General features: G+C 42.5%; 6 protein-coding genes and 2 long non-coding RNA genes across 10 annotated transcripts; 5 read left to right on the forward strand and 3 right to left on the reverse strand.

Moving 5' to 3' along the window:
• Positions 1-271: 271 nt before the first annotated feature.
• Positions 272-1,953, reverse strand: LOC116365778 (uncharacterized). The gene is made up of 3 exons (XR_004208152.1): positions 1,916-1,953; positions 865-954; positions 272-543 (listed from the first exon to the last, which is right to left on the reverse strand). It is a non-coding gene; the product is annotated as an uncharacterized LOC116365778 (long non-coding RNA).
• A 211-nt stretch (positions 1,954-2,164) lies between these two features.
• Positions 2,165-7,480, forward strand: LOC109877740 (uncharacterized). Of its 2 annotated transcripts, XM_031818181.1 has the most exons (10): positions 2,165-2,310; positions 2,946-3,144; positions 3,301-3,339; positions 4,070-4,186; positions 4,282-4,317; positions 4,695-4,754; positions 5,382-5,615; positions 6,155-6,258; positions 6,652-6,820; positions 6,998-7,480. In XM_031818181.1, exons 2-10 carry the CDS (start codon positions 2,992-2,994, stop codon positions 7,223-7,225), a joined length of 1,140 nt encoding a protein of 379 aa, XP_031674041.1. In that variant the 5' UTR covers positions 2,165-2,310; positions 2,946-2,991; the 3' UTR covers positions 7,226-7,480. The 2 variants fall into 2 exon arrangements, with proteins under 2 accessions (XP_031674041.1, XP_031674042.1); XM_031818182.1 differs by lacking the exon at positions 2,165-2,310 and having other exon boundaries at positions 2,979-3,143; positions 3,299-3,339.
• Positions 7,481-12,222: 4,742 nt separating this feature from the next.
• Positions 12,223-21,105, forward strand: LOC116365777 (uncharacterized). 2 transcript variants are annotated; one of them, XM_031818179.1, is made up of 11 exons: positions 12,223-12,513; positions 14,548-14,752; positions 14,915-14,947; positions 15,071-15,126; positions 15,236-15,335; positions 15,575-15,610; positions 17,144-17,203; positions 18,936-19,169; positions 19,358-19,461; positions 20,283-20,451; positions 20,620-21,105. In XM_031818179.1, the coding sequence occupies exons 1-11, from the start codon at positions 12,422-12,424 to the stop codon at positions 20,845-20,847; spliced, it is 1,317 nt and encodes a 438-aa protein (XP_031674039.1). In that variant the 5' UTR covers positions 12,223-12,421; the 3' UTR covers positions 20,848-21,105. The 2 variants fall into 2 exon arrangements, with proteins under 2 accessions (XP_031674039.1, XP_031674040.1); XM_031818180.1 differs by having other exon boundaries at positions 12,224-12,513; positions 15,239-15,335.
• Positions 21,106-21,172: 67 nt separating this feature from the next.
• Positions 21,173-35,236, forward strand: LOC116365776 (TNF receptor-associated factor 6). The gene is made up of 8 exons (XM_031818177.1): positions 21,173-21,284; positions 22,120-22,433; positions 24,349-24,499; positions 24,611-24,769; positions 25,036-25,107; positions 29,582-29,659; positions 29,947-30,231; positions 30,346-35,236. The coding sequence occupies exons 2-8, from the start codon at positions 22,120-22,122 to the stop codon at positions 30,940-30,942; spliced, it is 1,656 nt and encodes a 551-aa protein (XP_031674037.1). The 5' UTR covers positions 21,173-21,284; the 3' UTR covers positions 30,943-35,236.
• Positions 35,237-41,515: 6,279 nt separating this feature from the next.
• On the reverse strand, positions 41,516-87,095 carry LOC109885755 (transient receptor potential cation channel subfamily M member 5). The gene is made up of 26 exons (XM_031818178.1): positions 87,009-87,095; positions 82,411-82,478; positions 82,106-82,271; positions 78,233-78,413; positions 77,910-78,076; positions 77,543-77,720; positions 77,094-77,158; positions 76,603-76,788; positions 76,027-76,126; positions 75,589-75,707; positions 74,950-75,311; positions 64,455-64,605; positions 62,825-62,948; positions 62,254-62,399; positions 60,644-60,756; positions 60,216-60,317; positions 58,249-58,513; positions 56,950-57,068; positions 51,298-51,430; positions 50,735-50,909; positions 48,580-48,748; positions 47,307-47,485; positions 45,202-45,334; positions 44,756-44,828; positions 44,505-44,595; positions 41,516-41,815 (listed from the first exon to the last, which is right to left on the reverse strand). The coding sequence occupies exons 1-26, from the start codon at positions 87,033-87,035 to the stop codon at positions 41,658-41,660; spliced, it is 3,750 nt and encodes a 1,249-aa protein (XP_031674038.1). The 5' UTR covers positions 87,036-87,095; the 3' UTR covers positions 41,516-41,657.
• A 21,562-nt stretch (positions 87,096-108,657) lies between these two features.
• Positions 108,658-114,636, forward strand: LOC116365775 (uncharacterized). The gene is made up of 2 exons (XR_004208150.1): positions 108,658-109,037; positions 114,069-114,636. It is a non-coding gene; the product is annotated as an uncharacterized LOC116365775 (long non-coding RNA).
• Positions 114,637-126,582: 11,946 nt separating this feature from the next.
• On the forward strand, positions 126,583-127,758 carry LOC109883693 (cyclin-dependent kinase inhibitor 1B-like). Its single transcript, XM_020475728.2, has 2 exons — positions 126,583-127,251; positions 127,400-127,758. The coding sequence occupies exons 1-2, from the start codon at positions 126,711-126,713 to the stop codon at positions 127,513-127,515; spliced, it is 657 nt and encodes a 218-aa protein (XP_020331317.1). The 5' UTR covers positions 126,583-126,710; the 3' UTR covers positions 127,516-127,758.
• Positions 127,759-131,177: 3,419 nt separating this feature from the next.
• Positions 131,178-135,475, reverse strand: LOC116352744 (potassium voltage-gated channel subfamily KQT member 1-like). Its single transcript, XM_031818183.1, has 4 exons — positions 135,040-135,475; positions 134,375-134,421; positions 134,057-134,118; positions 131,178-133,454 (listed from the first exon to the last, which is right to left on the reverse strand). The coding sequence occupies exons 1-4, from the start codon at positions 135,066-135,068 to the stop codon at positions 133,167-133,169; spliced, it is 426 nt and encodes a 141-aa protein (XP_031674043.1). The 5' UTR covers positions 135,069-135,475; the 3' UTR covers positions 131,178-133,166.
• Positions 135,476-137,929: the final 2,454 nt, after the last annotated feature.

The following is a 137,929-nucleotide window of genomic DNA, read 5'->3' on the forward strand; positions in this document are numbered from 1 at the left end:
TCCTAGGCCGTCATTGTAAATAAGAATTTGTTCTTAACTGACTTGCGTAGTTAAATAAATGTTAAATTAAAACAATATATATTTGTTTGTATAAAAGTAGATTTTGTTTTGTGCTGTAGTGTCATGACATACGTGACGTGATCATCCAATGCGTGTATATTGTATGTTGTTGAAATCTCCAAAAAGTGACATGTCATCGGTCAATGTCAATGATAAGATGAAGCCGTTTTGGAGCGCGACCAATGGATTCGTTACACGGCCCAGATGACATATGTCAACATCCCTTATCAGTGCTTCCCCATGATAATAAGTTATGTGAGGGCACATTAGTAACAACCAAATGATTGGTCAAGAGTGCACAGCCTGGGCTTACCTGATGTCTTTACTCTCCAGGGAGATGTAGGTACCATCGTAGAGATCCAAGTCTCCCAGGGGTACTTTAGCCATGACACAGTCGGTATCCTCTTTATAGTGCCTCTGCTCCAAGCCCGTGTCCCTGTCCTCATTCTCCTCAATGTGAATCTTCTGAGCGACAAGCTGCTTCTGAACAAAGCAGGGGTCAGAGACATGAGATTCAGACCTTTCAGTGTGGCTTGATTTGGAAGCAATGCTATATCTCACTGGGACATGAAGAAGAAGACAGGTTGCCCCATCTGATGTGATCCAATATATTCTTCAATAATCAATGAGTATTAAATGACTATTGAACAGCTGTGACTATTGGAGATATTGCATCTTTCAAGTAAGGGAGAGCACAGCAGTATAGATGTTTAACACAGTGGCCTTGGACTAACATTGTAAAACCAGGAAGTAGAGCAATAGGCTATGAGCACAGTGAGGTAGTCATTAAAAGATGATCATCACCTCTAACTTCTTCAGGTAGTTGACACGGGTCTCCTGTCGCATGAAGATGACAAGGTCATGTGGATGTTTAAGATTTAAAGGAGAGTCAACCTGCAAAAAAACTGAAAATGTTAGTTTTAAAATAAACAGTGATAGTACTTGTTTCCACTCTATGACTCGACCCCAAAGACTAAAGACCCTCTGAGTCTCCGGTGACCACAGTACACGTGAAGTGAGACAACACCAAAACCGAATTGAAGCAGAGGAACCTGGCTGATTTGACACCGTAATACGTAGTTGGTCATCTTTGTTTTTTCCCCCAAATCCATCCATTTAGATAGTTTGGCCACAGCTGAACAGAAATGTCCAATGGCTAAATAGTCTGAACATTTTAATGTCCTTCTAAACGTCACTTGTAAGTGATACATTAGATTAGTTGTGTATAGCTACAAAGGTTACATCAAATATTACTTTATTTAAACCCATTTTATTTATGGGCTTACATCAAGCCTGAAGCACAATTTTACATTCAATTCACTTAGCTTCGATGCAACCAAGAGTTTTGACATTGTGCTGGATGTCAAAACTATTGGTTGCATCAAAACTACTAGTTAGCTGGATGTGCCGAGTCTGAGTCTGTCAGCTCTGTTGTGCCCATTATCTTTGAGTCCAGTAGCTAATTAGCTAGCTTGCCAACCTACTACCTACCAATCACCTATCACTAGTTTGCGTTATTTCAGATTTTCTAGGATGATTGGATGCCTTTAGCTAGTTAGAGCTAGATAATATGTAAGTTAATTCTGGCTTACTCAGAGACCCCGTTCTCTAACTAACTTAGCTAACGTTATTATCTGGGGGTCAGCATTGCTGCATTACTGTGCTAGCAAAAGTCCCAGAGAGGAACTTATAAGTAGTTAATTGGCAATCGATGGTTGACAAGCTAGTATGAGCCTTCAGCCGTGTTAGCAAATGTTAGCAACAGTAAAGTCAAAGAAAACGGGTTCTACCTATATGTGATAAAATCGTTAGCTAGCTAGCAACATACGGTTATAAACACGGGCCGTTAACGTACTTGCTGTTGAATTTTTCCATCTTCAGTGACAACCAGTGGGTGGTAGCTCCTCCGGGTTCGGCCAATATTATACAGAGTAAGATAAAAATCTTCCCTTGAACTGACACTTTTCGGGAAACGTTTACATAGGGCAGAGACCCAGAACTGATTTTCCTGAGGTCCGCCATTTTTCTGTCTTCTTTACAGATGTGTTGTGGCAGAAGAAGAAGAAGAAGCCTAAAAAAAGTTAACTTCCTGTGTGTCACTTCCTTGTTTATTTTTTTAATATTCCCTGGTCTAATAGTTGTTAGCTAAAACTAGCTACCGAGCAAAAATGCCAGGGCGTGTTCAGCTTTCAACTGTAGGAATACGTTTAAAAATGTTAAACATAAAACAAACAAGGTTACATTTCACAGGTAGGCTTTCAGCATCTGATTAACGTCGACATTTGGCCAGCTAGCTAGTCAGCTTACGTTAGCTACAGTGCTTGGTTAGCTTGTGTAGCTAACTTACGATTTCCAGTAATACATCGGCTATACCTTGATTTAGACGAAAGTGACATAAATGTTAGTTACCTTGTCATAAAGAACGTGTAACTTCTAAACAAATGAACACCCCTTAGTACCCCGGCCTAAGTGCTCGCTGTTTCATCCCTGTCTTTTTACATTTGCATTTCAAACAATAACAAAGCCTCGCCACTAATTTTGGTAAATAGATGAGGGATGGGGCTGGAGAAATGTACTACTACTGTCAAATTCATAGACATAGCTATGAATGCAAGGACTGACAAGAGTGACCATCCATGATGTCAAAATTATAGTTTCAGCAATGTTGTGAGGCTATAAAGTGTTTGTTTACAATTACACTCTTATATGTTGGGTTCTGATGGGGTATGACAGTTGAACTAAGCTCATGGTGCATTTATAAGTTATATTAATCAAGAATCAATGGTTATATATAATTCATTTAAAAGTTCAAAAATTGATGTTACAATCACAGATTGCCCTGTTGTTTACATTTGGTTCTTTTAACATTTTTCCTATGTTAACAGCTTTCCAAAGCGTGATCCTAAACGAATAAAAGAGTGGGTGGGTCAGATGAAATGGAAAGACTGGCAGCCAACCCCTCATTCCTTACTGTGCTCAGAGCATTTTGAGGAGAGGTGCATGGATAGAACTGGGCAGACAGTGCGTTTACGTGATGATGCAATACCAACTATCTTTGCCTTTCCTAGTCACCTACAAAAAAAGGTATTTAGTCAATTGAGGCAGGTGTGTTGTTTTCATTTAAACTATTAGACCTAACTGAGTCTGGCGGTTGTGAATTTAACATATGAGGGATTCTTGAAACATGCTTTGGCTTTGTGGTTGAGTTGAACTTTGTGTTTTATTGTTGAGTTCTTGTAGTTTCAGAAAACAGCCGGAAGGAGGAAAAGAGTAACCTTGGTGAGAAATGCAACATTTAAAAAATGTAATACTGTACTACCGGTTTTCCATTGGTGTTTATGTTTACACTAAAGGATATGTAAACTGTACTACCAGTTTTCCATTTGTGTTGCTGTTTACACTAAAGGATATGTAAACTGTAGTACCGGTTTTCCATTGGTGTTGCTGTTTACACTAAAGGATATGTAAACTGTAATACCGGTTTTCCATTGGTGTTGCTGTTTACACTAAAGGATATGTAAACTGTAATACCGGTTTTCCATTTGTGTTGCTGTTTACACTAAAGGATATGTAAACTGTACTACCAGTTTTCCATTGGTGTTGCTGTTTACACTAAAGGATATGTAAACTGTAATACCAGTTTTCCATTGGTGTTGCTGTTTACACTAAAGGATATGTAAACTGTACTACCAGTTTTCCATTGGTGTTGCTGTTTACACTAAAGGATATGTAAACTGTACTACCAGTTTTCCATTGGTGTTGCTGTTTACACTAAAGGATATGTAAACTGTACTACCGGTTTTCCATTGGTGTTGCTGTTTACACTAAAGGATATGTAAACTGTACTACCAGTTTTCCATTGGTGTTGCTGTTTACACTAAAGGATATGTAAACTGTAATACCAGTTTTCCATTGGTGTTGCTGTTTACACTAAAGGATATGCCACATATGTATTTCCCTTTTTGATTTCACAAATAAAAGTGTATTTTGCCTCTACTGGTGATTTCAGTTTCCAGAGGATCCTGTTCCTGAGGAGTCGACACAACGGGAGAAGTCTCCACCCACCTACTTAAACCACAGTATATGGCACCCAAGTCGTTTCCATGACGACTACTGTGTTCCACAGGTACAAAGTACATATCACTCTTATCTAGATTTAAAAAAAAAAAAATTCAAATATTTAATTCATGTTTATTTATTTAGTAATTATTTGTTTTTCAGAGTATTGACTGGGCTGTAAAAGACATGCCTAAAGAAGTAAGTTGTGAGTTAGCCCTCATTATGAAGCTAATTGAGCTCCTCATTATGAAGCTGATTGAGCTCATCAAAATTGTTGGTTGGGAAGGGTTCCCCTAATTCCTTACAGACCTTACAGAACAACCATGTATGTATCTTTTGCCAAATATTCCAAATGTTTTCATCCAAGCAGCTTAATGCACAGTACCTGCTCAAAAATCCCAGGGAGGAGCGTGTTGAAAAGTAGTGTCACTGTTACTCCCAACCAAAACGATGTTGATGAGGCCCAGACTTCTAGGGCCAGTTGCGTGTATGATTACAGCATCCTATAAAGGTCTTCTATAACCTTAAACCTTTCCATACACGTGCCTTAATAACTGAACTCCTGATAATTTCAGATCTCATCTGCAACTTTAGAAAAGCAAGGTCTGATCTTTATCCCCAAGCACGCAATCAAGGTAAGGTTTCTGACAGACCATTGTATTCTGGACAGCGGGCAACAACATTATTTTGACCCATGTCAACTTAAAGGGTTACTGTTGCGTGTATTCCTCAGCCCATTACCTCATGTTAATGGATGTGCATATAACTACACATTATAACTACACATATAACTACACATATAACTACACATATAACTACAGATATAACTACACATTATAACTACACATATAACTACACATATAACTACAGATATAACTACAGATATAACTACACATTATAACTACACATATAACTACACATATAACTACACATATAACTACAGATATAACTACACATTATAACTACACATATAACTACACATATAACTACACATATAACTACAGATATAACTACACATTATAACTACACATATAACTACACATATAACTACACATTATAACTACACATATAACTACACATTATAACTACACATTATAACTACACATATAACTACACATTATAACTACACATTATAACTACACATATAACTACACATTATAACTACACATTATAACTACACATTATAACTACACATATAACTACACATTATAACTACACATATAACTACATATTATAACTGCAAATTACTTTATCTGAACCAGATCAAGGAGAAATGGGATTGGCTGACAATGGATGTGAAGGGACCATTTCCAGAGACCAAAAGTAGACACAAGTTTGTACTAACTGTAATGGACTACTACTCCAAATGGATGGAAGCCTACCCCATGAAGACCAACAACAGTAAAGAGATTGCCAAAATCATCTCTGACCTCATCTCTCGCTTTGGCTTCCCTGTTGGAATCCTGTCTTGTTTGACTCGAGCACACATTTTAGAGGTAAGAGATGCATGCATGCATGTATGGATGTAAGTGTTACTGTACTGCCCTAAATAAAATGTTTTGGGGGGAAATTAAGTTTTGCACTAAGTTATCTCATGAATATTAAGTACCGGGGGTGGAACCAAAATTATTTTCCAATTGTTTCGCTCTGAACAAAACCATCATTTGTGTAGTTCCATTCCACTGTTCTGACCAGCAAAATAAAGTTTCACTGTAAGGTCTACTACACCTGTTGTATTCAGCATATGTGACAATCAAATTTGATTTGATGTTCAGCAGGCAGGCACTGGAATACGTTTCTGAGTGACAGAGTGAGGGCTTTGCATAGGCGCTTTGTAGCAATTTTTTGTGGGCCTGGAAAGTAAAATTACTTTATTAACCGGTACCCATGGTTTTCAAACAACGGTTCTGTTCCGGAACAACTTTTGTTCCCTGTTCTGATTCTGTTCCTCCAAAAATGTTATTGTTTTCTGGTCCAGTTCCCTGAACTGGTTCAAACCCCTGTTAAGTTCCCCTTTTCTTTTTAAATTTTACAGATCAACTTGGCTTTGGGTGATCTGAAGAAACTGACATGCCAACTCATATTCTACCGTCCTCTGGGAGTGTCACTGGATCCAGTAACAAAGTCCCTTGTAGACCGGTTTGTCCTCCAATGTACCTTGCTACACAGCCACCTGATTCTAAAAGCTTATACTATGGATAATAGTCTACTAAATAGAATTGGGATGATTGCAATCATCTTTTGGCAGTTTACTGAATCCAAACACATGCTAGCCCAACTGACTTGCTGTCTTGTTATTTAACTAGGCAAGTCAGTTAAAAACACATTCTTATTTTCAATGACGGCCTAGGAACAGTGGGTTAACTGCCTGTTCAGGGGCAGAACGACAGATTGTACCTTGTCAGCTCGGGGATATGAACTTGCAACCTTTCGGTTACTAGTCCAACGCTCTAACCACTAGGCTACCCTGCCGCCCCGTTATAATATGCATGTGTTTTGTTTTAATACATTTTTCATCATATACCTGGACAGGTTGGTGTCAGATTTGGTGAAAGAACATCCTGATCGTTGGGATATTTACCTGGCTGCCAGTGTGTTCAGCTTCTGCTGCAAAGAGCACCCCACCACCAGACAAATACCGCTGTCTCTGCTGCGCTGCGGAGGGACTCAGTCTGTCTCCACCTCACCAAGAAAGCTGCCTGTAAGTTGGAGACTGCCCGTGTTTAGACTGTCCCACTCCTACAACAGAACATACTCATATTATTGATTCCCATTGAATGAATGAAGAAAATGCACATAGAAATAGGTTTGAATTATATGATATTTTAGTTGAGCGTTTATACTGACTTGTGCTTTGACCAACCTGTTTGCATTGAAGGATAATGGGATAAAAGGAAGGACCTTTGTCATACTAGATGCCCAGCCACCTCAAAGGGAAGTCCGTGTGGAGTGCAATCAGTGCAGTCAATGGAGCACGGTCAGCCAGGACTCAGAGCTGAAGAGATATGAGGAGATGAAACTTGGGGATGAGGACTACACCCACACCTGTGTGAGCTGCAGGGTGGCCATGAGCTGCAGGGTGGCCCTGGAGGTCATGAGGGGTTAGGAGACAAGGACATGAAGAACTGGATGTAAATGAGAAAGCTTTTCAAACAAGGACTGAAAAGATGGAGGATATAATAAGGACGTTGGAAACCAAGTGGTGGTGAAGGAAGATATTGATGTAGGGGTGAAAAAAGGTTCCTAAGGTTCCTAGGGGAAGGAGTTTGAACAATAGGAGTTTATAATGTGTATATACTTATACGTTTCTCAGTCATACACGTTTTTGGAATGAAATAAAAACAGATAGTGTTGTTTTCAAGTTGTGTGTGCTCAAACAGTGGATTGTTGTTTAATAATGCATTTGGGCAGACATCTATATACTGCTTCAGTGCTTCATCTATTCCTCTCTGATTTGGGGTATTTTAGAGAATGGGGTAGTTGCAGTCCATTATGGGAACCAGAGTATGGGAGAGTGGGTGTGTTGAAAGGAGAGGAGTGGGCGTGTTGAAAGGAGCTCTGCTATAGGTTAGTTAGACTGTTGCTTACTGTGACTATCACCTTGATGTTGGCTACTAGGCAGCTACTTCCCACTCTGTTGGGGGATAGTAGACAGAGACATTTGATTATGCTGAACTGGGGGGGCAACGGTCTATGGCCCGTGATTTGAAAGGGCCAAAGCGGGGAGGGAGGAGCGCCCTTCTCAAATGGAACAGTAATCTGTGCCGCTGGGTCATGTCAACAAGGCAGCATTGTGCATCGTCTAGAAACATACATCTCTTTTTCATAAAATACACATTTAAATTAAACTAGTTTCCATTTGGGATGGCATATATGGTCCTCTGTAGTTGGTAGAGCATGGTGCTTGTAACGCTAGGCTTGAGTTCCATTCCTGCTCGGAACACCCATACATTAAATATACGCTAGGCTTGAGTTCCATTCCTGCTCGGAACACCCATACATTAAATATATGCTAGGCTTGAGTTCCATTCCTGCTCGGAACACCCATACATTAAATATATGCTAGGCTTGAGTTCCATTCCTGCTCGGAACACCCATACATTAAATATATGCTAGGCTTGAGTTCCATTCCTGCTCGGAACACCCATACATTAAATATATGCTAGGCTTGAGTTCCATTCCTGCTCGGAACACCCATACATTAAATATATGCTAGGCTTGAGTTCCATTCCTGCTCGGAACACCCATACATTAAATATATGCTAGGCTTGAGTTCCATTCCTGCTCGGAACACCCATACATTAAATATATGCTAGGCTTGAGTTCCATTCCTGCTCGGAACACCCATACATTAAATATATGCTAGGCTTGAGTTCCATTCCTGCTCGGAACACCCATACATTAAATATACGCTAGGCTTGAGTTCCATTCCTGCTCGGAACACCCATACATTAAATATACGCTAGGCTTGAGTTCCATTCCTGCTCGGAACACCCATACATTAAATATATGCTAGGCTTGAGTTCCATTCCTGCTCGGAACACCCATACATTAAATATATGCTAGGCTTGAGTTCCATTCCTGCTCGGAACACCCATACATTAAATATACGCTAGGCTTGAGTTCCATTCCTGCTCGGAACACCCATACATTAAATATATGCTAGGCTTGAGTTCCATTCCTGCTCGGAACACCCATACATTAAATATATGCTAGGCTTGAGTTCCATTCCTGCTCGGAACACCCATACATTAAATATATGCTAGGCTTGAGTTCCATTCCTGCTCGGAACACCCATACATTAAATATATGCTAGGCTTGAGTTCCATTCCTGCTCGGAACACCCATACATTAAATATATGCTAGGCTTGAGTTCCATTCCTGCTCGGAACACCCATACATTAAATATATGCTAGGCTTGAGTTCCATTCCTGCTCGGAACACCCATACATTAAATATATGCTAGGCTTGAGTTCCATTCCTGCTCGGAACACCCATACATTAAATATATGCTAGGCTTGAGTTCCATTCCTGCTCGGAACACCCATACATTAAATATATGCTAGGCTTGAGTTCCATTCCTGCTCGGAACACCCATACATTAAATATACGCTAGGCTTGAGTTCCATTCCTGCTCGGAACACCCATACATTAAATATACGCTAGGCTTGAGTTCCATTCCTGCTCGGAACACCCATACATTAAATATACGCTAGGCTTGAGTTCCATTCCTGCTCGGAACACCCATACATTAAATATACGCTAGGCTTGAGTTCCATTCCTGCTCGGAACACCCATACATTAAATATATGCTAGGCTTGAGTTCCATTCCTGCTCGGAACACCCATACATTAAATATATGCTAGGCTTGAGTTCCATTCCTGCTCGGAACACCCATACATTAAATATATGCTAGGCTTGAGTTCCATTCCTGCTCGGAACACCCATACATTAAATATATGCTAGGCTTGAGTTCCATTCCTGCTCGGAACACCCATACATTAAATATATGCTAGGCTTGAGTTCCATTCCTGCTCGGAACACCCATACATTAAATATACGCTAGGCTTGAGTTCCATTCCTGCTCGGAACACCCATACATTAAATATACGCTAGGCTTGAGTTCCATTCCTGCTCGGAACACCCATACATTAAATATACGCTAGGCTTGAGTTCCATTCCTGCTCGGAACACCCATACATTAAATATATGCTAGGCTTGAGTTCCATTCCTGCTCGGAACACCCATACATTAAATATACGCTAGGCTTGAGTTCCATTCCTGCTCGGAACACCCATACATTAAATATATGCTAGGCTTGAGTTCCATTCCTGCTCGGAACACCCATACATTAAATATATGCTAGGCTTGAGTTCCATTCCTGCTCGGAACACCCATACATTAAATATATGCTAGGCTTGAGTTCCATTCCTGCTCGGAACACCCATACATTAAATATATGCACACATGACTACGTTTCTTTTGGATCATTGTATTTAACTAGGCAAGTCAGTTAAGAACAAATTCTTATTTACAATGACGGCCTACCAAAAGACAAAAGGCCTGCGGGGGGCGGGGCCTGGGGTTAAAATAACAATATAGGACATAACACACATCATGACAAGAGAGAGACACCACTACACTACATAAAGACAGACCTAAGACAGCATGGCAGCAACACATGACAACACAACATGGTAGCAACACAACATGGCAGCAGCACAAATCATGGTACAAACATGTTAATGGGATTTATCTGTTAATTGAATGATTAGAATATTCCACCCTGAAACCATATAATTGTATGGAATTGATTAGAATGTATACAATTATAATCAATAAATGTGTAGTTCTAGTCAAAATTAGGGTAAAACAATATAGCTAATGTTTGTTTTTATGGTATTTTAAAGACAGACTGTCTGAGCAAAATTCGCGCCGACCTGACCAGAGATTTGGGAGAGAACGAGGAGTACGGCTCAAGGTTTCCCTAATCTCTGTCGGCTGGGTAGTGAGACAGTGTGTGCGTCTGTTTGTGTGTATGTGTGGGCGTGAGAAGTCAGTATAAAATGAATTGATTTGTATTCTTGTCTTCAGAACGTTCCCGTGAATAAACCTTTTTGACCATTTAGCTGGGCTCCGTCTGTTTCATTCGACCAGGATCTTACACATTCTGGTTTGCAGACAGAGTAATATAATTACATTGGGTGATGTACCTTGAGAACATACTTCTCTTATCAAAACCCTATTGGGCACAGACAGCAGCACAAAGGGCAAGAAGGTAGAGACAAAAATACATAATGCAAAGCAGCCACAACTGTCAGTAAGAGTGTCCATGATTGAGTCTTTGAATGAAGAGATGGAGATAAAACTGTCCAGTTTGAGTGTTTTGTTGCAGCTCGTTCCAGTCACCAGCTCCAGCGAACTGAAAAGAGGAGCGACCCAGGGATGTGTGTGCTTTGAGGACTTTTAACAGAATGTGACTGGCAGAACGGGTGTTGTATGTGGAAGATGAGGGCTGCAGTAGATATCTCAGATAGGGGGGAGTGAGGCCTAAGAGGGTTTTATAAATAAGCATCAACCAGTGGGTCTTGTGACGGGTACATAGAGATGACCAGTTTACAGAGGAGTATAGAGTGTAGTGATGTGTCCTATAAGAAGCATTGGTGGCAAATCTGATGGCTGAATGGTAAAGCACATCTAGCCGCTCGAGAGCACCCTTACCTGCCGATCTATAAATTACGTCTCCGTAATCTAGCATGGGTAGAATGGTCATCTGAACCAGGGTTAGTTCGGCAGCTGGTGTGAAAGAGGAGCGATTACGATAGAGGGTGGGAGGTGAGGAAATGCTGACTTAATGAAGTAGATAAAAGTGTTGGCTAAATAGCCTACGTTATAGATAGTTTAAACACAGAACCCTATTCATTACTCCATGTGCCTAATTACGTCACTTTTGTTTTGAGCCGACTTCACCGTGGGATTTGAACAGGAGGCAGCCCTGTCCCAAAATGAATGCAATCAACTTTCTCCTGATACAAAACACACCTACTCGATCTACTGCATTTGGGGCCCGGGAAAACAGCTAACTTACTGCATTTTAACACATTTTGCCATGGTGCAGAGGGAAACATTTGCAGTTTTATAATTCTATATTACAGATTTTGTCATGAGGCCAAGAGAAAATGTTGCAGTTTTAAAGCTAATTTCCACCAATTCTACACTTGTTGCCATGGGCTGTTTTTATAGCTCATTTCATTATTTTGTTCCTATTTTTCCATAAGGCTGAGATAAAATGTGCAGGTTTAAAGCTAATTTCCTGCAAATCTACACATTTTGCTATCATATGCTATCTGGAGGACCCCCTATTATAAAATGTGTATATTTGCAGGAAATTGGCTTTAAAACTGCAACTCTGCATTTCGACACACCCACTCGCTCATACCCTAGTCACCATATTGGGCTGCAGCTACCCATACTTGGTATTTTACATGGTGTTATTTTCCTTTTTTCCACCCTGTCCAGTTGGTGGCGGTGTTGCACAACCTTTTCATTTGCCACAAGTCATAAAACCACTAATGAGGAAGAAAAAAATATCAAGCTCTGTCTGTCTTGTTGAGCTTTGATGCAGGGTTTCGACCTGGTGCAATTTAAGATTTTCCCATTCCACCTTTCCCTTTTATTTTTGGGTGACCAAATGTGCAATACGCCCCCCAGACCTTCGAAAGGCAGCAATACATAACACAACGTCTAGGTCTGCCGGAAATTCACACGAAGAAGGAAAATATCAACAATTTGTAAATCAGAAATGTCATGTTCAGCTTACAGCTGTAAGAATAGAGGACATGATACATATGATAAAAATAATCAGTTGCGTGCTAAAAAAGTTAGGCTTCACAGGTAAGGCTTGCAGCATTTGACTAACAACACGCTATTAGCTAACAACGTAGTGTGAGCAACTGGTTAGCCAACAAGCATGACTTTCAACCTTCGTCTCTCCCGAGCCCGTACGGGAGTTGTAGCGATGAGACAAGATAGTAGCTACTACAACAATTGGATACCACGAAATTGGGGAGAAAAAGGGGTAAAAATTCACACAAAAAAAGTTTTAAAAAAAAGTTAGTTAGCAGCTAACGTTATCTTGTGAGGCTAGCTGACAGATTCACGGTCATTTCGAGGTTATAGATCATGTCGTATTATAACTTATCATAACAAACTAGTTAGCTAGCTAACGTTATTACTACATTCGTTTTTGTCTTAAAGCTAAACAAGCAAGTCCTGCTGTTGTGAAGAGATCTGGGAATATGCCCAATGCAATGCTTTTTAAAATTCGGCTATTGTCGATATTTAGGCTAGCCATAACTGTTTTTCTATATCATACCCAAAATATAAGGTTTTATTACTCCATTGTTTTACATAACAATGATGTAAACAAACAACACAGGTCTTCAAAATATGTTTCAGCCCGTCGTGGGGTGTATTCACTAGGAACCAAACATAAGCAAACGAAACGGGGAGGGACCACCTGAATTTGACCAATAGAAACTCTCTTTTTTCCCTTTGCGAACCGTTTCCCGTGTGGAGTAAACGGTTTCCTTTGCAAAACGTTCTTAAACGGAACGAAAAGGAGAGGGACCTACCAGTAGATGTACTAGAGAAACGGTGGTTGTAGTTGTAAAACAGCATGTCTAATGATTACACCCCTGATGTCATGGACTGTCATGAGATTACCTAAAAACATGCCACTTCGATACAGCTATGATTTTTTTTCCTTAGCAGATTAGGATAATTAATGTAGCAAGTTAGGAGAATGCTTTCCTAACCTGCTACGAAAAGTCACATGTATCAAATTTAGCATGTTTTTAGGGAGTCCTGGACTGTCATCCCTTGCATCTAGAGCACTACGGGGTTACATTTCCTTATAGCCCCATCCCTAAGCTGTATACCAAAACAAGTGTCAAGGACATCTGTTTTCTCTGAATTAGCTTTAATTGGTCCAGCACTATCACAAACGTGATTTCCTGTGTTTATATATATATTTTCACACTCTAAGGTTGGAATAATATTGTGAAAATGATGATATTAACCTATTAGTGTAAGAGCTGTTTAAAAAGACTGCCTGGAATGTTTTGCTGGGATGGAGTTTTGGCCTGCCTGGTGATGTCACCAGGCACTAAATTAGTTGATAGACCAATAAGAAAGAGAATCCAAACCTATTTTTCAGTTTTCCCCTCCCCACTCAGTCTCCTCCCCACTCAGTCCCCTCCTCCCCACTCAGTCCCCTCCCCACTCAGTCCCCTCCCCACTCAGTCTCCTCCCCACTCAGTCCCCTCCCCACTCAGTCCCCTCCTCCCCACTCAGTCCCCTCCTCCCCACTCAGTCCCCTCCTCCCCACTCAGTCCCCTCCCCACTCAGTCTCCTCCCCACTCAGTCCCCTCCCCACTCAGTCCCCTCCCCACTCAGTCTCCTCCCCACTCAGTCCCCTTTCAGACAGTCCTTGCTAAATTCTTGCTTGGGAAATGACTCTTTGCTAAGGAGCTATTTTAGTTTATTTTTGACCATTTTATTTGAAGTAAGATACTTAATTGTTACCCAGAAATGATTTTGGTATTGAGATAAAAACAGCTGCATTGGACCTCTCATCTCTGTTGATCATTATTAGCTATTTTATCTGAATGAACTGTAGGCAAGTCAGTCTTATTTACAATGACAGCCAAACCCTAACCTGACGACGCTGGGCCAATTGTGCGCCGCCCAATGGGACTCCCAATCATGGCCGCCTCTGATACAGCCTGGAGTCGAACCCGGGTTTGTAGTGACGCCACTGGTACTGAGATACAGTGCTTTAAAACACTGTGCTACTCGGGAGCCCTGTGAAGTTGTGAAGTTGTTACTTTTTACTTATTTCTTTTTGACTTTGTCTCATGCCATCAGATTTCCACTGAGCGACACCAAAAGACTAAAAAAGTGGATCCACCAGACGAGACTGAAAGCCTGGAAGCCAACCAAAAGCTCCAGACTGTGTTCCGAGCATTTCCAGGAGAAGTACCTGATAACACCCTCAACTGGGCGCGGTATTCGTTTACGTAATGATGCCATTCCAACTATATTTTCCTTTCCTAGTCAGTTCCAAAAAAAGGTAATTTGTGAATTGATGCAGGTGTATTCTTCTGTTGAAGGTTTTTGACTGGGTCTTTTTCAAAATGGTTATTATTTTGATGCATCTGATAAAATCCTGAATTATTTGTTGGTTTGAACTTTTGAGCAGCGTGTTTTTATTGTTGACTTCTTATTGTTTTAGAAAACAGCTGGAACGAGGAAAAGAGTAACCTTGGTGAGATAAAAACAACTAGTCCTACTAGTTTTCCATTTGTATTGTTTTTGATATGGCTAGGATGCACACTTTATTCTCAATCTTTCACAAAGGAAATGTATTAACCTCTACTTGTGATTTCAGTTTCCTGAGGATCGTGTTCCTGAGGATGTGTCATCAATACAAGCTGAGCCAAAGTGGTACTCAAACCCAATACAGTTTGTAGGAGCTATAGGTTATGAGCCAATGTTGTGAATAAATTAAGCAATTCATTATTTCCCTCTCTTGATTCTTCTTGTAATGAAACATTAGTTCTGCAGTATCAACACGGTTGAAGAAGACTCCCAGTTACTTAAACCACAGTATATGGCACCCAAGTCATTTCCATGACGACTACTGTATACCACAGGTACAAAGTACATATCACACATCCAGACCTTGAATCGTCAAATACATGTCATGTTAAAAAACTGGAGGTGTGCTTGATTTAGCTCGCCCAGGTACAATAACCAATGGAACACTGTGTTTCCAGCCTGCCAGGTAAGCTAAATGAAGCGCACCTCGTGTTTGAGTATTTGACACAGGTCTGCTCTTATCTGGAGATTTTCTGGTGATATTTCATGTATCCTTTTTTGTGTTTTTTTGCAGAGTATTGACTGGGCTGTGAAAGATAAACCAAATGAAGTAAGTGGTAGCTCTTATGAGGCTGATTGGGCCAATCAGAATCGATCGATTGTGCCAATCTCGCAACCAAACAATCCTGATTGGCTCAAACGAGGGCTACGTTGAAACCCATATACGGCTAGTTGTGTGTATACAGTGTGTACGGGCTTATACTGCTAGTTGTGTATATACAGTGTGTACGGGCTAATACGGCTAGTTGTGTGTATACAGTGTGTACGGGCTAATACGGCTAGTTGTGTGTATACAGTGTGTATGGGTTTATACGGATAGTTGTGTGTATACAGTGTGTATGGGTTTATACGGATAGTTGTGTGTATACAGTGTGTACGGGCTAATACGGCTAGTTGTGTGTATACAGTGTGTATGGGTTTATACGGCTAGTTGTGTGTATACAGTGTGTACGGGCTAATACGGCTAGTTGTGTGTATACAGTGTGTATACAGTGTGTATTGGCTAATACGGCTAGTTGTGTGTATGGGTTTATACGGCTAGTTGTGTGTATACAGTGTGTACGGGCTTATACGGCTAGTTGTGTGTATACAGTGTGTACGGGCTAATACGGCTAGTTGTGTGTATACAGTGTGTACGGGCTAATACGGCTAGTTGTGTGTATACAGTGTGTACGGGCTAATACGGCTAGTTGTGTGTATACAGTGTGTACGGGCTTATACGGCTAGTTGTGTGTATACAGTGTGTACGGGCTTATACGGCTAGTTGTGTGTATACAGTGTGTACGGGCTAATACGGCTAGTTGTGTGTATACAGTGTGTACGGGCTAATACGGCTAGTTGTGTGTATACAGTGTGTACGGGCTTATACGGCTAGTTGTGTGTATACAGTGTGTATACAGTGTGTATGGGCTTATACGGCTAGTTGTGTGTATACAGTGTGTACGGGCTAATACGGCTAGTTGTGTGTATACAGTGTGTACGGGCTAATACGGCTAGTTGTGTGTATACAGTGTGTACGGGCTAATACGGCTAGTTATGTGTATACAGTGTGTACGGGCTAATACGGCTAGTTGTGTGTATACAGTGTGTACGGGCTTATACGGCTAGTTGTGTGTATACAGTGTGTACGGGCTTATACGGCTAGTTGTGTGTATACAGTGTGTATACAGTGTGTATGGGCTTATACGGCTAGTTGTGTGTATACAGTGTGTACGGGCTAATACGGCTAGTTGTGTGTATACAGTGTGTACGGGCTTATACGGCTAGTTGTGTGTATACAGTGTGTACGGGCTAATACGGCTAGTTGTGTGTATACAGTGTGTATGGGTTTATACGGCTAGTTGTGTGTATACAGTGTGTACGGGCTAATACGGCTAGTTGTGTGTATACAGTGTGTACGGGCTAATACGGCTAGTTGTGTGTATACAGTGTGTACGGGCTAATACGGCTAGTTGTGTGTATACAGTGTGTACGGGCTTATACGGCTAGTTGTGTGTATGATCAACCACATTGTATAAAGGCTTTATATAACCCTAACCCTTTATTTCCTGCTTTAATCACTGAACTCTCCTGACAATTTCAGGTCCCACCTTCAGCTTTACAAAAGCAAGGGCTGATCTTCATCCCCAAGCTCGCAATCAGGGTAAGATTTCTGACATACGGGTTTATTCTGGAAAACAGAAAACAGGCAGTAGTGCGTACGGCCCAGTACATCACTGGGGCTAAACTTCCTGCCATTCAGGACCTCTATACCAGGCAGTGTCAGAGGAAGGCCCTAAAAATTGTCAGACTCCAGCCACCCTAGTCATAGACTGTTCTCTCTGCTACCGCACGAAAAACGGTACCGGAGCGCCAAGTCTAGGTCCAAGAGGCTCCTAAACAGCCTCTACCCCCAAGCCATAAGACTCCTGAACATCTAATTAAATGGCCACCCAGACTATTTGCACCCCCCCCAACCTCTCTCTTTGACACCACTGCTACTCTCTGTTATCTATGCATAGTCACTTTAATAACTTTACCTACATGTACATATTACCTCAGTTACCTCGACTAACCGTTGCCCCCGCACATTGACTCTGTACTGGTACTTCGCTGTATATAGTCTCCACATTGACTCTGTACTGGTACCCCGCTGTATATAGTCTCCACATTGACTCTGTACTGGTACCCCGCTGTATATAGTCTCCACATTGACTCTGTACTGGTAACCCGCTGTATATAGTCTCCACATTGACTCTGTACTGGTACCCCGCTGTATATAGTCTCCACATTGACTCTGTACTGGTACCCTGCTGTATATAGTCTCCACATTGACTCTGTACTGGTACTTCGCTGTATATAGTCTCCACATTGACTCTGTACTGGTACCCTGCTGTATATAGTCTCCACATTGACTCTGTACTGGTACCCTGCTGTATATAGTCTCCACATTGACTCTGTACTGATACCCTGCTGTATATAGTCTCCACATTGACTCTGTACTGGTACCCTGCTGTATATAGTCTCCACATTGACTCTGTACTGGTACCCTGCTGTATATAGTCTCCACATTGACTCTGTACTGGTACCCCGCTGTATATAGTCTCCACATTGACTCTGTACTGATACCCCGCTGTATATAGTCTCCACATTGACTCTGTACTGGTACCCCGCTGTATATAGTCTCCACATTGACTCTGTACTGGTACCCTGCTGTATATAGTCTCCACATTGACTCTGTACTGGTACCCTGCTGTATATAGTCTCCACATTGACTCTGTACTGGTACCCTGCTGTATATAGTCTCCACATTGACTCTGTACTGGTACCCTGCTGTATATAGTCTCCACATTGACTCTGTACTGATACCCCGCAGTATATAGTCTCCACATTGACTCTGTACTGGTACCCTGCTGTATATAGTCTCCACATTGACTCTGTACTGGTACCCTGCTGTATATAGTCTCCACATTGACTCTGTACTGGTACCCTGCTGTATATAGTCTCCACATTGACTCTGTACTGGTACCCTGCTGTATATAGTCTCCACATTGACTCTGTACTGGTACCCTGCTGTATATAGTCTCCACATTGACTCTGTACTGGTACCCTGCTGTATATAGTCTCCACATTGACTCTGTACTGATACCCTGCTGTATATAGTCTTGCTATTGTTATTTTACTGCTGCTCTTTGATTACTGGTGAATGTATTTTCTTATTATTTCTTTCTCTTTTTAAACTACAGTGTTGGTTAAGGGCTTGTAAGTAAGCATTTCACTGTAAGGTCTATTACACCTGTTGTATATGGCTCATGTGACTAATACAATTGGATTTGAACAAGGTTATTACATTTTGTATTATTTTTATATCTTACATTTTATGATATTTGAACCAGATCAAGGAGAAATGGGAATGGCTGACAATGGAAGTGAAGGGGCCATTTCCAGAGACCCAAATTGGACACAGATTTGTACTAACTGTAATGGACTACTACTCCAAATGGGTGGAAGCCTACCCCATGAAGACGTGCACCAGTAAAGAGATTGCCAAAATCATCTCTGACCTCATCTCTCGCTTCGGCTTCCCTGTTGGAATCCTGTGTTGTTTGGGTGTAATGCTGACTGTAGAGGTAAGAGATACTGTGGTTAGTTTATAGAGATGGTATTGTGTAGTTTCTTATACAGTATGTGCAGCATGTATTTATGCTAGCGTTACTGTACCACCACCTGAAAACAAAATCACTTGTATTGGTTGTGTATGTTGCACCAAATGATCTCATGAATATTAAGTACCCCTCCTATTTTTTTTATTTTACAGATCAACTCGGCTTTGGGGGATCTGAAGAAACTGACAGGCCAACTCATATTCTACCGTCCTCTAGGAGTGTCACTGGATCCAGTAACAAAGTCCCTTGTAGACCGGTTTGTCCTCCAATGTACCTTGATACTAGATTTGAAAATCTTATGGATAGTTTGTTGCTTGTCAAATCAAATCAAATTTGATTTGTTACGTGCTGAATACAACAGGTGACAACACTGTAGACCTTACAGTGAAATGCTTACCTAATAAAAATAAGTGTTAAGTAAAAGATAAGTTTAAAAAAAGTAAATGTAACAAATAATTAAATAGCAGCAGTAAAATAACAATAGCTAGACTATATACAGGGGGGTACCGGTACAGAGTCAATGTGCGGGGACACCGGTTAGCTGAGGTAATATGTACATGTAGGTAGCGTTAAAGTGACTATGCATAGATTATAAACAGAGAGTAGCAGCAGTGTAAAAGAGGGGTCTGGATAGCCCTTTGATTAGCTGTTCAGGAGTCTTATGGCTTGGGGGGTGGAATCTGTTAACAAGCCTTTTGGACCTTGACCTTGATCGTTTCAGTCTCCTGACTGGGAAGAGGCTGCGTGGATAGAGCACTATGTGGCAGGTTGATTGCCTTCTATCATTGCAAGACAGTTCAGTGAGTTAGTCGCAAGATTGGAAGAATTTACTCAACGGAAACACATTTGACACTTGATTGGAACAAACACGTGCTGTTACCAGCACTTTGCAACCCAGACATTGCTTAACTTTTAAATAATTATTCAAGAAGCGCATCGGTGCTAAATAGAACTGGGTAATGATTGCAATAGTCTTTTGTCAGTTTACTGAATCCAAACACATCACATGCTATCCCAGCTGATGTTATAATAGGCATGTGTTTTGTTTCACACATGTTTTATCATATACCTGGACAGGTTGGTGTCAGATTTGGTGAAAGAACATCCTGATCACTGGGATGTTTACTTGGCTGCCAGTGTGTTCAGCTTCTGCTGCAAAGAGCACCCCACCACCAGACAAATACCGCTGTCTCTGCTGCGCTGCGGAGGGACTCAGTCTGTCTCCACCTCACCAAGAAAGCTGCCTGTAAGTTGGAGACTGACCGTGTTTAGACTCACAGGTCACAACTAAAATCACCAATGAATGAATTAAATATCATAGGAATAGGTATTTTTAAAGACTGAATAATATTGTATATTTTTTATTTTAGCTTTTAAACTGACTTGGGCTTTGATCACTCTGTTTGCATTGCAGTACAATGGGATTAAAGGAAGAACCTTTGTCATACTAGAAGCCCAACCACCTACAAAGGAAGTCTGTGCGCAGTGCAGTCAGTGCTTGGAATGGTTGTTGGTCACTCAGGACTCTGAGCTGAAGAGATATGAGGAGATGAAACTTGGGGATGAGGACTACACCCACACCTGTGTGAGCTGCAGAGTGGCCATGAGCTGTAGGGTGGCCCTGGAGGTCATGAGGGGTTAGCAGACAAGGATGTTTTCAAACAAGGACTGAAAATATGGAGGATGTAATAAGGACGTTGGAAACCAAGTGGTGGTGAAGGAAGATATTGATGTAGGAGTGAAAAAAGGTTCCTAGGGGAAGAAGTACATGTGTATGTATTTGTAAAGTTGCTCTGATGACCCTTTTATCATTAAAAACAACGGTATAAAGTGTTTAAATTACATCTTGATTGTGTTTCTTTAATGAAATAAAAACTGTAGAATGTGTTTCTGAATAAAATTAGAACCGTTGTTTTTATTTTCACCCCGTCCAGTCAGTGGCGGTAAGGTCCTACTTATTCCTTTGCCACCCGGCATAAACCACCAATGAGGCAGAGAAGAAGGATGATGAAAATGCAGGAAGTAATTAATTAGCTAAGGAGAGTCAGTCAAGAAAACTGATGTACTTTCAAGGCTACGGTAAGCATTAACACGCATATTGTCAAATATTCCAACACCATAGACTAATACACGAATCATGCATACATGTGTTTATTACAGTGTTTAGTTTTGTTAGTTTGTTGAAATGTCATCTCAAGCACTTCGAAGTTCCGTGTCAGCATCATCGCTACCACACCGCTAGCCAGCTAACGTTAACTTGTTGTGCAATGATTTGTGATTATTACTTGCTTTTGAACTTGTCTTCTCATATTTTAGCTTCGGATATTGAACAGCTAACCACTTATGTTACCACGAGGTCAGACAGGTTTTGTTGTTTACAGATATTGACATACTATCTGAAATATTAGCTATCCAGCTACTTTGCTTGAAATGCATGAGGAACTGAGATTCCCCCGCCTATTGTGCCCCTGACCTGACAAGCTAGCAACCCAGATTGCTGGTTTCTAAGCTCGCAAGATAATTTCTAGCCCTATATAGGTAAATTACTGTAGTTTCAGACTGTAACCACCATGTCAATTGGCTAACGCAAAAGGCATTGAATTGAGGATGTTCGCTAGGTGTTGTCTCCTTTGTGGCATGTCCGTACCTTTGGTCCCCTGAGTCATGTACAGTCATTATGAAGTTTCTTATCTCGGGCTGATCTGAGAACAGAGCTCAGGAGACAGTTGAGTCCAAGTGGAACTGATGACACACATTTCAAGAAGGAAACATTCCAACCGTCTGAGAGAGAAACATAGCCCAGTGATTTCCACAGAAGGCATATTTTTCAGTGTAATTAAACACTTTGTGAATACTTGTGGAGGGGTAATGGTTCGTATCTCTCTTTCTCCACGTTTCTCTCCGCACTGTGTAGATGTCCTGCTTTGAGAGTGATAAGAGCAGCCTGGAGAATGATGAAGCGTGTTGTGGTGGGGCGGCCGCGTCACAGCTGTCCAACTGTGCGCTGGCCATGCTGGAGAAAGAGAGCAGCGACTCTGCGCTGAGCCCCACGGAGAGTACCCCCACCAGCCTACAGGGCGGCGCCCCACTGCAAGGCTACGACGTGGAGTTCGACCCTCCGCTGGAGAGCAAGTACGAGTGCCCCATCTGCCTCATGGCCCTGAGGGCAGCCGTGCAGACGCCGTGCGGCCATCGCTTCTGCCGTAGCTGCATTGAGAAGTCCATCCGGTAAGCCTCCCCGGTACCCATACTTACAGGATAATGATACATTTACATGTTAGTTATCTAACTTTCTGTATCCTGCTTTGGGAAAATACCCTCCAGGATTTAAATAACAATATTTGCTTATTCCTTTACCCCTGCACCCACAATTATCTCTGCATGTTTATTGTCAACATTCAAGTTGTTGAGGACAGAGAACTGAACTACAGGGCATTTTATAATCACAGCTCCTCTAATGAGAGACGCAGGGGTTAAAGGTCATTTATTTCATGAATCAACCATACTATTACAGCGGTACAACATCCATGTCAATGTGCCGGGGTTAGCCAATGGTTATCTGTCGCCACGCTGCATTTCTGTCATAGGGATGACGCATGAGGTTTATTTTGGGTAAAAAAAAACTAACCCTGCAGGTCACGGGAACATCTAAAACGAGAGAGTATGTAGAAATAACAATAGACCTATTTTCATATAAATGCCCTTTTTCTGGCCCTCGTATCGATTTTGACAATCAAATCGGTCATGGAAAGATCTGTGTGGCCCTCCATAGAGTTTCAAAATCCCCATGTGGCGCTGGAGCCAGATGTTTTTGCGCCAGTCTGAGATGGACTCAAGTTTTTGCTTTGACTCCTGGAGAGGTCATAGTCGTGTGCCTGTAAATATTCAATTCTATAATCATTTTTGTCGGCCACCAGATAAGATGGGCAATGCAGGTGATTCAATAATTGCCGAACATCTCTATACATCATATAGCAGTGCATTACAACAGCCACGTGACATTTTTATTTATTTTATTTCACCTTTATTTAACCAGGTAGGCAAGTTGAGAACAAGTTCTCATTTACAATTGCGACCTGGCCAAGATAAAGCAAAGCAGTTCGACAGATACAACGACACAGAGTTACACATGGAGTAAAACAAACATACAGTCAATAATACAGTATAAACAAGTCTATATACAATGTGAGCAAATGAGGTGAGAAGGGAGGTAAAGGCAAAAAAGGCCATGATGGCAAAGTAAATACAATATAGCAAGTAAAATACTAGAATGGTAGTTTTGCAATGGAAGAATGTGCAAAGTAGAAATAAAAATAATGGGGTGCAAAGGAGCAAAATTAATTAAATACAGTTGGGAAAGAGGTAGTTGTTTGGGCTTAATTATAGGTGGGCTATGTACATATGCAGTAATCTGTGAGCTGCTCTGACAGTTGGTGCTTAAAGCTAGTGAGGGAGATAAGTGTTTCCAGTTTCAGAGATTTTTGTAGTTCGTTCCAGTCATTGGCAGCAGAGAACTGGAAGGAGAGGCGGCCAAAGAAATAATTGGTTTTGGGGGTGACTAGAGAGATATACCTGCTGGAGCGTGTGCTACAGGTGGGAGATGCTATGGTGACCAGCGAGCTGAGATAAGGGGGGACTTTACCTAGCAGGGTCTTGTAGATGATATAACAGTTGGGATTATCAATGACTGTCAATCATTCACTGATTTGGTGGGCAATGACAGCCTCTTGGGTTACTGACTTACTGGATAAATGATTGGTCATATTCTGGACTATTTGCTCTGTCACTACCTTCACTTCCCCACAATTACAGTACCAAGCTACCATCGTTATTGCAGCACTGTTGTGATGTTTGTATTCTGGGTTTTTCATTGGTGCTCTTTTCTGAATTTGCTGAATGACACGTATTTGTGTGTCCCTTTTCACGAGATGATGATGATGATGATGAATACATGGACAGTTTTTTTCAAATGAATAAGTCCTCAAAAGATAATGGTTGTAAGTGATCTCAAAAAGGAGCCTTCTCATTGGACAAGTTCAGGTAGTAGGGCCTACCTCCATTTTAAAATGGTTTCTCCTGTTGATTAATGAATGAAACCCTGGTCCCAAGCATCATACTGAACTCTTTCTTCCCCCCCCCCCAGTGATACAGGGCAGAGGTGTCCAGTGGATAACGAGGTACTACGGGAAGACCAGCTGTTTCCAGATAACTTTGCCAAGCGGGAGATCCTCTCCCTAACGGTGCGCTGCACCAACGTAGGCTGCACTGACAAAATGGAGCTTCGCCGCCTGGATGTAGGCATCCTTCTCCGCAGACAATGGCTGACACCTTAGTTCATATCACTTCAACCGTGTTGCCATGTTGAAACCAAATGATTAGCTCACTCTGCCATCTCACCCTGCCAGGGCCATGTTACGAAATGTGAGTTTGCCACCGTGCCTTGTCCGCTGTGCCAGGACGCGGTGTGGAAGAGCCAGCTGGAGATGCACCAAAGCCAACACTGCCAGCGGAGACCTGTGTCCTGTCCCGACTGTGTAGAGAGCTTTGTTTACGAGGACAGCAAGGTAAGCATCACCAACTTATTCATGCTGAGGGCACTATCCTGAATAAAGATTGATTGGATTGACTACCGGGTGCACCGCCTCAGTTAGCTTAGCTAGCAGCACAGCAGAAGAAAACGTGACCATAAGTCTCAGTCAGTAAGAAACTGTGTTCGTTCTCCATTTGAGCTCCCCTTTAATGTTCACTGAAAAAAGTGGATAGACTGTTATTTCTGAAGCTGGTCATGTGACAGACAGCCTTTTGAACATTGTTTTTGTTGTGTCCTCAGATTCATGAGTCGCTGTGTCCCTTTGCCAACGTGGTGTGTCAGTACTGCGGTATGGAGCTCATCAGAGACCAGGTGGGGATGGAGACCTGATGGCTGCCGTTTTAGATTTAGCTGATTACTAAACCTATGAGATGATGATGTAGAGCAGTAGTCCTGATTACTAAACCTATGAGATGATGGTGTAGAGCAGTAGTCCTGATTACTAAACCTATGAGATGATGATGTAGAGCAGTAGTCCTGATTACTAAACCTATGAGATGATGGTGTAGAGCAGTAGTCCTGATTACTAAACCTATGAGATGATGGTGTAGAGCAGTAGTCCTGATTACTAAACCTATGAGATGATGATGTAGAGCAGTAGTCCTGATTACTAAACCTATGAGATGATGATGTAGAGCAGTAGTCCTGATTACTAAACCTATGAGATGATGATGTAGAGCAGTAGTCCTGATTACTAAACCTATGAGATGATGGTGTAGAGCAGTAGTCCTGATTACTAAACCTATGAGATGATGGTGTAGAGCAGTAGTCCTGATTACTAAACCTATGAGATGATGGTGTAGAGCAGTAGTCCTGATTACTAAACCTATGAGATGATGGTGTAGAGCAGTAGTCCTGATTACTAAACCTATGAGATGATGATGTAGAGCAGTAGTCCTGATTACTAAACCTATGAGATGATGGTGTAGAGCAGTAGTCCTGATTACTAAACCTATGAGATGATGGTGTAGAGCAGTAGTCCTGATTACTAAACCTATGAGATGATGGTGTAGAGCAGTAGTCCTGATTACTAAACCTATGAGATGATGGTGTAGAGCAGGAGTCCTGATTACTAAACCTATGAGATGATGGTGTAGAGCAGGAGTCCTGATTACTAAACCTATGAGATGATGGTGTAGAGCAGTAGTCCTGATTACTAAACCTATGAGATGATGGTGTAGAGCAGTAGTCCTGATTACTAAACCTATGAGATGATGGTGTAGAGCAGTAGTCCTGATTACTAAACCTATGAGATGATGATGGTGGTGTAGAGCAGTAGTCCTGATTACTAAACCTATGAGATGATGGTGTAGAGCAGTAGTCCTGATTACTAAACCTATGAGATGATGATGGTGGTGTAGAGCAGTAGTCCTGATTACTAAACCTATGAGATGATGATGGAGGTGTAGAGCAGTAGTCCTGATTACTAAACCTATGAGATGATGATGGAGGTGTAGAGCAGTAGTCCTGATTACTAAACCTATGAGATGATGATGATGGTGTAGAGCAGTAGTCCTGATTACTAAACCTATGAGATGATGATGGTGGTGTAGAGCAGTAGTCCTGATTACTAAACCTATGAGATGATGATGGTGGTGTAGAGCAGTAGTCCTGATTACTAAACCTATGAGATGATGGTGGTGTAGAGCAGTAGTCCTGATTACTAAACCTATGAGATGATGATGGAGGTGTAGAGCAGTAGTCCTGATTACTAAACCTATGAGATGATGATGGAGGTGTAGAGCAGTAGTCCTGATTACTAAACCTATGAGATGATGATGGAGGTGTAGAGCAGTAGTCCTGATTACTAAACCTATGAGATGATGATGGTGGTGTAGAGCAGTAGTCCTGATTACTAAACCTATGAGATGATGGTGGTGTAGAGCAGTAGTCCTGATTACTAAACCTATGAGATGATGATGGTGGTGTAGAGCAGTAGTCCTGATTACTAAACCTATGAGATGATGGTGTAGAGCAGTAGTCCTGATTACTAAACCTATGAGATGATGATGGTGGTGTAGAGCAGTAGTCCTGATTACTAAACCTATGAGATGATGATGGAGGTGTAGAGCAGTAGTCCTGATTACTAAACCTATGAGATGATGATGGAGGTGTAGAGCAGTAGTCCTGATTACTAAACCTATGAGATGATGATGGTGGTGTAGAGCAGTAGTCCTGATTACTAAACCTATGAGATGATGGTGGTGTAGAGCAGTAGTCCTGATTACTAAACCTATGAGATGATGATGGAGGTGTAGAGCAGTAGTCCTGATTACTAAACCTATGAGATGATGATGGAGGTGTAGAGCAGTAGTCCTGATTACTAAACCTATGAGATGATGATGGAGGTGTAGAGCAGTAGTCCTGATTACTAAACCTATGAGATGATGATGGTGGTGTAGAGCAGTAGTCCTGATTACTAAACCTATGAGATGATGGTGGTGTAGAGCAGTAGTCCTGATTACTAAACCTATGAGATGATGATGGTGGTGTAGAGCAGTAGTCCTGATTACTAAACCTATGAGATGATGGTGTAGAGCAGTAGTCCTGATTACTAAACCTATGAGATGATGATGGTGGTGTAGAGCAGTAGTCCTGATTACTAAACCTATGAGATGATGATGGTGGTGTAGAGCAGTAGTCCTGATTACTAAACCTATGAGATGATGGTGTAGAGCAGTAGTCCTGATTACTAAACCTATGAGATGATGATGGTGGTGTAGAGCAGTAGTCCTGATTACTAAACCTATGAGATGATGGTGTAGAGCAGTATTCCTGATTACTAAACCTATGAGATGATGATGGTGGTGTAGAGCAGTAGTCCTTATTACTAAACCTATGAGATGATGGTGTAGAGCAGTAGTCCTGATTACTAAACCTATGAGATGATGATGGTGGTGTAGAGCAGTAGTCCTGATTACTAAACCTATGAGATGATGGTGTAGAGCAGTAGTCCTGATTACTAAACCTATGAGATGATGGTGTAGAGCAGTAGTCCTGATTACTAAACCTATGAGATGATGGTGTAGAGCAGTAGTCCTGATTACTAAACCTATGAGATGATGATGGTGGTGTAGAGCAGTAGTCCTGATTACTAAACCTATGAGATGATGATGGTGGTGTAGAGCAGTAGTCCTGATTACTAAACCTATGAGATGATGATGGTGGTGGTGTAGAGCAGTAGTCCTGATTACTAAACCTATGAGATGATGATGGTGGTGGTGTAGAGCAGTAGTCCTGATTACTAAACCTATGAGATGATGATGGTGGTGGTGGTGTAGAGCAGTAGTCCTGATTACTAAACCTATGAGATGATGATGGTGGTGGTGGTGTAGAGCAGTAGTCCTGATTACTAAACCTATGAGATGATGATGGTGTAGAGCAGTAGTCCTGATTACTAAACCTATGAGATGATGATGGAGGTGTAGAGCAGTAGTCCTGATTACTAAACCTATGAGATGATGATGGAGGTGTAGAGCAGTAGTCCTGATTACTAAACCTATGAGATGATGATGGAGGTGTAGAGCAGTAGTCCTGATTACTAAACCTATGAGATGATGATGGAGGTGTAGAGCAGTAGTCCTGATTACTAAACCTATGAGATGATGATGGAGGTGTAGAGCAGTAGTCCTGATTACTAAACCTATGAGATGATGATGGAGGTGTAGAGCAGTAGTCCTGATTACTAAACCTATGAGATGATGATGGAGGTGTAGAGCAGTAGTCCTGATTACTAAACCTATGAGATGATGATGGAGGTGTAGAGCAGTAGTCCTGATTACTAAACCTATGAGATGATGATGGAGGTGTAGAGCAGTAGTCCTGATTACTAAACCTATGAGATGATGATGGAGGTGTAGAGCAGTAGTCCTGATTACTAAACCTATGAGATGATGATGGAGGTGTAGAGCAGTAGTCCTGATTACTAAACCTATGAGATGATGATGGAGGTGTAGAGCAGTAGTCCTGATTACTAAACCTATGAGATGATGATGGAGGTGTAGAGCAGTAGTCCTGATTACTAAACCTATGAGATGATGATGGAGGTGTAGAGCAGTAGTCCTGATTACTAAACCTATGAGATGATGATGGTGGTGGTGTAGAGCAGTAGTCCTGATTACTAAACCTATGAGATGATGATGGTGGTGGTGTAGAGCAGTAGTCCTGATTACTAAACCTATGAGATGATGATGGTGGTGGTGGTGTAGAGCAGTAGTCCTGATTACTAAACCTATGAGATGATGATGGTGTAGAGCAGTAGTCCTGATTACTAAACCTATGAGATGATGGTGTAGAGCAGTAGTCCTGATTACTAAACCTATGAGATGATGATGGTGGTGTAGAGCAGTAGTCCTGATTACTAAACCTATGAGATGATGATGGTGTAGAGCAGTAGTCCTGATTACTAAACCTAGGAGATGATGATGGTGTCGAGCAATAGTCCTGATTACTAAACCTATGAGATGATGGTGGTGTAGAGCAGTAGTCCTGATTACTAAACCTATGAAATGATGATGGTGTAAAGCAGGAGTCTCCAACGTGTGGCTCACGGGCAGATTTTGGTCCAGTTCACATCTGCTTGCGGCCCACACAAACCTATGTTTAACTCAATCTTTCATGAATGATATTGGACTGCTAAACTTTGCTGGGCGGCAATGGACCGCAATGCTAGCCCTTGGACACAGATAGGTTGCCTACCTTTCCTCTGGAAAAAGTATCTCTTTGTAACAAGCTTCTACACAGGTCAAGCGATGTAGGATCTGACTCGGTGGTGTTTTTGTTTCAGTTGGAATCTCACTATGACACAGACTGTCCGAAGGCTCCGATTGCCTGTACCTTCAGCACTTTTGGATGTCGAGAGATGGTAGGTCACTGAGTTAGAGTCAACCTCAACACTTTCTGAGTCATTTACCACCTATGTTCTGTGACTACTTTGCCTTGTCAAAAACAAACCCCATTACCCAAGGCCGAGATAGCAAAGATCCACTTCTCGTGGCCTCTGGCAGGACTAGGTAGAGTTTCCACATCTACTCCCGTCCAGCCGATACTTTCAGGTCTAACAAAGAGGGTTTTTAAACCGGACAAGGCTTCCACTTACCACCTTGGTTCAACACAGTGGCTCTTTTTTCAAGTCTTTATGTGCTATTCCAGATGCAGCGCAATGACCTGGCGCAGCACATGCAGGAGTTCACTCAGATGCACATGCGCTGCATGGCTGAGTACCTGCACAGGCACAGCCTTACCGGGTACACCCAGCCACCTTCTTCTGAGGACCGAGGGGCTGCCGCCGCAGAGCTGGGGGCACACCCAGGAGCTAGCAGCAGTGGCGCCCCCTGCCAGTGCTGCGGGGAACTGCAGACCATGCGGGAGACCACCCAGCAGCTGGAGGGACGACTAGTACGGCAGGACCACCAGCTACGTGAGCTGAGCATTCAGGTGGAACAGATAACAAATTCGTTCTCTCATTTGTGACGTTGAATTCACTTGTTTGAATGAAAAACGTCTACAACTAAACAACCATTTTGTTTTCTATTATCATTATTCCCCCAGGCGGGGCTGGTGGCGGAGCTCCGTCGCAAGGTCACCTCGCTGGAGGAGAACCTAAAGGAGCTGGAGGCCAAGCAGTGCCAGGGTGTGTACGTGTGGCCCTTGGAGGGCTTCTCGGGCTACCTACGTACCCAGGCTGCCGGACAGCCTGTTGTGGTGCATAGCCCGGGCTTCTACACGGGCCGGCCGGGCTACAAGCTGTGTCTGCGCCTCCACCTCCAAACGCCCTCGGCACAGCGCTGCTCCAACTACATCTCACTGTTCGTTCACACCATGCAGGGTGAATTTGATGGGCAGCTGTCGTGGCCCTTCCAAGGCACCATCCGGCTGGCCGTGCTGGACCAGGGGCCTGAGGGCCAGCACCATGTGGAGGTGATGGAGACCAAGCCCGACCTGCAGGCATTCCAGAGGCCCACCATCCAGAGGAACCCCAAGGGCTTTGGCTACGTCACCTTTCTGCACTTGATGGAGCTACCACAGCGGGGGTTTGTGCACGACGACACGCTGCTGGTGCGCTGCGAGGTGACGCCGCGCTTCGACACTGCCCTAAGGCGCGAGGGAGCGGCCATGCAGCCCAGAGGGCCCGAGGCCTCGCTGTGAGGACACTTTTAACGTTCCAAGTGACGAGGTCAATCGCCACCAACGTTATCAGTACAAAGTATCAGTTTGCCATTTCCCTGAGTTGTTGTATCACACAGGATCATTGCATTGGGTTCAGTCATGACCAACATCATGGGAAAGTGTACGGCTCAGTTGTGGGTTTTATCTCCAACTCCAAAAGGCTTTTCTTTGCTGTAGCTGTTGAGTGATGGACTGGATGTTGGTGGCGATGAACACCAAGGTTTCCTGCAACAAGTCGAGAGCTTGGGGCTGTATGGGTTTTATCTGCATTTTTGTCAAAATTGAGTTATTGACATTAGCCTTATTCTGTTCAATGTTCTCTACCTATATATTCCTCTAAATACCCCCAATTCATGTTAAGTTCAAAAGAATATAAGATCAACAAAAAAAATGGCTGACACCATTTAAACCAATGAGGGTTCAGAACTTTAAAGCCGATCTCACAATCATCTATTTGCAGACAGAACGTTCTAGTCCCAAGCTCTGTGTTCCATCACTGATCCAGCAATGTGTCGCAGGCTACTGTACTGCTCTACATAGATAGGATTTCAAAATGTCTTATGGTGCCTACATTAGGTTGTAATAAACATGACTTTGGTTTCAGTGCATCGTTCTTTGTGACAGCTTTGTAGTGGAGACCGACAAAGTCTCGTTAATTATCATAACATGCTATTACAGTTTATGATATTTATGTCAAGCTCAAAGTCATGTTTATTACAACTTTATGTTGGCATAAAAGAAGCAAATTCAAATAAGATGTTAATAGAAGTGTATTTCTGTTGGAGATTAGGAAGGGGACAGAGAGTGATGTAGGACAGAGAGATACTCAATCAAATGAATCCCTTTTAGCGCTTTCTACAAAACACAGCGAGGGCAGGGGCAGGACCATCTGTAGGCAGGAGATGACCACACGCAGAACTACCTATCAACTTATTGTACATCCTGGATGACGAGAGTTAGGATCACTGGCATTTCCCTGGTCTTCTGGTTGGAGGATCATACAGGGAAGATGGGGCAACGTCCTAACCTGGTCTTCTGGTTGGAGGATCATACAGGGAAGATGGGGCAACGTCCTAACCTGGTCTTCTGGTTGGAGGATCATACAGGAAAGATGGGGCAACGTCCTAACCTGGTCTTCTGGTTGGAGGATCATACAGGGAAGATGGGGCAACGTCCTATCTGGTCTTCTGGTTGGAGGATCATACAGGGAAGATGGGGCAACGTCCTAACCTGGTCTTCTGGTTGGAGGATCATACAGGAAAGATGGGGCAACGGTCCTAACCTGGTCTTCTGGTTGGAGGATCAAGATGGGGCAACGTCCTAACCTGGGTCTTAAGACCTTTTCCCAGACAAAAGAGCTGTGCATTAAGACGTCTTCTGGAGAAGAGATTTCCTGAACAATGGCTGTGCGTTAGGACATACAATAAGCAGTGACATATGAATGAGTTGGTATACACAGTGGTGTAAAGTACTTAAGTACTACTTGTGTTTTTCTTTTGGTGGTATCTGTACTTTACTATTTATATTTTTGACAACTTTTACTCCACTACATTTCTAAAGAAAATAATGTACATTTTACTCCATACATTTTCCCTGACACACAAATGTACTTGTTACATTTGGAAATGCTCAGGCAGGACAGCAATATGGGCTAATCATGCACCTATCTTTTTTTTTTTACCTTTTATTTTAACTGGGAAGAAATTGAGGCCTAGGTTTCTTTTCCAGATGTGCCCTGTAAAATACAATATAAATATACACATTATACACAATATATTACAATACAAAACGCAGTCATGTTAAGCACTATTAAAACATCACAAATCATTCAGAAAAAGTTACATTCCTCCACAAGTCCCCAATCAATACATTAAATTGCCTCAAACAGCACCAGAACATCAAAATGAAATGTATTTATATTTTTGGGGGCAATATGGTGCATTTAAGCTAAAATCAGATTTACCTAGTTCGGTGGAGACCCTAGGAACGTCGAGTGTTAGGCAACTCGGGTGTCTATACTTCAAAAGAAAAGTTCGATAAGACGGAAGTTTATGAAGCAGGACCTTGTAAACAAAAAGGGAGTGATGTAGAGACCTACGGGTCTTTAGCGAAGTCCAGACAACCTTTTGATACAGGATGCAGTGTTGTGATGAGTATCAAATCTGTCGCCCATAACAACGAAGGGCAACGTGGTAGATGGAATCCATAGCTTTAAGACTAGTAGCAACTGTATTTGGATAAATAATCACCATAATCAAGAACAGATAAAAAGGTTGACTGAATGATCTGCTTCCTACTGCTGAGAGAAAGGCCCCATCGCTTTCTGTAGAAAAAAAGACCGCTTAGCTTCTTAACCAGCTCATCTATGTTAATTTAAAACGTCAAATCCATATCAATCCAAATGCCTTATTATTTATATGCCGGAACACGTTCGATTAGAGAACCATCTAATGAGTGAACATGTAGTTCATCTGAAACGTTCTTACGAGAGTTTAAAAACATGTATTTAGTTTTTGTCCACGTTTTAAATCAGCTAGGGATTCCTACATAGCTATAAAATCGGACTAGTTTTGACACAGCCAGATCAATAGGGACGGCAGGTAGCCTAGTGGTTAGAGCGTTGGACTAGTAACTGGAAGGTTTCTAGATCGAATCCCTGAGCTGACAAGGTAAAAATCTGTTGTTCTGCCCTTGAACAAGGCAGTTAACCCACTGTTCCTAGGCCGTCATTGTAAAAAAGAATTTGTTCTTAACTGACTGGCCTAGTTAAATTTTAAAAAACTAGTCGGGGCAATAGTGTACATAATAGTATCATCCACATTGAAATGAAGTTAACAGATTGACCAATGGTGTTAATGTAAATAGTGAATAGAACAGGTCCCAAAATCAGGATTTGACAGTTTTTCAGAATTTACCCGGGTTCCCATTACAATCCCAAAGAGCAGTTGCATAATCCCATTTAGCCTTGCTGATTTGTCTTGCACAATAGTTCCTCAGTTGCTTAAAGCTTGCCGGGCCTGAGCCTGTGTTCCTGGTCTTGACCCAAGCATCGTCTCTTTTATAAATGACTTCTGATCATTCTGGAGTGTACCAGGCATTCCATCTACCTTTAACTCTTCATTTTTTTGAAGGGAGCATGATTATCCACAATAGTATTGAAGACATCTGCAAAAAGGCTGAAAGCTAAATCATGTTGATGGATAGCTTGATGAGGCTATGGAGCTATGGAGACATCCTCACTCACCAGAATGGATAACTTACTCTCATACGTTCAATCCCACTGGACTTTTGATTGTTTCTTGTGGAATAAGTTGAATATATTTGTGTGGACATATATGCCTTACTGTGTTGTTTTGCTTTGCCACATGTTGCAGTATGACATTAGTGCCGTGTTGCAAACAGGATGTAAGTTTTGGAATATTTTCTTATTCTGAACAGATTTCCTTCTTTTCACTCTGTCATTTAGGTTAGTATTGTTGCGTACCTACAATGTTGTTTTCTCCTATCACAGCCATTCAACTCTGTAACTGTTTTAAAGTCACCGTTGGCCTCATGGTGAAATCCCTGAGTGGTTTCCTTCCTCCCCAGCAGCTGAGTTAGGAACGACGCATGTATCTTGTATGTAATCCCACTTTGACATTATTGTGTGTAGGCCAGTGACAAAAACATCTCATTTTAATCCATTTTAAATTCAGGCTGTAACACAACAAAATGTGGAAAAAGTCACGGGGTGTGAATACTTTCTGAAGGTCCTGTATGTTGTCCTGTCTGAAATATGCTAGGCTGTAGCAGGATCTATGGGTGCCTTTCTCTGAGAAGGAATGAATGTCCAACATCAATGTCCAATGTCCAACAACATGGACACTTGCGCGATGTATGGTTGTCTCTACCTTCTTGCCCTTTGTGCTGTTGTCTGTGCCCAATAATGTTTGTACCATGTTTTGTGCTGCTACCATGTTGTGATGGTGCCATGTTGTGTTGCTACCATGTTGTCAATTTGTGTTGCTACCATACTGTGTTATGTTGTGTTGCTACCATGCTGTGTTATGTGTTGCTGCCGTGCTGTTGTCTTAGGTCTCTCTTTATGTAGTGTTGTCTCTCTTGTCATGATGTTTGTTTTGTCCTATATTTAGTATTTTTAATCACAGCACCCGTCACCGCAGGAAGCCTTTTGTCTTTTGGTAGGCCGTCATTGTAAATAAGAATTTGTTCTTAACTGACTTGCCAAGTTAAATAAAGGTTAAATAAATAAATCTAGCAAATGAGATTCATACTGAGTTGCAATGCACTAACCAAATAAAAGTGTATTTGTCACATGCTTTGTAAACAACAGATGTAGACTAAGAGTGAAATGCTTCCTGCCTGGTCCTTTACCAACACCGCAAAGATAAAGATAAAGGATTAAATAGAAATAGCAACATGAGGAATAAATACACGGTGAATAACAATAACATGGCTGTATACAGGAAGTAGAAACAAACATGGCTATATACAGGGAGTAGAAACTAACATGGCTATATACAGGAAGTAGAAACTAACATGGCTATATACAGGGAGTAGAAACTAACATGGCTATATACAGGGAGTAGAAACTAACATGGCTGTATACAGGAAGTAGAAACTAACATGGCTATATACAGGAAGTAGAAACTAACATGGCTATATACAGGGAGTAGAAACTAACAGGGCGATATACAGGAAGTAGAAACTAACATGGCTATATACAGGGAGTAGAAACTAACATGGCTATATACAGGGAGTAGAAACTAACATGGCTATATACAGGAAGTAGAAACAAACATGGCTATATACAGGAAGTAGAAACAAACATGGCTATATACAGGGAGTAGAAACTAACGGCTATATACAGGAAGTAGAAACTAACATGGCTATATACAGGAAGTAGAAACAAACATGGCTATATACAGGGAGTAGAAACTAACGGCTATATACAGGAAGTAGAAACAAACATGGCTATATACAGGAAGTAGAAACTAACATGGCTATATACAGGAAGTAGAAACTAACATGGCCATATACAGGGAGTAGAAACTAACATGGCCATATACAGGAAGTAGAAACAAACATGGCTATATACAGGAAGTAGAAACTAACATGGCTATATACAGGAAGTAGAAACTAACATGGCCATATACAGGAAGTAGAAACTAACATGGCTATATACAGGAAGTAGAAACTAACATGGCTATATACAGGAAGTAGAAACTAACATGGCTATATACAGGAAGTAGAAACTAACATGGCCATATACAGGGAGTAGAAACTAACATGGCCATATACAGGAAGTAGAAACAAACATGGCTATATACAGGAAGTAGAAACTAACATGGCTATATACAGGAAGTAGAAACTAACATGGCCATATACAGGGAGTAGAAACTAACATGGCTATATACAGGGAGTAGAAACTAACATGGCCATATACAGGAAGTAGAAACTAACATGGCCATATACAGGAAGTAGAAACAAACATGGCTATATACAGGGAGTAGAAACTAACATGGCCATATACAGGAAGTAGAAACTAACATGGCCATATACAGGGAGTAGAAACTAACGGCTATATACAGGAAGTAGAAACAAACATGGCTATATACAGGAAGTAGAAACAAACATGGCCATATACAGGAAGTAGAAACAAACATGGCCATATACAGGGAGTAGAAACAAACATGGCTATATACAGGAAGTAGAAACAAACATGGCCATATACAGGGAGTAGAAACTAACGGCTATATACAGGGAGTAGAAACTAACATGGCTATATACAGGAAGTAGAAACTAACATGGCTATATACAGGAAGTAGAAACAAACATGGCTGTATACAGGAAGTAGAAACAAACATGGCTGTATACAGGAAGTAGAAACAAACATGGCTATATACAGGAAGTAGAAACAAACATGGCCATATACAGGGAGTAGAAACTAACGGCTATATACAGGAAGTAGAAACAAACATGGCTATATACAGGGAGTAGAAACTAACATGGCTATATACAGGGAGTAGAAACTAACATGGCTATATACAGGGAGTAGAAACTAACATGGCTATATACAGGAAGTAGAAACTAACATGGCTATATACAGGGAGTAGAAACTAACATGGCTATATACAGGGAGTAGAAACTAACATGGCTATATACAGGAAGTAGAAACTAACATGGCTATATACAGGGAGTAGAAACTAACATGGCTATATACAGGGAGTAGAAACTAACATGGCTATATACAGGAAGTAGAAACTAACATGGCTGTATACAGGAAGTAGAAACTAACATGGCTATATACAGGAAGTAGAAACTAACATGGCTATATACAGGGAGTAGAAACTAACATGGCTATATACAGGAAGTAGAAACTAACTGGCTATATACAGGAAGTAGAAACTAACATGGCCATATACAGGGAGTAGAAACTAACATGGCTATATACAGGAAGTAGAAACAAACATGGCTGTATACAGGAAGTAGAAACAAACATGGCTGTATACAGGAAGTAGAAACAAACATGGCTATATACAGGGAGTAGAAACTAACATGGCTATATACAGGAAGTAGAAACAAACATGGCTATATACAGGAAGTAGAAACTAACTGGCTATATACAGGAAGTAGAAACTAACATGGCCATATACAGGGAGTAGAAACTAACATGGCTATATACAGGAAGTAGAAACAAACATGGCTATATACAGGGAGTAGAAACTAACATGGCTATATACAGGGAGTAGAAACTAACATGGCTATATACAGGAAGTAGAAACAAACATGGCTATATACAGGAAGTAGAAACTAACTGGCTATATACAGGAAGTAGAAACTAACATGGCCATATACAGGGAGTAGAAACTAACATGGCTATATACAGGAAGTAGAAACAAACATGGCTATATACAGGGAGTAGAAACTAACATGGCTATATACAGGGAGTAGAAACTAACATGGCTATATACAGGGAGTAGAAACTAACATGGCTATATACAGGAAGTAGAAACTAACATGGCTATATACAGGAAGTAGAAACAAACATGGCTATATACAGGGAGTAGAAACTAACATGGCTATGTACAGGGAGTAGAAACTAACATGGCTATATACAGGAAGTAGAAACAAACATGGCTATATACAGGGAGTAGAAACTAACATGGCTATATACAGGGAGTAGAAACTAACATGGCTATATACAGGGAGTAGAAACTAACATGGCTATATACAGGGAGTAGAAACTAACATGGCTATATACAGGGAGTAGAAACAAACATGGCTATATACAGGGAGTAGAAACTAACATGGCTATATACAGGAAGTAGAAACAAACATGGCTATATACAGGGAGTAGAAACAAACATGGCCATATACAGGGAGTAGAAACTAACATGGCTATATACAGGAAGTAGAAACAAACATGGCTATATACAGGGAGTAGAAACTAACATGGCTATATACAGGAAGTAGAAACTAACATGGCTATATACAGGGAGTAGAAACAAACATGGCTATATACAGGGAGTAGAAACAAACATGGCTATATACAGGAAGTAGAAACTAACATGGCTATATACAGGGAGTAGAAACTAACATGGCTGTATACAGGAAGTAGAAACAAACATGGCTATATACAGGAAGTAGAAACTAACATGGCTATATACAGGGAGTAGAAACTAACATGGCTATATACAGGAAGTAGAAACAAACATGGCTATATACAGGGAGTAGAAACTAACATGGCTATATACAGGGAGTAGAAACTAACATGGCTGTATACAGGAAGTAGAAACAAACATGGCTATATACAGGAAGTAGAAACTAACATGGCTATATACAGGGAGTAGAAACTAACATGGCTATATACAGGGAGTAGAAACTAACATGGCTGTATACAGGAAGTAGAAACAAACATGGCTATATACAGGAAGTAGAAACTAACATGGCTATATACAGGGAGTAGAAACTAACATGGCTATATACAGGAAGTAGAAACAAACATGGCTATATACAGGAAGTAGAAACTAACATGGCTATATACAGGAAGTAGAAACAAACATGGCTATATACAGGAAGTAGAAACTAACATGGCTATATACAGGAAGTAGAAACAAACATGGCTATATACAGGGAGTAGAAACTAACATGGCTATATACAGGAAGTAGAAACAAACATGGCTATATACAGGAAGTAGAAACTAACATGGCTATATACAGGGAGTAGAAACTAACATGGCCATATACAGGGAGTAGAAACTAACATGGCTATATACAGGAAGTAGAAACAAACATGGCTATATACAGGGAGTAGAAACTAACATGGCTATATACAGGAAGTAGAAACAAACATGGCTATATACAGGAAGTAGAAACTAACATGGCTATATACAGGGAGTAGAAACTAACATGGCCATATACAGGGAGTAGAAACTAACATGGCTATATACAGGGAGTAGAAACTAACATGGCTATATACAGGGAGTAGAAACTAACATGGCTATATACAGGGAGTAGAAACTAACATGGCTATATACAGGGAGTAGAAACTAACATGGCTATATACAGGAAGTAGAAACTAACATGGCTATATACAGGGAGTAGAAACTAACATGGCTATATACAGGGAGTAGAAACTAACATGGCTGTATACAGGAAGAAGAAACAAACATGGCTATATACAGGGAGTAGAAACTAACATGGCTGTATACAGGAAGAAGAAACAAACATGGCTATATACAGGGAGTAGAAACTAACATGGCTATATACAGGAAGTAGAAACTAACATGGCTATATACAGGGAGTAGAAACTAACATGGCTGTATACAGGAAGAAGAAACAAACATGGCTATATACAGGGAGTAGAAACTAACATGGCTATATACAGGAAGTAGAAACAAACATGGCTATATACAGGGAGTAGAAACTAACATGGCCATATACAGGGAGTAGAAACTAACATGGCCATATACAGGGAGTAGAAACTAACATGGCTATATACAGGGAGTAGAAACTAACATGGCTATATACAGGGAGTAGAAACTAACATGGCTATATACAGGGAGTAGAAACTAACATGGCTATATACAGGGAGTAGAAACTAACATGGCTATATACAGGGAGTAGAAACTAACATGGCTATATACAGGAAGTAGAAACTAACATGGCTATATACAGGGAGTAGAAACTAACATGGCTATATACAGGAAGTAGAAACTAACATGGCTATATACAGGAAGTAGAAACTAACATGGCTATATACAGGGAGTAGAAACTAACATGGCTATATACAGGAAGTAGAAACTAACATGGCTATATACAGGGAGTAGAAACTAACATGGCTATATACAGGAAGTAGAAACAAACATGGCTATATACAGGAAGTAGAAACTAACATGGCTATATACAGGGAGTAGAAACTAACATGGCCATATACAGGGAGTAGAAACTAACATGGCTATATACAGGGAGTAGAAACTAACATGGCCATATACAGGAAGTAAAAACAAACATGGCTATATACAGGGAGTAGAAACTAACATGGCTATATACAGGAAGTAGAAACTAACATGGCTATATACAGGAAGTAGAAACTAACATGGCTATATACAGGGAGTAGAAACTAACATGGCCATATACAGGGAGTAGAAACTAACGGCTATATACAGGGAGTAGAAACTAACATGGCTATATACAGGGAGTAGAAACTAACATGGCTATATACAGGAAGTAGAAACTAACATGGCCATATACAGGAAGTAGAAACTAACATGGCTATATACAGGGAGTAGAAACTAACTGGCTATATACAGGATGTAGAAACTAACATGGCTATATACAGGGAGTAGAAACTAACATGGCTATATACAGGAAGTAGAAACTAACATGGCTATATACAGGAAGTAGAAACTAACATGGCTATATACAGGAAGTAGAAACTAACATGGCCATATACAGGAAGTAAAAACTAACATGGCTATATACAGGAAGTAGAAACTAACATGGCTATATACAGGAAGTAGAAACTAACATGGCTATATACAGGAAGTAGAAACTAACATGGCTATAAACGGTTGCCGGTTGCCAGGTTTCTTCCGACACATTGGTACGGCTGGCTGCCGGGTTGGATGGCGCTGTGTTAAGAAGCAGTGCGGCTTGGTTGGGTTGTGTATCGGGGGACTCATGACTTTCAACCTTCGTCTCTACCGAGCCCGTACGGGAGTTGTAGCGATGAGACAAGATAATAGCTACTAAACAATTGGATACCACGAAATTGGGGAGAAAATTGAAGAAAAAAAAACGTTTAAAAAAATAATAATTAGTGGGGGAAAAATATATGGTTTTTCTAGAGAAGAAAAAAGCATCCGTTCCTTTGTCTCTTTTAAATAAGTGGTTGCAAAGGGTCTTAACAATAAATCCAAATCAAATTAATTTGTATTTGTCACTTGTAAATTATTATTGGTACTGAGATATTTGTTAATGTATTTGGTGGTGGCACTCTTGAGTAGAAACATGGGTACATCACAAATCACAGTCAGACACATTTGGATCAAGGCTCTTCATTTTAATAAGGCACTTGGGATTCAGATTCAGTCATGTCTCAACTAGAAAACTAAAAACATTTAGAAAATTAGTGCTTCGATTTCCAGGCTGGGATTCACATTCCAAAAACACTACTTTTGATGTGGATGTTATTGGTCGATGTAAGGAAACCTCTTGTTGGCTCCGTATCCCGAGGGGCCTAGTTTAGCCTCTATCCTCTCTGGCTCGACCTCCTTGTCTGACACATTCTGAGGGGGATCTCTGGAAGCGCCGGCCTTCACAGCTGTGACACCAGTAGCCTTGACAGCTGAAATATTGACATTTAGACTATGCTGTTTTAAACAGACAGTTCCTCTCTGTACAACCCACCCAGAACACACACCCACTTTGTCAACAATGCTTCATACCTGCAAATCACTTATAACCACTAGGTTAACAACAGCAACAAATCACAAGTTCACACCTTCTATACTATGAATTGACTTCATCACCAGTCATTGTAACCACTAGCATCTACAGTATATTGTTGTAAAAAACCTCTAGTATGATCATGATCATCACTAGCATCATCACTAGTATCATCCCTACATCACCACTATCACCACGAGTATCATCACTAGTAGCATCCCTACATCACCACTATCACCACGAGTATCATCACTAGTAGCATCCCTACATCACCACTATCACCACGAGTATCATCACTAGTATCATCCCTACATCACCACTATCACCACGAGTATCATCACTAGTAGCATCCCTACATCACCACTAGTGTCATCATGATCATCATCACTAGTACCATAACTAGTATCATCATGATCATCATCACTAGTATCATCACTATTATCATTACTAGTATCCTCACTAGCATCATTATTAGTATCCTCACTAGCCTCCTCACTAGTATCAGCACTAGTGTCATGACGTTGGCCTGGGGGTTAGGTTTATGACAGTCATAAATACCTCTTCCCCCCTTTTTCCTCTCTCTAACCTACTGAGGTTACATTTAAAAAAAACTTGGTTAACACAGAGTTTCTGGGAACGTCAGAATGTGGGGGGAAATGAACTATATTCTGGTGTTCCGAACAATTGAACATATGCGGTGGTACTTAATGAATATGATGTCAGTTCGGTTGTCATCTGAGACATTCTCATCAATGATAAGATGACATAAACTCTACAGTGGAAAGTCTACACATCAGAGTTATCGGATTCACATGGAATTGTTGTTCAATTTAAATGTTTGAATATGAAATTATTTATGATGGGATGAAATGTGATTTTAGCTTCTAAAATGTGAGATTTGGATTTTCATAAGATAGGGCTGCTCATTCAGTGGCCCTCCCCTGTGAAGGGACAAGGGCTATAAAACTTTTCAAACAAGCCCTCCTCTCCCTTCCTATATAAAGCCTTGACGACAATATAACCTCCTGTTCCAATGAGGTAGGATGACGATCCTATGTCAGAATGGTTCAGATAAAACTACCGAACGAAGCCAACATCAGCATGAGCTTTGGTTGAGAATGGTATGAACTTTGAACTCTTATTCACGACAGAAGTGATACCTCCTAGCCGTTGAGTTAGCGACCGCAGCTGCAAACGCTGGTTAGGAAGGAACAGACAGAATATCCCATCTACCAAACAACGACGTTACTACAACTTATCCAAGTGACCACCAGAGACATTCTTCAAAGGACAAAGGACTCGGTTTGGCAACACGGTCTTCCATCTACCACCAACCTACTGAAGTGCAGCTAAGAGTAAATATTTATTGCATTTTCCTTTTCCAAATGGGCAGTAATTTAGAATGCATAAGATACTGTACGATAGCACAGCTTCGCCTTTGTTCCTGTCTTCCCGCTCTTTCACTCAACCCAGACCCTTTTCCTTTGTGTAACAAGCTGTCATATCTGTTCCGACCCACTAGGGACGTTTTCCTTTATGACGATCATCATTATCCAGGTATAATTCATTCTTTGTATATGTAGTTCTGAGTGATTGGTTAGGTATTTAGTAAAAAAATAATTAAACCCAATTTTGTATTGCTGATTCAAATTGTTAGCCAGGGTTCTTGCAGATAACCAAGAATTTACAACTTTCAGATTATGAGACTGAAGTAAGATGACGATTGATGAAAAATATTACTAGATCTTTAAGAGTTTATTCGGAAGATAACAGCTCTATAAATATTATTTTGTGGTGCCTGACTCTAGTTAATTACATTTACATGATTAGCTCAATCAGGTGATATTAATTACGGAGAAATTATTTTATAGAATAGCATGTCTTAGCAATTAATCCGGCATAGCCAAAGACACGACACTAGCATCATCAATAGCATCATCACTATCATGATCATAATCGCTAGCATCATCACTAGCATCATCACTAGTATCATCACTAGCATAATCACTAGCATAATCACTAGTATCATCACTAGCATAATCACTAGTATCATCACTAGCATAATCACTAGCATCATCACTAGTATCATCTCTAGTATCATCTCTAGTATCATTATAAGTGTCATCACTAGTATTATCATGATCATCATCACTAGCATCATCCCTAGTATTCTCACTAGCATCATCACTAGTATCATCACTACTATCATCATGATCATCGTCACTAGAATCATCACTAGTATCATCAGTAGTATCATCATCACTAGTATCCTCACTAGCATCATCACTAGCATCATCACTAGCATCATCACTAGTATCATCATGATCATCATCACTAGTATCATCATGATCATCATTAGTATCATCACTACTATCATCATGATCATCGTCACTAGAATCATCACTAGTATCATCAGTAGTATCATCATCACTAGTATTCTCACTAGCATCATCATTATCATCATCATCATCATCATCATCACTAGTATCATCATGATCATCATTATCATCATCACTAGCATCATCACTAGTATCATCACTAGTATCATCACTAGCATCATCATGATCATCGTTAGCATCATCACTCACATGGAACTCTGGGGGCCTCTCTCTCACACTTGAGTGTACTCTGGGAAAAGCACTCAGAGATCCAGGACAGCACCTCCCCACAGTACTTCACCTGGGGGTGGGACAGACAGAGGCAAACCTTTTACACACCTTTGATAATACACACACATGTACCATCACTAGTGTTGTCCGGCCGAGTTTCCACTTTTGGGACTACTCTATTGTTTCCATTATGCCAGGCATAATAAATCAATGTCTCTCTATTTTTGCACCTGAGCTTCCATGGATGACATTCGCTTCTCTTGCTCCTTGAATCCTCCAACAATCTTCAATAAGCTCTGAACCCTTTTGTCACAAAGAAAAACATTTGAAAAACACATTGAATATCAAAGACATAATTGAAGGATACAGACTCCTGTCTTAAAGGTAGTATTTAAAAAAACATTTTAAACGTTTATTTAGCTAGGCAAGTCAGTTAAGAACAAATTCTTATTTTCAATGATGGCCTAGGAACAGTGGGTAAACTGCCTGTTCAGGGGCAGAACAACAGATTTATACTTTGTCAACTCGGGGATATGAACTTGCAACCTTTCGGTTACTAGTCCAACACGCTAACCACTAGGCTACCCTGTCATAAGAATTAGAAATATACAGCACACACAACGTGGTGGAAATGGATCAATACCATTTACAGAACAAAGCATTGTCAAAGAGTTACTTGGAAGAGGTGCTCTTCAGTCTCTCCTCACTGCTCTCCAGATGCTGCCGTTCCAGTTTGGCCAGATAGTTCTCCTTCTGTACTGTCTCCCAGGTCATCAACCTCTGGTCCAGACCTGCAGGCAGCTCCCTCTCTGAACACACAACACCAACACCACTCTGTAAGCATTTATATACTATCATCAATACCACTCTGTAAGTATCTATACTGTATACTAGCACCAACACCACTCTGTTAGTATCTATGTACTAGAACCAACACCACTCTGTTAGTATCTATGTACTAGCACCAACACCACTCTGTTAGTATCTATATACTGTACTAGCACCAACACCACTCTGTACATATCTATATACTAGCACCAACACCACTCTGTTAGTATCTGTATACTAACACCAACACCACTCTGTTAGTATCTGTATACTAGCACCAACACCACTCTGTTAGTATCTATGTACTATCACCAACACCACTCTGTTAGTATCTATGTACTATCACCAACACCACTCTGTTAGTATCTATATACTAGCACCAACACCACTCTGTTAGTATCTATATACTAGCACCAACACCACTCTGTTAGTATCTATATACTAGCACCAACACCACTCTGTTAGTATCTATGTACTATCACCAACACCACTCTGTTAGTATCTATATACTAGCACCAACACCACTCTGTTAGTATCTATATACTAGCACCAACACCACTCTGTTAGTATCTATTAACTACCACCAACACCACTCTGTTAGTATCTGTATACTAGCACCAACACCACTCTGTTAGTATCTATATACTAGCACCAACACCACTCTGTTAGTATCTATATACTAGCACCAACACCACTCTGTTAGTATCTATATACTGTACTAGCACCAACACCACTCTGTTAGTATCTATATACTGTACTATCACCAACACCACTCTGTTAGTATCTATATACTAGCACCAACACCACTCTGTTAGTATCTATATACTAGCACCAACACCACTCTGTTAGTATCTATATACTAGCACCAACACCACTCTGTTAGTATCTATATACTAGCACCAACACCACTCTGTTAGTATCTATTAACTACCACCAACACCACTCTGTTAGTATCTATATACTAGCACCAACACCACTCTGTTAGTATCTATATACTAGCGCCAACACCACTCTGTTAGTATCTATATACTAGCACCAACACCACTCTGTTAGTATCTATATACTAGCACCAACACCACTCTGTTAGTATCTATATACTAGCACCAACACCACTCTGTTAGTATCTATATACTAGCACCAACACCACTCTGTTAGTATCTATATACTAGCACCAACACCACTCTGTTAGTATCTATATACTAGCACCAACACCACTCTGTTAGTATCTATATACTAGCACCAACACCACTCTGTTAGTATCTATATACTAGCACCAACACCACTCTGTTAGTATCTATATACTGTACTAGCACCAACACCACTCTGTACATATCTATATACTAGCACCAACACCACTCTGTTAGTATCTATATACTAGCACCAACACCACTCTGTTAGTATCTATGTACTAGCACCAACACCACTCTGTTAGTATCTATATACTAGCACCAACACCACTCTGTTAGTATCTATGTACTATCACCAACACCACTCTGTTAGTATCTATATACTAGCACCAACACCACTCTGTTAGTATCTATATACTAGCACCAACACCACTCTGTACATATCTATATACTAGCACCAACACCACTCTGTTAGTATCTATATACTAGCACCAACACCACTCTGTTAGTATCTATATACTAGCACCAACACCACTCTGTTAGTATCTATATACTAGCACCAACACCACTCTGTTAGTATCTATATACTAGCACCAACACCACGGTTTAAGGACCTATACTGTCCATGTGTGTTATGTTTCATATTAAACTGAATTGCATTGTGTATGTTCACACTACGATGTGCAGTAGGGCTGCTGCAACCGACAGCGTATACAAACACATGTACTGTGTATGAATGTGTGAATGCGTATGTGTAATTATATACCTACATAACTATACATGTCCGTATGAATGTGATGTAAAATACGTATGTTTCTGGCCTTACCTAGTTGCTCCAGTTTGGGCTCAGGACTCTTGACCAGGCTGAGGAGGAGCTGGGAACAGTGGCTGATGATGATGAAGGGCGGGGCCAAGGCTGGCCGGCTGTGGTACTCCACGATCAGGTTGTACCTCTGGAACTTCCAGAAGATGTCTGTGTTTCCCTGCACCACCTGGAATGTGTAGCTGTAGGCACGCAGGTGGAGGAAAGATCACAGCGAGAACACACTGCATGAGTGTTAGGAGAATTATGTTCTCCAGGAACATCACCCAATTTAATTATATCACTCAGTCTGTAAACCAGAATGTGTAAGATCCTGGTCGAATGAAACAGACGGAGGCCAGCTAAAATAGTCAAAAAGGTTTATTCACGGGACGTTCTGAAGTCAAGAATACAAATCAATTCATTTTATACTGACTTCTCACGCCCACACATACACACACACATTCACACAACCATACACACACACACATGTCCTGCTACGCACACACTGTCTGTCTCACTACCCAGCCGACAGAGATAGTGACCTTGTCCTTGAGACGTACTCCCCGTTCTCTCCCAAATCTCTAGTCAGGTCGGCACCAAGCTCAGACAGTCTGTGTTTAAAATACCATAAAGGCATGTTGTTTTACCCTAATCCTGACTAGAACTACACATTTATTGACTATGATTTCATACATTCTAATCAATTCCATACAATTATATGTTTCAGGGCGGAATATTCAAATCATTCAATTAACAGACAATTCTCACCTATCAATGAGATACATGTGAGTAAGTATTCATCTTTTTTCTGTAGTAATCCAAAGGTAGAGAGACAGTTGAATTGTGTATGTCTGTGAAATATACAACCTTAATCATTATTATTATTAATAATAATCCTATCAGATGGTTGTGTGAGACAGTCACAGTTCAGGCCAGACTCTTCCTGTCAGCCATTAAAAGCTCTGCATTGCTTGCTGTTTGGGGTTTTAGGCTGGGTTTCTGTACAGCACTTTGAGATATCAGCTGATGTACGAAGGGCTATATAAATACATTTGATTTGATTTGTTTTTGGAGTCTCCCTCATCAGAGTAAACTATTCTTTCCTGGGTGATGACTGTGGGCTGAGAAGCACGTGTGTGTGTGTTAAGTCTGACCTTGTACATATTTGCCATTTAGCAGATGTTTTCATTTTACATACGGGTGGTTTCCTGAGAATTTAACCCACTATCCTGTAGTCGTCAAGCCCCATGTTCTACCAACTGAGCTGCAGAGTAGCGTGTGCGTTGAGTCTGACCTGAACATGGCGATGAGGAGGTTGAGCAGCAGAACGTTGGTAACCAGTAAGAAGATGACCAGCAGTAGGATGACCAGCCAGTTGGCGTAGATGTTGGGACAAGGGGGCAGAGTTCCCATGATGATCTCCTCTATCACCGTGGTACAGTTGGTCTCGGGCATCCGTGCCACTGGGAAGATTACATTAGATAGTTCTTCACTATCAGTTGTTCACAGATATTTGCCTTTAAGAACAAGAAAATGCACTGCGTAACACAGACGCAGGTCGCCCGCAGGTCGCCCGCTGAGGTCGCCCGCTGAGGTCGCCCGCAGGTCGCCCGCAGGTCGCCCGCTGAGGTCGCCCGCAGGTCGCCCGCTGAGGTCGCCCGCTGAGGTCGCCCACAGGTCGCCCGCAGGTCGCCCGCTGAGGTCGCCCACAGGTCGCCCGCTGAGGTCGCCCACAGGTCGCCCGCAGGTCGCCCGCAGGTCGCCCGCTGAGGTCGCCCGCAGGTCGCCCGCTGAGGTCGCCCGCTGAGCAGTGCCCCAGCAGTGTGGTCAAGCATGTTGAAATACTTTGTTTACACCAAGGCTCTTATATTCACTAACAATTAGTGAACAAGATGTACCACTGAACGAAACTGTTTATCATACAACCTCTGTCTTACAGAGACTGGACTCTGTTTATCATGCAGCCTCCTCTGTCTTACAGAGACTTGACTCTGTTTATCATGCAGCCTCCTCTGTCTTACAGAGACTGGACTCTGTTTATCATGCAGCCTCCTCTGTCTTACAGAGACTGGACTCTGTTTATCATACAACCTCCTCTGTCTTACAGAGACTACTCTGTTCATCATGTAGCCTCCTCTGTCTTACAGAGACTGGACTCTGTTCATCATACAACCTATCATAAACTACAATGAAACTGAACTACTCGTAAACTACATGTAAAGTGAACAACATGAAAACTACATGTAAATGGAACCACATGTAAATGACATGAAAACAGATCTTCATGTAAACTACATATAAACATAAGTACATGTAAACTACATATAAACATAAGTACATGTAAACTACATATAAACATAAGTACATGTAAACTACATATAAACATAAGTACATGTAAACTACATATAAACTGAACTACATGTAAACTACATGTAAACTGGCTAAATGTAAACTACATGTAAACTAAGTGTAAACGGAAGTACATGTAAACTAAGTGTAAACTACATGTAAACATAAGTACATGTAAACTACATATAAACATAAGTACATGTAAACTACATATAAACATAAGTACATGTAAACTACATTTAAATTGAACTACATGTAAACTACATGTAAACTACATGTAAACTACATGTAAACTATGTGTAAACGGAAGTACATGTAAACTAAGTGTAAACTACATGTAAACTAAGTGTAAACTAAGTGTAAACTACATGTAAACTGACTACATGTAAACTACATATAAACTGACTACATGTAAACTTAGTGTAAACTAAATGTAAACTACATGTAAACGGAAGTACATGTAAACTAAGTGTAATCTACATGTAAACGGAACTACATGTAAACTACATGTGCACCAGTGGAGGCTGCTGAGGGGAGGATGGATCATGATAATGGCTGGAATGGAGAATATGGATCCATATAAACCATGTGTTTGATGGATTTGATACCATTCCACTCCGTCCAGACATGACCATGAGCTCCTCCTCCCTAATTAAGGTGCTACCAACCTCCTGTGATGTACATGTAAACTGAACAACATGTGAACTACATGTAAACTGACCTACATGTGAACTACATGTAAACTGAACAACATGTGAACTACATGTAAACTGAACAACATGTGAACTACATGTAAACTACATGTAAACTGACCTACATGTGAACTACATGTGAACTGAACAACATGTGAACTACATGTAAACTGAACAACATGTGAACTACATGTAAACTGAACAACATGTAAACTACATGTAACCTGAACAACATGTGAACTACATGTAAACTGAACAACATGTGAACTACATGTAAACTGAACAACATGTGAACTACATGTGAACTGAACAACATGTGAACAACATGTGAACTACATGTGAACTACATGTACATGACTATAACAGAGCAGAGGCATTGCTAGAAAAACAGAAAACATTCTATCTCACCGTCAATCTCCTCCAATGGGATCTGGCCGAAGATGTGCAGGTAGGGTCGATACAGGACCCTGCGAAACACCCAGTCTAGGCGCGGGTCGTTGGGGTGGAGAAGGGCCTGAGTAGCCACGCCGTACGCTATGAGCCACACACTCAGGAAGAACAGGAAGAAGAACACATCCTTCATCTGTCAGGAAGAACAGAGTACAAACATGACCTATAATCCTCCTCTGACATACACTACAAATGTACCAGGTTATAAAGTAAGCTTAGAACCACAATTCCATTTATACACAACAGGGTTGGGGTCAATTACAGTCAATTCAGGAAGTACACTGGAATTACAAATACAATGGAAATAATTATAATCAATCACAAATGTTTTTATTTTATTTTTCCATTTTTGGTTTACTTTCTGAATTGACTGGAATTGAAATGGAACTGACCTCAACCCTGATACACAAATACATCAAAGTTTTCAAAATGTGTTTTAGTGGGGCTACGTTGTATTTATGGGTCATAAACCTGGTACATTTGTCATACATGTTTGTCTTTTAAACAGTTCTCTACGTTACCATCCTCTCCACAATGATGATCTTGGGCCCTAGCTGCTTGTGGATGGCGAAGATGTGGATGAGACGCAGTGTGAACACCATGAAGTCCAGCGCCAGAACCGTTCGCCCCGCCTCATACGTGTCTTTCATCATCCTGTCAGAATTACATCCTATATTAGACCTGTATTCAACTATGGCCCTTAAATTCAAATCTGGACCTCGAAGCCAGTTCCACAGATTTTTGTTAAAATTCTCCTCCCCATAATCAGGAAATGATTAAGACCTGAGACACCAGGTGGATACAATGAATTATCAGGTAGAAGACCAAAGCAGCAGTAGTCCCCGGACCTCGTAGGGTCAGATTTGAATACCCCAGCTGTACGGAGTTAATGTCACTACCAATGTCACTTCACACAGTAAATGTACTGAAAATCAGCAGATCTCTTTCTATCACTAGGTACAGTGCCTTGCGAAAGTATTCGGCCCCCTTGAACTTTGCGACCTTTTGCCACATTTCAGGCTTCAAACATAAAGATATAAAACTGTATTTTTTTGTGAAGAATCAACAACAAGTGGGACACAATCATGAAGTGGAACGACATTTATTGGATATTTCAAACTTTTTTAACAAATCAAAAACTGAAAAATTGGCCGTGCAAAATGATTCAGCCCCTTTACTTTCAGTGCAGCAAACTCTCTCCAGAAGTTCAGTGAGGATCTCTGAATGATCCAATGTTGACCTAAATGACTAATGATGATAAATACAATCCACCTGTGTGTAATCAAGTCTCCGTATAAATGCACCTGCACTGTGATAGTCTCAGAGGTCCGTTAAAAGCGCAGAGAGCCTCATGAAGAACAAGGAACACACCAGGCAGGTCCGAGATACTGTTGTGAAGAAGTTTAAAGCCGGATTTGGATACAAAAAGATCTCCCAAGCTTTAAACATCCCAAGGAGCACTGTGCAAGCGATAATATTGAAATGGAAGGAGTATCAGACCACTGCAAATCTACCAAGACCTGACCGTCCCTCTAAACTTTCAGCTCATACAAGGAGAAGACTGATCAGAGATGCAGCCAAGAGGCCCATGATCACTCTGGATGAACTGCAGAGATCTACAGCTGAGTCCTATGGACTCTGTCCATAGGACAACAATCAGTCGTATATTGCACAAATCTGGCCTTTATGGAAGAGTGGCAAGAAGAAAGCCATTTCTTAAAGATATCCATAAAAAGTGTTGTTTAAAGTTTGCCACAAGCCACCTGGGGGACACACCAAACATGTGGAAGAAGGTGCTCTGGTCAGATGAAACCAAAATTGAACTTTTTGGCAACAATGCAAAACGTTATGTTTGGCGTAAAAGCAACACAGCTCATCACCCTGAACAAACCATCCCCACTGTCAAACATGGTGGTGGCAGCATCATGGTTTGGGCCTGCTTTTCTTCAGCAGGGACAGGGAAGATGGTTAAAATTGATGGGAAGATGGATGGAGCCAAATACAGGACCATTCTGGAAGAAAACCTGATGGAGTCTGCAAAAGACCTGAGACTGGGACGGAGATTTGTCTTCCAACAAGACAATGATCCAAAACATAAAGCAAAATCTACAATGGAATGGTTCAAAAATAAACATATCCAGGTGTTAGAATGGCCAAGTCAAAGTGCAGACCTGAATCCAATTGAGAATCTGTGGAAAGAACTGAAAACTGCTGTTCACAAATGCTCTCCATCCAACCTCACTGAGCTCGAGCTGTTTTGCAAGGAGGAATGGGAGAAAAGTCTCTCGATGTGCAAAACTGATATAGACATACCCCAAGCGACTTACAGCTGTAATCGCAGCAAAAGGTGGCACTACAAAGTATTAACTTAAGGGGGCTGAATAATTTTGCACGCCCAATTTTTCAGTTTTTGATTTGTTAAAAAAGTTTGAAATATCCAATAAATGTTGTTCCACTTCATGATTGTGTCCCACTTGTTGTTGATTCTTCACAAACAAATACAGTTTTATATCTTTATGTTTGAAGCCTGAAATGTGGCAAAAGGTCGCAAAGTTCAAGGGGGCCGAATACTTTCGCAAGGCACTGTATCACACCACAACTATAGCCTACTGTAGTCTATCATATAGCCTACCTACTGTAGCCTGTCAAAATGAATGTATTGTTAGAAATCATCACTTTTTAAAAATCAAATTCTCCTGCTGCAGGGTTATTTTACTCTTGCGACGAAACCGGTCAAATTAAGATTCTACACCTGTATATTTGTATTTTTTAAATGTATTTAACCAGGAAAAGCCCATTGAGACCCAGAGCCTCTTTCTCAAGGAAGACCTGGCCAAGAAGGCAGCAACGATCAATACATTACATCATTTAAACATACAACAATACAACAACATGATCCAGCCTAATAAAAAACATTTACACTCCTCCGTAAATCTCCCATCAATATTTCAAATTCATTCAGTGGCACTAACATATCCAGATGAAGAATGTACTGTAGAGTATTCCATTCAGTGGCACTAACATATCTAGATGAAGAATGTACTGTAGAGTATTCCATTCAGTGGCACTAACATATCTAGATGAAGAATGTACTGTAGAGTATTCCATTCAGTGGCACTAACATATCCAGATGAAGAATGTACTGTAGAGTATTCCATTCAGTGGCACTAACATATCTAGATGAAGCATGGATTGTAGATTATTCCATTCAGTGGCACTAACATATCCAGATGAAGAATGTACTGTAGAGTATTCCATTCAGTGGCACTAACATATCCAGATGAAGAATGTACTGTAGAGTATTCCATTCAGTGGCACTAACATATCTAGATGAAGAATGTACTGTAGAGTATTCCATTCAGTGGCACTAACATATCCAGATGAAGAATGTACTGTAGAGTATTCCATTCAGTGGCACTAACATATCTAGATGAAGAATGTACTGTAGAGTATTCCATTCAGTGGCACTAACATATCTAGATGAAGAATGTACTGTAGAGTATTCCATTCAGTGGCACTAACATATCTAGATGAAGAATGTACTGTAGAGTATTCCATTCAGTGGCACTAACATATCCAGATGAAGAATGTACTGTAGAGTATTCCATGTGTCTGATGCACAAGAAGAGGAGGCAGTCTTGTCTAATCTGTGAATGTCCTGGGGACGTTAAGTAGCAACCACCTAGCAGACCGGGTATGGTAACTGCTGGTGGTGAAGGAGACCAGACTACAGAGGGAAAGAGGGAGTTTACCCAAAAGGGCTTTGTAGATGAACACATACAAATGTATCTTTCTGCGCATATAAAGTGAGGTCCAACCTACCATTTGGTACAATGTGCAATGGTGGGTGAGTGACTTGGCATTTGCAATAGAGCGCAAGGATGCATGATAAACAGAGTCCAGTCTCTGTAAGACAGAGGAGGCTGCATGATAAACAGAGTCCAGTCTCTGTAGGACAGAGGAGGCTGCATGATAAACAGAGTCCAGTCTCTGTAGGACAGAGGAGGCTGCATGATGAACAGAGTCCAGTCTCTGTAGGACAGAGGAGGCTGCATGATAAACAGAGTCCAGTCTCTGTAGGACAGAGGAGGCTGCATGATAAACAGAGTCCAGTCTCTGTAGGACAGAGGAGGCTGCATGATAAACAGAGTCCAGTCTCTGTAAGACAGAGGCGGCTGCATGATAAACAGAGTCCAGTCTCTGTAAGACAGAGGAGGCTGCATGATAAACAGAGTCCAGTCTCTGTTAGACAGAGGAGTCTGCATGATAAACAGAGTCCAGTCTCTGTAAGACAGAGGAGGCTGCATGATAAACAGAGTCCAGTCTCTGTAAGACAGAGGAGGCTGCATGATAAACAGAGTCCGGCCTCTGTAAGACAGAGGAGGCTGCATGATAAACAGAGTCCAGTCTCTGTTAGACAGAGGAGGATGCATGATAAACAGAGTCCAGTCTCTGTAAGACAGAGGAGGCTGCATGATAAACACAGTCCAGTCTCTGTAGGACAGAGGAGGCTGCATGATAAACAGAGTCCAGTCTCTGTAAGACAGAGGAGGCTGCATGATAAACAGAGTCCAGTCTCTGTAGGACAGAGGAGGCTGCATGATAAACAGAGTCCAGTCTCTGTAGGACAGAGGAGGCTGCATGATGAACAGAGTCCAGTCTCTGTAGGACAGAGGAGGCTGCATGATAAACAGAGTCCAGTCTCTGTAGGACAGAGGAGGCTGCATGATAAACAGAGTCCAGTCTCTGTAGGACAGAGGAGGCTGCATGATAAACAGAGTCCAGTCTCTGTAGGACAGAGGAGGCTGCATGATAAACAGAGTCCAGTCTCTGTAGGACAGAGGAGGCTGCATGATAAACAGAGTCCAGTCTCTGTAAGACAGAGGAGGCTGCATGATAAACAGAGTCCAGTCTCTGTAAGACAGAGGCGGCTGCATGATAAACAGAGTCCAGTCTCTGTAAGACAGAGGAGGCTGCATGATAAACAGAGTCCAGTCTCTGTTAGACAGAGGAGTCTGCATGATAAACAGAGTCCAGTCTCTGTAAGACAGAGGAGTCTGCATGATAAACAGAGTCCAGTCTCTGTAAGACAGAGGAGGCTGCATGATAAACAGAGTCCAGTCTCTGTAAGACAGAGGAGGCTGCATGATAAACAGAGTCCAGTCTCTGTAAGACAGAGGAGGCTGCATGATAAACAGAGTCCAGTCTCTGTAAGACAGAGGAGGCTGCATGATAAACAGAGTCCAGTCTCTGTTAGACAGATGAGTCTGTATGATAAACAGAGTCCAGTCTCTGTAAGACAGAGGAGGCTGCATGATAAACAGAGTCCAGTCTCTGTAAGACAGAGGAGGCTGCATGATAAACAGAGTCCAGTCTCTGTAAGACAGAGGAGGCTGCATGATAAACAGAGTCCAGTCTCTGTAAGACAGAGGAGGCTGCATGATAAACAGAGTCCAGTCTCTGTAAGACAGAGGAGGCTGCATGATAAACAGAGTCCAGTCTCTGTAGGACAGAGGAGGCTGCATGATAAACAGAGTCCAGTCTCTGTAGGACAGAGGAGGCTGCATGATAAACAGAGTCCAGTCTCTGTAAGACAGAGGAGGCTGCATGATAAACAGAGTCCAGTCTCTGTAAGACAGAGGCTGCATGATAAACAGAGTCCAGTCTCTGTAAGACAGAGGAGGCTGCATGCAAATACAACAAGTCACCATAATCCATTACAGAGAGAAAAGTGGCCTGAACAACAAGCTTCTTCCTAGCAATAAGCGGGAAGCCTTATTACGAACAGAAAAACCCTATTTCAATGTAATCTTTGTCACAAGATTATCCACATGAACTTTAAAGGACAACTTGTCATCCAACCAAATAACTAGGTATTTGTAGGATGATACTTTTTCAATGGCTAAGCCATCAGATGTGACAATGCTAACCTTCTCTGGCAGAGTTCTAGCTCTGGTAAAGGTCATGAATCTAGTTTTTTTTATTGTATATTCAAGACCAGTTTGAGACCATAAAGGGAGGCCTGCAGTGACTGAAAAGCAGTGTGGAGCTCTTCAACAGCCTGAACCAGAGAAGGAGCACATGAATATACAACTGTTTCATCTGCATGTAGATGTAACGTTGTTGGTGGCAAGAGAGGAAATTGGATGTCAGAGAGGAAGGACTCTGCTCACCTGCAGGACACACCGATAACGAAGAGTGAGATGGCCACCATGTCACACTTGTTCCAGTTGTCCTCCACGTACAGCTTGAATTTCTTCAGGATGCTCATGTCTTCGTCTGTGAAGAAACTCTGCATCACCCAGGTCAATAAAGTGTTAGTTCACTCTGTTAGAACATCACAATTAGCAGTATAATTCTAGTTGTGTATATTTTCGAGGTCATTTGAGTAATTTATGTCAAATTTCCCCCCAGGCTAAAAATACATTTATCCTCAACAACAGTCCTCGAGTATCCTCAACGCTGCACATATTCTGTCTAGCCGCACACCGGATGCAACTTAACAACAGCTGATAAGAGTACCTGAGGAACAGTGTTGAGAAGCACTGAAATGGAACCCTATTCCTTAGTCCACTACGTAGTGTTTTGAACAGGGCCCTTGTCGAAAGTAGTTCAGTATGGAGGGAATAAGGTGCCATTTCAGACACAGATAATGTGTTATGGAACCTTTATTTAACTGGACAAGTCAGTTAAGAACAAATGCTACTTTACAATGACGTCCTACCCCCCGGGCCAAACCCTAAACCCAGACGACGCTGGGACAATTGTGTGCCACCCTATGGGACTGCCAATCACAGCCGGATGTGATAGAGCCTGGATTCAAACCAGGGACTGTAGTGACGCCTCTTGCACTGAGATGCAGTGCCTTAGACCGCTGCGCCACTCGGGAGCCCACTGGAGAAAAACTAGTTGAATTAACGTTGTGGCCACGTCATTTCAACAACAAAAAATGACGTGAATTTTTTTTTGCCCCAACTTTTAACCTAAATCCAATGACATGGGGATTTTTAACATTATATTTTCACATTGAATTCAAGTTAGTTGACAACTCAAAACCCATGGGAAGTGATGTCAATGATGATGACATGAGTTGGGCTCATGGTCTCCCTAGGTAGCTCTGCCAGTGTCTCCCTCAGCTCTGCCAGTGTCTCCCTCAGCCCTACCAGGTGTCTCCCTCAGCCCTACCAGGTGTCACCCTCAGCTCTGCCAGTGTCTCCCTCAGCCCTACCAGGTGTCACCCTCAGCCCTACCAGGTGTCACCCTCAGCCCTACCAGGTGTCTCCCTCAGCCCTACCAGGTGTCACCCTCAGCCCTACCAGGTGTCACCCTCAGCCCTACCAGGTGTCACCCTCAGCCCTACCAGGTGTCACCCTCAGCCCATACAAGGACATTTCCTCTCGGTATAACAATTAAGACGTTGGTTTCTCTCGTGGGAGACCCGAGTTCAGATCCAGCCCGTGACGTCAACATACCTGTCTCAGCTCCTCCAGCACCAGGGTGAAGACCCAGAAGTAGAGCATGATCTCCGGGGCCCCAGGGCCCGCCGGGGGCGGTGGACGAAAGTCCAGCAGGAGCACGTAGGTGAACAGGATGAGGAAGGCAAAGTACATGATGACGTTGCCTAGAAACACAGTGACCGGGGCACTCCAGAAGCGACGCCAGCGACGCAGCAGGAAACGCCACCACACGGCGGCGCTGCTCTGGCCCTCCACGCCACCAGGAGGACCCCCCGAGTCTCTGGAACACCATACAACACATTGAAAATTGGGAATTGTACTTGATTATAATTGTTTTATATATACAGTATTCTTCAACAGTCCACAAAGATTCTAGCCTCGTATTACCAGACTGGATGGCTCACAAGGCTGCTAAAAGGCAGGTTGACATGAAGTGTCGTCAACTTTGTTCTAAGGGCATAACTAATCTGATTGGTTTAGGGCAGAACAATTGTTTATATAGCTTATTCAACTAAACCTTTAAAAAAACAAATGTTAACTGACCTATTGGCAGATTTTTGACCTAGCTTGCTAGCTAAATCGATTATATAATTCAACCTTAGTAGGAAGTAGTGCACTGCTCAGCTAAGATACATATAGTTTAACATTTTATGTTTCTGCCCCCAGGGAAACATAACTGTCCATTCCAATTGTTAAGTTTATATAGCTTATAAAACGAAATATTTTGATAAAGAAAGTGGGAGCTGATTTACTGGTATATTTGAGACCAAGCTAGCTAGCTCTATTCTATGTTTCAACATTACTAAAGGATAGCTTAGCATTTTACGTTGCTACTGTCACGTCTGCTCCCGCTCCCCCCCCCCAGCGATATTGGACCCACCTGGACTCACTCATCACCTGTTAATTTCCTCCCCACTATTTGTCAGTTCCCCAGCTCTGTTCCCTGGTGCTGCTTTCATTGTTTTTGTTTGTGTTACTCATTTGCTGTTCCTGTTCCTGTTCCTGTCTCGTTTCATATTAAACGTTTGACTCCCCGTACTTGCTTCGTCTCTCCGGCGTCATCCCATGTGACAGCTACCCCCAGGGCTGCATTAAGGGAAAGGGGGATACCTAGTCAGTTGTACAACTGAATGCATTCAACTGAAATGTGTCTTCCGCATTTAACTCAACCCCTCTGAATCAGAGAGGTGAGGGGGGCTGCCTTAATCAACATCAACGTCTTCGGTGCCTGGGGAACAGTGGGTTAACTGCCTTGTTCAGGGGAACAGTGGGTTAACTGCTTTGTTCAGGGGAACAGTGGGTTAACTGCCTTGTTCAGGGAAACAGTGGGTTAACTGCCTTGTTCAGGGGAACAGTGGGTTAACTGCCTTGTTCAGGGGAACAGTGGGTTAACTGCCTTGTTCAGAGGCAGAACGACAGATTTTTACCTTGTCAGCTCGGTTACTGGCCCAACGCTCTAACCACTAGGCTACCTGCCTCCCCTCTAACCACTAGGCTACCTGCCTCCCCTCTAACCACTAGGCTACCTGCCTCCCCTCTAACCACTAGGCTACCTGCCTCCCCTCTAACCACTAGGCTACCTGCCTCCCCTCTAACCACTAGGCTACCTTCCTCCCCTCTAACCACTAGGCTACCTGCCTCCCCTCTAACCACTAGGCTACCTGCCTCCCCTCTAACCACTAGGCTACCTGCCTCCCCTCTAACCACTAGGCTACCTGCCTCCCCTCTAACCACTAGGCTACCATAACTGTCCATCCCCATTTTATTTAAAATATTCTCAGTTCAAACCTCTGCCATGTTTTCAAAGGTTGTGCATCTGTTAAACTCCACCCATTGACCTTCTAGAAACCAATCAGATTTGTTCTGCCCTAAACCAATCAGATTCTTTCTGCCCTTAGAACAAAGTTGACGACACTTGATGTCCCTTTATAAACAGCAGGTATAGTAGAATAAATGGTTTTATAAATGGTTTTATAACTCACAAAGGGTCATTGTCTGTTAGTAGCAGGGCCTTTTCTGTGTCCAGACTGTCTAGTTCCACATACTGCTCCTCTCCTCCACCACGACTGTCTAGTTCCTCATCACTGCATCATTACACACATAGAGACAACATGACTACACACACGAGGACAGGGCCGATGTACGCACACACACACACACACACGGGCACACACATACACACACACACACACACGGACGCATAAACACACACACACGCACACACACATAGTGATAGTGGCATACACATGAACATTTTGACCCAAGCACTCTAGCACGTAGATGCAGACACTGAAACGAGTACCCACAACTCTGTGCTTCAACAACAGACATACGTTCTTTACGGTTCCTACCGTGCTGTGGAAATGACTGTGACAACATTGACAATATGAAGCTAGATTCATGTGGTGACCTGAACTTGATGAGGTTGGTCCAGATGAGAGGGGGACAGAAGAAAGACAGCACCAGTTTGGAGATGGCTGTGTCTGTAGTCATCGCCCCCCACCAGATCTTAGTGAGGAACCCCTGGGACAAACCATGATCACTGTTACCAACCTACCACACCTTACCTTATCTTAGGCCATACTAATTATATTACATAGGCCATACTAACTGTATTACATAGGTCATACTAATTGTATTACATAGGTCATACTAATTGTATTACATAGGTCATACTAATTGTATTAATTAGGTCATACTAACTGTATTACATAGGTCATACTAACTGTATTACATAGGTCATACTAATTGTATTACATAGGTCATACTAATTGTATTACATAGGTCATACTAATTGTATTGCATGTTTAACATATATATTTTTTTCAAGTGAGGCGAGCACAGTTTAGTCTCTTGGGGAGGTTAAAAGAGGTAGTTCAGTCGTAATCTAAGAGGATGTTGTGAATTGTTTTACTGTAAAATTGAGGACATTATTTTGCTATAATCCTGCAAAAAAAATGTTTTTAAAGGGCAACCATTTAATTAAATGTGTATGGCCTTACTACTGTAAAAGTGTAGGACACACAGAAACCATCAGAGGGCACATCACCCCATAAAACACACCAATCAACACTGAAACCAGCAGAGGGCACATCAACCCATAAAACACACCTAGCAACACTGAAACCATCAGAGGGCACATCACCCCATAAAACACACCAATCAACACTGAAACCAGCAGAGGGCACATCAACCCATAAAACACACCAATCAACACTGAAACCAGCAGAGGGCACATCACCCCATAAAACACACCAATCAACACTGAAACCAGCAGAGGGCACATCAACCCATAAAACACACCTATCAACACTGAAACCAGCAGAGGGCACATCAACCCATAAAACACACCTATCAACACTGAAACCATCAGAGGGCACATCACCCCATAAAACACACCAATCAACACTGAAACCAGCAGAGGGCACATCACCCCATAAACACACCTATCAACACTGAAACCATCAGAGAGCACATCACCCCATAAAACACACCTATCATCACTGAAACCATCAGAGGGCACATCACCCCATAAAACACACCAATCAACACTGAAACCAGCAGAGGGCACATCAACCCATAAAACACACCTATCAACACTGAAACCAGCAGAGGGCACATCACCCCATAAAACACACCTATCAACACACAGTCCCACACCAAGAGGACTCTGTGAATATTGTCTGTGTACACAGTCACACACCAAAAGGACTCTGTGAATATTGTCTGTGTACACAGTCACACACCAAGAGGACTCTGTGAATATTGTCTGTGTACACAGTCACACACCAAGAGGACTCTGTGAATATTGTCTGTGTACACAGTCACACACCAAGAGGACTCTGTGAATATTGTCTGTGTACACAGTCACACACCAAGAGGACTCTGTGAACATTGTCTGTGTACACAGTCAAATATATCTAATGTATAATTTGTTTATGGAACACAGAGATTAAAAGTAAGGAGGCCACATGTCTGTTTCAGTGTGTCTGTGTGCCTGCACGTGTTACCGTAGCCTACCTGAACTCCATTGTGGGCGAAGAAGCACTTGGCGTCAGCCTCGGTTGCCAGGTTGAGGACGGTGGATTGATTCCAGCAGCGGGTCCTTCTCACCAGAAGAGCATAGGCCCTGTCTTCACTGTTAGAGTAGCATTCCCCAAACAGATCTGGCAACCCATACACACACACAACACACTCAACACACTTACCAAGACACCGTTCAAATCAGGCTTTTGTCTGTTGTGATGATCTCACTGTGAATTTTAACCCTAGGAGAATTTCCTAGGAAATAGATACTTTCAGGGAACATCTTTGTCTTTGTGGTATATTTCAACTAAGTGATGGTTTGTGATCCCAGAGCATTATGTCATCGCAGAGTGTGACGCTGCATGTTATATCCAGTGTGTGTGTGTGTGTGTGTGTGTGTGTGGTGTGTGTGTGTGTGTGTGTGTGTGTGTGTGTGTGTGTGTGTGTGTGTGTGTGGTGTGTGTGTGTGTGTGTGTGTGTGTGTGTGTGTGTGTGTGTGTTTGTATGTGTGTGTGTGTGTGTGTATGTGTGGTGCATGTGCCTACACGCTCCTCGTGTCTCTCACCTAGGGCAAACTGCTCATACTTGGCCTCCTTCATGCTGCGTGCTGACTCTGCCTCTGACTCCAGGCCAGACATCTCTTTCAGGATCTTACAACCAGCTAGAGCCGCAGCTACAGCTTCAGGACCCTGGACCACAGAGAGAGAGAGAGAGAGAGAGAGAGAGAGAGAGAGAGAGAGAGAGAGAGAGACAGAGAGAGAGAGAGACAGAGACAGAGAGAGAGACACACACAGAGACAGAGAGAGAGAGAGAGAGAGAGAGAAAGAGAGAGAGAGAGACAGTCAGAGAGAGAGAGAGCGAGACAGTCAGAGAGAGAGTGAGCGAGACAGAGACAGAGAGAGAGAGAGAGAGAGAGAGAGAGAGAGAGACAGTCAGAGAGAGAGAGAGCGAGACAGAGAGAGAGAGAGAGAGACAGACAGAGAGACAGAGAGGGAGAGAAACAGAGAGAGAGCAATACTTGAACAGAGCAATACTCAATCATGAGGCATCAGAGCTAAAGGAACTGAATAATATTAAGAAATGCTACAGATGGAAGGAAGGTATTGTGGAAACCTACCAAAAAACAATTAGGCAACAACAAATTCAATCCCTTTTAGATAACATCCTGGGGGAAAAAAATTCGCTGTAATAGTGAAAGTGTAAACTTGGCAGTAGAAAACCTAAACAGTATATTTGACCGCTCAGCTTCCCTATCAAATCTAAGAACAACCTAAGAAAATCGCTCTTTTTCCTCCAAACATAATGATGGTCATTATGGCCAAACAGTTCTATTTTTGTTTCATCAGACTAGAGGACATTTTCCAAAAAGTACAATCTTTGTCCCCATGTGCAGTTGCAAACAGTAGTCTGGCTTTTTTATGGCGGTTTTGGAGCAGTGGCTTCTTCCTTGCTGAGCAGCCTTTCAGGTTATGTCGATATAGGACTGGTTTTACTGTGGATAGATACTTTTGTACCTTGAAATACATCCACAGGTACACCTCCAATTGACTCAAATTAATGTCAATTAGCCTACCAGAAGCTTCTAAAGCCATAAAACAGTAGATGTAACCTAACCGACTTGCCAAAACAATGGTTTGTAAACAAGATATTTGTGGAGTGTTGTAAAACGAGTTTTAATGGCTCTAACCTAAGTGTATGTAAACTTCCGATTTAAACTGTATGTTTCTCATCCCAATAAAGCCCTTTGATTTGTATTGAAATTGAGAGAGAGAGAGAGAGACTGACCATCCTTTTGTGAGTGTAATGTTCACTAATGTTTCCATTGTTCATTTCCCTTTTGTTATTGTCTATGCCATTTGCTTTGGCAATGTAAACATGTTTCCCATGCCAATAAAGCCCTTTGAATTGAGAGAGAGAGAGAGAGAGAGAGAGAGAGAGAGAGAGAGTCAGTGTGTGCGTGTGTGTGTCTGTCTGGCTGTAAATGTCTTAATGTGCAGTAAGTGTGTATGTTTGGTACTAAACTCCCTCTCACCACCACCCTGCTCAACACCATACTGATGATATCTACATTATCTTTTAAACTGCCTGTATTGACACTGGCCAGCAATAAAACCTGCACTAACTACTGGGCTTGACCTTCATTTGAATAATCTCCTGGAGATCAGAACTAACTCTCTGGGAGGGAGGGGACTGACCATGGCCCAGAAGTAGTTAGCCATCTGCTGCCGGTTCTGGAGAACAGCCCAGAGGAACAGGTCCCTCCAGGGGTGCTCACAGCGCTCCTCCAACTCAGCAAGGCTCTTCTGGTTGTTAAAGAGACGCCCTGCCCTTCTTGCCTGTCTTCTCCTGGAGACAACACACACACACACAGTGAGACACACACACTTAAGGATGAAGAAGAGTGAACTCTGACAGACACATAGAAATGCAGAGAAAAATGTGTCTCTGCTGGACATCTTGACATGGTTGCAATCTCTTCTTCAGAAAAGCCTTGGAATCTGTGAGGGTTTCTTTCTCAAGCCACAATTCTGTGTTCAGCTGTGATCCACGAGGAACTATCTGTGATTCATGAGGAACTATCTGTGATCCATGAGGAACTATCTGTGGTCCATGAGGAACTATCTGTGGTCCACGAGGAACTATCTGTGGTCCATGAGGAACTATCTGTGGTCCATGAGGAACTATCTGTGGTCCATGAGGAACTATCTGTGGTCCATGAGGAACTATCTGTGGTATCTGTGATCCATGAGGAACTATCTGTGATCCATGATGAACTATCTGTGATCCATGAGGAACTATCTGTGGTCCATGAGGAACTATCTGTGATCCATGATGAACTATCTGTGATCCATGAGGAACTATCTGTGATCCATGAGGAACTATCTGTGATCCATGATGAACTATCCTGTGATCCATGAGGAACTATCTGTGATCCATGAGGAACTATCTGTGATCCACGAGGAACTATCTGTGATCCATGAGGAACTATCTGTGGTCCACGAGGAACTATCTGTGATCCATGAGGAACTATCCATGAGGAACTATCTGTGATTCATGAGGAACTATCTGTGATCCATGAGGAACTATCCTATGAGGAACTATCTGTGATTCATGAGGAACTATCTGTGGTCATGATGAACTATCTGTGGTCCATGAGGAACTATCTGTGATTTCATGATGTGATAAACTCACTCTGCGTTACCTCAGGAAGAGCCTACCCAGTACCCACCGTGGGCAGCTTCTGATAGAAGCCTTTACACGAGTCGTGCAGGAAATCTTTCAGCACTTTGGACACCTCATGCAGGGTGAAGCGGGCCTTCCGGTCCCGACTCGGCTTGTGGTTGGTCGTGGGGGGGTCCAGGGTCCGTGTAGACTTCAGTAGGAGCTGTTTCTCCTGGTGCTTCTTCAGGAGGAGGAGATGAAGGAGGCTCTTCTCTGACACGGAGCAGTAGAGCTCCTGCAGGCGGCCGTAGGTCAGGAACTCACCCAGGACACACGCCGTTGTCCACAAATAGACGCACAAAGTCGGGCTTATCATTGACCAGCGCGTCCATCATCACCTCCTCCAGGTCACCTGCCTGCGAGGGTCAGTAGAAAGTGCTATATATTACTAACTTTGTAGTAAACTACCAATACAATTCCAATATTCTGTTTTACTAAGCAATATTTATCCTGCATATAGGCTTTTTATTTTTTATTTTATTTTACCTTTATTTAACCAGGTAGGCAAGTTGAGAACAAGTTCTCATTTACAATTGCGGACCTGGCCAAGATAAAGCAAAGCAGTTCGACAGATAAAACGACACAGAGTACACATGGAGTAAAACAACATACAGTCAATAATGCAGTATAAACAAAGTCTATATACAATGTGAGGTGAGAAGGGAGGTAAAGGCAAAAAGGCCATGATGGCAAGTAAATACAATATAGCAAGTAAATACTGGAATGGTAGTTTTGCAATGGAAGAATGTGCAAAGTAGAAATAAAAAATAATGGGGTGCAAAGGAGCAAAATAAATAAATAAATTAAAATTAAATACAGTTGGGAAAGAGGTAGTTGTTTGGGCTAAATTATAGTGGGCTATGTACAGGTGCAGTAATCTGTGAGCTGCTCTGACAGTTGGTGCTTAAAGCTAGTGAGGGAGATAAGTGTTTCCAGTTTCAGAGATTTTTGTAGTTCGTTCCAGTCATTGGCAGCAGAGAACTGGAAGGAGAGGCGGCCAAAGAAAGAATTGGTTTTGGGGGTGACTAGAGAGATATACCTGCTGGAGCGTGTGCTACAGGTGGGAAATGCTATGGTGACCAGCGAGCTGAGATAAGGGGGACTTTACCTAGCAGGGTCTTGTAGATGACATGGAGCCAGTGGGTTTGGCGACGGTATGAAGCGAGGGCCAGCCAACGAGAGCGTACAGGTCGCAATGGTGGGTAGTATATGGGGCTTTGGTGATAAAACGGATTGCACTGTGATAGACTGCATCCAATTTGTTGAGTAGGGTATTGGAGGCTATTTTGTAAATGACATCGCCAAAGTCGAGGATTGGTAGGATGGTCAGTTTTACAAGGGTATGTTTGGCAGCATGAGTGAAGGATGCTTTGTTGCGAAATAGGAAGCCAATTCTAGATTTAACTTTGGATTGGAGATGTTTGATATGGGTCTGGAAGGAGAGTTTACAGTCTAACCAGACACCTAAGTATTTGTAGTTGTCCACGTATTCTAAGTCAGAGCCGTCCAGAGTAGTGATGTTGGACAGGCGGGTAGGTGCAGGTAGCGATCGGTTGAAGAGCATGCATTTAGTTTTACTTGTATTTAAGAGCAATTGGAGGCCACGGAAGGAGAGTTGTATGGCATTGAAGCTTGCCTGGAGGGTTGTTAACACAGTGTCCAAAGAAGGGCCGGAAGTATACAGAATGGTGTCGTCTGCGTAGAGGTGGATCAGGGACTCACCAGCAGCAAGAGCGACCTCATTGATGTATACAGAGAAGAGAGTCGGTCCAAGAATTGAACCCTGTGGCACCCCCATAGAGACTGCCAGAGGTCCGGACAGCAGACCCTCCGATTTGACACACTGAACTCTATCAGAGAAGTAGTTGGTGAACCAGGCGAGGCAATCATTTGAGAAACCAAGGCTGTCGAGTCTGCCGATGAGGATATGGTGATTGACAGAGTCGAAAGCCTTGGCCAGATCAATGAATACGGCTGCACAGTAATGTTTCTTATCGATGGCGGTTAAGATATCGTTTAGGACCTTGAGCGTGGCTGAGGTGCACCCATGACCAGCTCTGAAACCGGATTGCATAGCAGAGAAGGTATGGTGAGATTCGAAATGGTCGGTAATCTGTTTGTTGACTTGGCTTTCGAAGACCTTAGAAAGGCACGGTAGGATAGATATAGGTCTGTAGCAGTTTGGGTCAAGAGTGTCCCCCCCTTTGAAGAGGGGGATGACCGCAGCTGCTTTCCAATCTTTGGGAATCTCAGACGACACGAAAGAGAGGTTGAACAGGCTAGTAATAGGGGTGGCAACAATTTCGGCAGATAATTTTAGAAAGAAAGGGTCCAGATTGTCTAGCCCGGCTGATTTGTAGGGGTCCAGATTTTGCAGCTCTTTCAGAACATCAGCTGAATGGATTTGGGAGAAGGAGAAATGGGGAAGGCTTGGGCGAGTTGCTGTTGGGGGTGCAGTGCTGTTGTCCGGGGTAGGAGTAGCCAGGTGGAAAGCATGGCCAGCCGTAGAAAAATGCTTATTGAAATTCTCAATTATGGTGGATTTATCAGTGGTGACAGTGTTTCCTATCTTCAGTGCAGTGGGCAGCTGGGAGGAGGTGTTCTTATTCTCCATGGACTTTACAGTGTCCCAGAACTTTTTGAGTTAGTGTTGCAGGAAGCAAATTTCTGCTTGAAAAAGCTAGCCTTGGCTTTTCTAACTGCCTGTGTATAATGATTTCTAGCTTCCCTGAACAGCTGCATATCACGGGGGCTGTTCGATGCTAATGCAGAACGCCATAGGATGTTTTTGTGTTGGTTAAGGGCAGTCAGGTCTGGGGAGAACCAAGGGCTATATCTGTTCCTGGTTCTAAATTTCTTGAATGGGGCATGTTTATTTAAGATGGTTAGGAAGGCATTTTTAAAAAAATATCCAGGCATCCTCTACTGACGGGATGAGATCAATATCCTTCCAGGATACCCCGGCCAGGTCGATTAGAAAGGCCTGCTCGCAGAAGTGTTTCAGGGAGCGTTTTACAGTGATGAGTGGAGGTCGTTTGACCGCTGACCCATTACGGATGCAGGCAATGAGGCAGTGATCGCTGAGATCTTGGTTGAAGACAGCAGAGGTGTATTTAGAGGGGAAGTTGGTTAGGATGATATCTATGAGGGTGCCGTGTTTAAGGTTTGGGGAGGTACCTGGTAGGTTCATTGATTATTTGTGTGAGATTGAGGGCATCAAGTTTAGATTGTAGGATGGCTGGGGTGTTAAGCATGTTCCAGTTTAGGTCGCCTAGCAGCACGAACTCTGAAGATAGATGGGGGGCAATCAGTTCACATATGGTGTCCAGAGCACAGCTGGGGGCAGAGGGTGGTCTATAGCAGGCGGCAACGGTGAGAGACTTGTTTTTAGAGAGGTGGATTTTAAAAGTAGAAGTTCAAATTGTTGGGTACAGACCTGGATAGTAGGACAGAACTCTGCAGGCTATCTTTGCAGTAGATTGCAACACCGCCCCCTTTGGCAGTTCTATCTTGTCTGAAAATGTTGTAGTTGGAATTAAAATGTCAGAGTTTTTGGTGGTCTTCCTAAGCCAGGATTCAGACACAGCTAGAACATCCGGGTGGCAGAGTGTGCTAAAGCAGTGAATAGAACAAACTTAGGGAGGAGGCTTCTAATGTTAACATGCATGAAACCAAGGCTATTACGGTTACAGAAGTCGTTCAAAAAGAGAGCGCCTGGGAATAGGAGTGGAGCTAGGCACTGCAGGGCCTGGATTCACCTCTACATCGCCAGAGGAACATAGGAGGAGTAGAATAAGGGTACGGCTAAAAGCTATGAGAATTGGTCGTCTAGAACGTCTGGAACATAGAGTAAAAGGAGGTTTCTGGGGGCGATAAAATAGCATCAAGGTATAATGTACAGACAAATGTATGGTAGGATGTGAATACAGTGGAGGTAAACCTAGGTATTGAGTGATGAGAGCGAGATATTGTCTCTAGAAACATCGTTGAAACCAGGAGATGTCATTGCATGTGGGTGGTGGAACTAATAGGTTGGATAAGGTATAGTGAGCAGGACTAGAGGCTCTACAGTGAAATAAGCCAATAAACACTAACCAGAACAGAAATGGACAAGACATATTGACATTAAGGAGAGGCATGCTTAGTCGAGTGATCAAAGGGTCCGGTGAGTGGAGAGGTTGGTTGGTGATTTAGACAGCTAGCCAGGGCATCGGTAGCAAGCTAGCATAGGATGGAGGTCTGTTGTTAGCCACCTCCTGCGCTCCGTCAGTAGATTAGTGGGGTTCCGTGTGGTAGAGGGGATCAATCCAAATCACACAACAACAACAAAACAAAAAACAATAGATATAGTTATAGAGGCCCAAGAAGAAAACATAACAACAATAATAAAAAAAAATAATAATAAACACGAGGACAGGGCCGATGTACGCACACACACACACACACACGGGCACACACATACACACACACACACACACGGACGCATAAAACACACACACACACGCACACACACATAGTGATAGTGGCATACACATGAACATTTTGACCCAAGCACTCTAGCACGTAGATGCAGACACTGAAACGAGTACCCACAACTCTGTGCTTCAACAACAGACATACGTTCTTTACGGTTCCTACCGTGCTGTGGAAATGACTGTGACAACATTGACAATATGAAGCTAGATTCATGTGGTGACCTGAACTTGATGAGGTTGGTCCAGATGAGAGGGGGACAGAAGAAAGACAGCACCAGTTTGGAGATGGCTGTGTCTGTAGTCATCGCCCCCCACCAGATCTTAGTGAGGAACCCCTGGGACAAACCATGATCACTGTTACCAACCTACCACACCTTACCTTATCTTAGGCCATACTAATTATATTACATAGGCCATACTAACTGTATTACATAGGTCATACTAATTGTATTACATAGGTCATACTAATTGTATTACATAGGTCATACTAATTGTATTAATTAGGTCATACTAACTGTATTACATAGGTCATACTAACTGTATTACATAGGTCATACTAATTGTATTACATAGGTCATACTAATTGTATTACATAGGTCATACTAATTGTATTGCATGTTAACATATATATTTTTTTCAAGTGAGGCGAGCACAGTTTAGTCTCTGGGGAGGTTAAAGAGGTAGTTCAGTCGTAATCTAAGAGGATGTTGTGAATTGTTTACTGTAAAATTGAGGACATTATTTTGCTATAATCCTGCAAAAAAAATGTTTTTAAAAGGGCAACCATTTAATTAAATGTGTATGGCCTTACTACTGTAAAAGTGTAGGACACACAGAAACCATCAGAGGGCACATCACCCCATAAAAACACACCAATCAACACTGAAACCAGCAGAGGGCACAATCAACCCATAAAACACACCTAGCAACACTGAAACCATCAGAGGGCACATCACCCATAAAACACACCAATCAACACTGAAACCAGCAGAGGGCACATCAACCCATAAACACACCAATCAACACTGAAACCAGCAGAGGGCACATCACCCCATAAAACACACCAATCAACACTGAAACCAGCAGAGGGCACATCAACCCATAAAAACACACCTATCAACACTGAAACCATCAGAGGGCACATCACCCCCATAAAACACACCAATCAACACTGAAACCAGCAGAGGGCACATCACCCCATAAACACACCTATCAACACTGAAACCATCAGAGAGCACATCACCCCATAAAACACACCTATCATCACTGAAACCATCAGAGGGCACATCACCCCATAAAACACACCATCAACACTGAAACCAGCAGAGGGCACATCAACCCATAAAACACACCTATCAACACTGAAACCAGCAGAGGGCACATCACCCCATAAAACACACCTATCAACACACAGTCCCACACCAAGAGGGACTCTGTGAATATTGTCTGTGTACACAGTCACACACCAAAAGGACTCTGTGAATATTGTCTGTGTACACAGTACACACCAAGAGGGGAATGTACACACACCAAGAGGACTCTGTGAATATTGTCTGTGTACACAGTCACACACCAAGAGGACTCTGTGAATATTGTCTGTGTACAGTCACACACCAAGAGGACTCTGTGAATATTGTCTGTGTACACAGTCACACACCAAGAGGACTCTGTGAACATTGTCTGTGTACACAGTCAAATATATCTAATGTATAATTTGTTTATGGAACACAGAGATTAAAAGTAAGGAGGCCACATGTCTGTTTCAGTGTGTCTGTGTGCCTGCACGTGTTACCGTAGCCTACCTGAACTCCATTGTGGGCGAAGAAGCACTTGGCGTCAGCCTCGGTTGCCAGGTTGAGGACGGTGGATTGATTCCAGCAGCGGGTCCTTCTCACCAGAAGAGCATAGGCCCTGTCTTCACTGTTAGAGTAGCATTCCCCAAACAGATCTGGCAACCCATACACACACACAACACACTCAACACACTTACCAAGACACCGTTCAAATCAGGCTTTTGTCTGTTGTGATGATCTCACTGTGAATTTTAACCCTAGGAGAATTTCCTAGGAAATTTTCAGGGAACATCTTTGTCTTTGTGGTATATTTCAACTAAGTGATGGTTTGTGATCCCAGAGCATTATGTCATCGCAGAGTGTGACGCTGCATGTTATATCCAGTGTGTGTGTGTGTGTGTGTGTGTGTGTGTGTGTGTGTGTGTGTGTGTGTGTGTGTGTGTGTGTGTGTGTGTGTGTGTGTGTGTGTGTGTGTGTGTGTGTGTTTGTATGTGTGTGTGTGTGTGTGTATGTGTGGTGCATGTGCCTACACGCTCCTCGTGTCTCTCACCTAGGGCAAACTGCTCATACTTGGCCTCCTTCATGCTGCGTGCTGACTCTGCCTCTGACTCCAGGCCAGACATCTCTTTCAGGATCTTACAACCAGCTAGAGCCGCAGCTACAGCTTCAGGACCCTGGACCACAGAGAGAGAGAGAGAGAGAGAGAGAGAGAGAGAGAGAGAGAGACAGAGAGAGAGAGAGACAGAGACAGAGAGAGAGACACACACAGAGACAGAGAGAGAGAGAGAGAGAGAGAGAAAGAGAGAGAGAGAGAGACAGTCAGAGAGAGAGAGAGCGAGACAGTCAGAGAGAGAGAGAGCGAGACAGAGACAGAGAGAGAGAGAGAGAGAGACAGTCAGAGAGAGAGAAAGCGAGACAGAGAGAGAGAGAGAGAGACAGACAGAGAGACAGAGAGGGAGAGAAACAGAGAGAGAGCAATACTTGAACAGAGCAATACTCAATCATGAGGCATCAGAGCTAAAGGAACTGAATAATATTAAGAAATGCTACAGATGGAAGGAAGGTATTGTGGAAACCTACCAAAAAACAATTAGGCAACAACAAATTCAATCCCTTTTAGATAACATCCTGGGGGAAAAAAATTCGCTGTAATAGTGAAAGTGTAAACTTGGCAGTAGAAAACCTAAACAGTATATTTGACCGCTCAGCTTCCCTATCAAATCTAAGAACAACCTAAGAAAATCGCTCTTTTTCCTCCAAACATAATGATGGTCATTATGGCCAAACAGTTCTATTTTTGTTTCATCAGACTAGAGGACATTTCTCCAAAAAGTACAATCTTTGTCCCCATGTGCAGTTGCAAACAGTAGTCTGGCTTTTTTATGGCGGTTTTGGAGCAGTGGCTTCTTCCTTGCTGAGCAGCCTTTCAGGTTATGTCGATATAGGACTGGTTTTACTGTGGATAGATACTTTTGTACCTTGAAATACATCCACAGGTACACCTCCAATTGACTCAAATTATGTCAATTAGCCTACCAGAAGCTTCTAAAGCCATAAAACAGTAGATGTAACCTAACCGACTTGCCAAAACAATGGTTTGTAAACAAGATATTTGTGGAGTGGTTGTAAAACGAGTTTTAATGGCTCTAACCTAAGTGTATGTAAACTTCCGATTTAAACTGTATGTTTCTCATCCCAATAAAGCCCTTTGATTTGTATTGAAATTGAGAGAGAGAGAGAGAGAGACTGACCATCCTTTTGTGAGTGTAATGTTCACTAATGTTTCCATTGTTCATTTCCCTTTTGTTTATTGTCTATGCCATTTGCTTTGGCAATGTAAACATGTTTCCCATGCCAATAAAGCCCTTTGAATTGAGAGAGAGAGAGAGAGAGAGAGAGAGAGAGAGAGAGAGAGAGAGAGAGAGAGAGTCAGTGTGTGCGTGTGTGTGTCTGTCTGGCTGTAAATGTCTTAATGTGCAGTAAGTGTGTATGTTTGGTACTAAACTCCCTCTCACCACCACCCTGCTCAACACCATACTGATGATATCTACATTATCTTTTAAACTGCCTGTATTGACACTGGCCAGCAATAAAACCTGCACTAACTACTGGGCTTGACCTTCATTTGAATAATCCTCCTGGAGATCAGAACTAACTCTCTGGGAGGGAGGGGACTGACCATGGCCCAGAAGTAGTTAGCCATCTGCTGCCGGTTCTGGAGAACAGCCCAGAGGAACAGGTCCCTCCAGGGGTGCTCACAGCGCTCCTCCAACTCAGCAAGGCTCTTCTGGTTGTTAAAGAGACGCCCTGCCTTCTTGCCTGTCTTCTCCTGGAGACAACACACACACACACAGTGAGACACACACACTTAAGGATGAAGAAGAGTGAACTCTGACAGACACATAGAAATGCAGAGAAAAATGTGTCTCTGCTGGACATCTTGACATGGTTGCAATCTGTTCTTCAGAAAAGCCTTGGAATCTGTGAGGGTTTCTTTTCTCAAGCCACAATTCTGTGTTCAGCTGTGATCCACGAGGAACTATCTGTGATTCATGAGGAACTATCTGTGATCCATGAGGAACTATCTGTGGTCCATGAGGAACTATCTGTGGTCCACGAGGAACTATCTGTGGTCCATGAGGAACTATCTGTGGTCCATGAGGAACTATCTGTGGTCCATGAGGAACTATCTGTGGTCCATGAGGAACTATCTGTGGTATCTGTGATCCATGAGGAACTATCTGTGATCCATGATGAACTATCTGTGATCCATGAGGAACTATCTGTGGTCCATGAGGAACTATCTGTGATCCATGATGAACTATCTGTGATCCATGAGGAACTATCTGTGATCCATGAGGAACTATCTGTGATCCATGATGAATTATCTGTGATCCATGAGGAACTATCTGTGATCCATGAGGAACTATCTGTGATCCACGAGGAACTATCTGTGATCCATGAGGAACTATCTGTGGTCCACGAGGAACTATCTGTGATCCATGAGGAACTATCCATGAGGAACTATCTGTGATTCATGAGGAACTATCTGTGATCCATGAGGAACTATCCATGAGGAACTATCTGTGATTCATGAGGAACTATCTGTGGTCCATGATGAACTATCTGTGGTCCATGAGGAACTATCTGTGATTCATGATGTGATAAACTCACTCTGCGTTACCTCAGGAAGAGCCTACCCAGTACCCACCGTGGGCAGCTTCTGATAGAAGCCTTTACACGAGTCGTGCAGGAAATCTTTCAGCACTTTGGACACCTCATGCAGGGTGAAGCGGGCCTTCCGGTCCCCGGACTCGGCCTTGTGGTGGTCGTGGGGGGGTCCAGGGGTCCGTGTAGACTTCAGTAGGAGCTGTTTCTCCTGGTGCTTCTTCAGGAGGAGGAGATGAAGGAGGCTCTTCTCTGACACGGAGCAGTAGAGCTCCTGCAGGCGGCCGTAGGTCAGGAACTCACCCAGACACACGCCGTTGTCCACAAATAGACGCACAAAGTCGGGCTTATCATTGACCAGCGCGTCCATCATCACCTCCTCCAGGTCACCTGCCTGCGAGGGTCAGTAGAAAGTGCTATATATTACTAACTTTGTAGTAAACTACCAATACAATTCCAATATTCTGTTTTACTAAGCAATATTTATCCTGCATATAGGCTTTTTACATTCCATTATTATACTAAGGTAAGATACGTTTTTTAATGATCCTTGATGTGGCAGCAAATATATTACATAAACAATAATCAGCACTAGCAGTACAACGTTCAGGACCAATAGGAGAGAGAGAATGAATGAAGGAGGGACATCTCATGCTGTCTTTCATTCTCACCGTCCACTCCACGTCCCCATTGAAGATGTGGCTCTTAGCGATGTCCACCCGGTTCCAGGCCACCGCCAACTTCAGCTCATCCAGGAAGTCCTGAGCTTCCTGACTCTGGCTCTTACAGGCTGCATGACACACACAGGGCAAAGGTTAGATGTTAGGGGTCAAAGGTTAGATGTTAGGGGTCAAAGGTTAGATGTTAGGGGTCAAAGGTTATGACCCGTTCAGAAAGAAAGTTCATATCCATCAAAAACAAAATGAGCGTATTTCTTTTCTATGTTGACGGATGGCTTCCAGTAACTCCCCAAACCTCTTTATATGGAGCATAATTGTAGAAGTATTGATCTTATAATGGATATCTTTCATCTGCTTCTTTTCAAGCCCTTTTTAGGATTGATATACAGTAAGTGCTGTCAGCCGCAGTAGAAGCATTCCATCCAGTACCTTTGACCAAAGCTTTGAGGATGACTGTGTCCAGCTCAGAGCTCTCCTGCTCGGGGTCATGAACTGTCAGGAGGTGGCCGTTGTCCAGTATCTTCTGGATCTAAAGATCAGGAGGAAGTCAGTCATTCAACCTCTCTCTGCTCTCTCTCTCTGCTCTGACTCTCTCACTTTGCTCTCTCTCTCTGCTCTCTCTCTCTGCTCTCTCTCTCTGCTCTCTCTCTCTACTCTCTGCTCTCTCACTCTCTACTCTCTCACTCTCTGCTCTCTGCTCTCTGCTCTCTCACTCTCTACTCTCTCACTCTCTGCTCTCTCTCTGCTCTCTCTCTCTGCTCTCTCTCTCTGCTATCTCACTCTGCTCTCTCTCTCTGCTCTCTCACTCTGCTCTCTCACTCTGCTCTCTCACTCTGCTCTGTCACTCTGCTCTCTCTCTGCTCTCACTCTCTGCTCTCTCACTCTGCTCTCTCGCTCTGCTCTCTCTCTCTGCTCTCTCTGCTCTCTCTCTGCTCTCTCTCTCTGCTCTCTCACTCTGCTCTCTCTCCCTGCTCTCTCTCTGCTCTCTCTCTCTCTGCTCCTTACCAGCTTGGTCCAGTTAGTGATGTCAGTGCTGTGGTGCACGCTGGGAAAGGTGTCTAGCAGGAGCTCCTGCACGCTGTCCATGTCCCAGCAGCCCCGGTTCATCAGCGTGACCAGGATGTGGGCCACGCCCCCCGACCCCGCCAGTATCAGCCAGGGCATGGCGTTCCCTATGCCCTTATACATCCTCTGTACACAGAGACAGAGGAAGACTGCTTACCCAAACAGCACACACAGCAATATAGAAACTATGGTAACACAGCTACAGTATAACGCAGTATGATGTGCTGATAATTCACTGTAAGATTTGGAATGTTTTAATTACTGTCTCCAAATGATTCTGACTAAATAGGCACTTTGGATCAATTGAAATGTTGCTATGGCAACATAATATATAATAGGCCTCATACATGCTATGACAAGGAATATAATAACACATTATACTGAAAAGTTGAATTAATGGAAAACTAATATTTTCCAAAAATGTGAGAAACCTGTAGGATCCGAGGTTCTCCATGCACCAGGAGACACAGCACTGGGATCTCAAAGCTGCCTGCACCTGTAGCGATGCAGAATGTCAACAAGGGCCCTGGTTGATTCCTTAAAACCACTCCCAAGTCAAAAAGAAGCATTCTTCCTGAAGAAATACAAGTGTGCTGTGTCGAATATGACGCACAGTAAACATTAACAACCTTCAAATAAGTTGGGGGGGGGGGGGGGGGGCAGGTAGCCTAGTGGTTGGAGCGTTGGGCCAGTAACCAAAAGGTTGCTGGATCTAATCCCCGAGCTGACAAGGTAAAAAATGTCTGCCCCTGAACAAGGCAGTTAACCCACTGCTCCCTGGTAGACAGTCATTGTAAATACGAATTTGTTCTTAACTGACTTGTCTAGTTAGATAAAGGTTTACAAAAGAGTAAGTATGTTTAAGTTGAAGTAGGTTCACCTCCATATCCGGTGCGCTGCAGGGAGATATGCTTGAGCAGCTTGACCCTCATTTCGCTGGTGGCCCCGGGGCGCTGAGGGTCCTCCTCAACCAGGACAAAGTGGGAGTGGTTGCAGTCCAGGGAGTACACCGCCCCATGGGACAGGTCCTGGGGCTCCACCACGGCAGGCTGGTCTGGCTGCAGGAGGACACACGTCGGTCAGAGAACACATTTCAGAGGAGCGCGTAACAACAACTCAGCAACTCGCACACAGACACACATATAGACGTTTTACTGGGACCTCGTTGTCTCGTCTAATCACATGTTAAATGTAATCAACATCTACTCTGAACTCATATGATCTTCTGCATGGATGTGTATGGAGACCTGAGCAGCAAGCAGAGCGTCTCTGTTGTGGATCATGTTCCAGGGAGCGATGCCGATGGCCACCACCTTGACCTTAGAGGAGGTGCTGGCCAGAGAGTGGTCACGGACAGCCTGGCCCAGGTGCTTGGTGATGCCGAAGCGAAGCCCGTTGGTCAGGATCCAGGCACCTGTGAGGTAGAGACATCATCTCACTTTGTCCAACATGCTCACTTTAGAGCAGGGAACTCAACGTGGCCCATTGGCTGCCCACGGTGATCTTAGTAAAAACAAAAGTGAATGTGTGTGTGTGTGTGTGTGTGTATGCGTGTGTGCGCGTGTCCCACCTGTGCTCTGAGCAGCCTTGACCAGTCCTTTCCTCACGGTGTCCCTGAGCCAGGGTTTCATCTGAGCCAGCTCGTCTCCCCCCACCAGAGCCACCACCAGGTGTGGAGGGGATAGTCCCCACTGCTCTGTCAGCATCTGGTAGATTAACACTGGATCTGTGGAGCTGTGAACCCTCACAAACTGGACAGAGAAGCACAGTGTGGTATTTACTGAGAGATGTACATGGTCAAGGAACAGGTCCTCGTTCATATTTCTTTAATCTCTTTCTTGACTTGAAATAGTTTTGTAAAATGATGAGAAACATGGATAACTTAAGCTGAAATGACTGAATGAGAATATGCATTAATTATCAATCTGCATTGTTTTGATAATTCAGGCCATGTTAGTGCTGAAATGGAACACAGTCCTGCACATACTGGAATGGAACACAGTCCTGCACATACTGAAATGGAACACAGTCCTGCACATACTGAAATGGAACACAGCCCTGCACATACTGAAATGGAACACAGTCCTGCACATACTGAAATGGAACACAGTCCTGCACATACTGAAATGGAACACAGTCCTGCACATATTGAAATGGAACACAGTCCTGCACATACTGAAATGGAACACAGTCCTGCACATATTGAAATGGAACACAGTCCTGCACATACTGAAATGGAACACAGTCCTGCACATACTGAAATGGAACACAGTCCTGCACATACTGAAATGGAACACAGTCCTGCACATACTGAAATGTAACACAGTCCTGCACATACTGAAATGGAACACAGTCCTGCACATACTAAAATGGAACACAGTCCTGCACATACTGAAATGGAACACAGTCCTGCACATACTGAAATGGAACACAGTCCTGCACATACTGAAATCGAACACAGTCCTGCACATACTGAAATGGAACACGGTCCTGCACATACTGAAATGTAACACAGTCCTGCACATACTGAAATGGAACACAGTCCTGCACATACTGAAATGGAACACAGTCCTGCACATACTGAAATGGAACACAGTCCTGCACATACTGAAATGGAACACAGTCCTGCACATACTAAAATGGAACACAGTCCTGCACATACTGAAATGGAACACAGTCCTGCACATACTGAAATGGAACACAGTCCTGCACATACTGAAATGGAACACAGTCCTGCACATACTGAAATGGAACACAGTCCTGCACATACTAAAATGGAACACAGTCCTGCACATACTGAAATGGAACACAGTCCTGCACATACTGAAATGGAACACAGTCCTGCACATACTGAAATGGAACACAGTCCTGCACATACTGAAATGGAACACAGTCCTGCACATACTGAAATGTATCTCTCCAGGACCACAGTTTGTGATCACTGAACTGTCTCTTAGATAGGACCAATATGGATGGTGGTACGGAACCATTTCCAACTGTGGTTGTAACAGTGTTGCCATCTGGTCATAGCACCTTGTGGTTGTAACAGTGTTGCCTTTTTTATTTTTTATTTTATTTATTTTACCTTTATTTAACCAGGTAGGCAAGTTGAGAACAAGTTCTCATTTACAATTGCGACCTGGCCAAGATAAAGCAAAGCAGTTCGACAGATAAAACGACACAGAGTTACACATGGAGTAAAAACAAACATACAGTCAATAATGCAGTATAAACAAGTCTATATACAATGTGAGCAAATGAGGTGAGAAGGGAGGTAAAGGCAAAAAAAGGCCATGATGGCAAAGTAAATACAATATAGCAAGTAAAATACTGGAATGGTAGTTTTGCAATGGAAGAATGTGCAAAGTAGAAATAAAAAAATAATGGGGTGCAAAGGAGCAAAATAAATAAATAAATAAAAATTAAATACAGTTGGGAAAGAGGTAGTTGTTTGGGCTAAATTTTAGGTGGGCTATGTACAGGTGCAGTAATCTGTGAGCTGCTCTGACAGTTGGTGCTTAAAGCTAGTGAGGGAGATAAGTGTTTCCAGTTTCAGAGATTTTTGTAGTTCGTTCCAGTCATTGGCAGCAGAGAACTGGAAGGAGAGGCGGCCAAAGAAAGAATTGGTCTTGGGGGTGACTAGAGAGATATACCTGCTGGAGCGTGTGCTACAGGTGGGAGATGCTATGGTGACCAGCGAGCTGAGATAAGGGGGGACTTTACCTAGCAGGGTCTTGTAGATGACATGGAGCCAGTGGGTTTGGCGACAAGTATGAAGCGAGGGCCTTGTGGTTGTAACAGTGTTACCTTGTGGTTGTAACAGTGTTGCCTTGTGGTTGTAACAGTGTTACCTTGTGGTTGTAACAGTGTTGCCATCTGGTTATAGCACCTTGTGGTTGTAACAGTGTTACCTTGTGGTTGTAACAGTGTTGCCTTGTGGTTGTAACATTGTTACCTTGTGGTTGTAACAGTGTTGCCATCTGGTCATAGCACCTTGTGGTTGTAACAGTGTTGCCTTGTGGTTGTAACAGTGTTACCTTGTGGTTGTAACAGTGTTGCATTGTGGTTGTAACAGTGTTACCTTGTGGTTGTAACAGTGTTGCCATCTGGTCATAGCACCTTGTGGTTGTAACAGTGTTGCCTTGTGGTTGTAACAGTGTTACCTTGTGGTTATAGCACCTTGTGGTTGTAACAGTGTTACCTTGTGGTTGTAACAGTGTTACCTTGTGGTTGTAATAGTGTTACCTTGTGGTTGTAACAGTGTTGCCTTGTGGTTATAGCACCTTGTGGTTGTAACAGTGTTACCTTGTGGTTGTAACAGTGTTGCCATCTGGTTATAGCACCTTGTGGTTGTAACAGTGTTACCTTGTGGTTCTAATAGTGTTACCTTGTGGTTGTAACAGTGTTACCTTGTGGTTGTAACAGTGTTGCCTTGTGGTTATAGCACCTTGTGGTTGTAACAGTGTTACCTTGTGGTTGTAACAGTGTTACCTTGTGGTTGTAATAGTGTTACCTTGTGGTTGTAACAGTGTTGCCTTGTGGTTATAGCACCTTGTGGTTGTAACAGTGTTACCTTGTGGTTGTAATAGTGTTACCTTGTGGTTGTAACAGTGTTGCCTTGTGGTTATAGCACCTTGTGGTTGTAACAGTGTTACCTTGTGGTTGTAACAGTGTTACCTTGTGGTTGTAACAGTGTTGCCTTGTGGTTGTAACAGTGTTACCATCTGGTTATAGCACCTTGTGGTTGTAACAGTGTTGCCTTGTGGTTGTAACAGTGTTACCTTGTGGTTGTAACAGTGTTACCATCTGGTTGTAACACCTTGTGGTTGTAACAGTGTTGCCTTGTGGTTTTAACAGTGTTACCTTGTGGTTGTAACAGTGTTGCCATCTGGTCATAGCACCTTGTGGTTGTAACAGTGTTGCCTTGTGGTTGTAACAGTGTTACCTTGTGGTTGTAACAGTGTTGCCTTGTGGTTATAGCACCTTGTGGTTGTAATAGTGTTGCCTTGTGGTTGTAGCAGTGTTACCTTGTGGTTGTAATAGTGTTGCCTTGTGGTTGTAACAGTGTTGCCTTGTGGTTATAGCACCTTGTGGTTGTAATAGTGTTACCTTGTGGTTGTAACAGTGTTGCCTTGTGGTTATAGCACCTTGTGGTTGTAATAGTGTTGCCTTGTGGTTGTAGCAGTGTTACCTTGTGGTTGTAACAGTGTTACCTTGTGGTTGTAGCACCTTGTGGTTGTAGCAGTGTTGCCTTGTGGTTGTAGCAGTGTTGCCTTGTGGTTGTAACAGTGTTACCTTGTGGTTGTAGCACCTTCTGGTTGTAGCAGTGTTACCTTGTGGTTGTAACAGTGTTACCTTGTGGTTGTAGCAGTGTAACTTTGTGGTTGTAATAGTGTTACCTTGTGGTTGTAGCAGTGTTACCTTGTGGTTGTAGCAGTGTTACCTTTCCCCTTGTCCTACTGGTGCCAGTGAAGTCAATGTCCCCCACTCGTCCTGCAGCCCAGTGACCCCTCTCCTTGTCCCCTCTGCTAGCACCCCGGCCTCGGCCTTCAGCCACACTCTCCACGGCCTCGTCCAGCTGAGAGTAGCAACGGCAGGCCAACAGAGCACTGCCACAGCACAGACACATTAATACATACAGAATACACATTATACACATAGAAACAATGTACATCACATACAGTAGTATTTACAGTCCGGTCATTCACAATCCACTATGACAAACAAACAAACACAAACCACTCCTACCTTTGCTCCCGTGACCACTCCAGTACATCCCCGCATCGTGGGCATCGTCTCTGCAGCGGTAGCGCCCCCTATAGACACAGCACCCATAGTGCACTACATGACTTTTACCCAACATCCAGGTAAATCTAACCCAGAATCATTCACCAGTCACTCTGCTGCTGATGACAGGTGTGAGGCATCTCCAAGAGCTTAGACCTACAGTACCAGTCACTCTGCTGCTGATGACAGGTGTGAGGCATCTCCAAGAGCTTAGACCTACAGTACCAGTCACTCTGCTGCTGATGACAGGTGTGAGGCATCTCCAAGAGCTTAGACCTACAGTACCAGTCACTCTGCTGCTGATGACAGGTGTGAGGCATCTCCAAGAGCTTAGACCTACAGTACCAGTCAAAAGTTTGGACACACCTACTCATTGAAGGGTTTTTCTTAATTTTTTACTATTTTCTACATTGTAGAATAATAGTGAAGACATCAAAACTATGAAATAACACATATGGAATCATGTAGTAACCAAAAAAGTGTTAAACGAATCCAAATATATTTATTTTACATTTGTACCAACTATATCACACTGTCATCACCCCTTAATACACAGTACTACCAACTATATCACACTGTCATCACCCCTTAATACACAGTACTACCAACTATATCACACTGTCATCACCCCTTAATACACAGTACTACCAACTATATCCCACTGTCATCACCCCTTAATACACATTACTACCAACTATATCACACTGTCATCACCTCTTAATACACAGTACTACCAACTATATCACACTGTCATCACCCCTTAATACACAGTACTACCAACTATATCACACTGTCATCACCCCTTAATACACAGTACTACCAACTATATCACACTGTCATCACCCCTTAATACACATTACTACCAACTATATCACACTGTCATCACCCCTTAATACACAGTACTACCAACTATATCACACTGTCATCACCCCTTAATACACATTACTACCAACTATATCACACTGTCATCACCCCTTAATACACAGTACTACCAACTATATCACACTGTCATCACCCCTTAATACACAGTACTACCAACTATATCACACTGTCATCACCCCTTAATACACAGTACTACCAACTATATCCCACTGTCATCACCCCTTAATACACAGTACTACCAACTATATCACACTGTCATCACCCCTTAATACACAGTACTACCAACTATATCACACTGTCATCACCCCTTAATACACAGTACTACCAACTATATCACACTGTCATCACCCCTTAATACACAGTACTACCAACTATATCACACTGTCAGCACTCCTTAATACACAGTACTACCAACTATATCACACTGTCATCACCCCTTAATACACAGTACTACCAACTATATCACACTGTCATCACCCCTTAATACACAGTACTACCAACTATATCACACTGTCATCACCCCTTAATACACAGTACTACCAACTATATCACACTGTCATCACCCCTTAATACACAGTACTACCAACTATATCACACTGTCATCACCCCTTAATACACAGTACTACCAACTATATCACACTGTCATCACCCCTTAATACACAGTACTACCAACTATATCACACTGTCATCACCCCTTAATACACAGTACTACCAACTATATCACACTGTCATCACCCCTTAATACACAGTACTACCAACTATATCACACTGTCATCACCCCTTAATACACAGTACTACCAACTATATCACACTGTCATCACCCCTTAATACACAGTACTACCAACTATATCACACTGTCATCACCCCTTAATACACAGTACTACCAACTATCATCAAAGGCAAATGTATCTGCTGCACTATGTACCTTAATAGGACAGCTCTTATAAGGATGTGAATGAAATGAGACAGGATGTTATCAGAGGGAGTTAGATGGACAGGGAGAGCAGGAGAGGTTAACCTCTGTGGCTCCTCCCCCTGTTCGGGCGGAGCTCAGCGGTCGTCGTCGCCGGCCTACTAGAAGGTGGCTCCTCCCCCTGTTCGGGCTGAGCTCAGCGGTCGTCGTCGCCGGCCTACTAGAAGGTGGCTCCTCCCCCTGTTCGGGCGGAGCTCAGCGGTCGTCGTCGCCGGCCTACTAGAAGGTGGCTCCTCCCCCTGTTCGGGCGGAGCTCAGCGGTCGTCGTCGCCGGCCTACTAGCTGCCACCCATCCATTGTTCCTTTTCGTTTGTGTCTGTCTGGTTTTTCTTTACACCAGTGTCCTATTAGTTTAATTCAGTGGGTTTATTAACCTCCGCTGCCTGCTAGTCTTTGTGAGGGATTATTCGCTGTTGTTGCTCTGTTAGGGGTGCGTGTTTGCTCTGTTAGGGGTGCGTGTTTGCTCTGTTAGGGGTGCGTGTTTGCTCTGTTAGGGGTGCGTGTTTGCTCTGTTAGAGGTGCGTGTTTGCGCCACGGGGTTTTCTTTCTCAGGGTCGTTGTACCGTTTTGGACTGTAATTAGGAGTAGCGGTTTCTCCTCCGTGTGTTGCGTTTATTCCCTGTGTGTGGCGACTTCGTTTGGGCGTGTTCCTCCACCTGTTGTCGTTGAGTTGGGACTTCTAATAAACGATTGTGCTACTGGGACTTCCTTGCTCTCCTGCTCATGACTCCTGCACCTCCCTCCTCTTAGGAGGCACGTAACAACCTCATTGGATGCAATGTTGGATACCAGAAAAGTTGCTCCATGTAACTGAAAGGAGTAGTTGGCTTTTATTTTTCTTCTCAATCGATGGATGCCACTCAGCTCAGGGCTGAGGGTTGGCTGTAAAATGAGATTAGACTGCTGCATTTAACCTATATTCTTCCCTAGACAGAGCTGAGGGTTGGCTGTCAGATGAGACTAGACTGCTGGAAAAGAACCATAAAAGATTTGTCTCCTACTGGCAGCGATTAAGAATTTGCATCTGAGTCAACATTACTTGACGGTGCTCATTTGCCTGGGATGCCTGGTAAAAGATGATCATCAGAAATGGGAAGAGATTCGAGGCCCATGCCTGCACAGCAAAAACAAGCAGCTTCAGCTTGTTACCGTATTTGGCCTCACTGACCACTCAGTAAAATGTATTGGATCATGGCCAATAGTTTGTACAGGTTATGGGCAAAGATCCAACCCCCCCAACTCATTTAATCCTCTACTGTAAACATTTAGGTTTTTCACCTCAAAAATATTTCAAACTAGTATTTCACTGCTTCTCAAACCTGATTCTGGGGTCCAGTCTTCCTCTCGGTCACTGTCCTCACTATCAGAGGTTATGTATGATATTGACCAAGCCCATCATTTTACATCAAATCTTTCATTGAGCATGATATTGCCCTGAAAAGTAGCCAAACTGACAACGTTGCCCTAGGCAACACAACAAAGTAGAGGTATGGCACAACGTTGCCCTAGGCAACACAAAGTAAGCTACCAAACGGTGTTGTGTTGTGTTGTCTGAGGGCACCGATGTGCAGTAGAGGATTAAGACGTACTGATGGCGTGCAGTTTGTCACAATCGCTTTTTTATGTAAAAGTGAGTCTGGTCTCGACGGCTCTTATTTGAATGTGGGGCAGGAGGGATTGTGTGAGGGGAAAGGACCATTGTCCATGCAAACATAACATTTGCATGCAAGGTCAGGAAGAGTTCAAGTGACAACAAGTGAAGAGGGTGTGTGTGAGGTGGAGGGGGGGGATACGTGGGTGCCTGTTTGTATATGTGTACGGTATGCTCCTCGGTATAGAGGCATGCAGGCTTGAGTCAGTGTGCCTGCTTCCTGTGTCCTGTATTGTGATTTCTGCTCCACTAGATTAGTGGGCTGTTATCACTCAAATAATGAGGTCACGGGCCAATAGTTTGACGAGGTAACTTCAACCAACTCTACAGTCTCAGGAAGTATGATACACACTACGTCATAACATGTTTACAAATGAATGCTGATTTTTCTATGAACTCAAGTGTTCTACCACTTTAATAATGAAACATATTTGGAAGGTAAGGTAGAGTACTGTTGACTTTCCTTTTAAAACTAGTCCTTTATGTTAAGGCCCACAGGCAATGTTGAATTAAACCTGAATTTGTCCCACAGCTATTTGAGTATCACTGTTTAAACCCCCCAACAGGAATGAAAGCCACACGGTAAGATGTGTTTACCATCAGACTGGGTCCACTGACAGGAACAATATTCCAAGTGGCATTTCAAGACCTTTTCAAAAAGTAAAAATAGCACTTGATTATATTCTATGATTATATACTACAGATAATATCCGTAGTGACATTCCACTAGACGAGAGCCACATTACATGAATCATATGATTACATGTCTACAAATCACAAAGAAGAATGCTGTTGTGCATCCAAACTGTAAACATTTATAATTTTCCATCTCTCTCACAGGTTGTGAAATAATATTTCCAAGAACCAAATAAATGTCAGAGGAAGTGATTCTTAAAAGCTGAGCACTTTATCACAGACATACATATAGAATAGTGCCTGCACACTCAAATGGAAAAAATACATAAAAAAATGATGACAAATCAACAGACACGTGGGAGAGATTGGTCAACCATAAAATGGGATCCCCTTACAGTCGCTAACATAGTTACTTACCAGAGGCGTGTCTTGTCTCTCTGGCATCGCTGTGGTCTAATGTGCAGTCAGCTTCACTCCAGTCAGCGATCTCTGTCCTGGGGAAAGTGACACCAGGTGAGCCCTTGGAGACTCCAGGAAGCAGCAGGTAGGTAAGCCACGCCCTGGCCTTCCTCTGACCAATCACAGTCCCCAATGAGCTCCATTATCTTTGCGTCATTATCTGCACCACCAGTGCACCTGTACAGGAGTCCAATCAGAACAATGTAATTCACATGGCTACACTACAGGGAATTATTCAATGGGCTAGAATACAGCAACTGATAACTGAAATAATACAATAACTGATAACTGATATAATACAATAATTGATAACTGATATAATACAATAACTGATAACTGATATAATACAACAACTGATAACTGATATAATACAACAACTGATAACTGATATAATACAATATCTGATATAATACAATAACTGATATAATACAATAATTGATAACTGATATAATACAATAACTGATATAATACAACAACTGATAACTGATATAATACAACAACTGATAACTGATATAATACAACAACTGATAACTGATATAATACAATAATTGATAACTGATATAATACAATAACTGATAACTGATATAATACAACAACTGATAACTGATATAATACAACAACTGATAACTGATATAATACAATATCTGATATAATACAATAACTGATATAATACAATAACTGATAACTGATATAATACAATAACTGATATAATACAACAACTGATAACTGATATAATACAACAACTGATAACTGATATAATACAACAACTGATAACTGATATAATACAATAACTGATATAATACAATAACTGATATAATACAATAACTGATATAATACAATAACTGATATAATACAATAACTGATATAATACAATAACTGATATAATACAACAACTGATAACTGATATAATACAGCAACTGATAACTGATATAATACAATAACTGATAACTGATATAATACAATAACTGATATAATACAATAACTGATATAATACAATAACTGATATAATACAATAACTGATATAATACAATAACTGATAACTGATATAATACAACAACTGATAACTGATATAATACAATAACTGATATAATACAATAACTGATAACTGATATAATACAACAACTGATATAATACAATAACTGATAACTGATATAATACAATAACTGATATAATACAATAACTGATAACTGATATAATACAATAACTGATAACTGATCAAGACAAAGGAGATGATTGTGGACTACAGGAAAAGGAGGACCAAGCACGCCCCCATTCTCACCGACAGGGTTGTAGTGGAACAGGTTGAGAGCTTCAAGTTCCACATCACCAACAAACTAACATGGTCCAAAGACACCAAGACAGTTGTGAAGAGGGAACGACAAAACCTTTTCCCCCTTAGGAGACTGAAAAGATTTGGCATGGGTCCTCAGATCCTCAAAAAGGTTTTACAGCTGCACAATCGTGAGCATTGTGGTTGCATCACTTCCGGATATGGCAACTACTCGGGCTCCGACCTCAAGGCATTACAGAGGGTAGTGCATACGGCCCAGTACATCACTGGGGCAAAGCTTCCTGCCATCTAAGACCTCTATATCAGGCGGTATCAGAGGAAGGCCCTAAAAATGGTCAAAGACTCCAGCCACCCTAGTCATAGACTGTTCTCTCTGCTACCGCACGGCAAGCGTACCGGATCGCCAAGTCTAGGTCCAAGAGGCAGGGTAGCCTAGTGGTTAGAGCGTTGGACTAGGAACCGAAAGGTTGCAAGTTCGTAATCCCCGAGCTGACAAGGTACAAATCTGTCGTTCTGAACAGGCAGTTAACCCACTGTTCCTAGGCCGTCGTTGAAAATAAGAATTTGTTCTTAACTGACTTGCCTAGTTAAATAAAATATTTAAAAAGGCTTCTAAACAGCTTCTACTCCCAAGCCACAAGACTCCTGAACAGCTAATCAAATGGCTACCCAGACTATTTGCATTGTATACTTACGTCACTTAAATAACTCTACCTGCATGTACATCTTACCTCAACACCTGTGACCCTGCACATTGACTCTGTACTGGTAGCCCCTGTATATAGCCTCCACATTGACTCTGTATTGGTAGCCCCTGTATATAGCCTCCACATTGACTCTGTATTGGTAGCCCCTGTATATAGCCTCCACATTGACTCTGTACTGGTACCCCCTGTATATAGCCTCCACATTGACTCTGTACTGGTAGCCCCTGTATATAGCCTCCACATTGACTCTGTACTGGTAGCCCCTGTATATAGCCTCCACATTGACTCTGTACTGGTAGCCCCTGTATATAGCCTCCACATTGACTCTGTACTGGTACCCCTTGTATATAGCCTCCACATTGACTCTGTACTGGTACCCCCTGTATATAGCCTCCACATTGACTCTGTACCGGTACCCCCTGTATATAGTCTCCACATTGACTCTGTACTGGTAGCCCCTGTATATAGCCTCCACATTGACTCTGTACCGGTACCCCCTGTATATAGCCTCCACATTGACTCTGTACTGGTAGCTCCTGTATATAGTCTCCACATTGACTCTGTACTGGTAGCCCCTGTATATAGCCTGCACATTGACTCTGTACTGGTAGCCCCTGTATATATTCTCCACATTGACTCTGTACTGGTAGCCCCTGTATATAGCCTGCACATTGACTCTGTACTGGTAGCCCCTGTATATAGTCTCCACATTGACTCTGTACTGGTAGCCCCTTTATATAGCCTCCACATTGACTCTGTACTGCATGCCCCTGTATATAGCCTCCACATTGACTCTGTACTGGTAGCCCCTGTATATAGTCTCCACATTGACTCTGTACTGGTAGCCCCTGTATATAGCCTCCACATTGACTCTGTACTGCATGCCCCTGTATATAGCCTCCACATTGACTCTGTACTGGTAGCCCCTGTATATAGTCTCCACATTGACTCTGTATTGGTACCCCCTGTATATAGCCTCCACATTGACTCTGTATTGGTAGCCCCTGTATATAGCCTCCACATTGACTCTGCACTGGTAGCCCCTGTATATAGTCTCCACATTGACTCTGTATTGGTAGCCCCTGTATATAGTCTCCACATTGACTCTGTACTGGTAGCCCCTATATACAGCCTCCACATTGACTCTGTACTGGTAGCCCCTGTATATAGCCTCCACATTGACTCTGTACCGTAATACCCTGTATATAGCCTCCACATTGACTCTGTACTGGTAGCCCCTGTATATAGCCTCCACATTGACTCTGTACCGTAATACCCTGTATATAGCCTCCACATTGACTCTGTATTGGTAGCCCCTGTATATAGCCTCCACATAGACTCTGTACCGGTACCCCCTGTATATAGCCTCCACATTGACTCTGTATTGGTAGCCCCTGTATATAGCCTCCACATTGACTCTGTACTGGTAGCCCCTGTATATAGCCTCCACATTGACTCTGTACTGGTAGCCCCTGTATATAGCCTCCATATTGACTCTGTACTGGTAGCCCCTGTATATAGCCTCCACATTGGCTCTGTACTGGTAGCCCCTGTATATAGCCTGCACATTGACTCTGTACTGGTACCCCCTGTATATAGCCTCCACATTGACTCTGTACTGGTAGCCCCTGTATATAGCCTCCACATTGACTCTGTACTGGTAGCCCCTGTATATAGCCTCCACATTGACTCTGTACTGGTAGCCCCTGTATATAGTCTCCACATTGACTCTGTATTGGTACCCCCTGTATATAGCCTCCACATTGACTCTGTATTGGTAGCCCCTGTATATAGCCTCCACATTGACTCTGCACTGGTAGCCCCTGTATATAGTCTCCACATTGACTCTGTATTGGTAGCCCCTGTATACAGTCTCCACATTGACTCTGTACTGGTACCCCCTGTATATAACCTCCACATTGACTCTGTACTGGTAGCCCCTGTATATAGCCTCCACATTGACTCTGCACTGGTAGCCCCTGTATATAGCCTCCACATTGACTCTGTACTGGTAGCCCCTGTATATAGCCTCCACATTGACTCTGTACTGGTAGCCCCTGTATATAGCCTCCACATTGACTCTGTACTGGTAGCCCCTGTATATAGCCTCCACATTGACTCTGTACCGTAATACCCTGTATATAGCCTCCACATTGACTCTGTACTGGTAGCCCCTGTATATAGCCTCCACATTGACTCTGTATTGGTAGCCCCTGTATATAGCCTCCACATTGACTCTGTACCGTAATACCCTGTATATAGCCTCCACATTGACTCTGTATTGGTACCCCCTGTATATAGCCTCCACATTGACTCTGTACTGGTAGCCCCTGTATATAGCCTCCACATTGACTCTGTACTGGTAGCCCCTGTATATAGCCTCCACATTGACTCTGTACTGGTAGCCCCTGTATATAGCCTCCACATTGACTCTGTACTGGTAGCCCCTGTATATAGCCTCCACATTGACTCTGTACTGGTAGCCCCTGTATATAGTCTCCACATTGACTCTGTATTGGTACCCCCTGTATATAGCCTCCACATTGACTCTGTATTGGTAGCCCCTGTATATAGCCTCCACATTGACTCTGCACTGGTAGCCCCTGTATATAGTCTCCACATTGACTCTGTATTGGTAGCCCCTGTATACAGTCTCCACATTGACTCTGTACTGGTACCCCCTGTATATAACCTCCACATTGACTCTGTACTGGTAGCCCCTGTATATAGCCTCCACATTGACTCTGTACTGGTAGCCCCTGTATATAGCCTCCACATTGACTCTGTACTGGTAGCCCCTGTATATAGCCTCCACATTGACTCTGTACTGGTAGCCCCTGTATATAGCCTCCACATTGACTCTGTACTGGTAGCCCCTGTATATAGCCTCCACATTGACTCTGTACCGTAATACCCTGTATATAGCCTCCACATTGACTCTGTACTGGTAGCCCCTGTATATAGCCTCCACATTGACTCTGTATTGGTAGCCCCTGTATATAGCCTCCACATTGACTCTGTACCGTAATACCCTGTATATAGCCTCCACATTGACTCTGTATTGGTACCCCCTGTATATAGCCTCCACATTGACTCTGTACTGGTAGCCCCTGTATATAGCCTCCACATTGACTCTGTACTGGTAGCCCCTGTATATAGCCTCCACATTGACTCTGTACTGGTAGCCCCTGTATATAGCCTCCACATTGACTCTGTACTGGTAGCCCCTGTATATAGCCTCCACATTGACTCTGTATTGGTACCCCCTGTATATAGCCTCCACATTGACTCTGTACTGGTAGCCCCTGTATATAACCTCCACATTGACTCTGTACTGGTAGCCCCTGAATATAGCCTCCACATTGACTCTGTACTGGTGGCCCCTGTATATAACCTCCACATTGACTCTGTACTGGTGGCCCCTGTATATAACCTCCACATTGACTCTGTACTGGTGGCCCCTGTATATAACCTCCACATTGACTCTGTACTGGTGGCCCCTGTATATAACCTCCACATTGACTCTGTACTGGTGGCCCCTGTATATAACCTCCACATTGACTCTGTACTGGTGGCCCCTGTATATAGCCTCCACATTGACTCTGTACTGGTGGCCCCTGTATATAGCCTCCACATTGACTCTGTACTGGTGGCCCCTGTATATAGCCTCCACATTGACTCTGTACTGGTGGCCCCTGTATATAACCTCCACATTGACTCTGTACTGGTGGCCCCTGTATATAGCCTCCACATTGACTCTGTACTGGTGGCCCCTGTATATAGCCTCCACATTGACTCTGTACTGGTGGCCCCTGTATATAACCTCCACATTGACTCTGTACTGGTGGCCCCTGTATATAACCTCCACATTGACTCTGTACTGGTGGCCCCTGTATATAACCTCCACATTGACTCTGTACTGGTGGCCCCTGTATATAACCTCCACATTGACTCTGTACTGGTGGCCCCTGTATATAACCTCCACATTGACTCTGTACTGGTGGCCCCTGTATATAGCCTCCACATTGACTCTGTACTGGTGGCCCCTGTATATAGCCTCCACATTGACTCTGTACTGGTGGCCCCTGTATATAGCCTCCACATTGACTCTGTACTGGTGGCCCCTGTATATAACCTCCACATTGACTCTGTACTGGTGGCCCCTGTATATAGCCTCCACATTGACTCTGTACTGGTGGCCCCTGTATATAGCCTCCACATTGACTCTGTACTGGTGGCCCCTGTATATAACCTCCACATTGACTCTGTACTGGTGGCCCCTGTATATAACCTCCACATTGACTCTGTACTGGTGGCCCCTGTATATAACCTCCACATTGACTCTGTACTGGTGGCCCCTGTATATAGCCTCCACATTGACTCTGTACTGGTGGCCCCTGTATATAGCCTCCACATTGACTCTGTACTGGTGGCCCCTGTATATAGCCTCCACATTGACTCTGTACTGGTGGCCCCTGTATATAGCCTCCACATTGACTCTGTACTGGTGGCCCCTGTATATAGCCTCCACATTGACTCTGTACTGGTGGCCCCTGTATATAGCCTCCACATTGACTCTGTACTGGTGGCCCCTGTATATAGCCTCCACATTGACTCTGTACTGGTGGCCCCTGTATATAGCCTCCACATTGACTCTGTACTGGTGGCCCCTGTATATAGCCTCCACATTGACTCTGTACTGGTGGCCCCTGTATATAGCCTCCACATTGACTCTGTACTGGTGGCCCCTGTATATAGGCCCGCTATTGTTATTTACTGCTGCTCATTATTTGTTATTCTTATCTCATACTTTTTTCTTATGTTTTTTCTTACCTGCTTTGTTGGTTAAGGGCTTGTAAGTAAGCATTTCACTGTAAAGTCTACTACACCTGTTGTATTCGGGGCATGTGACAAATATATTTTGATTTGAACACTGGGTTAGGTTGTGGATGCTATAATACTTGCCACTGGGGGTCAGTATATCACCATAAAGTTACACATAAACAGCTCCAGGCTGGTCTAATGTGGTCTTAGTTTTAATGAAACATGGTTGATGGGTCTTCTATCTTTATCTGAGGCTAAACCCATAGGTATATGAAGAACAGTTGATTTATATTGAACATTTTAACTTGTATACAGGTAGACCAGATAAGCCACATCCCTTTTGATTGGCAGGTGAGTGGCAACCCTGTTTAGAAGCACCTGCTGCTCATCAGTTGCTCACCTGTGTTCCCTATAAATACTGTGTTGAACGGAAAAGGTTTCTACCTACACACTGAAGAAGGCTGCAAAGCAAAAATGTTTTTTTTAAATTAAGCTTTAAGCGAGATATATTTTTGAATGCGGACCCATTACCCATTTTTGCTTATCTGAATTTACGGGTTTTCACGCACCAACCAAACTTCTGTGAGAGCCTGAAGGTCCCCTTTTGATAGGCCACGACACCACACCATTTTCAGCTTGAATCCATCCAAGTTTTCAATAGATATTTCTTTCTCCAAATTGTCCTTCAGCTTGGATAGACTGAAACGCCTGAAGTATGAGTGTAATAAATACTGGTAATAACCCGTATATTGATAAGCATATCATTGCCTATATCATTTGAACAGGCTTCAAATAACCTATGTAATGTTCTGAAACCTATTAGCTGTTTATCTGTTCCACTGAGGATAAGGCACATTTTCGAAGCAAAGTTGTCTTTTGTTAAAAGGTAAAGGCGGTTTAAAACCATTTAAAACAGCCGCATTTATTAAAGGCTGGAATCAATCCCTATCGCAGAAGATCTGCGTTGAAATGTAAAGGCAATATCCGATTGAGCCGATATAACAGCGTTTACAGTTAATGCCGTCTCCGCTCATTCCTTTTACATATCAATCCAGCTCTAACGCGGATCTTCCGGGATTTCGAAGATACCAACACAGAAGATACAGATCGAATCCTGCACCAAACAGCAGAAATACGTAGGCTACAATCACTCCTACAGTGCAGAAGTCTGTCATTAAACTTCCTGCAAGGATGCAAAAGTGAACCTCATTTGGTGCCATTCCAAATACCCCCCACCAAGCCACCCAATTAGACTACTTTTTTAATATATATTTTTATTTATTGAAACAATAACAATATTACACATCAATACTGGGACATTCCTGTGAATACAATGAAACAATAAAAAATAAAATAGAACACCATGACATCATTTATATGCGACAAGGCAATGAGGTTGACAGACATTCAGAGACATGACTTCTAATAATTGTTCCTACTTTTTACGTTTCACAAGTCTGAGGGATTTATACAATTGTAACTGTTCAATGAAAATAAATACGAAATAAGGAATTTTTCCACCCCATGTACATTTGTGAATATAATATTAGGCCAAGATAATAATAATGTTAATAAAATAGTTATGATCGGAATTACAAGGATAAGCATAATGCCATTTAACATCATGAAAGGTAAACATAGGATATTCTGGAGATTTTATACACGACCATTCATGAATTTCAATCCATAGTTCACTAGGATGGGGGCACGAAAAAAATAAATGCTCTATAGATTCTAATGCAGAGGAACATAAAACACAAGGCATTTTGTCAAAATGGAATCTTTTGGGCAAGAAATCATTAAGGTAAATTAAGGGTAGTCGCTTTTGACCATAGCATGGGGGTTGATCACTTCCATATTAATATATTGAATTATAATCACCAAAAATGACTTTATTAACTGCCAATCGTGGAATTGCTTCGCAAACCTTCATATATTCTCTCTGAGTAATATTAACCTGAAATTTACCAATGAACTGATCAAACAGCAAAAACTCCTAATTAGACTACAGTCACGCCATTTAAAAGGTGAAAAGGGGCGTGTTTTCACGCCAATGGACAACCAATAATCAAGACCGGGCAATATATAGTCGGCATCCTTGGGCCTTTAAATAGACTACCTCCGCTCACAAAATGTCAGTGAGGTTAGGAGTAATATAGATTTTGAGAACAAGGTTGAATCATTAAGTCAGGGATCTTCAGGTCAGCGCTCTAGACTTTTTACACTCTAGACGTTTAAAACCTATTTTCCCAGTCAGCACTTGTTTTTTTCTGAGTTCCCAATTGGCCTGACCGTGGCAGAATGTATTGAATTTTTTCTGGCCCAAGTGATGCATGTGAATGTTTATCCTTTATAAGCTTGGAAAAGAGACCCTTAAACCCAGACTTGGACCACACACACCCTCCACTGACTAGCAGGCAGGGGAAGCAAACATATTGTTAAGGATTGCTTTGCAACAAAAAAAGAAACGTCCCTTTTTCAGGACCCTGTCTTTCAAAGATAATTGGTAAGAATCCAAATAACTTCACAGATCTTCATTGTTAAGGGTTTAAACACTGTTTCCCATGTTTGTTCAATGATCCGTAAACAATTAATAAACATGCACCTGCTGAACGGTCATTAAGACACTAACAGCTTACAGACGGGAGGCAATTAAGGTCACAGTTATGAAAACGTAGGACACTAAAGAGGCCTTTCTACTGACTCTGAAAAACACCAAAAGAAAGATGCCCAGGGTCCATGCTCATCTGCGTGAACGTGCAGAACGTGCAGCCTTAGGCATGCTGCAAGGAGGCATGAGGACTGCAGATGTGGCCAGGGCAATAAATTGCAATGTCCATACTGTGAGATGCCTAAGACAGCGCTACAGGGAGACAGGACGGACAGCTAATTGTCCTCGCAGTGGCAGACCACGTGTAACATCACCTGCACAGGATTGGTACATCTGAACATCACACCTGCGGGACAGGTACAGGATGACAACAACAACTGCCCAAGTTAAAACAGGAACGCACAATCCCTCCATCAGTGCTCAGACTGTTCGCAATAGGCTGAGAGACGCTGGACTGAGGGCTTGTCAGACATCACCTGCCACAACTTCGCTTATGGGCACAAACCCACTGTTGCTTATGGGCACAAACCCACTGTTGCTTATGGGCACAAACCCACTGTTGCTGGACTAGACAGGACTGGCAAAAAGTGCTCTTCATTGATGAGTCGCGGTTTTGTCTCACCAGGCGTGATGGTCGGATTCACGTTTATCGTCGAAGGAATGAGCTTTACACCGAGGCCTGTACTCTGGAGCGGGATCAGGGTGGAGGGTCCATCATGGTCTGGGGTGGTGTGTCACAGCATCATTGGACTGAGCTTGTCATTGCATGCAATCTCAACGCGCTGTGCGTTACAGGGAAGACATCCTCCTCCCTCATGTGGTACCCTTCCTGTAGCCTCATCCTGACATGACCCTCCAGCATGACAATGCCACCAGCCATACTGCTCATTCTGTGCGTTACAGGGAAGACATCCTCCTCCTTCATGTGGTACCCTTCCTGTAGCCTCATCCTGACATGACTCTCCAGCATGACAATGCCACCAGCCATACTGCTCATTCTGTGCGTTACAGGGAAGACATTCTCCTCCTTCATGTGGTACCCTTCCTGTAGCCTCATCCTGACATGACCCTCCAGCATGACAATGCCACCAGCCATACTGCTCATTCTGTGCGTTACAGGGAAGACATCCTCCTCCCTCATGTGGTACCCTTCCTGCAGGCTCATCCTGACATGACCCTCCAGCATGACAATGCCACCAGCCATACTGCTCATTCTGTGCGTTACAGGGAAGACATCCTCCTCCCTCATGTGGTACCCTTCCTGCAGGCTCATCCTGACATGACCCTCCAGCATGACAATGCCACCAGCCATACTGCTCATTCTGTGCGTTACAGGGAAGACATCCTCCTCCCTCATGTGGTACCCTTCCTGCAGGCTCATCCTGACATGACCCTCCAGCATGACAATGTCACCAGCCATACTGCTCATTCTGTGTGTTACAGGGAAGACATCCTCCTCCCTCATGTGGTACCCTTCCTGCAGGCTCATCCTGACATGACCCTCCAGCATGACAATGCCACCAGCCATACTGCTCATTCTGTGCGTGGTTTCCTGCAAGACAAGAATGTCCGTGTTCTGCCATGACCAGTGACGAGCCCGGATCTCGAGGAGATGCACTGCAATACTTAATGCAGCTGGTGGCCACACCAGATACTGACTGTAACTTTTGATTTTGAAACCCCCCCCCCCCTTTGTTCAGGGACACATTATTCAATTTCTGTTAGTCACATGTCTGTGGAACTTGTTCAGTTTGTCTCAGTTCTTGAATCTTGTCATTTTCATACAAATATTTACACGTTAAGTTTGCTGAAAATAAATGCAGTTGACAGTGAGAGGACGTTTTTTTTTTTTTTGCTGAGTTTAGTTAGCCACTGGTTTAGATATTATCTATCAGAAAGATATCAGTTTGTCTCTGTGGATGGTTTGTCCTCTGACAAATCAACTGTACATTTCAGTGTTCCTTAAGGTTCCGTTTTAGGACCACTATTGTTTTCACTATATGTTTTGCCTCTTGGTGATGTCATTCGGAAACATAATGTTGACTTTCACAGCTATGCGGACGATACATATGTACATTTCAATGACAAAATTGCCCTCCCTGGAAGCCTGTGTTTCAGACATTAGGAAGTGGATGGAGGCAAATGTTTTACTTTTAAACTCGGACAAAACAGAGATGCTAGTTCTATGTCCCAGGAAACAAAGATCTTCTGTTGGATTTGACAATTAATCTTGATGGTTGTACAGTCGTCTCAAATAAAACTGTAGGACCTCAGCGTTACTCTGGGCCCTGATTACTGTTTCTCTGGACCCTGATTACTGTTTCTCTGGACCCTGATTACTGTTTCTCTGGACCCTGATTACTGTTTCTCTGGACCCTGATTACTGTTTCTCTGGGCCCTGATTACTGTTTCTCTGGACCCTGATTACTGTTTCTCTGGGCCCTGATTACTGTTTCTCTGGACCCTGATTACTGTTTCTCTGGATCCTGATTACTGTTTCTCTGGGCCCTGATTACTGTTTCTCTGGACCCTGATTACTGTTTCTCTGGGCCCAGATTACTGTTTCTCTGGACCCTGATTACTGTTTCTCTGGGCCCTGACTACTGTTTCTCTGGGCCCTGATTACTGTTTCTCTGGGCCCTGATTACTGTTTCTCTGGACCCTGATTACTGTTTCTCTGGGCCCTGATTACTGTTTCTCTGGGCCCTGATTACTGTTTCTCTGGGCCCTCATTACTGTTTCTCTGGACCCTGATTACTGTTTCTCTGGGCCCTCATTACTGTTTCTCTGGACCCTGATTACTGTTTCTCTGGGCCCTGATTACTGTTTCTCTGGGCCCTGACTACTGTTTCTCTGGGCCCTGATTACTGTTTCTCTGGGCCCTGATTACTGTTTCTCTGGACCCTGATTACTGTTTCTCTGGGCCCTGATTACTGTTTCTCTGGACCCTGATTACTGTTACTCTGGGCCCTGATTACTGTTTCTCTGGACCCCGATTACTGTTTCTCTGGGCCCTGACTACTGTTTCTCTGGGCCCGGATTACTGTTTCTCTGGACCCTGATTACTGTTTCTCTGGACCCTGATTACTGTTTCTCTGGGCCCTGATTACTGTTTCTCTGGGCCCTGATTACTGTTTCTCTGGGCCCTGATTACTGTTTCTCTGGGCCCTGATTACTGTTTCTCTGGGCCCGGATTACTGTTTCTCTGGACCCTGATTACTGTTTTAACCATGCTTTTGTCACTTCTAGATTAGTGTAAGGGTGCGTGCTGGTGGCAGGGAAGTCAGGCGCAGGAGATCGAACTTGGTATAAAACGGAGCAGTTTAATAAGTGCTCAAAAACTCTGAAAACCAAAATAATACACGTGGGTACAAAACCCGTCGCACACCAGAACATAACTTGCACAATACTTACAAACAAATAATCACCGACAAGGACAATGAGGGAGAACAGAGGGTTAAATACACAACATGTAATGAATGGGATTGGAACCAGGTGTGATACAAGACAAGACAAAACCAAAGGAAAATGAAAAGAGGATCAGCGATGGCTAGCAGGTCAGCGACTTCGACTGCAGAACGCCGCAGGAACAAGGCCTCTCCTTGTCTTGTCTTGTATCACACCTGGTTCCAATCCCATTCATTACATGTTGTGGGACCAACATCGGTGGAAGTCGTGAATTAGACTACTGCAATGCTCTACTTTCCAGCTACCTGAAAAAAGCACTAAATAACTTCAGTTAGTGCTTAACACGGCTTCTAGAATCTTGACTAGAACCAATTAATGCGATCATATTACTCCAGTGCTAGTCTCTCTACACTGGCTACCTGTTAAGGCTAGGGCTGATTTCAAGGTTTTAGGGCTAACTAACATACAAAGCATTACATGGGCTTGCGCTTATCTTTCCAATTTGGTCTTGCCGTACATACCTACACGTACACTATGGTCACAAGATGCAGGCCTCCTTGTTGTCCCTAGAATTTCTAAGCAAACAGCTGGAGGCAGGGCTTTCTCCTATAGAGCTCCATTTTTATGGAACGGTCTGACTATCCATTTGAGAGGCGCAGACTCGGTCTCAACTTTAAGTCTTTATTGAAGACTCATCTCTTCAGTTGGTCTTATGACTGAGTGTAGTCTGGCCCAGGAGTGTGAAGGTGAACAGAAAGGCACTGGAGCAACCATCCACCCTTGCTGTCTCTGTCTGGCCGGTTCCCCTCTCTCCACTGGGATTCTCTGCCTCTAACCCTATTACGGGGACTGAGTCAGTGGCTTACTGGTGCTCTACCATGCCATCCCTAGGAGGGGTGTGTCACTTGAGTGGGTTGAGTTACTGACGTGATCTTCCTGTCTGGGTTGGCACCCCCTCGGGTTCATGCCGTGGGGGAAATCTTTGTGGGCTATACTCGGCCTTATCTCAGGGTAGTAAGTTGGTGGTTGAAGACATTCCTCTAGTGGTGTGGGGGCTGTGCTTTGGCAAAGTGGGTGGGATTATATCCTGCATTGTTGGCCCCACACCACTACAGGAATGTCTTCAACCACCAACTTACTACCCTGAGAAAAGGCAGATGGCCTTGTCTGGGGGTATAGTCGGACGGGGCCACAGTGTCTCCCAATCCCTCCTGTCTCAGCCTGCAGTAATCATGCTGCAATGGTTTGTGTCGTGGGGCTAGGGTCAGTCTGTTATATTTGGAGTATTTCTCCTATCTTATCCAGTGTCCTGTGTGAATTGAAGTATGCTCCCTCTAATTATTTATCTTCTCTCAGAGGACCTGAGCCCTAGGACCATGCCTCAGGACTACCTGGCCTGATGACTCTTGCTGTCCACCTGGTCGAGCTGCTGCTCCAGTTTCAACTGTTCTGCCTGCGGATATGGAACCCTGACCTGTTCACCGGACGTGCTACATTGTCCCGGGCCTGCTGTTTTCAACTCTCTCTCTACCGCACCTGTCGTCTCTAACTCTGAATGATCAGCTATGAAAAGCCAACTGACATTTACTCCTGAGGTGCTGACCTGTTGCACCCTCTACAACTATTATTTTTTGACCCTGCTGGTCATCTATGAACATTTGAACATCTTGGCCATGTACTTTAATAATCTCCACCCGGCACAACCAGAAGAGGACTGACCACCCCTCAGAGCCTGGTTCCTCTAGGTTCCTGCCTTTCTAGGGAGTTTTTCCTGGCCACCGTGCTTCTACATCTGCATTGCTTGCTGTTTGGGGTTTTAGGCTGAGTTTCAGTATAGCACTTTGTGACATCGGCTGATGTAAAAAGGGCTTTATAAATATATTTGAGTATCAGAAAGTTTGCTGGATCGAATCCCCGAGCTGACAAGGTAAAAAATCCAAGTGTTCTGCCCCTGAACTGGGCAGTTAACCCACTGTTCCCCAGTAGGCTGTCATTGTAAATAAGAATTTTGTTCTTAACTGACTTGCCTAGTTAAATTAATATATATATATATGTATATGTGATTCTGAAAGTATGTTGACATGATCAGTCAAATCAAAGCTACAGTAGATTTGGCATCATTTTATCTGTGGCCAATGATGTTGAGCCTTCTTGGATGGGAATGTAATGTAACTATGGCGACGGGGCAGGAACGTTCCAGCTCTCCCTGTATTCTTCGTTTTTTAACAAAACATGTGACTCAACTGCCCCACCTACCCTGAATGACTAGTGGCCACTGACACTAACTCCTTAAGGAGCAGCTTGTTTTAATGACTTGCAAACTGTGTAACGTCGATGTTCTTGTATTTTTGACTGTGATGTGAATTGAAGGCTAATACAATAAAATATTTGATTTGAGCTAGCTTAGTTGAATTAAACAGGTTTTTCTGAGATTGTTTAAATGGTAGCTGGGGAAAAGACAAACAAATGTAGCATACATTTGGACTTTCTGCTCATTTTATTATTGCATTAGTGAGCTCTCAACAGCAATGCGCAGGGACACCCCCTGGCACTGTCGATATGTAAATGAATACTCCATTCATCAGCATAAGCATATTTCCGGTTTGAGACCGATTTGATATGTAAATGAACTAATCCATTCAACAGCATAAGCATATTTCCCGAAATGAGACCGATGTGGGGGTTTTCTGAATGACGGTATTGGGGAAGATCTCTGATTTGTGGCTTAACACCCAATACATCTGTATAGTAATAACCATACAATGTAACAACAAGACTTTTACACAAATGATTGTCGTTTCTTTTCAAATTCTGTGTTAACACCAAATGCTTTTACTTTTCAATAACAGGCTACGAAGATGGCCAACCGTTAATGGCATGTGCACACTATTTGACTTACCTTTTCTAAAGCAAACACGTCTGTCGTAAATAAACAAGTTTAGAAGTGCAATACATTGTATCTTAACCTACATCTGACGGTAATAGATGAATGTGTCAACTTTTAAATTGACCTAACGGTCCCTATCAAATGGACTAAAAAATAAATAAACCACTGACGTTAGTCAGATTTGGTCTGGTTCTAGTGGGAGAATAACGTATAAACTAATAGTTTTATTGTGAGAATAAGGAGTAAGCGTGACTATATGGTAATGTATAATGTCATGTACATACCTAAGTCAATAGTGAATGCGATAGCAATCGTGCAAAAACGGTGAGTAATATCCCTTTTGATTGGCAGAGTGGCAACCCTGTTTAGAAGCACCTGCTGCTCATCAGTTGCTCACCTGTGTTCCCTATAAATGCTGTTTTGAATGGAAAAGGTTTCTACCTACACACTGAAGAAGGCTGCAAAGCAGTCTGTGTATGTGAACACTGAGGCAGTGAAAATAATAATAACAATTAAGTAAGCTTTAAGCGACATGTTTTTGAATGCGGACCCATTACACATTTTTACTTATCTGATTTTACGGGTTTTCACGCACCAACCAAACTTATGTGAGAGCCTGACGGTCCCCTTTTGATAGGCCACACAAGTTTCAGCTTTAATCATTCCAAGTGTTCAATAGATATTTCAATAGATATTTATTTCTCCAAATTGTCCTTCAGCTTGGATAGACTGAAACGTCTGAAGTAATTAATAAACAGAGTGCAATAAATACTGGTAATAACCAGTATATTGATAAGCACATCCTCGTCTATCATTTGAACATGCTTAAAATAACCTGATAATGTTCTGAAACCTATTGGCTGTTTATCTGTTCCACTGAGGATATGACACATTTTCGAAGCAAAGTTGTTTTGTTAAAAGGTAAAGGCCAACACGGTTTAAAACCTTTTAAAATAGCCGCATTTATTAAAGGCTGGAATCAATCCCTCGCGGGAATATCGCAGATAATCTGCAATGAAATGTAAAGGCAATTTCCGATTGAACCGATATATACAGCGTTTACAGTTAATGCCGTCTCAACTCATTCCTGTTACATTTCAATCCAGCTCTAACGCGGATCTTCCGCGATTTCGACGATACAGATTGAATCCTGCCCCAAACAGCAGAAATACGTAGGCTACAATCACTCCTGCAGTGCAGAAAGTCTGTCATTAAACTTCCTGCAAGGATGCAAAAGTGAACCTCATTTGGTGCCATTCCAAATACCCCCCCACCAAGCCACCCAATTAGACTTGTTTTTCTCTCTCTCTCTGCACCTGCTGTCTCTAACTCTTAATGATCGGCTATGAAAAGCCAACTGACATTTATTCCTGAGGTGCTGACCTGTTGCACCCTCTACAACCACTGTGATTATTATTATCTGACCCTGCTGGTCATCTATGAACGTTTGAACATCTTGGCCATGTACTGACCACCGCACACTGCTCTTGATAGTATCACTGATATTTAATAAGCTTACGTATCAGCCTCACGGCCTTCGTCAGAGCTTTTGTGAATTTTTAAAAATTAGGGTTAGGGTTAAAAAGTCACAAAAGCTCTGACGTAGGCCGTGAGGCCGATACGTAAGCTTATTAAATATCAGTGATACTATCAAGAGCAGTGTGCGGTTTCCTTTTCCCTTCATCTTGTTCAACTGTTGCCATGCACCAGCAAATAAGATTGCTCAGATGTGCGAGTGCCTTCTGAATTTAGTACAGCACTTTGTGACAGCCCCCCCCCCCCCCCCCCCCCCCCCCCCATTTAACATCATGAAAGGTAAACATAGGATATTCTGGAGATTTTATACACGAGCATTCATGAATTTCAATCCATAGTTCACTAGGATGGGGGCACGAAAAAAATAAATGCTCCATAGATTCTAATGCAGAGGAACATAAAACACAAGGCATTTTGTCAAAATTTAATCTTTTGGGCAAGAAATCATTAACGGGATAAACGGAAGAACATATTTTAAAATGAGTTTCTTTAACTTTTGGGATAACCGGACAATTAAGGTAAAAGATAGTCGCTTTTGACTATAGCATGAGGGTTGGTCACTTCCATAGCAATATATTGAATTATAATCACCAAAAATGACTTCATTAACTGACAATCGTATCCACTTATTGTTGCATTTTTTTTATCCAAAAGATTCAAGTCATTATTTGCAGACTTGGAAAACAGAGAACAACCTCAAATAACAAAGTGTTCATAATAAGTCCAAGTAAAGAAAGTGGAATTGCTTTGCAAACCTTCATATATTCTCTCTGAGTAATATTAACCTGAAATTGCCCAATGAACTGATCAAACGGCAAAATCTCCTAATTAGACTACAATCGCGCCATTTAAAAGGTGAAAGGGGCGTGTTTTCACTCAAACGGACAACCAATAATCAAGACCGGACAATAATATAGTCGGCATCCTCCGGCCTTTAAATAGCCTACCGCTCACAAAATGTCAGTGATCGCATCGGAAGTTAGAGGTAACATCCATTTTCTATTTCTTCAATCTTGACATATTGCAGGACGTCATGACGAACGTTCCGACGCCAACTGGTTTGGAGAGCGCGGTGGCAGAGAGAGCAACTCTTCCACGTCGCCATTCAAGCGTTTGTCGGAACTTATTTGGACCCGTCGACCATAATGCTCTGAACCGCGAGTTGAAGGCGAAGCTGAAGGAAATATCTGAACGAGACCAGCGTCGATGGAATTTCCACTTCGAGACAGACGCACCGATTCCCGGGATGTATGAATGGGAAGGAATGTCAGCGGAGTCGATGCCTGCCTTCTACCAGGTGTCGGAAGTTGGCGGACGCAGGTAAGGCAAGCCCTAGCCTTTTTCTGACCAATCAGTCTTCACTGAGCTCAGTGGCGACTTTAGTATGTAAATCTTGGTGGTGCGAACTCAATATTTTCTTATGCATACCAGCAAAGCCACAATACATTAATTGCACTAACCACGACAAGCGTTCCCACAAACTGTTAGGGCCTACATATAGTTATCCCAGTAGAGTTCTTTCCAGCACAATGGATCGAATGAAGCCTCTTACAACATTAGGTGCCATTTCTCGAACGGGTTGTAGGCTACATGTGCACCACCAAGTCAGAACAGGAGGTGAAAATAGACCAAATGATTAGGTTGAAGCATATGTGCTACGATCAGCTTGATACACAACATACACGTAGTATTACTTTATCTACAGTATACATTTCTCCCTGGCATATTACATGATTGATGCAGCACCATACAATGTTTTTTGACTCACCTTGTGATCTGATCACGTAAACAGGAAGATTCCGTGGTGGTCCTTTGTGGGCATTTTGTTAGTCTGGCATTCTCTAGCTTTATGGTAAACACACCACTCCATTGAATAGCAGGCTAGTGGTTGCTTTGCAGTGCTTGCAGTTAGCCACTGATTCCTTCCAAACGACATTGTTGAATTTTGTTATTTCCAACTTGTGTGATCTTTATAGCCGATGAGCACCAATATGTTACATTTACTTATCTTCATATGACAAGGATTAAATGCATTGGTTTGCTTTAATGATGCCCGCTAGTTAAAATGCATTGGTTTGCTTTAATGATGCCCGCTAGTTAAAATGCATTGGTTTGCTTTAATGATGCCCGCTAGTTAAAATGCATTGGTTTGATTTAATGATGCCCGCTAGTTAAAATGCATTGGTTTGATTTAATGATGCCCGCTAGTTAAAATGCATTGGTTTGCTTTAATGATGCCCGCTAGTTAAAATGCATTGGTTTGATTTAATGATGCCCGCTAGTTAAAATGCATTGGTTTGCTTTAATGATGCCCGCTAGTTAAAATGCATTGGTTTGATTTAATGATGCCCGCTAGTTAAAATGCATTGGTTTGATTTAATGATGCCCGCTAGTTAAAATGCATTGGTTTGCTTTAATGATGCCCGCTAGTTAAAATGCATTGGTTTGATTTAATGATGCCCGCTAGTTAAAATGCATTGGTTTGCTTTAATGATGCCCGCTAGTTAAAATGCATTGGTTTGATTTAATGATGCCCGCTAGTTAAAATGCATTGGTTTGATTTAATGATGCCCGCTAGTTAAAATGCATTGGTTTGATTTAATGATGCCCGCTAGTTAAAATGTTGACCTGTTCAGTCCAAAGCTGCTGTACATATAATTTGACATTGAGCCTTTTTTTTTTTTTTGAAGGCCACTTAATAATATATGACAGGACCCAAAACAGCTGAACTGTGTCAATCCTTACTAAGNGTTCCACTGAGGATATGACAATTTTCGAAGCAAAGTTGTTTTGTTAAAGGTAAAGGCCAACACGGTTTAAAACCTTTTAAAATAGCCGCATTTATTAAAGGCTGGAATCAATCCCTCGCGGGAATATCGCAGATAATCTGCAATGAAATGTAAATGCAATTCCGATTGAACCGATATAGACAGCGTTTACAGTTAATGCCGTCTCAACTCATTCCTGTTACATTTCAATCCAGCTCTAACGCGGATCTTCCGCGATTTCGACGATACAGATTGAATCCGCCCCAAACAGCAGAAATACGTAGGCTACAATCACTCCTGCAGTGCAGAAAGTCTGTCATTAAACTTCCTGCAAGGATGCAAAAGTGAACCTCATTTGGTGCCATTCCAAATACCCCACACCAAGCCACCCAATTCTACTTGTTTTTCTCTCTCTCTCCGCACCTGCTGTCTCTAACTCTTAATGATCGGCTATGAAAAGCCAACTGACATTTATTCCTGAGGTGCTGACCTGTTGCACCCTCTACAACCACTGTGATTATTATTATCTGACCCTGCTGGTCATCTATGAACGTTTGAAACATCTTGGCCATGTACTGACCACCGCACACTGCTCTTGATAGTATCACTGATATTAATAAGCTTACGTATCAGCCTCACGGCCTTCGTCAGAGCTTTTGTGAATTTTTAAAAATTAGGGTTAGGGTTAAAAAGTCACAAAAGCTCTGACGTAGGCCGTGAGGCCGATACGTAAGCTTATTAAATATCAGTGATACTATCAAGAGCAGTGTGCGGTTTCCTTTTCCCTTCATCTTGTTCAACTGTTGCCATGCACCAGCAAATAAGATTGCTCAGATGTGCGAGTGCCTTCTGAATTTAGTACAGCACTTTGTGACAGCCCCCCCCCCCCCCCCCCCCCCCCCCCCCATTTAACATCATGAAAGGTAAACATAGGATATTCTGGAGATTTTATACACGACCATTCATGAATTTCAATCCATAGTTCACTAGGATGGGGGCACGAAAAAAATTAGATTCTAATGCAGAGGAACATAAAACACAAGGCATTTTGTCAAAATTGAATCTTTTGGGCAAGAAATCATTAACGGGATAAATGGAAGAACATATTTTAAAATGAGTTTCTTTAACTTTTGGGATAACCGGACAATTAAGGTAAAAGATAGTCGCTTTTGACTATAGCATTAGGGTTGGTCACTTCCATAGCAATATATTGAATTATAATCACCAAAAATGACTTCATTAACTGACAATCGTATCCACTTATTGTTGCATTTTTTTTAATCCAAAAGATTCAAGTCATTATTTGCAGACTTGGAAAACAGAGAACAACCTCAAATAACAAAGTGTTCATAATAAGTCCAAGTAAAGAAAGTGGAATTGCTTTGCAAACCTTCATATATTCTCTCTGAGTAATATTAACCTGAAATTGCCCAATGAACTGATCAAACGGCAAAATCTCCTAATTAGACTACAATCGCGCCATTTAAAAGGTGAAAGGGGCGTGTTTTCACTCAAATGGACAACCAATAATCAAGACCGGACAATAATATAGTCGGCATCCTCCGGCCTTTAAATAGCCTACGGCTCACAAAATGTCAGTGATCGCATCGGAAGTTAGAGGTAACATCCATTTTCTATTTCTTCAATCTTGACATATTGCAGGACGTCATGACGAACGTTCCGACGCCAACTGGTTTGGAGAGCGCGGTGGCAGAGAGAGCAACTCTTCCACGTCGCCATTCAAGCGTTTGTCGGAACTTATTTGGACCCGTCGACCATAATGCTCTGAACCGCGAGTTGAAGGCGAAGCTGAAGGAAATATCTGAACGAGACCAGCGTCGATGGAATTTCCACTTCGAGACAGACGCACCGATTCCCGGGATTTATGAATGGGAAGGAATGTCAGCGGAGTCGATGCCTGCCTTCTACCAGGTGTCGGAAGTTGGCGGACGCAGGTAAGGCAAGCCCTAGCCTTTTTCTGACCAATCAGTCTTCACTGAGCTCAGTGGCGACTTTAGTATGTAAATCTTGGTGGTGCGAACTCCATATTTTCTTATGCATACCAGCAAAGCCACAATACATTAATTGCACTAACCACGACAAGCGTTCCCACAAACTGTTAGGGCCTACATATAGTTATCCCAGTAGAGTTCTTTCCAGCACAATGGATCGAATGAAGCCTCTTACAATAGGTGCCATTTCTCGAACGGGTTGTAGGCTACATGTGCACCACCAAGTCAGAACAGGAGGTGAAAATAGACCAAATGATTAGGTTGAAGCATATGTGCTACGATCAGCTTGATACACAACATACACGTAGTATTACTTTATCTACAGTATACATTTCTCCCTGGCATATTACATGATTGATGCAGCACCATACAATGTTTTTTGACTCACCTTGTGATCTGATCACGTAAACAGGAAGATTCCGTGGTGGTCCTTTGTGGGCATTTTGTTAGTCTGGCATTCTCTAGCTTTATGGTAAACACACCACTCCATTGAATAGCAGGCTAGTGGTTGCTTTGCAGTGCTTGCAGTTAGCCACTGATTCCTTCCAAACGACATTGTTGAATTTTGTTATTTCCAACTTGTGTGATCTTTATAGCCGATGAGCACCAATATGTTACATTTTACTTATCTTCATATGACAAGGATTAAAATGCATTGGTTTGATTTAATGATGCCCGCTAGTTAAAATGCATTGGTTTGATTTAATGATGCCCGCTAGTTAAAATGCATTGGTTTGATTTAATGATGCCCGCTAGTTAAAATGCATTGGTTTGATTTAATGATGCCCGCTAGTTAAAATGCATTGGTTTGATTTAATGATGCCCGCTAGTTAAAATGCATTGGTTTGCTTTAATGATGCCCGCTAGTTAAAATGCATTGGTTTGCTTTAATGATGCCCGCTAGTTAAAATGCATTGGTTTGCTTTAATGATGCCCGCTAGTTAAAATGCATTGGTTTGATTTAATGATGCCCGCTAGTTAAAATGCATTGGTTTGATTTAATGATGCCCGCTAGTTAAAATGCATTGGTTTGCTTTAATGATGCCCGCTAGTTAAAATGCATTGGTTTGATTTAATGATGCCCGCTAGTTAAAATGCATTGGTTTGCTTTAATGATGCCCGCTAGTTAAAATGCATTGGTTTGATTTAATGATGCCCGCTAGTTAAAATGCATTGGTTTGATTTAATGATGCCCGCTAGTTAAAATGCATTGGTTTGATTTAATGATGCCCGCTAGTTAAAATGTTGACCTGTTCAGTCCAAAGCTGCTGTACATATAATTTGACATTGAGCCTTTTTTTTTTTTTTTTGAAGGCCACTTAATAATATTACATGACAGGACCCAAACAGCTGCAATGTGTCAATCCTTACTAAGGATTTAATCTGGACTATGTACTGTCCCCATGAGTGACAGAACACTGAGCCAGTCATGGCACAATGTTCCTATTTGCTGCTTGCTTGCCGCACCACCACAAGGCACTGAGAGGCTGAAAGGCATGTATTTTGGAGCTGCCTTAAGAAAACAAACCTTGTTCGTATGGGCTTTAAATCAGTATTTTTGTTACGTTTGCAAACTGACACTAATGCCAAAATAACAGGAAGCCCCAATTTATTTTCTGCTAGAAATGTAGAGACCTTAGGTTGTGGATGCTATACTGACCCAGCTTTGCTGGAACATGCTTGAAAGTTATTTTCTTAGCTAAACCCACGTTTTTAAAGAAATGATATATATTAATAAACCACGAGGCCAGGTCTACAGGTAGACCAGAAGCCACATCCTTTTTAATTGGCAGATGAGGGGCAACCCTGATTAGAAGCACCTGCTGCTCACCTGTTCCCTATGCTGGTTTGAATGAAAATGATGAATACCCACACACTGAAGGCTAAAGCAGAAACGTCTGTGTACGCAGCGACTATACGAAATGAAGTGAACGTTAAGCAACTACTTTATGAATGCGGGCCATCACATTTTATCACATCTAAAATTACGGGTTTTACGCACCAACTTAACCTCTAGGCGAGTCCGATGTTCCTCTTTAGAAAAGCCACGACTTTTTTTCCCCCGCTTGATTATGTTTTCAATAGATTCTCCAAATTGTCCTACAGTTTGGATATGCAGAAACGCTTAAAGTAATAACCAGTATGTCATTGGAACAGGCTTCAAATAACGGCATATGTTCTGAAACCTATTAGCTGTACCTGTTCCACTGAGGATCAGGGACATTTTCAAAATTTTTGTTTAGAAAGGTGTAGGTCTACACGGTATAAAGCCTATTAAAATATACACCTGTTTAGGGCTAGATTGAATTTGTATCGCAGAAGATCGGCCTTAAAATGTAAAGGTAATTTCCGATTGATCCGACATCCAGGGTTTACCGTGAACGCAGTCTCCGCTCATTGCCTTTTCAACTGTGACGATGCCTAGAAACATTTGATTTGGATGTGTGGTATGAAAAATGACGACGTAAAATATTCTGAAATTGGAGGTTTGAATTTATCAAGCCTAAAAAGCCTTATTTGAATGATGAGTTAATGGATCTAGGGTCAGTAATGCGCAAGGCTGAGTACCTATTGTTAGTGTAACACTGGGAATACAAGAGAATAGTGTATGAATTAAAAAAAATGGCTTGTTAAGACTGCCTTTTTTATTTTGATGGCGAACTGAACAAGAACCGCAGAACATGTTGTGTAGTCAATTGGTGTGTAAAATATCGACTCGTGATGAAATAAACACACAGATAACCAGCTACTAAAGTGTTTCAGATTTGTTTTGGTTAAGACATTCTTGAGTTTACTAGCATTTATAAAAAATGTTTTTATTGATAAACATGACCTTTCTATACGCAACATCTGCCCTGGCCGACTCGGCAAGTAGAGCTCCTTGGGAGTTATAGGAAACACTCAAAGATATTGGTTATGCTAAGTATTACAAACTGTATCAGACATGCGTGTGTTCTGGACTATTCAGCAGGAGTTTTGGGTGCCAAGAGGTATTTTAAAAACGAACGTGTTCATAACCGAGCAGTACGTTACTTTTTAGGTCCACGTTTGCACCTATACTTGGAATAACTCGGGACATGGGCTGGGAACCAGGTGAGATGGATGACGTCTATGGTGACACTTTGGAATAGACTGTTGGCTTTGCCAGAATAGTTAGCAGTTTCAGTGGCATCTATCCATAGGGGGCGCCTGGGCAACTGAAATGTCTGACTGAACATCTGCACGAATCTAATTTAAGGGAGACATGGATATTATTAAACAACTGATGCAATATGAAGACGATGGGTGGAAGAGATTAATCATGAGCCTGTTTGAGTTAAGGGTGAATTCGTAAGATATTATGTCTGACCTTTCTAAAAGTAAGATCGCATGTGCCCCGATCAGGGATATTGCCTCTGCGTAGTGAAACACTTCGGTATTGTGGTGAAGAGGAAAGACGATTTAACTATTGTGACCTTGAAGAAATGCCGGATCAAATTAGTTTAATTCTCGATTGCCCTTTTCTACCATGATATAAAGGTTCTCTTATTCCAGAAACCACACCAGATATGCACTATGTGGCTGAGTGAGGAGGAATTTGTGTTTTGTCCCTTGTATTTCCGTTTGAGGAATATTTAAATAAAGCCTGGAATAAAAGGGCTACCTGTAATTAAATTGTACTAATATTTAGCGTGTGTGTGTATAGGCTTGTCTGTTATGAGTACTTTGTGCCAGACTGCAATCTAGTAACTCATGTTGTTTTTCTGTGTTTACTGCTCCAGGGTTGTAATTATTGTTTGCTTAATCTTATTTACTATGTATTGATTTGTTATTTTTCACTGTGCTGCGCAATGCAGAGAATGCCGGAATAATGAATTTATTTGCCATAGTGAATTATTGTTTGTCAATTAATCCCATAAGGGGTGGGATGACGGTTTGACACAAATACAATTTAATTCCAGTCAACGCCGTTATTCCGCGATTTCAACGATCGATTGAATCCAGCCCTAAACCGCAGAAATCCGTAGGCTACAATCCATCCTGCAGTGCAGAAAGGTTAAATAATTAAACCCCCTGCAAGTATGCAAAAGTTAACCTCATTTGGCGCCATTCCTAAACATTTTTTAAGTTTCCTGTACACCAAGTCAGAACCATAGGATAAAGGGGGCGTAAAAACAGACAATGAAAGTTCTTAAAATCTGACAGTTCCATAAAATAGGGTAATATGGGAGGAGGGGAGGGACCAAATTGTTAGGGTAGTCACATGGCCTACTAACGGCTTACTGACCCTGGCATATTACGTCATTTATGCAGCATACAATACATTTTTGGACAGGACGATGGCACAGTGGGCTAATTGTCATGTGACTTTGTCAGTCTGGCCTTCTCTGGATTTATGGTGCTTTCTAGATCACTGGGAACTTGGGGGTTTGAAACGAGGTTGAATCGTCATCACTCTAGACTTGGAACTCGGAGTTAGATTTTGAATGCTCATCCATTTACCCAGTCTGCACTCTTTCCCCCCCCCCCCCCCCCCCCCCAATGTTGTTACTGTGAATGTTTATCCTTAAGCTTGGATAAGAGCCTTAAACCCAGACTTGGACCCCACACCCTCCACCAACTAGCTGGCAGTGGAGGTCAACCTTTTTTTAGGGATTGTTTTGCAACTCCGCCTCTGACTCCTTCCAAACCACTCATTGTTGAAATTGCATTTTCCAACTTGTGTAATGTTTATGGTCGATGCCCTTGAGGCTTCTTGGATTGGAATGTCTAATGTAACTATGGCAGCACCCGAGGGGGGCATGAACTTTCTAGCGCTCCCTGTCGTTTATTTTTCTTAAGACGGGTGAGGCTCCGCTGCCCCACCTGCCCTGAATGACTAGTTGTCACTAACACAAACTCTTTAATGGGAAACTTGTTTTAATGACTTGCCGACTACATAATGTTGATCTAGTATGAATTGAAGGCTAACCGTTCTGCACTTCTTCCCTGCAGATTTGTTCCCGAGGAGAAGATCAATGTCTGAGATGACTAGCCCCCAGCACAATTCTTCTCTCAATTCCCCTTGAAGAAACGAGGGAACCTTTCGATTAACCACGCTGACAAATGCTACCATCTGCTACCATCTGCCGCTTCTGCAGTTAATATTTTCCATCTCGGGCCAAAAGATGGAGTAACCCTCCCAAATAAGCAACATATGTTTATGCCAAAGTAACAATGTATTTAAAAAAGAATAATTCAATTAACTTGTGTTAATTTATTACGTGTGATTGTTTGAAATGGCATCTGTGAAAGACAATTTTGGTGACTTTCTGCTCACTTAATTGCATTAGTGAGCCCTCAAATGATACTTAAGCTTAATTTGCTACATAGGTTATCTGCCTTTTTCAATTATTTTCCATTGGACAAAAGATGTAACCCACATGATGGCCTAGGTTTTTTGCCAAAGTAACAATGTTTTTAAATTATTTGATTTCAACTAATTTATGTTTTAATTCAATTTAAGTTTTCTGCGATTGTTTAAATGGTAGCTGGGGAAACTATTAAAACAATGTAGTTTACATTTTGACTTCTCATTTTATTGTATTAGTGAGCCCTCAAATGGCTAACGAGATGAACAGGGACACTACCTGCCCATGACCACCCCTCACACACAATAGAGAAACAAGAGCAGCAGTCGTTCCATTTGACAGCACTTGAAGAGTGCCTCAACAAATTGTAAAAGTAGACCTATAGACTAGCCCTACACTGAATCATTTATGAGATCTGCCTCATTATGGCTCGTTGGTAGATATACTAATCCCACGAGCTTTAAATTTACTGCTCATTATTCCGCACGGAGATGCAGATGCTATTACCCTCGCTGTCGATATGCAAATCAACTCATCCATTCTACAGCATGTAAGCATATTTCCGATATGAGACCAATGTGGGGGGTTTTCCGATTGACTAGCCCTTAACAGGGATTTGGGGAAGATCTGATTTGTGCCTTAACACCTAAAACAGCTGTATAGTAATACACCAAACAATATAACAAGTAATCAAGATTACACATGATTGGCGTTTCTTTTCAAATTCTGTAACTCCAAGTGCTTTCGCTTTTCAATATCAGGCTATGAAGATGGCCAGTCAGTGTGCCCCTGCCATTATCTTCTATAAAGCAAATACGCCAGGTGTGTAAAATAAACACGTTTAGAAGTGCAATACATTGCATCTTAACCTACGTCTGCCTGTATAGAGTAACGTCAGCTTTAAATTGACCTATCAAATAGACTAATGAATACATGTGGTTTATGTATCAGATTTGGTCTGGTTCTAGTAGAAGTATAACCTAATAGTTGTATTGAGAGATAAGTAACTGGGACTATGGAAATGTATTTAAATAGTGAATGCGATAACAATTGTGCAAAAAACCGTGAGTAATATGACCGACTAGATCCATGAGCGATGCGCGCATATGCATTAGGCAGTAGGAGGATGGGAGATTTGCAGGACAATTTAAGGTTCGGCACGTCTCAAGGATTGGCCATAGAGCAGGAAATGATTTAAATATAGATATCAAGTAAAGAAATCTCTTTATACACCAAGTCTTTAGATGTTTAATGAAAAAACAAATCAACTAGTGTAGTACACAGTAGTGGTATATTATATGGTTGACTATATTCATTCTCAACGCATTTCATTTTTCATTTTGGTTCCATATTTAATGGAGTTGACAATATTATAGTCTGTACCTGCAGTAGTGTAGACTGAATTCATCCCGGACTAGTGCACTTTCCTCCCGTAACAGATGGTCTATATCGTGTCGCCCCAAGGCATCCAACTTTACCATCAATGTTTCATTAAATCTGTCCCAAGGGCTTGTCATTGCCCACCCACTGATAGAATTCCCTTCGTGATGTAACTTTGTTCCCTCTCCTTTGTCCAGTGAGTGATACAGTGACAGTTGATCTGCCTGTAGGGGAGACTATATGACACACCACACGTGGACAAGCAGCTTTAATTGGCAATAGTTTGGTCTGCACTGTAACGGACGTTTATTATAATGGAATCGAAAGACCATCTAGGTACTAATACGGTCTTGGCCAGTTTGATCAATGAACTGTCTCTTAGGACCAATATGGGTGGTGGTACGGAAGAAATTTCTAACATGGTGTAACAGTGTTCCCTTTCCCCTTGTCCTACTGGTGCCAGTGAAGTCCATGTTCCCCCCTCGTCCTGTTGCCCAGTGTCCCCCTCGTCCAGCTGAGAGTAGCAACAGCAGGCACATCACATAGTGTTTACAGTCCAGTCATTAACAGTCCATGACAAACACAAACCACTCCTACCTTTGCTCCAGTGATCACTCCAGTACATCCCCGCATCGTGGGCATCGTCTCTGCAGCGGTAGCGCCCCCTATAGACACAGCACCCATAGTGCACAACATGACCTTTACCCCACATCCAGGTAAATCTACCCCGGAATCATTCACCAGTCACACTGCTGCTGATGACAGGTGTGAGGCATCTCCAAGAGCTTAGACCTACAGTACCAGTCACTCTGCTGCTGATGACAGGTGTGAGGGATCTCCAAGAGCTTAGACCTACAGTACCAGTCACTCTGCTGCTGATGACAGGTGTGAGGCATCTCCAAGAGCTTAGACCTACAGTACCAGTCACTCTCCTGCTGATGACAGGTGTGAGGCATCTCCAAGAGCTTAGACCTACAGTACCAGTCACTCTGCTGCTGATGACCTATATGCAAAGCATATATAGTTAGCCTTTTAATTTTTGCTCTGCATGCAAAAAGCTTCCTGAGTTCTGTCATCATAGTGAACCACATGCGTTCTGTAGAATGAAAGCTAGACGCAGGTGTAGGACGCCGCAGGGGTGGGGGTGGGGGGGCAGCAGCGGCGGCTCTGAGCTCAAGTTGCATCGCCCTACATTTGTTTAACAATTAGAAGGTAAATATACAAACATTGGGTGACCAATCACAAATGAACAAAGAGCAGTCGGATCACATGCTAGCTATTTTCATATGATCTTCACTGCTTATGTATTCACGAGACCTGAATAAACTCACTGTCAGCACCCCTTTATCAATACACATTACTACCAACTATATCACACTGTTATCACCCCTTTATCAATACACATTACTACCAACTATATCACACTGTCCTGTCGGCACCCCTTTATCAATACACATTACTACCAACTATATCACACTGTCAGCACCCCTTTATCAATACACATTACTACCAACTATATCACACTGTCAGCACCCCTTTATCAATACACATTACTACCAACTATATCACACTGTCAGCACCCCTTTATCAATACACATTACTACCAACTATATCACACTGTCAGCACCCCTTTATCAATACACATTACTACCAACTATATCACACTGTCAGCACCCATTTATCAATACACATTACTACCAACTATATCACACTGTCAGCACACATTACTACCAACTATATCACACTGTCATCACACATTACTACCAACTATATCACACTGTCGGCACCCCTTTATCAATACACATTACTACCAACTATATCACACTGTCAGCACCCTTTATCAATACACATTACTACCAACTATATCACACTGTCAGCACCCCTTTATCAATACACATTACTACCAACTATATCACACTGTCAGCACCCCTTTAGCAATACACATTACTACCAACTATATCACACTGTCAGCACCCTTTATCAATACACATTACTACCAACTATATCACACTGTCAGCACCCCTTTATCAATACACATTACTACCAACTATATCACACTGTCATCACCCCTTAATACACATTACTACCAACTATATCACACTGTCAGCACTCCTTTATCAATACACATTACTACCAACTATATCACACTGTCATCACCCCTTTATCAATACACATTACTACCAACTATATCACACTGTCATCACCCCTTTATCAATACACATTACTGCCAACTATATCACACTGTCAGCACCCCTTAATATATACACATTACTACCAACTATATCACACTGTCATCCCCCTTTATCAATACACATTACTACCAACTATATCACACTCAGCACACATTACTACCAACTATATCACACTGTCAGCACCCCTTAATACACATTACTACCAACTATATCACACTGTCATCCCCCCTTTATCAATACACATTACTACCAACTATATCACACTCAGCCTACATTACTACCAACTATATCACACTGTCAGCACCCCTTAATACACATTACTACCAACTATATCACACTGTCAGCACACATTACTGCCAACTATATCACACTGTCAGCACTCCTTAATACACATTACTACCAACTATATCACACTGTCAGCACCCCTTAATACACATTAGTACCAACTATATCACACTGTCAGCACACATTACTACCAACTATATCACACTGTCAGCACCCCTTAATACACATTATTACCAACTATATCACACTGTCAGTACCCTTTAGCAATACACATTACTACCAACTATATCACACTGTCAGCACCCCTTAGTACACATTACTACCAACTATATCACACTGTCAGCACACATTACTACCAACTATATCACACTGTCAGCACCCTTTATCAATACACATTACTACCAACTATATCACACTCAGCACACATTACTACCAACTATATCACACTGTCAGCACCCCTTAATACACATTACTACCAACTATATCACACTGTCATCCCCCCTTTATCAATACACATTACTACCAACTATATCACACTCAGCCTACATTACTACCAACTATATCACACTGTCAGCACCCCTTAATACACATTACTACCAACTATATCACACTGTCAGCACACATTACTGCCAACTATATCACACTGTCAGCACTCCTTAATACACATTACTACCAACTATATCACACTGTCAGCACCCCTTAATACACATTACTACCAACTATATCACACTGTCAGCACACATTACTACCAACTATATCACACTGTCAGCACCCCTTAATACACATTATTACCAACTATATCACACTGTCAGCACCCTTTAGCAATACACATTACTACCAACTATATCACACTGTCAGCACCCCTTAGTACACATTACTACCAACTATATCACACTGTCAGCACACATTACTACCAACTATATCACACTGTCAGCACCCTTTATCAATACACATTACTACCAACTATATCACACTGTCAGCACCCCTTTATCAATACACATTACTACCAACTATATCACACTGTCAGCACCCTTTATCAATACACATTATTACCAACTATATCACACTGTCATCACCCCTTTATCAATACACATTACTACCAACTATATCACACTGTCAGCACTCATTTATCAATACACATTACTACCAACTATATCACACTGTCAGCACCCCTTAATACACATTACTACCAACTATATCACACTGTCAGCACCCCTTAATACACATTACTACCAACTATATCACACTGTCAGCACTCCTTTATCAATACACATTACTACCAACTATATCACACTGTCAGCACTCATTTATCAATACACATTACTACCAACTATATCACACTGTCAGCACACATTACTACTAACTATATCACACGTCAGCACCCCTTCATCAATATACATTACTACCAACTATATCACACTGTCAGCACCCTTTATCAATACACATTACTACCAACTATATCACACTGTCAGCACCCCTTAATCAATACACATTACTACCAACTATATCACACTGTCAGCACACATTACTACCAACTATATCACACTGTCAGCACCCCTTAATACACATTACTACCAACTATATCACACTGTCATCCCCCCTTTATCAATACACATTACTACCAACTATATCACACTGTCATCACCCCTTTATCAATACACATTACTACCAACTATATCACACTGTCAGCACCCCTTTATCAATACACATTACTACCAACTATATCACACTGTCAGCACCCCTTTATCAATACACATTACTACCAACTATATCACACTGTCAGCACCCCTTTATCAATACACATTACTACCAACTATATCACACTGTCAGCACCCCTTTATCAATACACATTACTACCAACTATATCACACTGTCAGCACCCATTTATCAATACACATTACTACCAACTATATCACACTGTCAGCACCCTTTATCAATACACATTACTACCAACTATATCACACTGTCAGCACCCCTTTATCAATACACATTACTACCAACTATATCACACTGTCATCACCCCTTTATCAATACACATTACTACCAACTATATCACACTGTCAGCACCCCTTTATCAATACACAGTACTACCAACTATATCACACTGTCATCACCCCTTTATCAATACACATTACTACCAACTATATCACACTGTCATCACCCCTTAATACACATTACTACCAACTATATCACACTGTCATCACCCCTTAATACACAGTACTACCAACTATATCACACTGTCATCACCCCTTAATACACAGTACTACCAACTATATCACACTGTCATCACCCCTTAATACACAGTACTACCAACTATATCACACTGTCATCACCCCTTAATACACAGTACTACCAACTATATCACACTGTCATCACCCCTTAATACACAGTACTACCAACTATATCACACTGTCATCACCCCTTAATACACAGTACTACCAACTATCATCAAACACAAACCACTCCTACCTTTGCTCCAGTGATCACTCCAGTACATCCCCGCATCGTGGGCATCGTCTCTGCAGCGGTAGCGCCCCCTATAGACACAGCACCCATAGTGCACAACATGACCTTTACCCCACATCCAGGTAAATCTACCCCGGAATCATTCACCAGTCACACTGCTGCTGATGACAGGTGTGAGGCATCTCCAAGAGCTTAGACCTACAGTACCAGTCACTCTGCTGCTGATGACAGGTGTGAGGCATCTCCAAGAGCTTAGACCTACAGTACCAGTCACTCTGCTGCTGATGACAGGTGTGAGGCATCTCCAAGAGCTTAGACCTACAGTACCAGTCACTCTGCTGCTGATGACAGGTGTGAGGCATCTCCAAGAGCTTAGACCTACAGTACCAGTCACTCTGCTGCTGATGACAGGTGTGAGGCATCTCCAAGAGCTTAGACCTACAGTACCAGTCACTCTCCTGCTGATGACAGGTGTGAGGCATCTCCAAGAGCTTAGACCTACAGTACCAGTCACTCTGCTGCTGATGACAGGTGTGAGGCATCTCCAAGAGCTTAGACCTACAGTACCAGTCAAAAGTTTGGACACACCTACTCATTGAAGGGTTTTTCTTAATTTTTTACTATTTTATATATTGTGTAATAATAGTGAAGACATCAAAACTATGAAATAACACATATGGAATCATGTAGTAACCAAAAAAGTGTTAAACGAATCCAAATATATTTCTTTTACATTTGTACCAACTATCATCAAAGGTATCTGCTGCACTATGTACCTTAATAGGACAGCTCTTATAAGGATGTGAATGAAATGAGACAGGATGTTATCAGAGGGAGTTAGATGGACAGGGAGAGCAGGAGAGGTTAACCTCATTGGCTGTGAAGTTGAATACCAAAAAAAGTTTATTCATGTATTTGAAAGGAGTAGTTGGCTTTTATTTTTCTTCTCAATCGATGGATGCCACTCAGCTCAAGGCTGAGGGTTGGCTGTAAAATGAGATTAGACTGCTGCATTTAACCTATATTCTTCCCTAGACTGAGCTGAGGGTTGGCTGTCAGATGAGATTAGACTGCTGGAAAAGAACCATAAAAGATTGGTCTCCTACTGGCAGCGATTAAGAATTTGCATCGGAGTCAACATTACTTGATGGTGCTCATTTGCCTGGGATGCCTGGTAAAAGATGATCATCAGAAATGGGAAGAGATTCGAGGCCCATGCCTGCACAGCAAAAACAAGCAGCTTCAGCTTATTACTGTATTTGGCCACTCAGTAAAATGTATCTGGATCATGGCCAGTCATTTGGACAGGTTATGGGCAAAGATCTCCCCCTTCTGGGGTCCATTCTTCCTGTCACTGTCCTCAGAGGGCATGTATGATCCTAACTGCTCTGTGAAGCTCCGCCCATAGAATGTCTCTGTCTGTCCTTCAGCTCACTGTCCTCAGAGGGCATATGTATGATCCTAACTGCTCCATGAAACTCCACCCATAGAATGTCTCTGTCAGTGGATATGTTGGAGAAAATATTCACCAATGCTATCATTTTACATCAACTTTCATAGAGCATGATATTACCCTGAAAAGTAGCCAAACTGACAACGTTTCCCTGAGGCGACACAAAGAAACCTACAAAATGGTATTGTGCTGAGGGCACCGATGTGCAGTAGAGGGTTAAGACATACTGATGGCGTGCAGTTTGTCATGATTGTTTTTTTTTTAATGTAAAAGTGAGTCTGGTCTCGACGGGTCTTATTTGAATGAGGGGCAGGAAGGACTGTGAGGCTAAAGGACTGGGTGGGGGGGAGAGGGAATACGTGGGTGCCTGTTTGTATACGTGTACAGTATGCTCCTCGGTATAGAGGCGTGCTCCTCGGTATAGAGGCGTGCTCCTCGGTATAGAGGCGTGCTCCTCGGTATAGAGGCGTGCTCCTCGGTATAGAGGCGTGCTCCTCGGTATAGAGGCGTGCTCCTCGGTATAGAGGCGTGCTCCTCGGAAAAGAGGCGTGCTCCTCGGAAAAGAGGCGTGCTCCTCGGAAAAGAGGCGTGCTCCTCGGTATAGAGGCGTGCTCCTCGGTATAGAGGCGTGCTCCTCGGTATAGAGGCGTGCTCCTCGGTATAGAGGCGTGCTCCTCGGTTTAGAGGCGTGCTCCTCGGTTTAGAGGCGTGCTCCTCGGTTTAGAGGCGTGCTCCTCGGTTTAGAGGCGTGCTCCTCGGTTTAGAGGCGTGCTCCTCGGTTTAGAGGCGTGCTCCTCGGTATAGAGGCGTGCTCCTCGGTATAGAGGCGTGCTCCTCGGTATAGAGGCGTGCTCCTCGGTATAGAGGCGTGCTCCTCGGTATAGTGGCGTGCTCCTCGAGTCAGTGTGTCCTGTATTGTGATTTCTGCTCCACTAGATTAGTGGGCTGTTATCACTCAAATAATTAGGTCACGGGCCAATAGTTTGATGAGGTAACTTCAACCAACTCTACAGTCTCAGGAAGTATGATACACACTACGTCATAACTTGTTTACAAATGAATGCTGATTTTTCTATGAACTCAAGTGTTCTACCACTTTAATAATGAAACTTATTTGGAAGGTAAGGTTGAGTACTGTTGACTTTTCTTTTAAAACTAGTCATATACAGTGCCTTGCGAAAGTATTCGGCCCCCTTGAACTTTGCGACCTTTTGCCACATTTCAGGCTTCAAACACAAAGATATAAAACTGTATTTTTTGTGAAGAATCAACAACAAGTGGGACACAATCATGAAGTGGAACGACATTTATTGGATATTTCAAACTTTTTTAACAAATCAAAAACTGAAAAATTGGGCATGCAAAATTATGATAAGATAACGGATATGATACAACAACGGATAACTGATAAGATAACGGATATGATACAACAATGGATAACTGATAAGATAACGGATATGATACAACAACGGATAACTGATAAGATAACGGATATGATACAACAACGGATAACGGATATGATACAACAACGGATAACTGATACAACAACGGATAACTGATAAGATAACGGATATGATACAACAACGGATAACAGATATGATACAACAGTTATAATACAATAACTGATAACTATCAGATAAATTATATTTTATTTAACCTTTATTTAACTAGGCAAGTCAGTTAAGAACAAATACTTATTTACAATGACGGCCTACCAAAAGGCAAAAGGCCTCCTGTGGGGACGGGGGCTGGGATTTTTTTTAAATTATTTTTTATTATTAATTAACATATAAATATAGGACATAACACACATCACGACAAGAGAGACAACACAATACTACATAAAGAGAGACCTAGGACAACAACAAAGCATGGTAGCAACACAACATGGTAGCAACACAACATGGTAGCAACACAACATGGTAGCAACACAACATGGTAGCAGCACAAAACATGGTACAAACATTATTGGGCACAGACAACAGCACAAAGGACAAGAAGGTAGAGACAACCATACAACAACATAATACAATAATACCATATAATACAATAACGGATATGATACAACAACTGATGTCACTTAAAGCAGATGAGATTCCCTGGTCCACATGGGAATCATATCTGCTCTTCACAATGTATTTCTATATTTCTATGTTATTGTAAAATTGCCTTCACCTGAATAAGCCCCTGTGTCTCCCAAATAGGACCGACAATAGGTTAGGTTGTGGATGCTATAATACTTGCCACTGGGGGTCAGTATATCACCATAAAGTTACACATAAACAGCTCCAGGCTGGTCTAATGTGGTCTTAGTTTTAATGAAACATGGTTGATGGGTCTTCTATCTTTATCTGAGGCTAAACCCATAGGTATATGAAGAACAGTTGATTTATATTGAACATTTTAACTTGTATACAGGTAGACCAGATAAGCCACATCCCTTTTGATTGGCAGGTGAGTGGCAACCCTGATTAGAAGCACCTGCTGCTCATCAGTTGCTCACCTGTGTTCCCTATAAATACTGTGTTGAACGGAAAAGGTTTCTACCTACACACTGAAGAAGTTGTATACAGGTAGACCAGAGCTAAACACACCAGCTAAACACACCTGTCAGTCCCAGCTAACACACCTGTCAGTCCCAGCTAACACACCAGTCAGTCCCAGCTAACACACCAGTCAGTCCCAGCTAACACACCAGTCAGTCCCAGCTAACACACCTGTCAGTCCCAGCTAAACACACCTGTCAGTCCCAGCTAACACACCTGTCAGTCCCAGCTAACACACCTGTCAGTCCCAGCTAACACACCTGTCAGTCCCAGCTAACACACCTGTCAGTCCCAGCTAACACACCTGTCAGTCCCAGCTAACACACCTGTCAGTCCCAGCTAACACACCTGTCAGTCCCAGCTAACACACCAGTCAGTCCCAGCTAAACACACCTGTCAGTCCCAGCTAACACACCTGTCAGTCCCAGCTAACACACCTGTCAGTCCCAGCTAACACACCTGTCAGTCCCAGCTAACACACCAGTCAGTCCCAGCTAAACACACCTGTCAGTCCCAGCTAACACACCTGTCAGTCCCAGCTAGCACACCTGTCTCCAATAATCAACCAATCTTGATTTTCAGTTAAAAATGCAATTTTTAAAATCAGGTGTGTTTCTAGGGATGGGCGAAAAGTGACACCAATCAGGCCCCTGAGGACTGTAATTGCCCTGGCCTGGTCTACGCTATCCATGATGTAGTGAAAATAATAACAAATTCATTTATGTGACATCTTTTTGAATGCGGACCCATTACCCATTTTTGCTTATCTGATTTTACGGCTTTTCACGCACCAACCAAACTTCTGTGAGAGCCTGAAGGTCCCCTTTTGATGGGCCACGACACCATACCATTTTCAGCTTGAATCCATCCAAGTTTTCAATAGATATTTCTTTCTCCAAATTGTCCTTCAGCTTGGATAGACTGAAACGCCTAAAGTAATTAATAAACAGAGTGTAATAAATACTGGTAATAACCCGTATATTGATAAGCACATCCTCGTCTATATCATTTGAATATGCTTCAAATAACCTCTATAATGTTCTGAAACCTATTGGCTGTTTATCTGTTCCACTGAGGATATGACACATTTTCGAAGCAAAGTTGTCTTTTGTTAAAAGGTAAAGGCCAACACGGTTTAAAAACGTTTAAAACAGCCGCATTTATTAAAGGCTGGAATCAATCCGTATCGCGGAAATATCGCAGGAGATCTGCAATGAAATGTAAAGGCAATTTCCGATTGAGCCGATATAGACAGCGTTTACAGTTAATGCCGTCTCCGCTCATTCCTTTTACATTTCAATCCAGCTATGAGACTACTCAGACAAAGCAGGCCACCCGCAATAAGGGGTTCCCGTGTGGCGCAGCGGTCTAAGGCACTGCATCTCAGTCCCTGGTTCGAATCCAGGCTGTATCACATCCGGCCGTGATTGCGAGTCCCATTGGGCTGCGCACAATTGGCCCAGCGTCGTCTGGGTTTGGCCGCGGTAGGCCTTCATTGTCAATAAGAATTTGTTCTTAACTGACTTGCCTGGTTAAATAAAAAAATAACTAAAATAAATGCAGGGTTTACAGGGTGGCTTCAGTCTCTGCTGATTGGCTTTAAATTTAAATCCAACTATAACGCGGAACTTCCACGATGTCGACGTGCAGGCTACAATCCCTCCTGCAGTGCAGAAAGGTTAAATCATCAAACCCCTCGCAAGGAGGCAAAAAGTCAACCTCATTTGGCGCCATTCCAAATACCCCCCAGCAAGCAGAGTAGTAAGAAAGGGGCGTGAATAAACCAAGGGCAACCAATAAGCAAGACCAGCCATTATATAGGCGGCATCCTCCTGGTCTTTAAATAGCCTTCCTATATCCACATTATATCAGTAGTCGCAGTTGAAGTTACATTGTAGTTAGGTGAAACAGCCCAGTGTGAATCCATTTTGTATTTCTTCAATCTGGACATATTGCTGGACGTCATGACAAACTTTCAGACGCCGACTGGTTTGGAGAGCGCGGTGGCAGAGAGAGCAACGCTTCCCCGTCGCCATTCAAGCGTTTGTCGGAACTTATTTGGACCCGTCGACCATGATGCGCTGAACCGCGAGTTGAAGGCGAAGCTGAAGGAAATATCTGAACGAGACCAGCGTCGATGGAATTTCCACTTCGAGACAAACACACCGATTCCCGGGAGTTACGAATGGGAAGGAATGTCAGCGGACTCCACACCTGCCTTCTACCAGGAGTCGACGGAAGTTGGAGACATGAGGGTTCAGGTTGTGACATCAAACACCGACTATAGCGCAGAGGTTGTCACTGATAATGTGCGTGGTTGTTGCCTCAACCAAACCCCTCTATCAGACTGTGAACAGACTGCACTTTGTTCCAACGAAGTTAACCAAGAGAATTGGTCCAATTCCCCCAATACGAGGAAATTGAACTCCAAATCAACACAATGTATTCGGCGTAAGAGGTCGAGGACATCTTATGAACGTGCAGTCAACGTTACTCAAATTACAGGTAGGTCTACTTTTTCTTGGTAACGCTATATAACTCCTTAATAAGCAACTCGTTTTAATGGCTTGCCGACTACATAACGACGATGTTCTCGTATGATTGACTCTAATGTGAATTAAAGAACTAACCGTTCTACATTTCTTCCCCGCAGATTTTTTCCCAAAGAGAAGGAGAAGATCAACGTCAGAGATGAAGAGCACCCAGCCCAATTCTTCCCTCTCAATTCCTCTTGAACAAACGCCACGCAAAGCACAAATAATTCGATAAACAACGTGGAGAAATCGTACCATTGCCTATGTGGAAAATTAGTCTATCTGCCTCTTTTTGTTATGTTATTATTATTGTCGGTCTTGGACCAAAAAAAAGATGGAGTGCCCATCCAAAATATGTTGGCCTATGTTTATGCCACGGTAACAATGTTTTGTCTTTAATTTACAATATTGTTTAATTTATTTTATTTAAGTTTCTAATGTGTTTAATTCAACTAAGGTTTATGAGATATTGTTTGTCTGTTGACTTGTATCCGTGAAAAATACAATTAAAAACGATTTAGTTTACATTTTGCTGACGTTCTGTTCATTTTATTATTGAATTAGTGAGACCTGAAAACGAGTATCAGTGTGCTAACGAGGTGAACAGGGACACCACCTGCCCACCCCTCACACACACTACAGAAACACTAAGAGCAGCAGTCGTTCCATTTGACAGCACTTGAAGAGTGCCTCAACAAATTGTAGCAGCAGTAGGCCTATAGACTAGTCCTACACTGAATTAATATGTTATGTCTATGGGCATTGTTCAAGAAAATAAAATCAGTCTGCATTGTGCCTTTTTGGTAGATATACCAATCACGAACTTTCACTTGCTGTGCATAATCCCGCATGGACACATGTGCACAAAGAACAGCAGACACACTATAACCTAATTACCATCGCAGATGCTATTACCCTCACTGTCGATATGCAAAACAACTCATCCATTCTACAGTATGTAAGCATAGACCAAAGTGGGGGTTTTCCGATTGACTAGCCCTTAACAGGGTATCGGGGAAGATCTCTCTGATTTGTGCCTTAACACCTAAGACCGCTGTATAGTAATAAAACCAAACAATGTAACACGTAATCAAGACTTACACAAATGATTGCCGTTTCTTTTCAAATTCTGTATTAACTCCAAGTGCTTTCGCTTTTCAATAATATCAGGCTATGAAGATGACCAACCGATAATGGCAGGTGCACACTATTTGTCTTATCTTTTATAAAGAAAATACGTCTGGTGTACATAAAAAACAATACCAAAATATTTTTTTAAGTTTAGAAGTGCAATACCTTTAAAAAAAATGTTAACCTACGTCTGACGGTAGAGATGATTTAATGTGTCAACTTTGAAATTGTTGACCTAACGGTGAACATGAATACATCAAACACAATGAAATGTATTAGATTTGGTCTGGTTCTAAGTGGGAGAATAAAGTATAAACTAATAGTTGTTTTATTGTGAGAAGAATGAGTAAGCGTGACTATATGGTAATGTAATGCATATACTTAAGTCAATAGTGACTGCAAAAGCAATCGTGCAACAATAGGAAGTAATAGATCCATGAGCGATGCGCGCATATACATTAGGCAGTAGGAGGATGGGAGATTTGCAGGACAATTTAAGGTTCGCACGTCTCAAGGATTGGCCATAGAGCAGGAAAAGAACAATACCCTGAAGAATTTAAGTGGCCATCTGGCATCGTGGCTCGCGACATGGAAGAAGGGACATGTGGTGAAAGAGTGTGCCATTTCTTTCACCTGCAAATGCAGATTGGTGGCAAAATGAACGCTCCCAGACCCCCCGCGTTTTTACTGACAAAGTTACATTCTTCTTTTTTCAGTTAAATGCGTTGTATTATTCTTACTTCTCGTGCCGAAACCCATTCGAATGGTTATTTTTAGTTCCAAACTCTACTAGCCCTTCGTTCTATCTGTAGGCCTAACCAATTAAGATCTATAGGCTACACAGAAAAAACACGTATTAGTCAAAAATGGCACTATCTTTATAAATTATAGATATATTTATATTTATACAATATTTATCTTTATACACTATCTTTACTTCAGATACGTCTTTAGACATGAATGAAAAACTAGTCTAGTACACAGTAGTGGTATATTATATGGTTATTGACTATAGTCACTTTTTCACAGCATTTAATAGTTCATTTTGGTTCCATATTTAATGGAGTTGACGATATTATAGTCTGTACCTGCAGTAGTGTAGACTGAATTCATCCCGGACTAGTGCACTTTCCTCCCATAACAGATGGTCTATATTGTGTCGCCCCAAGGCATCCAACTTTACCATCAATGTTTCATTAAATCTGTCCCAAGGGCTTGTCATTGCCCACCCACTGATAGAATCCCCTTCATGATGTAACTTTGTCCCCTCTCCTTTGTCCAGTGAGTGATACAGTGACAGTTGATCTGCCTGTAGGGGAGACTATATGACACACCACACGTGGACAAGCAGCTTTAATTGACAATAGTTTGGTCTGCACTGTAATGGATGTTATTATAATGGAATCAAAAGGACGAAAGACCTCTATGTATTAACACTGTCTCGGTCCATCTATGTATTAACACTGTCTCGGCCCATTTTATTAAGCTAGGATGAAATGGTTGTGAGATTTAATCAATAGACCTCCTATGAAGTCAAACACGGATGAAATTCTATCATGACCTCAGCAGAACATAATTCGGGACCATTTTCTGTCTAGGTTCACTAGGGCATGTTAATAGCAGAAACATCACATTCCCTCTACATGACTGACTTACTCTAGACAAGATACTTCATGTTTCTTGACATGTCGGCAGGTAGCCTAGTGGTTAGAGCGTTGGACTAGTAACCGGAAGATTGCAAGTTCAAACCCCCGAGCTGACAAGGTACAAATCTGTTGTTCTGCCCCTGTTCCTAGGCCGTCTGCCACTGTTCCTAGGCCGTCATTGAAAATAAGAATGTGTTCTTAACTGACTTGCCTGGTTAAATAAAAAATTAAAATAAATAAATAAAATGTTGTTGATTCAATGCCAATTAGTGCAGTAGCATAGGGGTTTATTTGTCTCTCTACCCAGAATATGAGGACCATTCTGAATGTATCATATTGAAACATAGTAGCGATCACCAGCATGATAAAGGATGTGTTTGTGGAGCAGCACATGAGCTGTTATTTCCCTCTTTGTTGGTCAGAATACCAAGCCCGTCTTATCACAATGACCAGTAAGACCAGTCAACCGGACCTCTACAAAGCTCTAGAACCCAGCAGTGTTCCTATAGCAACACCTCTCTCCTCTCCCCTCACCCACCTCCAAAAGCACCACAATGACTGCCACAATGACCCCCACACTTACACACCACACTTAGAGAGGGGGTGCTATTGTCATGAGCACCCAGGCAGAAGGCAGGCAGGGCCCAGATGGTCATCTGCTCTTTTATCTGTGTGCCTACTACTACTGAAGGAATGGAAGGATCCCCGGAAGGCAAGCGGGATGAGGTCACCATCTGCTGCAGCTGAGGTCATCTGTCCAAAGCTCTGGTATTAGCCACGCCACTGGTCCTTCCATCCACCATCCCCCAAGGCACAAGACATGAGAGGGGAAGGGGGATCTAGGTGCAATTAACTCTTCCCTCCCTTTGGTCTTCATGGAATGGAGTCTACTCCGAGGGGGGGAGGCAGGGGCAAGGTTAATGTTGTGGGTTTTAAAGGGACAGGACCATGTATCTTAAATGTTATAGTCCTTTAAGGCACATTCCACACATACAGCTTCCAATGGGACATTGATATGACCTAACTTGGATGTAATAATCTATAACTAAATTATTGATGCAAGATCCATGGTTGAACAGAATTGTTTGACAATCACCCCCCCCCCCCCAAAGAAGTTATGGATATTTGCCACATTCATTTATTGGCAATGCAAAATCTTTATAAAACAGGATAGCTACACAATTTGATTGCATTGAAAATCTACACCCCGAGCCCAACACTTTAGTTTATGTTTTGACGGTACATACATGGAGAACCTTTTGAAAACATAGTGTTATTATAACTGCCTACTTTTAGTATGGACATCGTTCCATATTCACCATCAAAAAACATAGCTACCTTTATACTGAAGTGTTGGCTTTGCATATCAACATATTTCAAATCAAATAGAATACTACCATTACTTTTTGATATTGTAACATTCCAATGCTCTTACACAGCCGGAATAATGTTATATATGCACTTTAATCTAATTTCCTTTTGATTGAGGGGAAAGCGTTTGAATATGGCGCTTGCTCACATTTCCAAGAAAAGTTCCCCCCTGGAACATTGACAATTGCAGTAAATGAGAATTCAGAAACATAATCATATCCAGGATCTATGAAAAATATGTCCCGTCTGTGTGTCTAGCTGGCTTGTCCTGTAGGCTGAGGCACTGTTCTGTTCTAGGGAAGGGAGCCCTGCAGCTACCTCGCTCTCCAACCAAGGTGCATGAATTGAGGAGCAAACTGAAGTAGAGAGGAGATATAGCAACTCTTGGGAGGACATTGGAATTCAATTAAATAATCTTTGTTTAAAGGCCAAAAGCTGAAACGTGTTGGTTCTACTTTTAACAATATATTTTATTTATTTTATTTAATTCGATTGTCCTCCAAGAGTTGCTAAATCTCCTGTCTATACGGTTCTTCTCTAGGGCAGGGTTTCCCAAACTTGGTCCTGGGGCCCCCACTGAGTGCGCATTTAGTTTTTTGCCCTAGCACTACACAGCTGGTTCATTATCATGAAGAACACTGATCTCAGAATAAGACAAAGAGAGAAAGCGTCAAAAATGGTTTTGGTGTTTCTCTGCATCAGGATGGTCGATTCAGGAGCTCTTGTCCTGGCTGAGGCTGGGGTTGAGGGGTGGATGGAGGGTCGATTCAGGAGCTCTTTTCCTGGCTGAGGCTGGAGTTGAGGGGTGGATGGAGGGTCGATTCAGGAGCTCTTATCCTGGCTGAGGCTGGGGTTGAGGGTGGATGGATGGTCGATTCAGGAGCTCTGGTCCTGGCAGAGGCTGGGGTTGAGGGGTGGATGGAGGTTCGATTCAGGAGCTCTTTGTCCTGGATGGGGTTCAGGGGTGGATGGATGGTCGATTCAAGAGCTCTTGTTCTGGCTAAGGCTGTGGTTGAGGGGTGGATGGATGGTCGATTCAGGAGCTCTTGTCTTGACTGAGGCTTGGGTTGAGGGTGGATGGAGGGTCGATTCAGGAGCTCTTGTCCTGGCTGGGGTTGAGGGTGGATGGATGGTCGATTCAGGAGCTCTTGTCCTGGCTGAGGCTGGGGTTGAGGGTGGATGGATGTTCGATTCAGGAGCTCTTGTCCTGGCTGAGGCTGGGGTTGAGGGTGGATGGATGTTCGATTCAGGAGCTCTTGTCCTGGCTGAGGCTGGGGTTGAGGGTGGATGGATGGTCGATTCCGGAGCTCTTCTCCTGGCTGAGGCTGGGGTTGAGGGTGGATGGATGTTCGATTCAGGAGCTCTTGTCCTGGCCGAGGCTGGTGTTGAAGGTGGATGGATGGTCGATTCAGGAGCTCTTCTCCTGGCTAAGACCGGGGTTGAGGGGTGGATGGATGGTTGATTCAGGAGCTCTTGTCCTGGCTGAGGCTGGGGTTGAGGGGTGGATGGAGGGTCGATTCAGGAGCTCTTGTCCTGGCCGAGGCTGGGGTTTGAGGGGTGGATGGATGGTCGATTCAGGAGCTCTTTTCCTGACTGAGGCTGGGGTTGAGGGGTGGATGGATGGTTGATTCAGGAGCTCTTGCCTGGCTGAGGCTGGGGTTGAGGGGTGGATGGATGGTGGATTCAGGAGCTCTTGTCTTGGCTGAGGCTGAGGTTGAGGGGTGGATGGATGGTTGATTCAGGAGCTCTTGTCCTGGCTGAGGATGGGGTTGAGGGGTGGATGAAGGGTCGATTCAGGAGCTCTTGTCTTGGCTGAGGCTGGGGTTGAGGGGTGGATGGAGGGTCGCGGTGGAGAGCTGCTCGTAGCTGGGTAGGCTATCCTGGCTGGGGACACCTGCCCCACCCTGTGACCTCCTCCTACCTTGCCCCTGTGCTCCCCCCATGTCCCCTGCCCCTGGCTTGTCCCAGACAACAGCTGGGTAAGGGACTCTGCAATTTGGTTGAGTGTCTGGTCCATGCGTTGTATCTGTAAGTAGATGGACAAACAGAAAAGTCAATGCTGTACAGATCAATATAATATAATTAATAGATACTCTTTCTATTTTATTGTCTGTTTTTGCAGAAAATGGAAATGTGTATTCTAATTTTCACGTTATCTGCCTTTTTCAGGCAAATCACCAAATCCTTTTCATCTTGGGAAAACAAACCAAGACATTATCATCCCTCATTAAATGATCAAAAGAGTTTTAATGAAAGCCAAAACAAATAGAAAACTTGAAAGGTTTTGTAAATGAAAATCCACCCTGGTTTCTCAACTCCTGTTTAGGGATATCATTAGGGGACTGATTATGTCAGTATAGAGTGAATTCCCTCCTATCAGACCAGTCTGAACACAGTTGAACCAAATTGGTGGCTTTTCTATAGTCAAACTGACTTGGCACAAACTGATTTGGCACAAAATGGCTGCTGTGTGTCACTGAGTTGGGTGCTTATCATTGGCTGTGGGTAAGGTGGCACAAAATGGAGGGCTTTGAAATCTGATTAAAGGCACAATAGAAATGACACCTGTAGATGAGTAGCCGTACTCTGCTCAGAGAGCAGAGGGTGTAACGTGGCGTAATGTCCTACCTTGTCCTCCATCCTGTTGAGTCTGGAGCCGATGGTGTTGGTGCCTTTGTCTTTGGCTTTGTCTTTTGCCCCAGGAGCATCATGGTCCAAGTCATAGAACAGCGAAACAAGACGACGTAACAAGAAACAAGAAGAGACGTAAGATTCTGTAAGATTCCGTAGAGATATAGTACACTGTGTCCAGCCCCTCTAAGATGCTGTAAGATACAATAGAGATATAGTACTGTGTCCAGCCCCTCTAAGATGCTGTAAATTAGAGATATAGTACTGTGTCCAGCTCCTCTAAGATGCTGTAAATTACAGTAGAGGACTGTTTACCTGAGCTAGTCTGGAACAGGGTCAGCTTCCCTAGAGACTGGTCCAGTCTAGAGGAGAATTAAACACATTGAATGCAGTGCTTTGGGTTATATACAGGTGCAGTCACGGCACAGCATGCCGCACTCACCTGGGTCAAAATCTGAGAGAGAAAGTCGACAGAAAATGTCATTTCCGTGGTGAGAAGGAGGATATTTATTATTTCTATGTAAAAAACATATTTGTGGATTTTGACCCAGACGAGTGTGACAACAACAACAAAGACTATCCCCACTGGGCAAAAACAGGTTGAAACAACGTTGTTTCCACGTCATTTAAACCCTCAAAAATCTATGTGATGACGTTGTATCAACGTAGAAAACGAATTGGTTTTGCAAAACGTCACCAACGTGAGGGAGGGCATTCATCTTTTTTTCACCCAACTTTTAACCTAAATCTAATGACATGGTGATTGTTTTTGTTGATTTGATGTTGTATTCACATTAGTTGACAACTCAACTAAATGTAAATCAAACTAGATGTTGAACTGATGTCTGTGCCCAGTGGGTCTGTAGTGTGCACGTCACATGCACTTTTATCAGTTGAGTTAATTGCAATGGATGAGCTAAAGACCTTGATATCAATTTCAAATGAATGGGACTTAGGAGACCGTTTGAGATGCAGCCCACCTCCTCTGTAGCTCCTTGATGCGCACCATGAGATTCAGGTGTCCTTGGGAATACTGCTCGATCACGTCTCGCACATCATAGGGCTTACGTGCTTGCTGCAGAACACACACACAGTGTTAATCACCCTCAGCAGTAAAAACTCTAAAGAACTCAACAGATGCAGAACACACACACAGTGTTAATCACCCTCAGCAGTAAAAACTCTAAAGAACTCAACAGATGCAGAACACACACACAGTGTTAATCACCCTCAGCAGTAAAAACTCTAAAGAACTCAACAGATGCAGAACACACACACAGTGTTAATCACCCTCAGCAGTAAAAACTCTAAAGAACTCAACAGATGCAGAACACACACACAGTGTTAATCACCCTCAGCAGTAAAAACTCTAAAGAACTCAACAGATGCAGAACACACACACAGTGTTAATCACCTCAGCAGTAAAAACTCTAAAGAACTCAACAGATGCAGAACACACACACAGTGTTAATCATCCTCAGCAGTAAAAACTCTGAAGAACTCAACAGATGCAGAACACACACACAGTGTTAATCACCCTCAGCAGTAAAACTCTAAAGAACTCAACAGATGCAGAACACACACACAGTGTTAATCACCCTCAGCAGTAAAAACTCTAAAGAACTCAACAGATGCAGAACACACACACAGTGTTAATCACCCTCAGCAGTAAAAACTGTAAAGAACTCAACAGATGCAGAACACACACACAGTGTTAATCACCCTCAGCAGTAAAAACTCTAAAGAACTCAACAGATCATTGTGTTTGAGAAAAGAAGTTTGAGTTGCAGACTAGAGAATATATGAAAAGATCTCTCTCTGATGTAAACACATCGGACAGTCATACCACACGCACACACAATTATTGAAAGCAGTCAAGACAATACACAGACACCCCCCACAAATGACATATTGCAGCTTTAAATCTGAGAAATATGATTTAAAACACTTGTGGTTTTAACCCACTAATCTGAGAACTATGATTTAAAACACTTGTGGTTTTAACCCACTAATCTGAGAACTATGATTTAAAACACTTGTGGTTTTAACCCACTAATCTGAGAACTATGATTTAAAACACTTGTGGTTTTAACCCACTAATCTGAGAACTATGATTGAAAACACTCGTGGTTTTAACCCACTAATCTGAGAACTATGATTTAAAACACTCGTGGTTTTAACCCACTTTAATCTGAGAACTATGATTTAAAAACACTCGTGGTTTTAACCCACTAATCTGAGAACTATGATTTAAAAACACTCGTGGTTTTAACCCACTAATCTGAGAACTATGATTTAAAACACTCGTGGTTTTAACCCACTAATCTGAGAACTATGATTTAAAACACTCGTGGTTTTAACCCACTAATCTGAGAACTATGATTTAAAACACTCGTGGTTTTAACCCACTAATCTGAGAACTATGATTTAAAACACTCGTGGTTTTAACCCACTAATCTGAGAACTATGATTTAAAACACTCGTGGTTTTAACCCACTAATCTGAGAACTATGATTTAAAACACTCGTGGTTTTAACCCACTAATCTGAGAACTATGATTTAAAACACTCGGAGTTAACCCACTAATCTGAGAACTATGATTTAAAACACTTGTGGTTTAACCCACTAATCTGAGAACTATGATTTAAAACACTCGGAGTTAACCCACTAATCTGAGACTATGAGTTAAAACACTCGTGGTTTTAAACCCACTAATCTGAGAACTATGACTTAAAATACTCATGAGTTAACCCACTAATTTGAGAACTATGATTTAAAACACTCATGGTTTTAACCCACTTTAATCTGAGAACTATGATTTAAAACACTCATGTTTTAACCCACTAATCTGAGAACTATGATTTAAAACACTCATGGAGTTAACCCACTTTAATCTGAGAACTATGATTTAAAACACTCATGGTTTTAAACCCACTAATCTGAGAACTGTGATTTAAACACTCATGGAGTTAACCCACTGAGTGTTTTTTCCTTGTCAGAAACCGACATGATGTACAGCAGTTGTGTAAAGTACTTAAGTAAAAATACATTAAGGTACTACTTAAGTCCATTTTTGGGGTATCTGTATTTTGCTATTTATATTTTTGACAACTTTTACTTCACTACATTCCTAAGAAAGTAATAGGTGTACATTTCCCTTGAACACCCAAAAGTACTCAATTGGATTTTTAATTGCTTGGCATAACAGGAAAGTCCAATTCAGGCACTAAACAAAGAACATCCCTGGGTCATCCCTATTTATATATATACTGCCGTCTGGATCTGGAGAACATCCCTGGTCATCCCTACTGCCTCTGATCAAGAGAACATCCTGGTCATCCTACTGCCCTCTGATCTGGAGAACATCCGGGTCATCCCTACTGCCTCTGATCAAGAGAACATCCCTGGTCATCCCTACTGCCTCTGAGCAAGAAGAACATCCCTGGTTCATCCTACTGCCCTCTGGTCTGGCGACCACTAACAGAAAAAAAGAACATCCCTGGTCATCCCTACTGCCTCTGATCTGGAGAACATCCCTGGTCATCCCTACTGCCTCTGATCTGGAGAACATCCCTGGTCATCCCTACTGGAGCCTCTGATCTGGGAGAACATCCCTGGTCATCCCTACTGCCTCTGATCTGGAGAACATCCCTGGTCATCCCTACTGCCTCTGATCTGGAGAACATCCCTGGTCATCCCTACTGCCTCTGATCTGGAGAACATCCCTGGTCATCCCTACTGCCTCTGATCTGGAGAACATCCCTGGTCATCCCTACTGCTCTCTGATCTGGAGAACTCCCTGGTCATCCCTACTGCCTCTGATCTGGAACACCCTTGTCATCCCTACTGCCTCTGATCTGGAGAACATCC

This window comes from Oncorhynchus kisutch, unplaced genomic scaffold (genome assembly GCF_002021735.2).
Source record: "Oncorhynchus kisutch isolate 150728-3 unplaced genomic scaffold, Okis_V2 scaffold1280, whole genome shotgun sequence".
In the NCBI taxonomy this organism is placed as follows: Eukaryota; Metazoa; Chordata; class Actinopteri; order Salmoniformes; family Salmonidae; genus Oncorhynchus; species Oncorhynchus kisutch.

Bases quoted from the DNA above. Each gene is read 5' to 3' on its own strand.
- LOC109877740 (XM_031818181.1), top strand. From the start codon at position 2,992: ATGAAATGGAAAGACTGGCAGCCAACCCCTCATTCCTTACTGTGCTCA. The intron at 3,340-4,069 runs GTGAGAAATGCA...TGGTGATTTCAG, and splicing joins GGAGGAAAAGAGTAACCTTG to TTTCCAGAGGATCCTGTTCC. The intron at 6,259-6,651 runs GTTTGTCCTCCA...ATACCTGGACAG, and splicing joins ACAAAGTCCCTTGTAGACCG to GTTGGTGTCAGATTTGGTGA.
- LOC116365777 (XM_031818179.1), top strand. From the start codon at position 12,422: ATGTCATGTTCAGCTTACAGCTGTAAGAATAGAGGACATGATACATAT. The intron at 14,753-14,914 runs GTAATTTGTGAA...TTATTGTTTTAG, and splicing joins CTAGTCAGTTCCAAAAAAAG to AAAACAGCTGGAACGAGGAA. The intron at 19,170-19,357 runs GTAAGAGATACT...TTTATTTTACAG, and splicing joins GTGTAATGCTGACTGTAGAG to ATCAACTCGGCTTTGGGGGA.
- LOC116365776 (XM_031818177.1), top strand. From the start codon at position 22,120: ATGTCCTGCTTTGAGAGTGATAAGAGCAGCCTGGAGAATGATGAAGCG. The intron at 24,770-25,035 runs GTAAGCATCACC...TTGTGTCCTCAG, and splicing joins TTGTTTACGAGGACAGCAAG to ATTCATGAGTCGCTGTGTCC. The intron at 29,660-29,946 runs GTAGGTCACTGA...GTGCTATTCCAG, and splicing joins CTTTTGGATGTCGAGAGATG to ATGCAGCGCAATGACCTGGC.
- LOC109885755 (XM_031818178.1), bottom strand. From the start codon at position 87,035: ATGCCAGAGAGACAAGACACGCCTCTG. The intron at 60,318-60,643 runs GTCACCACATGA...GTAATGATGCAG, and splicing joins ACCAACCTCATCAAGTTCAG to TGATGAGGAACTAGACAGTC. The intron at 50,910-51,297 runs GTAACGTAGAGA...TCTTCCTGACAG, and splicing joins TCATCATTGTGGAGAGGATG to ATGAAGGATGTGTTCTTCTT.
- LOC109883693 (XM_020475728.2), top strand. From the start codon at position 126,711: ATGACAAACTTTCAGACGCCGACTGGTTTGGAGAGCGCGGTGGCAGAG. The intron at 127,252-127,399 runs GTAGGTCTACTT...TCTTCCCCGCAG, and splicing joins CAACGTTACTCAAATTACAG to ATTTTTTCCCAAAGAGAAGG.
- LOC116352744 (XM_031818183.1), bottom strand. From the start codon at position 135,068: ATGGTGCGCATCAAGGAGCTACAGAGGAG. The intron at 134,119-134,374 runs GTAAACAGTCCT...CTGGGGCAAAAG, and splicing joins CCTGTTCCAGACTAGCTCAG to ACAAAGCCAAAGACAAAGGC. The intron at 133,455-134,056 runs GTAGGACATTAC...ATCTACTTACAG, and splicing joins TCAACAGGATGGAGGACAAG to ATACAACGCATGGACCAGAC.